This window comes from Syngnathus typhle, linkage group LG8 (assembly GCF_033458585.1).
Source record: "Syngnathus typhle isolate RoL2023-S1 ecotype Sweden linkage group LG8, RoL_Styp_1.0, whole genome shotgun sequence".
Lineage (NCBI taxonomy): Eukaryota > Metazoa > Chordata > Actinopteri > Syngnathiformes > Syngnathidae > Syngnathus > Syngnathus typhle.
Genome location: NC_083745.1, coordinates 9,275,551 through 9,397,446, shown reverse-complemented (window position 1 = coordinate 9,397,446; position 121,896 = coordinate 9,275,551). Strand labels below are relative to the sequence as shown.

Here is a 121,896-nt window from a genome sequence, read left to right as displayed (position 1 = left end):
GGAGGCTCTTTGAAAAAGTGTCACTTTCACTCCGGCAGAAGGCAAACCAGGAGGGGAGGTGGGTCACTGGCACTGAGCGGCGCTAATAGACGGGAAGAGAGGAAAGACAATGGTTCAAAGCATCGTCATTGGTATTTGATCCATTGTCCTCACTGCTCTTTAGAGACCACCGCTAACAAGGCATCATCTTACCCAAATTGACTGGGTTTTGTGGAGCTAAGATCTCTTATGAGATTAAGTTCAGGTAGCCAAAGGGGATGAGATTAGGGAGGGGTGGCTACTCCAAGCACTATGTTTTGTGGGGTGCACAATTTGAAAAGATGGAAAAAATAAACAGCTGTAGCAGTAGAAGTAGTAGTGTTGATAATATTCGAAAAAGAGTTACACGTATCCCAGCACTACCTCGCTTTGGCCGCACTCCCAGTACCTCAGTATCTATTCATAATGCTGATTGTTAAATTGAAGAGCTCCAAACTATATTTTTCGCCTTCCCAAACAGACCTTTGCATTACTAAGCAAACATAAAGTGATGCATGATTTTGTTTGTCGACTTTGGCTTACTTCTGCATTCTCAAGCATGAGCACTCACCGTTAGTTTCCCTACACAAAGTGAATGGACAGTATGAAAAAATGTCATGGAGAATCTCTTACCTGTCAAGATGCTTTTCACTTTACCCTCAGGATCCAGACAAAAATGAACAAGGGAAGTATAATCTTTTTGTTGTCGCATATTCAATATTGCGAGTCAGTCCACAGATGCTGGAAGATTTGTAATCTTGATTTGTTGTTTACGATCAGCAACAGACTTCTCTTCAGACACCTAAAGGAAGTGGAAGAGCAACAACCTTAACATACAGTTTGTGCAGTTTAGTCAGTATCAATCTTTACGGGCAGTTAAGCGTTTCAATTGTTAGCTTTGATTTTCCATCACAGAGAATTTACCCGTGGAGTTTTTAAAAGGACATTTTGAAAATTGGAGGGTTTGCGCCCATCTTTCAGTGGTGCAAATATTGATTTGGCCCAGGTACTGGCAACTCATGCTGTAATGTGCTATTGTCAGAATTTTAGGCATGCATATATACTAATGTTCTGGTTAAAATAATAGACTATTGGCAAAAAGCGTGCAATTCTTGTTTTGTTAGGTAATGGAAATAAGATGGGTGATGTGTTAAAAAGAAACTGCCTGTCCTTTTATGAGACCTATTTTGATAAATTATAACATCCCATTTTTATTCTTGAGGAGATTTACGCTTCCTTGTAATTACCATTTGTCTCTACTCTGTCAGAGAATTGATGGAATATGTTGAGAAAAATGCAAGTAAAAGCCAAGCAGGAACAAATCTCAGAGTGAAACCACAATGGATGAGAAGTTGAGGATGCTAATTAAAAAACAACATGATTTACAGTAACAAAAATATGCACTGATTCAACGCCAAAGGCTATGTTTCTTGGAAAATGTACCACTTGGTCAACACTCTTCCTTTTAGTTCTATTTGCAATAAGGGGAAATCCAGAGAAAAAAGAAGACAGTGCTATATGGTTGAATCAGCAAACCTCCGCGTTGTGTTCACTAAATTCTTTTGGGTCCATTTTTTTAACCTCTCCTCCTGATAACCTTTAATCTGTGATGTTCAAAATCAAGCTCAAGATTCTCATCAACCTCATACAGCCTGTTGAATTCTGACCAGAACAGGGTTTGGGTTGCTTCGTGAATGGATGGCCCAAGAGATGTTATCTGGCCTGAGGGAGGATGTTTGGGGAGTGGGAGTGGAAGGGCTGTGGGGCTTCAGTGTGTTAATACAGCTAACAGCCAGGAAGGCAGAGTGTTGACTCTGCAGATTTAAACCCGCTACTGATGGCTACGGGGCTAAATACTGACCCCACGGACTAATAAAGAAAATCACCTCAGGCACGAGCCGTGGGGGTCAGAGGTAACAGCGTGGCTGGGAAAAACACAGGCCACGGATTTCCATCACTACACTGCCTAATTGGAATGACAGTCAAAGACCGATGAGGGTAACAGTGTTTATTTGCTTCTTTGTTACGCGGTGAGCAAGCACAAAGATATGCCTAGTCCGGCCAGGGGTGACATGGCTCCTGTATGCTGTCTGGCTCCGGGATCTCTGCACTAGTACAATAAGGACTTCCTGTCTGCCCTCAGATTCCGATACGTTCCATTCAAGCCAGGGATGAGGCAAGGGGGGTTGTGACGTGATTGTGTTAATAAGGGTTTGTGTGTACAAATCCTACTCACGCTAACAACATGGCTGTTTTCGCTTATTTTGCCATCAGTCCAAGTTGGAACCAGCTGGCCTACAGCGATCTGAATACGCGGCATTGGGAACAGTACCCCGCCAGATTCAGCAATCTAAGCCATTTTCATTTCCTTCCAAAAAATTTGATATTTTTTATTAGAGTAAGAGAGGGCTTTTATATAGTACCTAATATGCCATTCAAGCAGTATATGTTTAATGGGCATATAGTATTTTACTTATTGATTTCATTTTGCCTAGCAACAAGTGGCTAGGCAAACATGTTTTGTGACCAGGGAAACGAATCAGAGCAATTCTGTTTAACGACAATGCTTTGCAAAGATTTTATTTGACTTGTGAAATTTTATAATGAATCACAAATGTTGTCTGTTCATTTATGACATTGCCTTGGCTTTGAAAGAAAATAAGAAACCATGAGATAAATATCTGGAAAGATCAAGAAATGACTTTTGCACAGCCTCTGCAACAAATTCTGCTTTAAATATTGATAACTCCATTTTCTTAGTGCGTATCCATACATAAGTATATGTCTATACACACACTTCATATGTATGTGTAGTGTATATAGTATGTATACAAAGCACAGCAAACAAAACGACTCTTTTGAGCAGCAACAATGCTTTCATAGGTGAGGACTCTGTAGATGGAGGAAAAGAGCACTCATATTCCATCACAGATGACAAATAACATCATTTGTATGCGGTGTCACTCAACAAGCATGCCGCTTAAATGACTATACCACAAATTATATAAATTAGAACCTCAAAATGACACCAAAATGATTCATTTGTCCCCAAGCTTATTGGTCCAACACTAACACGAGCTTTTTCTGACTGGATTGCGAATTAGCCGTGCCAGATGTAATAGCGCTGCTCCCAAAGAAAATTCCTTGCTCAAAACAAAAATAACATTGTGTTTTAGGATATTGTAAAATGTTTAAGTGTTTAGGTGCCATAAAATTTGGTCACTGCCTGCCAATAATTACAATTACAGAATATGATTTATGCCTTCCTAGTGCTGCCATATACAACCTTCCAATGTGTAGACATGAATTCATTCAGATACATAACCGTTTGCTGCAGTGGTTTTCAAACCTTTTAGACCAAATGCTCCCTAAAAAATAAATAGGTACCACAATCACGACCTATATTAATATACGGTAGCATTGTCATTAAAAACATGGCGGGTAAAACTCACTGCCCGCCACTGGTATTTCATGTTGAGAATAGAATGTTCATAAAAGTTTTTAACTTTGAAATAGTTTTGGAAAAGAAAATTATTGGGTTGTACATGGCCAACCATGTTAGATAATTTAACTTTTGTAAAAAACATTACTATTATACTGTGTTAACACTTCAATGAAAACTCATGAGGTTACGGTAAATTTGTCTCAAAGAAAAGACGCCTCTGAACAGTGCTGATCTTGTTGAGGCCCGTGACCACTGTTGCCATCTGCTCACAGTTTCCTCTCCAAAAGATGATAATTGAAGTTGAAATCACTTTTCTTTCTTGCTTGAAGAGCGAGAGGGTCTTGTCACTGAAGTCCCCAGCATAATAGTTAAGTCCCGTGTTTGTATTTTTTATAGAGCTATTTGCCCTGCTTGCCTCTTGAAACATCTGCACCCTAGATCAATATGGACCATCTAATCATCTGACACACTTGATTAAAATCTCGCCAACGGCATCAAAGGGCATGGTGCCCGAAATGGGGGAATGTAGATGAGCCGCCAGTGGTGGGCTTTGCGGGGCCTTTGTATACAATAGAGGATGCTGAAAATCCTTCCTCGTCTTTGGTGAAAATAGGTCACTGTTGGCAGCTGAGGCTAATGTGTCCCAGGTCTGGCCTGTTGTCAAGCGTGCTGCTCATCGAATTTAACACCCTTTGTGCCAGCGTCTCGGCACTAATCTGTCTTTTCACTGAGTGTTAAAATTAATTTGCAGTGATTTCTTTGAAAGCACGCGCATCTCTTCAGAGACCTCAAACGGACAAGATGTCACTTGGAAGCTTTTGTCCTTGATCTTGCCTATTCTAAACTCTCGTGACAGGAGCTTTGAGATGCCTGTCTGATGAGGCACTGCAGTGACCACCCCTGTCTGCCTGTGAAAAACATTCCATGACAAAACACAAACCTTGGCCCAACAAACAATACCACGCACTAAATTCCGAATTCACCGAAGTCAGAGTCCCGCTTACATTGTTTGGTGATGTGCAGTGTCGATAATCAGAGTTGGCTCAGAATTGACAGATAAAACATAATTTGATTTAACATTATCTTCTCACAGCTAGTCTCAACAGAGCATATCCGGAAAGGGGAACATGACCAAAGTGAGATAACTGTATCAAAGTGTTTGGCAGAGACACAAAATGGTGTTCCCATGGGAAAAGTGGAGACAAGTGTTTAGTGGCTCTCATAATACTATTGAGAGAAAAGTGAGCCGTGGAGTGCCCTGAGGGAAGTCGCATCTCACAAGGCAGGTTTCTGGCTGCCCGTTGCGGATGTGTATAGTCCGAGCAAGTTCCTCCTCTCTTTGGATCACGCTCCTTGTCTTTTCATTCTTTCGGCCCCTTTTATCTTTCTTTATTTAATCTGTCCGTCTGTGTATATCTTGCTCACCCACTCAAACATAAACCATTTGCACTGTTTTGCCTCTGGCCATGAAACAAGAGCCCAGAAACGATGACATTTGTGATGGCTGATTGGTGACCGAGCCCTATAAAGGAGATAAATTTAGAAAAGTAATGGTGAGAAGCTGCAAAATAAGAGATGGAAAACGGGGGGGGGGGGGGGGGGGGTATCTGGGAAGGTGAAAGATTAGAGAAAAGTAGTCGTCTGTGGGTGTGGTGTAAGAGCTCCTCTCATCCAATTAAACATCAGTCATTTAGATCCAAGCGAGACAATCAGCCAATCTAAAACAAGTGATTTTGTTGAGCTTTGTAATCACACTGACCGTGAGAACAGCTCTCATTCTCACAGACAGAAAAGCGCCTAAATGATTTGGCATTGGTTGTCCTCCTGTCAGTAAATAACATTTGGCATCTGCTTATGCGTGTACAGCTTACAGTAAGACGTGCTCTTTGTATTGTCTCGAATAAATACAACTGGGTAATTTAGCAGTTTGAGAAACTTCTTCTTAACCATCTTCCCCTGTGCCCCCTCCTCACACTTCAACCCCCCCCCCCCAAACCACGTCTGCCTCGCTCCCGCTAATCATTGGTGGTCTCCTGACTGCCAACAGTAATTGATTAGGGAGCGGCGTACTGGTGGGGGAATAAAGGGGAAAGTTCAAACCAAAAGTTCTCAAGGTCACTGCCCTCTTCTTCCCTCCACCAAACTCATTTTCTCATGATATTAAATGTCAGCCACAAGGGAAGCGGCACATATCTGGCACACTCGGGAAGTTCGACTTCCACATATGTTTCAATAGTGGAAAACCGGAAGGTATGCTAAAAGACAAGCAGGTGGTACGAATGGAAGTCAAAGTTTGGAATCTCTAAAAGAAGATCATGTTGGCTGTACAAGTGTCCGCACTTTCCGGATTTTGATGGTAAAGGATGGTTGACTATTACAGGAAGTGTAGAACATGTTTCTCATTGGTGCAACATGGTGAGAGGTGAAGGCGTTCTCCATGGTCAGAGCTAACAGCCAGTGTGTTGCTGTTGGCCTAATGATTTGTGTGCATGTGTTTCCAGATCCACTCCAAGAAGACTCGGCCACTCCGGGATGTATGTGCTTAGCAATAACCATGACGAATCCAAGCAGAATCCAAGGAGAGAATCAAACAAATCCCGCTGAGTCCGAGTTAAACACAAATGATTGGAATTGTTTGAAATTTACATCGTCACTGTGGGAGTAGACAGTAATGGCTCATTGCGTCTGTCTTACTCATGTCTCCGAGAAGTGGCCCCAGGCAATAGCAGCCGTGTTGCATTCATCTTTGTCTGCTGTGTCTGTCTCACACCTTTTGTAATAAGGATCTCAGTTTTCATAAATGTGTCAGGTTGCTGATTTCAAACATTAACAATGAAATGAGATTGAGGACATCCATCTTACATACAGTTTTTTTCAGTTTTTTCCATGTACGTACAATGCGCCCCCATGTATAATACGCACCCTAAAAATGGCATGTCGATGCTGGAAAAAAGCCTGTACCCATGTATAATACGCACCCAAATTTTGACTCCTACTTAAGTCCGTAAACGTAAAATTGTTTCAGAAAAAAGATCATCTTTGAGAACAACCGGTTGTTATTCTGCCGGTCAGTATCACTGCGCATGCGCTAGCAAACTCGATAGCGAAGAAATGTTTCGGATTTGTGTAGGGTACATTGTGACAGCAAACGAGCAGGTGATTGAGCAAGCTTCTGATACAAGAGCATTGTGTTCGTATGGAGCGTGTTTGAAGTGAACAGCAGAGAAGAAAGGAACAAGGCAAAGTGTTGTGAAATAAAATATTACCTGTAATACGCATTTAGGTAGAGAACTGAACTCTCGCTCTTTATATAGCTGACGTGTCAAAAAAACAAAACAAAAAAAAATTGTACCCATGTATAATGCGCACCCCAGATTTTAGGACAATAAATTAGTTAGATTTTGCACATTATACATGGAAAAAAACGGTACATCTCTTTAGGTTCCTTATCGCTTGGACATATTAAAATAACGGTAAACAGATTATAACCAAACTTGATATACTTTCAAATAGTAGATCAAGATATCATGAATGCTGGTTTTAAAGGACTGTGAATGAAAAGCACTCGTGTGGTTTAACTTTATCCAGACTTGTGAATACCAGAGGAGTTGGTTCTAAGAAGTGGTGAGCTCTGCTTTATGTTCATGTCCTGTCAGTGCAGTAAGGCTGCTCTCTACTGCCCCCATTTGTTGAGCATGTGGTATTTATTGGGAATATCTCAAGGGAAGCTTCAATTAAGATTCCTTCATAGACGGTAAGATTGATTTCTTACTGCCTCATATTTTGTAAAATAGCTTTCATCTGTTTCCTGGTTGCAACATTACTCACAGCGCCAGTTGTTCTTTGAGTGTTGTGAAGATCTTACACTTCTTTCCTTTGTTGTGGTATATTCTAATGTGAGGTAAACTGAACCCACATAGTTTCCCATCAGCCTCAGAGATGTTATGGGAGGAAAGCCAACTAGTCTCTGGACTAATGCTGGTATCTGCCTAAAAGTACAGACATGTGCTGCAATTCAAATAAACTTACCCATCTCATATGTTAGAAAATGAGTCAATAGATATGTTATTATATTTTGGTATGCATAATATTTATAAAGATTAATGATTTATGTTATTTTCAACCAATACTGAAAACAGTCGTTCTAAATTTTCAGAGGCATATTTTTGGCCAGTACGTTATTAATTACCACAGGGAAGATTTTTGCTTTTGGAAAAGACCGCTTATTAGAGGGGTGTCCAAATCCAGTCCTCAAGGCCACTATCCTGCATATTTAGATGTTTCCCTCCTCCAACTCACCTGTTTTAAATAATCAGCTCATAAGAAAGCCTCATAATGATCTAGATTATTGGTGTTGGATGAGCGGACCATCCAAAACATGCAGGATAATGACCCTCATAGACTGGATTTGAACACCCCTGCAATATGCGGTTCCCAAATAGCTTCGGCCAAAAGGTGGACTACTTTCTGGACTGGTTGCCAGTCAGTCACAGTGCAAGGCGCTACTTAAAGGAAGCGTAATTAAACCACAGGTGTCAAACTTAAGGCACGGGGGCCTGACACGGCCCGCCACATCATTTTATGTGGCCCGCGAAGACAGATTGTGCATCAAATTCGTGTGTCATTACTAGAATTGCAAATTGTCTTCACTTTTAATGACCAGTTTTTACTCGTCTGATTTGAAAACGATTTATTTGTCAGTTTGTTTTGTAGCTTTTACTGTATATATAATATGAGGTGCTCATACATTTATTTGGGTTGACAGTCATAATGGCCCTCCAAAAGAAGCTATGACGACAATGCGGCCTGTGAAAGAAAGGAGTTCGACACCCCTGATTTAAACAGTTAATGTAATCAAACAGTTTTCCAAAGTAGGGCCAGGATTATATATTTAGTATACAAACTCTCAAATGATTTAAAATGCTTGAATGGATGGATGTTTGGGATAACATTTTGGAGTGTACAAATCTGAATATGACAGGGTTCATTTTACAGTTACTTTTGGGCCAGTATGTTTGAATGCATACAAGTAAATGGCAGGTAAAGAAGAAGAGTTCTATGCTGTATTCCAATCCTTTGACTGTTCCCTTATGGGCGTGAGAAAAAAAGAGAGCAAAACATAGATATCATCTCTTCACAGAAGCCTCCAATGAGGGTTATGTGGTAAAATGGATTTGTGCTGTTGCTGGACGGCTTATCACACAGCAGACAACAGGGCGTGTAGAATCTGGAGTCATAGCGGGTACACGGCCAAGCATCCGCTGGTCCATGTTCTCACCTGTTTCCAAACACACTGCTAAGCTGCCAATGATAACCCACAAGGAAACTGAGCGCTTCCTTGCTATCATAAATATCACAAATCCACACAAGATAACATTTTGTTCAAAAGGAACCGACGCTAAATTCAAATGGATTTGCACAGGTTCCAAACTTGCAGTGATTCAACAGCAGCTATTAGTTTGTAAAAATCTATTTAGTTTGTAAATTCTGAAGATGATCCTTTTTTCTTTTTGCATTGCACACTTCTTTGAAATAGATTCTGTCCTCATGGTGATGATGCTTAACATTTCAAAGGACATTGATTAGACCTTCCATTCATTTCAAGTGCTCACCTGGCCAGCAGTGTATGAAATGTTTCTGTCCTTCCCTTGGCAACCCATATTGCAAATGAGTGTTTGTGTTGCAGATGCATCATCTTCACAAACAGAATTTTATCCTGATATACAGGGCAGTGGTCTGAGCAAGCAACCAGTGTAGCATTCGTCAGCCAATGTCATGGAAAGCCCGGTTACGAATTCAAAGAAACGGCAGACTCGTTGGTTCCCTAAGAGAACTCGCCATCTTTCTCGTAGTTTTTTCTGTTGTTCATGCTTGCGAGGTGAAGAGGGGGATCAGTTGCAAGAACAGGACGGGACAAATGGAGACCCTCTACCTGTGGATCTAAGCGGATCATGTGATAAGGAGACTATCCACATTACAGTGGAGGACCTGGGGATAGTTAATAGCAGTTTTGATCTGTTTGACGAAGAGCCCGGGACTCCCCAAAACAACGTGGGTCGCTCATCTAGCTCCGTATCAGCATGCCCGAGGGCTCTAAAGAAGAAACGACTGCAGCATCTGTCTTCGCTGCCCCTTCAGCCTCAAGGAAGACAGGCTAGCATTCCTAACAGCTGGGAAGAAAATGAAGACGAAGAGGAGCAAGAGGATCTCTTTGGAAGTGGCAACGACAGCACCCCCGCTTCTGGAAGCCTCTCGGTGCACTGTGAGATCAATTTAATTCCTCCCACTCCATCTGATGTTTTTGATGATGATCAGTTCTTCGATATGAATTCAGAAGAGAGTGTGACATACACCCCAGAGAGCGATGGTTGCTTTGCTGCTGGAGACTATAAGGAGAATGTCAAAACAGAAGAGACAACGTTGGGATTGACAATGACTGAAAGTGAGATGATTGTTACTGATTCTGAGGACAACCACCATCAGTTGGCACAACAGAGGGAGACAATAAAAGACGACGGGGATGAAGAAAAAACAATCAGGTTGTCTCGTGTTTATCAGGTGGATCCCCTCCCTGTGCTTCCCCGGAAACGTGAGTTTAACTATAAACAATTCCACAGATTTTTAAGAGTAGAGCAAATCTCATTCAAGTTAAAGCTATAGTAGAAGATTCTTCAATAACCTGCCATTGCATTTTATACATCTGAGAAGATGATTCATTGCTCCACCTGCACATTGAGATTGTCATGGTTCTTTGAACAAGCAGTTTTAAAAATGTAGCTAGCCAGTTTGATTTGACACGCCTTGATTTATGTTCAGCACTGTCATTCTTTTCAGTCATGCAGAAGTGCACATCATAATGTAATATAGCTAATTACACCTTCAGGGCCGAGGTTAGGGTTGTTGCTATGCAAGATTACACTACTCCTGTAAAATCTTGCACTGCGGTAAGATAAATGAAGGATCTATTTGACAGTAGTATTTTGTTAACATGATTATTCAGGGGAATTTCTGAGTGAATAATGCATAAATGAATTTTACTGCCAGGATGTGTATCTATAGTAAAATTGGGATTGTTCAGTCAGACAGGAAGTCTGTATTCAAACATTTGGAGCAAATAAGAAATCTGCACAAATGCTTGCGAAAAGAAATGAGAAATATGATAAGAGCAGCAGACTTTAGCTTTTTTGTTCAGTCTACCGGGTTACAAGCAGAGCAGATGTCATGCAGCAGATGGCGGAAGGCTGAGGTTACAACCATTAGAGACTTGACTTGAAGATTGTCTCCAAAGAACACAACCAATGATAATATTACTAATAGTAGCAGCCTTGTTTCATTTGAAACAAGCTAAAATGTCTGTCATCTTTTCTTTTGTTTCAGGCAACTTCAACACCGGAATAAAACTTTTGCCTTTCACTGAGCTCAACTTGGGTGAGTTTTTCTTCAAACACATGTACTAAGTAAGTATTTGTATTCAAATTTAAAAGGTCTGTTTCCATTTGGAACAAGAGAGGCGAGGTAAACGGCACCAGATGATGGTCGACATCATCCAGCTGTTGAGCTATGTTCCCCATTCAGATGAAATTGCAGTCATTATGAGACATCGCTACAGTGCCTCCAACACCTCCTCTGGGAGTTGCAGAAGTTCCCCTTTGTTTGAATCCCATTTTAGCTATTGTGCACATAGTCCTAGCGCTTGGCTCGACCAATGGTTCCCAGGTTTTGAGTTCCTGTGACTCAGCATGCTCTCCTCCCTTAGTTGTCACTCAATAAGCGCTTTCCTTTCTCTCAAATCAGCCGAGGGCAATAAGACTGAAAGAGAAGCATCACATACGTGTATCCACTAATTGTGATCCTCCGGAATCAGGATCTAAATAATTACACCGCTGCACCAACTGCTGAGAAATATAAAACATCAACCACACATCATTCACACTACCTTATGAATATATAAAAACATTTATATTTTTTTAATAATGGTATAAAAAAAATAAGGTATAAGAGATCAAACAGTGTGACAGTTTCCAACAATCAATAATTCATGCATTTCCACAAACAATAAAAAAAAGACTTAGACAGGTTTCCAAATTCTCAATTCAAAACCTGAATTAGGACTGAGCACATTTGAAGATCTTCCTTTCAATGTTCTGCAGGAAAGTATACATTGCAATCACCATGTGCTTGTTTGGCAGGATTACATACGTTTCAATTATTTGCATGAAACTTTTGCATTTCCTTTTTAACGATCAATATTTCAACAAAGTATATTTCCAACAGTATTTTCTCATTGAAGGTTTTGTTTCACATACGTATATGAGGGAGTTATCTTGTACAATTTGATGCTGGTCCATCAACTCCTGCAGCAAAAGTACTGAGTGTCTTTGTTTGGCTGACATATCACACAGGTGATTGCTCAATGAGCCCGTGTGTATTGGCAAGCTAAGACACAATGCTAAGCAGTTTCAGGAGTGAGAGTTCGCTCAAGCTTTGACATGTCCTGACAGAGCCTGCTCAGGCTGGGAACATCGTCCATCTCTCCTTTGCCACTTATTTTACCCTATAAGGCAACAACGAGCTCTGTCACTGAGCCTGCCCAAAATGTTCTGTCCTCTTGTTTTCGTTGGACTCGGACAAGATAGAGACTGTGTGAAGTCTGTGCACGACTGTGGTAGGGCTGTGGGTGTGTAGCTACCCTCCATTAGCTCTTTCTCCAGCTTGAGATCATTCGGCAATCCGTCGTGCAACAAAGTCATAGTGCAAGACGGAAAAGGGAATTTCGCAGAATTTTCATTCAGTCTGCTCTGAGATGACCCAAAACAGATGAGAAGGCATATTGTTCTCTTAGCTGTAGAATTGACACTTTGACCCTCCTTATGGACTGACAAGCCAGCCAGGTGATTAAGAGAGTGCCAGCTAAGCCCGCTTCCGCCCGTCTCTCCTGCACCCAGAGCAGATTCCTTCGCTGACACACATAAACCCATTAACTGTCTTATCTGATGATAACTGCATCTGCATTCCAACCTAGTACGTCAAACTAACCTTGCAAAATCTGAAATGGAAAACATGTGTTCCATAAATTTGGCTGGATTATTTGTCACATCAACAATTCCAAAGGCTATTGTTCATGGAGTTGTAAATGTTGGACTTTATTTAGCCAGGAAAAAAATCATATCTATCTGAATTTTTTGCGTTTGTTTTTTTATAATGATTTGCTCTGCTGCAACAATTTCCACAGGTATGCTTACAAAATCCCAAACCTATCCAATGCTTTATGTATGTATTGTGACACTATGAATGAAAATTGTTCATCTTTTTCAATTTGTTTTTCAGAAAGCCACAAAAGCCCTCCAAAGATTTATTTGCCTGAAAAATAAAAGCTCAAGCTCCAAATTGTAAACCCTCCTAAGACATTAGATATTTTGTTTGGGTTTAATGTCATACTCATAGTTGTTTAGATAGCAGACAAATATGGAACTTACCATGTGATATTTGGAAAATGAACAAATGTTAATTTTTCTGGGAAGGAATTTCAGATGTCAAAAACATACGTCATCAACTAGATGTTATTGTCTGACTTGCGGCCAAGCAATCCCGTCACTCCCTGTCTATCAGTGGCAATGAATTTTCTACAAACATCCACAGTGGCCTATAAAAAGAACGAAAAAAGACAAATCCCAAAGAATGACGTACAAGCTGTTTTCCCAGGCAGTTATTAACTGATATTGCATTAACCAGTATGTGTTTATTAGTGACAATGTTGTACTTCTACATAGATGACTTGAGCAACAGTGATGAGAACTGCTCAGACATGCTGAAGACTGCTACTGGCCTGCCTCCTCTCAGGGCTCCCACAATGGATGCATTTACTCAGCAGAGGGTAGGAAGGCCAAGCGGTGCATCTCCATAATGTCACATGTTGTCTGTACTGAGCCATACATGTGCCGCTAATGTATTTAAAGGTATCCACAGAGTCTGTGCACATTCCTCTGAAACGTTTTCATTATCTGACTGAGGCTCTCATTGTGCATTGCTGCCCTGATGTTAAATATATTACTGGCCATAAATAAGAGTTGCATGACCTAGATTTTTTTAAATCTAACACTAATATAATGCAAGTTGACTGGATGTTGACTAGTCACAAATGACATCTAAGATTTTAGTACAGTATTATCATCGTTGCATTATAAGAAACATAATACAATTCAAATCAATTAGGGTAACATACTAATTTTATTGCACTCACTCATTTGCTGCAAGTGGCTCTGTCTCCTCTTCTTGCCAAAAGCACATGCTAGTGACTAGTCAATGCAACATCCTAAATGTCATTGTGGGACAGTAAAGTTGTCAACAAGTTGACTAATCTGTACCACTCAGTGGTTAATTGACCATACTAAATTTTTGGTCTGATCTATTAATGTCGTAGTGGCCAATCATTCGATCCTGCAGTGAAGGGGACACACAAACTGGGAGTGCCACTTTAGACACATCAACACAGACCTCGGACCAGCAACAGCAAGGGGAGAGGTCACCACGGCAACGCCGTACAACCGTTGGTGGGTCTTGGTCATGGTTTTATTCAGAACAAATGAAGTCATATAGCCCCATAGTTAATGATGAAACGTTGTTTCTTCAGCATCTTGTGTTCCCAAATGTAAGGACCAAAATGGAAACCTCCAGGAGAAGGTATTGTGTACCATCAAAGCAGAGCCTTCGGGGTGGCATCAGCACAGACCCAGATCAAGTGCAATTACAGATAATGCTCTGTTTATATTTCCAAGCTCTCAAGAGCTGTCAAAGGAAGGGCTCTGAAATATGGATGGATGGATGGGTGGATGGATGGATGGATGGATGGATGGATGGATGGATGGACGGACGGACGGACGGACGGACGGAGGGGTGGATTGACGGACAGATGGGCGGCCAGACAGACTGACAGATGATGCGTGTTCTATTACAATGATTATTTAAACATGAAATAGCATGCTCTGTTTCAGACTCAAGTTTTGTCTGTGAAAACTAAGTGAAAGGTGTAAACAACAAACCACAATGCTGTTTATTGCTGAAAATAATGACAATTGTGGAAAAGATCTGAGATGAGTCATTTCACAAACATCTAGAATGTCCCTAAAAGAACCCCTAGTCTACTAAATAACAGATGTCAATCTAGTATACAATGGGAAATAAGAGTTGTTTATGACACAAAACAATGTGAGAGCCGTAAATAAAGCTGCAAAACAATAAGTGACATCAGTAACAACCTCCAAAGGGCAGGAGTGTTGCTGTCACCGTTGACAGCAGAAGATGGCATGAACAAAATCTAAACCAGAAAATACAATTGGAAGACAAGTTGAATCCCCATCAATCCAAGAAAACTAAAGAGACAAGCATTAAAATAATAATTAAAAAATAGTAAGAAAGGTTGTCTGGATTGATGAAACAAAGACGAACATTTACCAGTGATGGGAAGCTCACACATTCCTCAAGAAAGAATCTGCTCATGAGCCAAAACATCAACAGCAAACTAATGTGTGAAACTTGGTGGAACTAATTTAATGGCTTGCGCTGGCATTGCTTCTTCTAAAACTGGACCATAAATCTTCAGATTTAACACATGATGCCAGCAGCAAAACAAACATTTTGTCTGTCAAACAAGTGAGGGTGGTAGATCCATCATGCAGCAAGACTTTAACCCAGAACACTGGGCCAAAACAGAAAAGAACTTTGACAGGGAAAAGAAAGGCATATATCCGATTAGTTAAAACAATTTTCAGGGGCTGCGGTTAGAGCCTGGAAAGGCATTGCAAAAGAATGTTTGATTGCAATGGATCAAATACAATGATTCGGAAGACGATTAGGGCCAGTGAAGAAAAAAAACGAGGGTGTGACCGGATTCTGATTTTTTTTCTCAGAATTCTGAATTTAAAGTAAGAATCTTGTCACCCACTTTTTTTTTTCTGAATTCAGAAAGTCAGAATTCTCACTTTAAAATGGGAATTCTGATTTTACATATACGACTTTTGCTATTGATATTTCACGAACAAATTTCAACGTTCACTCGAACAGTATTCAGAGTTGTATATTCTTTATCCTCTGCAAGGAGCTGATAAGAGTGGAAACATCTCAAGCAACCCATGAACAGATTCATCTTCTTCACTTCTAAGTGTCAGGTCTAATACTTATGATTAAAAAAAAAAAACTGTTATCTTCTAAGTCTTGCATCAGATCCAGATGCACATACCTGGAAATAAAGCCTGAACTGTTGATCTCTAGTTTCATCAATCATCTTTTGTTGTGAAACCAAACTATTTTCAGTTAAGAGCAAAAGTTCCTGATACTTTTGGAGCGTAATGCTGATACATTTATTTGTATTCATCAGACGACTACATTTAAGCTCACGAAATCACAAAGTAAAAGGCCATTTAGTGGAATGACAAATATGCAGTCATTCTAATTGTGTTGGACAGGGTTGGAAAGCACATTAGTCATGAGTCGCAGGTATGAACGCTCTCCTCTTCGCCCTCCAGACTATGAACAGGCAGGAGGCCAAAGCTCTGAGGGAGCGAAACACAAATGAGACGTGCCAGTGGTTCACTAGCATTGGATTGCAAAAATGTCTCCCCTTCATCCAAGGTAAGATGCATGCCTTGGCGGTCTGCCGCCCCTCCCTGCCCTGTGGTTGCAAAACACAGCCAGACGTTTTAATGTTGAACTCTACAACTTATGTGTTTAATTTAACTATTTTAAATGACACCAAACATGTATAAAATATTTCAAGTGTTCAGATTAGCATGTCATCAAAAGATGACAAGAGGGCTTTTTTTTCCAAAGAAAAGCTCTGGTGTGATAGATTTAAGACTAAGAATGTGATGGCCAAGATCTTCTTGATAATCCATGAGATTTGTTCACGTTTATTTTCCTTCCAATTTAAACTGAGATCACAGTTTATAAAGTTAACTTTGTCGCTATTCTCCTTGGTTAAAATTAAAATCACCGATCAAGATAAATTTTCTGCATCTTAAACGTGAAGTAAGCGCTGAATTGAATGATTAAAATGCAATGTAGTGATTAAAAAAAGAAAATACAGGATAATTGATAAGCATCATTACTACCCTTCTTAAATTTATGCTAACAAAACATTGCAGAACACCATAGATGGGCTCACGTATCATATTGGTGTCACAGTTTTACATAACCCTTTAAGCAACAAACACAACTGATGCAGCAGCACATGTAGAGATAAAAACACTCAGGCATATTTTCTTTAACCGTTGCAAAAAAGTAACTGTGACTGCAGGTTTCTACGCTTAGTAGTGACCGTTTAACATGTAGTGGTTCAGAAAATGAATGGATGGATGTATGGTATTGCTCACAGGGGGCCAAGGAAGGAGCCATTTAGTTGAATGAATTAATCACAATGCACAAACCGGTTAAGTTTTTACATTAGACTGAGTTATATTATCAAAATATACTAACAAAGTGTTATTTAGCTCATAAAAGACACGGATTATGATGACAATTCATTATATAGAAATGTATTTAAAAATACTTTGGATCCAGGGATTTAATCAGAAGCCTGTTGTATTTCTTGCAGAGGCAAATTTATGTGGAGCAGACATAGCATCAATAGATATCAACATGCTGGGGACCCTTCACATCAACACACTAGAAGACAAGGAGCAACTTCTTTCTGCCATTTATAATGAATTGCACCCACCCAGTATTTTTGGTACGCTTCCAATGCACCTCGATTAAAGTTTCAACAGCTTTTAACTGTATTTAAAATTTTACTTCCTGGTAGGATCTTTGAGCAATCGTGTAGAAACCTTCATGCCGATGAGCAAATCCAAGTCCTCACCACACGTGAACTGTTTAAGCATGAACCGACCATCCCTTAAAATCAGGTAGAGTCTGCCCTCATTAATCCCAATTCATATTTGCATTATCAACCTATTTCCATGTTGTTTTTTTTCACACAATCCCAGACAGAGCAACCAAAACTACACAGCGCAGAGGAATTCAGGAACGCAGTTGATCGAGGTCACTATTAATGGTGAGTAATGAATGGGATTGGAGGTGTTCAGGCAAGACATCCGGTATGAAAATGTGAAGGGAGCGCCTGCAAATTTTAATGAGAAAGAAAGAAAAAAATCTCTCATCAGAACAGAGATTGCAAGAAAAAAAATTACATTGACTTTTAATGTACAGTTTACTTCTGACACTGTACATTAAATATTTTGTAACAGACATACAGAATTGTAATTTGGTGAGAGAAGACACTAAAATGGCATTGTATTCATTGGGTTTGTGTGATTTGGGAGGACAATACTATTTAGTTAAACTATGCAGCAATTATAGGGGGTAGTTTAGTGGTTAGCACGTTCACACCCCACGTTGAGGTTTAGGGTTCAACTCTGGTCTCTGGGCTTCTTGTGTGGGAGTGTCCTGTGCTTATGTGGGAGTTTTCAGAGTGCACTGGCTTTCTTACACGTTCGGAAAATATGTGTATTGAAATCATCCATAGATGTTAATGTAAATGGGTGGTTTGGTGTATACTTGCCCAGCAGTTGGCTGATGACCAATTCAGGGTGTAATTTCACCCATCTCTCTGCCAAAGACAAATGTATGGTGCTAAAACAAACTTCTGTGTTGAAGCATCAGAACGAATAGTTCACCTCAGAACGCCCAAAGAAACAACAGTGGGCAAAATGATGGACTCCTGTCTCCGAATGCTGGGAATGACGGATGACAGAAGCCATTTCTCACTGAGAAAGCAGAGAGGTAGAAAAAAAGAGCTCAGAACACATTGGAGTTTCATCACGACAGCATGAAGACATCATGTGCACATCTGCTTTTATTTCCAGATTCCACGGCTGAGCTCTCCCAGGATCAGCGGATTGGGAGTCTGCTGACATCCCTGTCTGACAGGCAGCTGGAGTTGCATTGGGGTAAAAGGGTATGGTTTGTTACTTGGTTGTTGTTTTTAATTAACGTCAATTGTATGATGAGGAAAAAAAAAATCATGAATGCTTTTGCACTGTAGGAGAGTGCCACTCACAACAGCCCGGAAGCCAACAACTCTACTGGAATACAAAAGGAGGAGAGAATCAAGGAGCTGAACTTGCAGGTGGAGTCACTACAAAATGTCATCCTCCAGGTTAGGACTGTTTTTTAAATTGCATCTGTAACCCTTAAAATATACTGCGCAAACTCTTCGAACTCTCTTGGCCTAAAGGTGCAGGAGCTCCACCTCGGCCTGGTAGCATTTTGCTCGGAGCTGAAGAACTCAGACGGAGATGGGAATTTGGAAACGCTTGGCTCAGCTGAGTTGGAGCAGAAACTGGAGCTGCTCCAAAGAAGACTGGGCGACAAGAAGCAAAGTCTTCAGACCCTCCAAGATCACATCAACAATCCTGCTGCTCACAGGAAGAAGTAAAATATCTTCTATGATAATAATCTCAATTTAAAGTAGTATTTCTTAAAGTGACCACTTGATGTACATTCAATTCAAGAGCGGCGTCAAAGAGTTCTACAAGTGAAGTTAGTCTTTACTGTCGACTTCACAAACAATAATTAGGATATTATTAAATGAATTGCACTCTGACAGTGGTATTCAAAATAGGGCTTTATTATTTTTACAGGCCCACAATTTAGCCATGTGTTGTACGTATGTGCGCATTTTTCGACTGTAAATGGACTTTACGGTTTGTCTGTCCAGACAGCTGGATGTTCGTCTTTTGGAGAAAATGAAACTCAATTGCCAGGTGTTTAAGGAGGAAATCTCCATGGTACATCTCAACCGACAGTTGGCACATCTTCAGAATGTTCTGCAGGAAAGTTATATCAAGGTACATGACTTAAACATTGAATAAAGTCTGGCTATGTAGTCTGGACTGGCATAATATTGACATTGAAACAAGTTTAGTAGACAGCTTGAGAAACTGTCAGTTGGTATGTGGGAAAATTGTTTTGTGTGGGAATAATGATGTTTTGATTGCTAAAAATGTACTGAGATTGATATCCAAAATCAACTCGCAGTACATTTTTACCACCACCAAGAGAGAAAAGCATTCATATTCATTGTCGTGATCGAGCTTTAGTTAGATAGCGTGATTATGTGCACAGTTTTAAAACAAATGTTGGAATGTAGTTTTACATTGTTGCCTTTTTGAGTCTGTGATATTTAATTCCATGGACACATTTTTTTTCCAACATAAGTTGAACCTGAAATTTTAGTCAGAGTTCCTTAAATGGAGCCATTAAAAGTGTCTAGAATTAATAATGGCTTCCCTGCTCATAGCTTCTTACATCATTCTGCTTGTACCAAGAATGGGCTAACTATCAAACAACAGGACAAATTTTTCAATGAGTTGACATCCATTTGAGTGTACCATTGTGGCGTATTTTATTGTCCTTTAAGTAACAATAGATCTGCAGCATGCGGGGTATAAATGACTTCCTGGTCTCAAGGTCAGTGACCCTTTTTTGGCCATCATCTTTGATCCTATGACGTCTGTTCTCCTCAGGGACAACACAATACCACATTAACTTCACTCCGCCGTGGGTTAAAGCTGGGAAGGGTGTCCCGTTTTGGGTCTGGGCACACACTAGCCAGGGAATTCTGGATGGTCATGCATTTAGTCTGAAAAAATGTTGTTTTAGCGTTGACACCCGAGAGCCTGCGACCATACCAACAATGGAATGTGCGCGACAAAAGGCGAGCGCAGTAGAGAAATGGGCCAGGATGTGTAAAACTATCTCCATCTATCCCCGGAGGAGCCCACTTTTTTTTTTTTAATGTGGGCCTTTTATCCCACTGGAGAAGGCCTAACGAGGTGCCATGAAAGGACACACGCGGCTTCGGCTTTGAATGGTGCCCCGTGTCACGTTGCTGCCCCAGGGCCACGCATTTTTAGGTGCCGAGCTTGTGGGAAAAGCAGCAGCGTTAATGTTTATCATATGACCTAATCAGAGTTAACACACAGGTCAGGACTGAGGAGCAGCCTGGGAACTGATGGAGCCACTGCTCTAATAAGGAGCAGACCGCCTTGTATTTGGTCTCGTAGGCTGCCCCGCATTGCAGACAATGAGGAAATATTTCATCATTGGCTGTCTAATCTCCAAGGATCTCTTCCAACTGGCGAGCGTCAATAAAGCAGCCGAGAGGGAAGGGAAAGAGAAACAGAGGGAAGAGTGCGAAGGGCGGAGGGGAAGCACAACAAATAGCGGAAATGATTTTAAATAAGCGTCTTAGCTTGGACAAAAACTTCAGACGGACTTTTGAAGAGGGGGAAATTGAAAGAATAACGCATTTGCTTGTCTCTGCTTACTAATGGACTTGTTGTTTGAAGAGAACCTGTGTGTACTTGCATGTGCATATCCTGTGGTTTGTATTTACACAATGACGGTCAATTATAATACAGCGGAACTTCTCAAGTTGCAAACATATACTGGTGCCTCAAAAGTCCAACAATATCTTCAACAAATTCTTTGACACGTCAACTCATTGGGCAGCTAAGACTGATACACATTTGTTTGAATCAGTTTTACCAATACGTGAATAGACTGCACAAACATAAAAGTGACAATTGACCAGCGACTTGCATCGCAATGACCTTAAGAAAGAAATGTAGTTTTGCACATTAGCAAACCAATCTTTATACTTCAGTTAATGAAGACGTTATGATGGTGACATTTTACAGCTCTTCACTTGACATTTCCTATTACATAACTGTCTTTATTGTTGTCTGCTCTGTTAAGAAATTTGTCACACTGAATCAAATTAAATCCGAGTAATTTTCAATCGCAGAGGAAACATTGTTGCGCTTGTTTCCACCCCCCCCCCCCCCCCAAGTAGTTGTATAGATTTTAAAGGTTTATTGAGCTAACCCAGTTGTAGTTATTTTTCAAAGGTCTATTTAACCAACAATTTCTCCTTTGTGATTTCCTTTAGTAATATTTCACTCTTAGTTAATGCCAAGTCTATGTGGCCTGTGGCTGCCCTTACTGGTTTTAGGTTTGATCAAATCATCCGGATAAACATGAAAAAAAAAAAAAACATCTTTGAGTGTCTGTCCAACAGTGAGGGCAACAATGATGCGCATTAGCGAGTACTTTCCAAGAAGCTTCAGATGCATTTTTGTGGCTATATCCTGTCTGGCTCTCTTGTCTGAGGCGAGCGAAGCTTTTGTTTTGACCCCTGACCTTGGTGAAGCGACATCAATTGCTGTAAAACATTCACACGCCCAACAGAGAAAGGGCGGGGGTAGGACGCTGAGAAGCTGGATAAGGGAGCCGAGGAATTCAGCGGTCAGGCTCACAAGTTATTTCTGATCCCCACAAGCTAGTTGTGGCGTGATGTCCTCAAACGCTAATCATCACGTCTTGGTGGTCTGCTCGCTTTGACGCACACTCAACTCTTATCTTCCGGAGAACTCACCACAGCGGTATCTGTTATAGTCTGCCGCTTCAAAAAATAAGAGTTGCGTATACAGGGAAATTACATATATGCGAGATATAAATCACATCTTTTAACAATGTTTACATGTGATGATGTGATTTAAAGTATTGCAGTGTTTTTACGTATGCGCTTATGTTTTGTATGCGTGACCATATGGGCCCCATTGTCAGGCTAAAATGACACTTATACTTTGTTGACTCAAAAGAAAAAAAAAGGCTGCAATTATTTAAAGTATTGCAGTTTTTTTACGTATGCACTTATGTTTTGTAAGCGTGACCATATGGGCCCCATTGTCAGGCTAAAATTACACTTATACTTTGTTCACTCAAAAGAAAAAAAGGCTGCAATGATTTATTTATATTACCTTACCGCAATACCAAGTGAAGTTGAATACAAAAAAATTGTAAATAATGCACTTTACCTATGGCAAGTATTTTTTTCACACTACATGTATTGGTAACCTGCAACCTTAGATGACAGTATATGTATTAATAATTTCAGTTCAGTGGTAGAAAATGACTACCGGTTAAACTAAGGATGTAGCTGATCAATAGTGACCATCCTGAGGAGGTATCTAATGGGAAACATTTTTTTTTTTTTTTAAATCAAAATATTACTTAGTAGCGTTCTATTATCATTCTTATTATTATATTGCAGTTGTTTGTAACTGCAGCGCAGGGGACGAGTTGTTATTTTTCTGTGCATATTCTATTGCATCTAATATTGTAGCCAAAGAGTGTGCATTTATGCAAGTACGTCTTTACTGTAAAGTGACAGTCTTTTCTGCATTCAGGAAAAAGCCCAGAGAAAGAATATGACCATTGGTAACCTGAGCCAGCTGGTGTCACCGCAGTCTCCCGCCATGCTGCTGGTTTTCCAGGAGCATTGCGGCGCGAATGGCTGCTATGGCTTTACATGCCGCTACACAGAAGAGAGTGGCTTAGTGGTGGTTGAGGTGGACAACTCGCAACTATGTGTGGATGACAGGTATCCTTGCAGAAAACACCAGAACACGACAAAACAGTCCCATCATAAATGATTCTATGATATATCAAGGTAAATCCCTCTTGCGGTGTTAATTTTTAATAGTAAATTCCAACAAGGGTGTCAATAAACAATTTAAAGAACATTTGCTCAGGGAGGGCAGAAGAACATACATCACACGTTTGCTTCAAGCAACCTGGTGCATTCAGTTTTGCCTTCACAGTAAAGGAACTTGCCCACTCACACCGTGCCATTCGGGACATGAATTGTTTTCCTCGCGCTTAAACCAAACCGTACCTAACTCTTCTCCGCAGACTTGTGGAGGTGGACGGATCACCAGTAGTCAACTCGACAGAAGAAGAACTGAATGACCTTCTTTTGCAGCTAACCAGCGCTCAGATTATTGTGCTTCGCAAGCCCCCTGTGACCCTCACCTCACATCAGCCCCCTCTTATCCTGCAGCACATGGTTAACCATAATCCCTTGCAAGCAGAGAGAGATGTGATCGCCATGGAAACCAAATCATTACGCAGGCTAATGGCCATCTGATGACAATGGGGGTTCATGTTTGATATTATTTTATCTCCATCATCATCTTTCTATCATAATGGCGAGGGTTTCATGAAGTGTCACAGCATTTGTCCTGCCAAAGTTTCATTTTACGACTTGTGATATGTCTTGTACCAGTATTTATTTTCCCTACCTTCACTTTATTTTGTGGTTAATGATCTTTTGAAGTCAACCCAGCATTCATTTCTACTTGTTTATAGCCATCAGACTCGTGTGGTTCTTCTGAGCTTTTTTTTTTCTTATTCTTCTTTTCTCTTATCTATATGTACACTGTTAACCAGTTCCCCTAGTGTTCAGAACTGACTACTGGCTACAGACTACAGTGAAATGTGTAGCAAGACTTCGAAAAACATACAGTTGGATCTTAAGTTATTACGTTTAAGTGTAACAATCGAGTAAACCTTTGCTGTGTTCAATAAAAGTTTGTGTTTTGAACAATAGTGGGTTGAAATAAAACACTTTTTTGAGTTCTTGCTATCAGTCGCTTCACTCCGATAGTAACACTAACATGCATTCACTATTGGTTATGCTCTCTTGTTTCAAAAATTTACAACGCCCAAGAGAGCTGTGGAGTAAGAATGAAAGAATACAAATCCTTATCTTAGTAGATTGGTGAGGAGCATGATGTCCAGAGTATATTCCTAAGGGTAAAACAATGAATCCTTGACTCCACTCCTGGAAGTATCAGAAAACAAACGAGTTACATGCATTCCTGAATGCCGTGCATCCTAAATTCTCTTTGAAGAACACACACATCTTTCTTTGGAAGTTGGCTTTTTTGTACGTTGTAATGCAAACCATCGGGCTGTGGGAATAAACCCTTGGCTGCAGAAATGCCTCATTTCAGTTTTGTTCTCCCTCGTTAAGAGCCAATAGATCGTGCAAGCTTGACTGTGCAAACAGTACCAGCCACTAACCAAGGCTTCTGGGGGTCCAAAGAGCCCAAGGAGAAGAAAGCAGTTTTTCTCATTAAATGATGAGAAAGGTCACAGGTCACTCACCAGTGGAATATAATTTGGCAATAAAAAGAAATGGAGCTCGATATAATGCGGATGGGAGATACTGAGAAAGAGGGAGAAATACGATTCTGGCGAACTGGAGCGACTTTGGCGCAAACATGGGAAAATAAAGTTGACCAGGCCACAACATGTTAACAGACACAGCTAGACCATCGTGTCCTACCTCAGGAAGTGTTAGCTCAGTTTAGTGAGAAGTCATCCAAAACCACAATATGCAATGCCAGGTTGTAAGAAAAAAGAGTGACAGTGATCATCATGCTTATGGTCAAAATGAGATGCAACAGGAATGCTCTTTCTGGCCTTTCAGTTCACAGAGATGGGTGAAGTTCAGCAAACTAGAGCAAAGGAGACTATGTGTCATAGCTGTCTTTATGGAAACGGCATTAACACTGGGGGAAAATGAGACACGATCCTATAAACACTGCTGCTGGCAAAAGACGAAAGCCATGGTGACCAACACAAACCAGAAAACACAGTCAGGATGTAACACTTCTGCTACCATCCACTCCCCGCTGGCAGGACAAACAGCCCAATAGGAAAGTGCAAGGCAGCAAGATGAGCTGTAAAACCTTGTACTGTACATATTAGTCAAAAACATTTGAAGCACATTTAAATGAACACCAGCCTTGTCTTATTCCACTGCCAAGACACCTCTGGTTGACCCAGGCTGTACCTAACACGTAGTGGCACTGCACAACCTGTAACTACATCTGGTTCGCCTTAACAGCCTCAGCAGCAACATCCAACGCACACCGATAAGCTCGGCGGTGAGTCCGCTCTGGCTGCATTTCTCTCCTCACCCTATCAACCGCAGCTGCTCACTCCTGAGACCCCCCCCCCCCCCCATCTTCCTTCACTTCTTGCACCACCTCAACTCTCATCCCGCCCCTCGACATTTCAGGGTGCTTCAGATTCGTTTGAAGTGGAAGAGGAGGCATTAGTTTTGGTTTCCTGCTCAAATCCAACACAAGCCAACAAAATGCATGCAGGTCAGATGTGAAGCAAGGGAATTCCTGTCCACTAAACACATAGTCTTAAATTAGAATGAATGGCTGGTTGAAGCAGACACTAGTGTTACTCCTCCAAAGATTTAGTCATCCCAAGCCTGTCAGTAAAAACATAAAAGTCTATCTACATGAGAGTGTGAATGAGCCACAATGTAGCCTTTTATCCCCATCAGCAATTGGTCTAGAGTCCACCTCAACTGCAATCATAAGTAGATAGAGGATGGGCTATTTTGATGGCTCACAGATATAGGATACATTAGAAACAGTTAAAATAATGTCTCCTTTAAATGACAAAGTCTAACGTAAATGGATTCTCTCGCTATTCATCAAACCAATGAGGCTGTAATATAACCATATTAAAAAAAAAATTCATTTCAGTAATGGTTTTGTCCTGGAGGGGCACGAGGGGGACTGGGAGGGTCACTGTCGAATCTCGGGGGCTTTGGCCTAGTGGTAGAGTGTCCGCCCTGAGACTGGAAGGTTGTGGGTTCAAACCCCAGCCGGGTCATACCAAAGACTATAAAAATGGGACCCATTGCCTCCCTGCTTGGCACTCAGCATTAAGGGTTGGAATTGGGGGGTTAGATCACCAACTGATTCCCGAGCGCGGCACCGCTGTTGCTCACTGCTCCCCTCTCCCCCAGGGGATGGATTAAAATCACACGGGGATGGGTTAAATGCAGAGGACAAATTTCACTACACCCAGGTGTGTGTGTGTGACGATCATCATAACTTTAATTTCATTTTGCTGAGGTGGAAGTGGGGCTTCTGCCCTTTCCTCTGGTAATTCTCACTCTAAGTAGCTGCACTAGGCACTTAAGGAAGTCCCAGGAGATATTTATGCATTCACCCACTCCGGGTCAGACGCACTGTGATATTTGACCTCTATCCCTCCTGGATTATTCCCCCATATGTTGCAAATCCAAACAACCTGAGGATATACTGCCATCTACTGGCAGTATACACAGGCTGTCTGTCCAAAGTGGAGGGTGTGGGGGGACACTTCTAACTACCGTAACGTCTTTTGGGCTTCATAATGAACAAACAGGCTGCAAACTATCATCACCTTCATATACATTGGCCTATTTGATTAGTCCCAGCAGTCAAATTAAGATGAATTAATTATGAAGCTAGTAATTGCATTGAGAAAGTCAGCAAAGATCCTGGACTGGAGTAACCGAAAACCCAATCTACTATGCATTTCATTGTGGGGCAGATGATCAACCAGCAAGAGATCCTGGCATTATAGTTTGGTTCAGTGCATGAGTGACAATTTTGGCCAACAGCATGACTGCTCACAATAACACCCTGGCATAGCCTGGCCGATATAGTCATGCTGTGCAAACTCCTTCTGTGATTTTGTTCCCTTATTTTCCAAGATCAATAGTTATCAAACAGACCGATTTTAAAGACATGGGTAAAATCAAAATGGGAACTGTAAAGAATCCTTTCACAAGGGTGTAAAAGTGTGGTGGAGAAGGCTGAAAAAATGGTTTGAAGGGGAAAATTTGGAGTTTGGATTAGAAATATGTTTGAGTTTTCACAATATTATTTTTAATATTTAATATTAATAATTATATTTATTCGGCAAGACCGTCTTTTAAAATATATACTAGAATTGTTCAAACGTAATAAATCACTTTGCATATTCTCATGACATGGCATTACAAGATAACTTAATATGCAAAAAATGACTGAATGAATGATGACTTTACTGTGAGATTAAAAAGGTTTCAATCAACTGAAGTGATAGAGAGAATAGAGACTTGATCGGGCATAGAACCGCTTTACAGCAGCAGAGCTGCATTGTAACACTCAGTAACAATGCTCAGTTAAAAGGCTAATGAAAAAGACATTTGGTTGAACTATAAAGTGTGCTGTGCATGAGATAAATATGTTGGCAAAATGACTTCCACTTTCGTCCTGACAGGCAACAACAGAGACGTCTGCACAAGGTGTTATTCAATCTCCAGGAGTGGAGAACATAATGACCCGTGACCGTGTCTATTTAATAGGTTTAATTAAAGCAAGATGAGAAATTGCCATAGCCAATACAAGAGGTACAAGAGTAGACAAAAATGGATGTGGTTTGGGTAATTAGTAAGGATTAGGGTAAGGCGCCGAAAGTGTATATACATAGTACAAATCCATCACAAGAAGTGAAGATCGAGATAATGAAAGATTATTGAATATTTTAGAAAGCATCATGTTCCTCGATGCATGACAAACATTACTTTATTTTTTTGCAAGTGACCCTTATAAAAATATATAAATAGAAAGGATGACGATAATAACAATAATAATTATAATAATAATTTAAAACGAGCTCAAAGCATCTCAAGACATTACCTCCCATTCTCTCATTAGTTTTCTGCCATCATAAGCCTAATTACACGCTAGGTGGCAGTAAAGGACTCTGAATGCTTACTTTCAGTGGCAGTTAAAAGCCCCTGAATCTCTCTTGAAGGTTTTTTTCATTTTATTTTTTATACTCCCCTCTGTCCATTTTCTGCTTCATGGGAAACGATGACCCTTGGCCTTAATTTGGTACCTGAGCAATTAATGAGTTTCTCTTAAAGGTGAAAATGTTTGCAATTGAAGAGATGTGCGTATTGTTCCTTTTCATAAGGATTACCAAATTAATTATTTATATTGACCAGAATTGGTAAGCGACAGCACTGGGACTGCAATGTGGAACCGGTTACATGCAAAAGCTTGGGTATGATCCACACCTATTCACTACGCACCAATCAAAGTGGCTTCATGAAAAATGGCTAGAGGCACTGTGACAAGGAAGAGATGGAAGAAGCAGACAGAGGGGACCGATGAGAGGAAATGGTGCACATGATAAGTGCTGAATGGTTGACCAGTGGGACAGAACCTGTCAGAGTGGCTGTTAAAGGGCTACAACGTAATGAGAGAGATGACTGCAGAGTACAAGATGCCCAGACAGTGGTGGGGTAGGGGGGGAACACGTTACCCAGTGTCAAAATATTCATACCCATTTGACAACCAATGAATTTTCTCTCTTGCGTTTTAGTACTTTTTTCCATAACTGCTGCGTATTCTGAGTAGAATAATGGATGGCTATTACGTTGAAGGGTCTAGATATGAGAAATAGGGTTAGCAGCATGTTTTATTCAGCTCATATGTTTAATTTTACGTCATGTTTCATGTTCACTGACTCGTTAGTATTTCTTTCTTTTTTTTTTTTTTGCAGAGACCCAGAAATGTCTCGGTCTGATGCTGCTGTATCGTTTTCTGCTCGTCTTCAAGCTTCTCATCTGTAGAGTCTTGTGGAGAAACAATGATGACCCAGTTCTGAGTTTGCCTCTGTCTTACAGCCAGTTCTCTTCTGTCCTAATCACGGGTGTCCCTCAGCTCCGAGAGCTGCCGCATGTACTACCAAGACAAGACACGAGTGAGAGAGGCGTGGGAGCTCAGGGGGGGGGGGTTGGTAGAGATAAAAAGAGACAGAGAGGCGTGAGCAAAATCGGCATGGGGAAGAGAAGAAAACGAAAGCTAATCTCATCAGGAGAAAAAAAGAGGCGGGATGACAAAATATTAGGATGGATGGGTGGATGAAACTTTGGGAGGGAGAAAGAGAAGAGGTTGACGCATCGCATCTTCTCCGATTCATCCCCTAAGGAGAGCACATCTAAAGGCAGGATTGAGTCCGTGACAGGCGGTTGAAGAGGGGAAACTGAGCCTTGACGTTTCATGCATCTTCATGTGCGCAGATGTCCCTTGAGATAAAGGAAACCAGGTCATTCATCAGGTGTACGGATACAATTGCAATGAAGGAGACATACTGGCCTTATGTAAAACACGTGACCCGCAGCATTCTTGAATCTCGTGCTCTGCTTTCCTTTATTAGATTTAATGTTATTTAAAAGGACACTTAAAGAGTTGGCATAAGATTATAGGAGATTATTGTCAGCATCGAATGTGGGAGAACAGCGTGTGAGTTTGGGATAATCTGCTGGAAACGTTGACTACACATTAGTAATCCAGGATCACTGCAAGGAGATTTTGTATTTTAAAAAGGCCCAGCCTTTGTACAAGAAAAATAAACTTTATTTGACCTAAAATTAATGTACTTTTAAATTTGGTCAGGTTTCTCACATTTCAAAAAAAAAAATTTTTTAGATAAAAATAAGACAAAAGAATCTAAATATTTGAACAAATAGTGAATTAAATATAAGAACTAAAATTAGACATGGATTCCAATTTGCCCCGAAAAAGTGTTTGCTACAGCGGCTCCATGTTGAGGTCACTCAGGTCAACTGACAGTGATGCAAATGGACAGGAGTAAACGCTGGAGAAATTGTGCATCCAGCATGAAAACATCTCCAACTCACAGGCACCCCTGTGACTGGGTTAATGCCAGCTGGGGACTGTAGGGATAAATTTGACCTTGCCTGATGATACCCATATCTGGCAAGCCACCCATGCACAAGAGACATATTGCAAGATACGCTGGTTTAATGGCGTAAAAAGATTTAACCAAGTGAGGATGCCGTTTCTTCCATCAATGCATCGTTCCCAATAAGGGTGCTTAACGATTGTATGACCGCTGCATGAATGTGTCCAGTACAGCACGTCTGGGGGAGGGGAAGTGTGACTAAAACTGAGTTAACGGTCAAGGGTGTCAAAGCTGGCATGACACAGTCTTGGCAACATACAGGCAATAAGCCAGCACATGGGGGGAAGGGGGCTTCCTTGCCAGGAAGGATAGGCTTCTCAGAGCTGAGGGAGCACATATCAATGACTTCTAAGCTCTCGGAATTATGCTAAGACATGTCTCCTTGAGGGAGCATGGTGTGGAGTTGAAAGTCATTCAAGGACGGAGATTTACCAGTGCCGCTTCTCTTGCTCTTTGGGTGTCTGAATAAATTGATATGTACAACAAATTGTCACTTAGTATTGCAAGTCTTTATGGATGAAGACACATAAGTACTTAAAATAAACACTATCTGTGCCACATTGAGATGAATTACTCCATCAGCCCATGTTTCTTCCCCTCCTTTGCACAAGGTGACCTTGACTGCATTGTAATTTACATCTTTATGACATGTTGGCTGCCAAGCTGCATCAAGCACGCTCATGTCGTGACCTATTGCTGGAGAGGTTTTGTACAACTTACAGATATCTTCCATCTGATTTGCTTACCACATATGTAAACAGCATCTGAAACACCTCTGGCATGATGTCATTTTGGTACAGTTAGCCACAGCGCAACTCTGAAAAAGAAATGCAGATGCAGTCCATACTGATGACACCTGCTTTCTCATGTGGTCCAAATCACACGCGACACGCGCTGTGGCTCCATCCTCCGCCAACCAGCCACTGATGATGTGAAATATTGATTTCCATGTCCACCCACATCAACACGCCTTGGCTTTGCTGTCAAGTTCATTTAGAAGAGGCCTTTTTTATTAGGCCTTTGATGCCAAGCTTGCAGCAAGAAAGAGGCTGGAAGACGTCCCCTGCAGGGTTAAGAGGACAATGCAAACACAAGGCCAAATAGGGGGGTAACGCTACTCTCATAAAATTCTCACCAGTTTTATAAATAGCAATACACAGGGAACATTGGTGTAAGCATATGCACACAAACTGCATACGGGCCATAAACTGTAGTCAGTCATGTAATAGTAATATGTTGTTGGTGCCTCATATGAGATTGTACACTGTACTTCTCAATTAGCTATTTCAGCATGGATACACTCTTCTGCTTCACAAAAGCAGCCAGCAGCCTTGCCTCTACACACACAACCACAAACGCACAAGAGGCGAGCTAGGCACAGTTATGTACAACCAGAGAGTAAGAGATGCTGCTTTATGAGTTGCATTGGACACAAGATGGCCTTTGCAGAAAACATGAAATAAAAGGTTACTCTCATTCCATTGTGAGAGTCAGTCCATCTACGAACAGATTCTCAGGCTGAAAACTGATACCACATGCGACCGCAAGAGATAACAAGGTGACCTTTTCATATAGATGACCAAAATGATGAATTATGTAAATGACTTGATTCAAAACCGCTTCCGCTCTCTCAGAGGTGGCTTTCGGCGTATGTTTTCTTCTCAGTAATGCAGTAATTCTCCCTGCTTTTTTGTTTTCCACTTTTTTTTTTGCCTCTCGGTAAATCATGGAGACAGCCTCAGTCAGACAACAGCAGTCCATCATGCAGCAAGAGACACCTGTGGCCTTTATTTTCACTTCCATGGTCCCTGACATTGTGTGAATGGTAGAGGGGAGAAGTAATCCAGGGAGACAAGTCAGAGTGGCAGAGGAAATGAGCAAAAGCTTAGAAAAAGGGAGTGCGGCAGGATGGAAGGGGAAGGTCACATCATTATTAGCTATGACTCAGTAGAGTGTAGACCTGCGCCAAGGGTGAACTGTTACCAAAATGAAAAAAAAATCATGGAGCATATACTTATGTGTTTGTCTGTTCGTCCATGTATTAACAGCCAGAGGATGATTTGGGATGACAATACTGGCCAGTGCCGTTTTTCGTTCTGGGCCAAGATGGAATTATTCCATTGCATCTATCAATGGCTAAAAAGCACATGTGTAAAATAAATGTGAAAACATTGTGGAGCGTTATATTTTTTCTCTGCTTTATGACCTTTGTGAAGATAGATCATTCCCAATAATAAATTAATAAAAATGCTAATTAGAAATCAAATACATTTTAACCGATGTTAATGATATTCTTATGCTGGTTTCAACAATTAAACTACTAAAGAGAAATATATAAACACATACACATCTGTTAAGGGTACAATATTCTTGGTAAGGGTACTGTAATAAGGACACAGTGCACCATAACATTATAGCATGCAAGGGGAGTCACTTTTTGTATTGCCCTGAGTGCAAATAGAGGTGAGTCACTATATGCCAGCAAAGTACTATAAAAGAGGCCAATTCCAACATAGCCACGAGGGGACAATGTTGTGTGAGACCGGTTGAAGAAAGGAGATGAGGTGAGGCAAAGTGAGACAGGACTGGGATAGGGCTCCTGCTATTAGCTCTTCCTGTGTCCCACTTCTGAAGATTTGCATCATCCTTTATTTATTTATTTATTTATTTGCATGAAAAATATAGGTCAGACCATACATTTTTAATAGCTTTGCGGCTTTAATTCCAATGTCTGCGAGCAACCCCTGAGAGAAAATCTGCCTTTGACGCCGAGAATAAAATGAGAGGAAGACAACACACAATGCGCATCAGAGTGCGATGGTGCCCCGGCGAATAAGACTGCGGTGTGATTAAATACATTATTTTTTCAAACTGTGCGCTAAGCTATTTGAGGTGAAAAGAGGACAGGAAAAAGAAATAAAGATGAATAACAGATCAGTAATAGTTTGTATTGTTAAGCCCCTCCAAACAAGTCATGATGCAAAGGTCCTCTTTCATATTGGAGGTTCATGGAAATACATTTCTCCCAGGACACAAGTGAAATCATACTTTGTATTGGATATCTTTAAAAATAAATGCTGTCAATTTGACAAAAATAATTTAGATTGGCTACTGTCATCGCTATGACAATTTTAGTGTCAGACTATGCATTGTAGGAATTAAGGAATATAACAAAATAGGATTCAAGCTTTTTCCTTAGAAGAAAAATTGGAAATGGAAAGTTGCACATTTCATGTAAGGATATGTGTTACTTGTATTTTCCCTAAAAAATAAAATTCAGTCAGCCTCTCTACTAGTAATACGAGTCATTGGCCAAAAGCGCTTTAAATCCAAGCATGATGCACATTACGCACCTGGACCAAAACATGTCTGACAGGTACAATTTTGCATCATAAGCGCATCTTCTCTTATTCATGCTTGGGCTGATATGTCAAGCTCTATTTCTAGGAGGCATGATGAGGCTCCAGGCTGTAACTGGCCTTTTCAACTTTTTTAACATGAAAGAGAAAAAGAAAATGGCACTTCAGTACCACGAACGCACTGGGAACTTTATTATATTTCTTAAACCACATGACGCTGGTCTGGAGCAAAGATGAATGAATCCAATTTACCTGGTTCAGCACAAAACTAATGGGATTATTTTATTTGTATACTCGATGAGCCAATGGCACTACTGTGGCATATGAGATCATCCTCATTTCAAATACTCCATGCTAAAATACAAGGCAACCTGTGGAGATGCATCTTGCTTTCTCACACATTGATGGCAGTATGAGCTATTCTATGACACTGCCCAGTTGTGTCAGGTATCATTCAAATGTAAATCTAATGTGCAAGAGTAGCTCAGTACGCATCAATATACAATTAACCAGCACAATTAAATCTATAGAGAAAATATACAGAATAATGTTAATGATAATATGTAATATGTTGCTTGCCTCAAATAAAAGTATGACAATGTTAAAATTCTTAAAATATACGCATACACTGTATACACTGTATATTGATGAGGTTAAAAGTCAATTTAGTCTCGAGTTAAAAAAATTAATTGTATAATGCTAACATGACGGCAGTACACTGCTAATTATAAAATCAAATTAAACGACTTTAAAGCTTTGATAAGAGGCTGACTCTAAACACTCAAAGTAAAGCCTCAGAAATAAAATGTGGCGCTTTGTTGTTCTGGGTTAAAATGACTTGTATTAAGACCACATGTTTCTATATGAAGAATAATTCAATTTGGTATTAAAAATGCCCCTCTGGGTAAAGTATAAGAATGAACGGCTGTGGTAGAATGCACTTAGTATTCATTTATAGCTACGATATAACGACGGGCATTCCGCTGGCTATCAAACACCAGCGGCATGAAAATCACTTGAGTGCTTACCAATGTGTGACAATAGGAGCACAAATAACTCATTTTGTGCTCAGATGAATAATTTTATGGGGATTTTAAGACACATTTTGTATTTGTGGAAATCTATCAGACCGCAGCCTGTGCCACATTGAAGGAACATCATTTCACAACCATTGCTACAATTAAAATCCGCCTTTTCACACTCCAATTTTCAAGAAAAAACCCCAGAATGCATCTTTTATATCACAATTTGTGACAAGAAGAAACTATGCTAGGAGAGCGAAATCAGATTTTGCCAGCTGGGCTCACATTTCACAGAAAAGCAATCTAACAGATGTATTGTTATATAGTAAATTATTTGGGGCAGGGTGAAGAGAACACGCTCAAGATGTTGCACTTCCGTGAGTCACTGATTTGATGACGTACCCGCGTGTGCTCAGGAACACGGTGTAACGCTTCAAGCTTCTTTCACTTGGGTGGGATAATAATACTGTGGTACCCTTGCAATGACAATGCACAATTAATTTACATTTAGTGAAGCATATTTCCCTAAAACGAGTCTGGGAGGGGTATAATTTATTCTTATAATTAATATAGCCAGTACTTCCCTCTGACTGACTTCCATATTTCATTTGCTGATTGTGCATGTGTGGAAGCATGCACAGTCAGCGTGTGACACTGTGTGGGCAAGTTTTCAAGCAGAGCGGACAAGCTCTACATTGGACTTGGGCGGCACGTCGGATGTTGTCATGCCCCCGTAATGCTGATTGCAGCCCACGAGCCCCTCGCAATGATAAATTCGCCTCGCAGGACTCAAGGGTGAAATGCAGCTGCAAAGGAACACTACTAGTTGACGGTACAAGAAACCTTGGTCAAATTGGGAGTGCAGATGGTTGCTTTAAGATGTTTTGTGTGTATGAACAAAACATTTTGGGGAATTAGAAATGGGTTGCAAAATATTTTGCCATTCATCTATTTTTGATAATGCTTGTGCTCAGAGGTGAGGTACACCCTGAACTGGATAGCAATTGCAGATGTTTCGCCATAATTTAGGAAATTATATTGTGCTGTCTTTCCTTTGAGCATAAAACAATATCACATATGCTTCATCTTCAGCCCAAAACTAAGAGAAAATGACAGGCTTAATAGAATTTGTGTTTAGTCACGTTAGACTCCTCATTCAAAGGAAGTGAAGGTTAAATGGTTGAGTTGTGGGATTTGGTGGGATTACATTGATTGACAGCTGTCCTTCAGAGTGTGGTTTTTTTTTCCTTCCAAAACCTATTTCTGCATTAGGCTCATACATGGTACATATCACACAAATATAAACACGACTTGTGATTTTCTTCCCATTTCTGATGATTTTTACATTATGTTTGCATTGTGAGAGTGAGTCTTATCAGTAAAATGAATATGCAAACACATTCGTCTGACTGAAATTGCACCAAATTGGCAAACACCTATGGTAAGAATTCAATGTGGCAATTTTCAACAAATCAAATAACCGGCTCAAAGGTTATTTTCATACTATCACACTTAAGTCCTTTTCACTTTGATGCAGTTTGTTTGGTCAGTGTGTGGTTAAGTCATTACAAGAAACCATCAAACCTGACCAAATGTATCAGGGTTTGTATATGCTTGTACACATGTTAGAGGATGACTATTTTTCAGTGTGCATAAGAGAGTCATGCACTCGTGACGCAAGGTAAATGTGTGATACTTAATTTGCTCGATCATCCGTGCAAATGCCCCAAGTTGGAAGCTGACCCAAGTGCAAGGAACTGTTCTACGCCTACCTGCACTCAGCCATAAATAAAACAACTTCCACCGACAAGCTCATTTCTCCATCAGGGATTTTTATGCAAGAGTGGGCCCTGACGGTGCATTATAGAACACATCAGAACTCGCCTGGCTCCCCACACACACACACTCCTTGATTACATCATTGTCAGCTGACCGGACAGAGGTGCAAGACAGTTTGTCAAGAGCAAATTTTAAGCAGATATGACTCAATGTCAATAAACGTAGTTTTGACAGTGATTCGAAAACTGTCTCCTTTTTTTTCCAGACATTTGAGACATATTCATTTTTCTCTTTAAACTTTGACCTGCACAATGGAGATTTTTCCATGCATTGTAAGTTGTGACTATGAAGTTACAGAATACATTCCATTATTTGTGTAATTGATGGAGTGCTATAAATCAGCAGGTAAAACCATTCAATTAGTCGTTACGACTCACTGGGTCATATAAAAATAGTTCTTCCTTGTTTGTATTGTTACACCAGCTAGACACCAATCAGAGAAATGCTGTGGTGGCACAGAAACCAAAACGACTCAACTGCTTCAGACCAGAGAAAGCAAACTTCAATTTACACCTTTAAGAGTAAAAAGGAAATGAGATGGAATTTAGGACAGACCAGAACTAAAACTCAAAAATGTCTGTCAGTCCCCCTCTGTTTCTTTAGCACTATCCCAGCACATTACAATCACATTGCACAACCAGAAATACAGACCGACAAGGACAGACAACCAATCTCACGTCTTATTATTGTTATTTATTACTATAAATTGCAATAGAATGACAAGCCTTTCATAGCAGCCAACACGTTACTGTGATTAGTGCCATTTTGTTTGGGTTAGATACAGTAATAGATTCAGAAAAGGTCACCCCCCACCCCCATGGGACTGAGGCAATCAGGAAACATTAACTCTGAGAAGGTTAAGCCATCGGCTTTCATTGCAGCACAAGGTAATTAGTGAAAATGAATAAAAAGAGGTGTTGGTGACACATACTGGATTCAAATTGCTGTGAACATTTTTATGTTAACGCAGTGTCAGAGATTAGCCTGACGGCTGGAAAAGGATGGGGATGTGTGGCAGGGGTGGGGTGTTCTTGGGTACAAATGGATTAAGAATCGTCTTTGAACGGCTTCTCCCATGTGCTCCACAAAACCGTATCTCACTTTTTAGCTTTTCCACAGCTTTCTGCCGGGACTGTTTACGCTCAGTTCAAAAAAAGGCAATCTCCCTCCTGACCTTCTGTTGCCCCGCGGTTTGTTGATTAACACGCACACATACACACACTTGCACGCGCATGCACACACAAAATGAAATTTCATGTTCCAATATAACACATTGTTGTCAGCTGACAGCCTCCAAATTACAACAAGCTTCAGCATCTGGCCAATGTACTGAAGTGCCTTAACAGTAGTATGAAATAAATCCCGTCACCTAATCTTAAAAATCGTTAGTTGTACGACAAATACTGTTTTTGAAGCCTTTTAATATGCGCTTAAATTGCATTGTTCTCTGCCAAACCCGCTCTGTGCCTCTGTTGTGACGTCATTTATAACCGCTGGACAGCTGAGCCCATCATTGCCCATTGTTTTCTCCCGCTGCCACTTTTCCTTTGCTTTATTGGGATGATAAAAATGTGTACGTGTGTGTTGATCTCCATCAGTTATTGTCTAGTCAGGATTTTCCTTTCTTTATCTAATACCTCACAGTTGTGGAAGGAAGGTTCAAATCTATTATTCCAGAGGATACAACTCAGATAAGTGGTTGGCAAATGCAGGAAGTAAAGAATTGGTCATTTGTCTTTATGACCAAGCCTCCTTGTGTATGTACAGCTGCATGTGATGCAGACATCCCCAAATGAGCAGTATGGTCAGCTTTTTACAACATCCATAGGAAAGATGGCCAAGAGTCAAGAGCCTTATCAACACCTTACTCTCCATATTTTAGTGGGTCCAAGCAGCAGGTGTTATAGTGTTGCTTAAACAGAAAGCCATGTGTGCAGAAGACAGCATATATTTTTAGCACACAAATGGACAATTTCTGTTTTTGGCTTGGCACTTACCATGCCTTAGCGACTATTCAACTATTACCATGCATGTCGCTGTATACAAACCCCGTGGACGTTTACAGGGACAATCAATAATACGAATAGTGTGGTCTAATTATTTCTTTTAATAGGAAGTAAGACAGACCGCGCACTCGGGAGTAGTACAGAGACAGTGATTGATTGTAATGATTGGCGCAAAAAATGACTGGGGAGAAACTGCAGAGAGAATGAGATTGGTACAGACCAATTCAGTAACTTTAATAGAGACGTGAGGTCACATCTTATATTGAGAGTTTGGTCATCTCGAACATCTCATGTAAAAGCTGGCACCATTCTGACTGGCATTAGATTTCACATTATGAGAGCAGAAGGACACAATGAGTGTGCAAAGTTGAAAAACGGGGTCGGTGTGTAAGCAGGCAGTGGGCAGCGTTTAGAAGGTCTTCACTATGCTGCCATTACTTACCGTGTCCACAAATAAAGGACACAAGTGCAGTATCTTGAAAATTGCCCTTGTAGCACCCATTTTTATGCATTTAACCTAAATAAGCTTGTGGATCCCTAGAGAGTTCTGACTTTCTGAATAAGCATATGCAATTTCAACCATACATATTGTGACTGACCCACTGGATTTGGGGGGAAAAAAAATTAAACTCCTACCATCATTGGTTAGAAGTTAAAAATCCTGATGGTGTTATCTATTTTAGTCTCATCTCAGGAGTAGGGAAATTCTTGGAACATCATCAGAAATGATTGATACTTCAGTATTCTCCACAAGGATACTTTTAGCTACTGGGCGACTCTACCACTTGAGTACTGTGGCTCCTTGATGATGAAATTTGTGAACAAGGAGAAAACATCTCTAACTGTTCAAAAGGAACTTTAAGTCATGAGATTCGGGAAAATTCTCAGAGTAGATGCCTTCCTCCTGTCAGAGTTACCTATTATTTTTCTCTTCAATACAGTTTCAATTTGTATCCCAAAGTGGCGGCTCAGGAAGGTTGCTCCAGAGGGTAACAAAGACAGTTTTGAGTGTCAATTCACAGGCAAATAAAATTGAAAACAAGTTCATCTACAGACATAATATAAACAACAATTTTTGGAGTCACAAACACATTGAAAAAAGGTCACCTGCTTGACTAATTTTGACAAAATCAGTAGAGTGTTCTTAGGTTTGGTCAATTCTTCGAGCTTCGTTCCCCACTTAACAGTCAAGAAGATTTTTAGTGCTACTTGGTGGTAAAGTTTTTTGAGATGCATGTTTCAGTGTGTATTCAAAACTCCACAGACGGACAATTTCACTGTTTAGGCAAAGCCTTCTGGCAGCTCGATACCACAGAAGGTACCATCATTTATTTTTTCAAAGCATTTCCGCATTACTGTGTCCTCACGGGTGTGTGCATCAGTGTGTGTAACTTTCTTCCGGGCCTTCATCGCAGTTCTTTTTTGTCTCATCTTTTCTCTGCCAAAACTCCCAGCAGGTGCCTCTATGCAGAAGACCTCTTTCACAACGAGTTCTTATCTGAGCTCAAATACATGACGGGCTGGCAGCCAACTCCACCACATATGAGATTGTTTTTTTCAATCTACTTATTGGCTGGAACATCCTAAAAATTAGATTAATTAAATAATTAAAAATAAAGAGTATGAGTAAGAACAACTTTGTTTGACTTTGTGAACGAGCGAGAAATTGGCATGTAGCCTCAAATGTTTTTTTTTCTAGTCAGAAGAGCACAAACCGGTCTTATTTCAAAGAAGTGTACTCACACAAGATCCCCCATATGGTGGTTATAGCAACATAATAAAATGTTGATAGAACAAATTTCACACTTTACATTCTAGTAATTATCTGAACACAATTCGTGAAATTCTCGAAATAGTGCATTTGTTTATTTTCACACAACAACTCATCACGGGGACTGCATAACCGCACAATGACACCATCACACTCCTGTTGGAGGAAAATAAATACTACGGAACAATGACATTGTGCGAGACAAAAGTTGATAGTGTGCCTGTCGCTGTGCCATCGTTATTCAACTCCCAACAATGCACTTTGGGATGATGAGATAAAATGCAATCAAAAAAGCAGGAGGTCGTTTAGTATGCTATACACAACCATTTGATTTATCATCAAACTGTTAAACAGTGCGTGGTATACAGCTTTTAAAACAAGAGGCATGCGCCTTGTCTAAGAAGAGGCTGCAGAATTAATTGTGTATTACTGCACCATAGTCAGTTGTTGCGTGTCCTAAATGTCTGTCCTGCTGAAGCGTGTGGATGTGGTTTCCAAGGTAACATCTCTAGTGGCCGGGCTTTTCAGAGCACCGTGCCCTGTAATGTTGGTCCCATGTTACCATAGCAAATGTCTCTGTTTTACATCGCACACTCTATAAGGGGGCTTTGCGGGCTAATGCTCCTCACTGCAGAAAACACTGAGACACTTAATTGGGGATTATGGAAAAATCAATACTGTAGTTCAAAGAAGTGGATAAAAAATAATACACCTTTTCCATCATGTCTTGGGGTTTGGGATTTTTGCTTTTGTTTTTGCAAATAATATGGTAACACAGCTAGGCAGTATCAACAACAGGGTTACTGCTTTTCAAAACTTTAAAGCGAGGTAAACAGGGAATATTTTAATATTTCAATTGATGTGCAGTATAAATACTACAGCATTTGATTCTTTAGTACCATCTCACACAAACATTTAAAACATTTTAACACTGCTCCTTTAAATAGAATCCCCACTGTGCAAAGTGCCAACTGCGCAAGAGGAGCAAAAGTGCATGCATTATACATTGGGCAAAAGTGCATTGCATTTATGGCTCAGTCCATTGCTCTGCAGAGATGACTTCACAAGAACAATTCTTCTCAGTCTCAAATATATTGTGATTTTTTTGTTCATTTTTTCCCCCTACCACAAAAGAAAATGTTGATTTAAGCAAGAATTTAATCACGAAAGAGGCAAAACACAAAGCTGTTGTTCTAAAAAAAGATATCATTATTGCTATTCTAGTTATGTTTATTGATAGTGCCAGTATTTTTGACATTTTCATTAAAAAAAAAAAGTCTATATTACTCAGTTTGTTTTCTACCACTTGTCCAAATTAGGGACGCAGGTAAGCTGCAGCCTTTCCCATCTGACTGACAAGAGAGAGGTGCGGAGCAACATTGACTGACAGACCAAAAAAAAATCATCTTTTTCAATATGAGCGAGTGAGACTCATGCGCAAGTAAAAAAAGAAACGCACGTGCATGTGTCATGAATACAGAAATCTGTTTTGAAGGGACTAAAAGTGTGAGAAAATGTATCAATTAACTCAAACTACATTAGCATTGCCCTTTCAAATGACACCCTGAACGTAACAGCTGCAGATAAGGCAAAAGGAAGTAGATTTGGATGAGAATAGATCCTTCCCGTGGCAGATAGCTGTCTCTTTAATTGAGATTTTGACAATTACATATTCAAGTATGGGCTGGATGAGCCAATCAAGAAAACTGTGCACTGCCATTGGCCGCATTATGAGGAGTTGTGTGTAATGCCAGGGTGGGGTGGTGTGTGTGAGGGGGTGTAGAGGGGGCTGGAGCGCAGTCTCCTCCGTGCTCTCCCATTTAATCTCTCTAGTCAGCAGAATGTGCAGCGGGGCAGAGCAGCGCAGCATCCACCAACACAGCATCCAGGATGGCGACTGCGCTCATGGAGGGAGCAAGCAAAGCAAGTGTTGAGGAGAACGTATAAGCGCTCCAAGGAGGGGAGAGTGAGCTGTAAAGAAAAACACAGCTGGGAGATGAGCGGGACCGAGGCGTCGTTGCTGTCTGTCTGAGAACCACTGCAGCAGCTTTAAATCTGAGGCTGTCAGACCAACCCTCAGCAGAGCGACAAGAGGGGAAGAAGCTATTTCAAGAACGAATCTCATCACGCTGAACCAGAAATGGAATTCACAAGAGCTAATCAAAGTTCAACCCGAAGAAAAGTGGATGAAAAGTGTGGACTTTCCTCTTCGAAGAAATAAACAGACAAGCAAGTTTTGAAGTCTCCTAGTGGATTAGTGAGTGCTGCACTGCGTCCGAGGCGTGCAACCTTTGCTGTCATCTTCCCAGGTCCTCCCTCGCAGCTGTCTCCTCCCGGTGAATGTCCTTTCTACGCTCCGTTCCACTGCTCAGCAGTTCACCACACTCATGGTCGATGCCAAGGGAAGGAACATGAAATGTCTGACTTTCTTCTTAATGCTGCCTGAGTCAGTGAAAAGCAAGTCAAGCAAAAGCTCCAAGAAGGGGAATGCCAGCGGCAGCCCCAAACTGCCCCCAGTCTGCTATGAGATTATCACTTTGAGGAACAAGAAGAAGAAGATGGCAGCAGACATGTTTCCCACTAAAACGCCAGCACCTGCCACCACTACCACTGTGCAACAGTACCAGCAGCAGAATCTCAACAACAATAACACCATACATAATTGTAACTGGCAAGGACTCTATTCTACCATCAGAGAAAGGTAGGCAACCTTACAAATCTTGATGGCTACTCAACAAGGAAGAAACACAGTATAAAAAATGAACGTCTATGCGTAGAAGCGAACCCTGCCCTTAATCGGCCGGGGATTATTCTAGTTGACACCACCTCTATGCGTGTCGACTTTGCTGCTCCAACAAAGGCTGGACAGGAATGAAGTGGACTTTATACGCACAACAGGGCCAGATTGTTCTTTTCTAAAGGCAAAATATTTACTTTGGCCGGAGAGCAAAAAACAAATTGCAGCTGTCCAGTGCAAAACCGTGCTTTGTTGTCGTCTCTCTAGAACATTTTGTTTACCTACCACAGTGCTCCTCTGCTCAATAATACATGAACAGTTTCATTGTTGGGTCTTTTGGTAGACAGCTTTCACTTGTTCTGTCATTTATGGAGCGCTACACTTTATGCAATCTTAAACTTCAGAGTAAATGTTCGGGCAACCATACAGCTTGGTGGACTATACTGATTGATTGAATATTTATTGATCCCCGGGGATGGGGAAATGCAGGCCCCAGTAGTATTCATACCACAGAGCGGGTATATAAAAGACACACAGATGACATGAGCGCAACTCACTAGGCCTCCCATAAGGCTGCCACACAACGGTGCCACAAAGAAAGCCAGTAAATGCAAAAGTTAAAAGCCATCAAACCAAAGCAACAAGACAAATGAAAAAAAAAAAAAGTAACAGCGGCCAACTAGCCCCCCTCAATACCCAAAACACACAGAATAGTCAAGTTCAATGGCGCGGTTCAATGGACAGCAGGTAACCCAAATAATCTGGTGCTTTACATTTTTTCACAATATTTAAACTGCCTGTTTGGTATAACAAATAAGCCATACAAATATCTTTTAAAGTTATTTTCGTTCTTTTTGTGCTTGCAGAAACTCTGTAATGTACAACAATGAACTAATGGCAGATGTCCACTTTGTGGTGGGTCAGCCTGGAAAGACCCAGCGGTTGCCGGGACACAGGGTAAGGATTTTACCATTCAGTTAATTAAGTAGAAAACAACATCAGAACTTTATAAACTGTTTAAATGACTTCATGGAATTCGAATCCTTTGTGCTCCGCTCTCACTTCGGCACCACGTGTGCCTGTTCGAGACAGTCCTCAATTATTTATGTAAATGAGTCTGGATGAAAAAAGGGTGAGGGGTTTACTTCCTCCTTCCTCCACACAAGATCTTTGTGTCTTGATCTTTTTGTTTTGGGAGGGGGCAATTACATTTTTCAACTTTCTTATAACACTGCACAGCCACGAACGAGAGCTCAGCGCATTCATGTGCATAATCAGAACTAATTCTGGACCTGCAGATAATGTGTACGCAACAAAGAGCAATCGTTATTATAATCAAGTCTTTTTTCCTCCTTTATGCTTATTGAGAATCTTTTTTTTTTTTTTTTACATCCGACATCTTAGTCTGATTTACCCCTCTTTGTGCTCCAAGAAGCTACCATAAATGATTAATTATACATTATGTCTGGACAAAGGGAATTGCTTAAAAGCATATCTATTTGATATGGATATATATATCTGAATATTCACTACAAATCCGGATTATTTTGGTGCTGTCAAAAGCGCTCTGCTGACTACCCTCTATTTTCACCGTAAATTGAGTTCTGAGGATTTTGGGGTCTTCATACGAGACCTAGATGTATAATCTACAGATTACTTTGTGAGTGCTCTTTGAGAAGACAGTTATGGAAGGACATGTTGGATGACTTGGCTGCACTTATAGGCTGAAACATTATGCCAATTGGGTTTAATGACGTTCAATGCAGCATTTTTTATTGTCTCCATTTGGCACTTATAGCCAAAAGCCAAGAGGTGCGACTAAGCACATCTTAAACTGGTCCACAATTGACCTCACTTTATGGAAAATAATCTTTAATATCTGTGTATTCTTTTGTTGAAACAAAGATTGGGTTCACTGTACCATTGCCCACTCATAATAAGAGTGCTCTGTGTCACATGTCCCAACCTAGTCTCACTTAAACTGCAAACCCCCCAACACACAAGCTGACAAATACAGTACATGAGTACGTAGCGCCATGAATGGATTTGCTCTCATTTCTAAAATTAGCGTTAGGATCGTGTTGCACCCGGTGCAGTCAAGCTGCAATTATTCATTAATTTCAGGAAATTGAATTTTCACTATTCAATGGTGTGATTAGAAATTCATTTTATTCGATCAGATCCAATCGTGTTTGTTAGAAACATGCCTCTTCATCCTGAGTGTAAATAGCGCTCTATCTGGCTGAGCGCTGTTCATTATAAGAGAAACTGAGCAAACACAGCCTCCATTAATTACATCTGGGGAATGGTTCAATAGCTATGCCTTAAATACACTGTTGCACATTCACAAACTATTCAAATGAAATTACAACTAATCAACTTTTTCAGGTTAAAGTGTTGCTTGTTTGAATCAAACATGAGAACCAATTAATAAATGCCTTTCCCCCCATTTTTAACAGTATGTCTTGGCGGTGGGCAGCTCAGTGTTTCATGCCATGTTTTATGGTGACCTGGCTAAGAATGATGATGAGATTCATATTCCGGATGTGGAACCAGCTGCATTTCTGGCAATGTTGAAGTAAGGATATCCTTTTCTGTTTGGCTCAAACACTATTCTCATTGACCTTTTATTATACTGCCTTTATGTTCATGGAAGGAGATACGAAACATTTCCTTCAGTCAACATCACTACTGGATTGGCTTTTCAAATGGTTCATTTGTCACACTATCAAGGCTTTAGTGACAAAGCAAAACTATTCATATGGTGGTTGTTGCGTGCAGTGGGAACAGCACTGAATCATCCTGTGGTGGTTCAAATACTTTATTACTTAAATGATGTAGCTCAAAAGACATGTACCTCGACTAAGAGACCAGTTTACGAGCTTTTTGATGTATGTGCTGCTGCAAGGCATAAAAGGCAGTCAAGGCACCACCGTTATGCTTCAGTCCTTGTTTTCCAAGTTGCCTGTTTTCCAGTATAAAATAAGTTCATCATAGCAAACTAGTGTACCCGTTTGTGTCAACAGGTACATCTACTGTGACGAGATTGACCTAAGTGCTGACACAGTCTTAGCCACTCTCTACTCTGCCAAAAAGTACATTGTCCCTCACCTGGCACGTGCCTGCGTGAACTTCCTGGAGACCAGCCTGAGCGCCAAGAACGCCTGTGTGCTGCTCTCTCAGAGCTGCCTGTTCGAAGAGCCCGAGCTGACTCAGCGCTGCTGGGAAGTGATCGACGCCCAGGCCGAGCTGGCTCTACGCTCCGAGGGTTTCTGCGACATCGACTACCGGACCCTTAAGAGCATCCTAAAGCGAGAGACACTCAACGCTAAAGAGATTGTTGTCTTTGAGGCTGCGCTCAGCTGGGCTGAAGCTGAATGTCAGAGACAGGAGGTCACTTTGTCCACTGACCACAAGCGGAAGGTTTTGGGCAGAGCCATGTACCTGATACGCATCCCCACCATGGCTCTGGATGACTTTGCCAATGGAGCGGCCCAGTCGGGCGTGCTGACACTTAATGAGACGAACGACATCTTTCTTTGGTACACAGCTGCCAAGAAGCCTGAACTTCAATTTGTCAGCCAGCCGAGAAAGGGTCTGGCGCCCCAGCGCTGCCACCGCTTCCAGTCCTGTGCCTACCGAAGCAATCAGTGGCGTTATCGGGGCCGCTGCGACAGCATCCAGTTTGCTGTGGACAAACGGGTTTTCATCGCCGGTTTCGGACTTTACGGCTCCAGCTGTGGGTCAACAGAGTATAGCGCCAAGATCGAGCTCAAACGCCAGGGAGTGGTGATGGGACAAAACCTGAGCAAATACTTGTCGGACGGCTCCAGCAACACTTTCCCTGTGTGGTTTGAGTACCCGGTGCAGATCGAGCCTGATACCTTCTACACGGCCAGCGTGGTTCTTGATGGGAATGAACTGAGCTACTTTGGACAGGAAGGCATGACAGAGGTGCAGTGTGGGAAGGTGACATTTCAATTCCAGTGCTCATCAGACAGCACTAATGGCACAGGGGTGCAAGGAGGTCAGATTCCCGAGATAATCTTCTATGCCTAAATTTGCACTTGAGAAAATGTAAGAAAAAAAAAAAGATCACTTTGTGTAACGTGGCCTGGTATTTATTTTTCCCACTACTCTTGTGTACTGTTTGACTTCTGAAAAAGATCTTCAGCGTATTACGTGTGATTTTAGGTGAATGGTTTCCTTGATAAGGACCTGATGTATTCCGATAACGATGTGTAGAAATATATAGATGAAATACAAAGAAATTTATCTTGCGCTTAATGTGCATGTACATATGAACATATGTAAATGGTTAAACGTATATGAGGGCATACTTATGACTAAGACTGTCCTCGGAAAACCCTTTTATGATGAATCGATACACTTCTTATTTCTACTATGTTTGCATAGAATGCACATGTATGTATATATAGCAGCAATACATCACATTCTTCTGTATTCTCTAATGAATATTTCATGCGATTAGTGGTCTGGATTGTCCGCATTACAATGGAAGGGAATATGAAGACTTACACTTATAGTCAAAGCACTGTGTTTAACACTCATCGAGCATTTGTATTTGAGTGGTTGTGCTGCTTTTTGGTACTTTGGATCTACTAATGCTGAGAGTTCTTAGATTAGAGAGCACTTTGAGACACTACTTTCTCTCCGTAGCATGTTGCTCTGAACTTACAATCACCCTTCTCACGAAAACTTCATCAGTGTTGTTATGCGCACGGTGAGCATCCATAAATGATCATTAAAAAGTGATGTTATCCCCTTTCATGCCTTGAGGGTTCTCTTATTTTTTCTTCTCTGATTTAATTGCAGTCTAATGTGGACAGCTAATTGTTGTTGCACCTTAGGTTTGTTTTCACAGGGGCAAGATGAATGGTGGACATGTGTGCGTGTGTGTGGTGAAGCAGACTGTCTTCTAGAACTGCTGTTGTTGAAAAGATGCAGACTTCAAGTGTGTGCACAGTGTGTTGCAAACTTGCACTGATGTTTTGTAATCAAAAGGTGTGTTTTTCAGTTGTTCTTCAAGATGTGTAATTTGTTTTGCTTGAAATTGAAGAAAATCCACAGTTTGGTCTGAGGATGACAAAGGATGTTCAAGTCCTGTGTTTACAGTCTGGGTGACTACTGAATGTGGATGATTTTTGAAGCAAATAAAGAACAACAAAAGGTACTCTTCACTTGTTATTGTCTTCCATAAACTAGAGGATGATATTCTAATGCAACTTTATTCTTCCTCAAGTAAACAGAACGAGGTCTGATAGTGGTGTGAAAGAAGGATTCACATACTATATGAAGCAATTATATTTTATGAGGGATGGACAACATTAGACATGTGCTCAGTTCCACCCTTGGAACAATGATTCAAGCTTAATATTCCTAAACAAACAAGCTCGTGTACTTCATCCATCAACAAACATTACAGTTAGCCAGCCAGCATATTAAATCATATGACCGACAGGAAGTAAGAATTGAACCAAGCCGCATTTTTTTCCTTGCACAGCAATAACATCGCTATGCGCCTAAATGAAATCATAACAGTACAAACATGTCTTCATCTCTATCCAAACCTGTATTTTCTTTAATTGCACGCAATTTGAAAGTGAATCTTTCAGGAGCCTGGTGAAAAAAAATCATTACTTTAATGGTCGTAAAGCAGATAGTCGATTGTCAATAAAATCGGTTCGCACCGCTGGCAGACCGAGGGATCATGAAGCCCATGATGAATTGAACTAAATTCGGTAAAGGAGCGAGACGATGTTCCAGTGTGATTTCTCGTAATTGTGTAGCTAACATTGTGAATAAGGCCAATAATTGCACTGTGGAAACCCTATGGAGACCGAGGCAAGCCCATTGTTATTCGATTTAAGTGATGTAACTCACCTTAACCCAAAAATAGCTGATTAATTGCAACAACTCAATTAATTCCCAAATATTACAATTGCAAAATGTATGTCACTCTTTGTTTAAGCATCCATCATGCACTAACTATGTGATTAGCCGTTCTTGGTCGAGAATAATCTTTTTTTAATGAGAGGTGACAATTATTACGGGGATCACTCAGTTGTGATAGAAGGAAATGTAATTAAATCCCGCAGGGATACAAATAAAACACATGGTTAGGCATCTAAAAATAATTAGTTTGTCATTAAAGGCAAACCCAGAGTCATCACGCGTGTACTAATGAGGAAGTCTATGCAGATTTTGCTGTGTTTTTCTGCAAATATTTATATAACAAGGTGAAACTATCTCAAGGTTACGATAATAACCAACTTACAAAGTGTTGCATACTGTTTAAATTTGCCAGTCACTTTACAGTCCAATATATGTACTATTGATAAATTGAAAATTTGGTATCTATAGTGCCACACATTTAATAGAAAACGGAGACACCAGAAGGATATGAACAAGAGTGAAAGTAGTTTGGACTTTTTATTTTATGTCCATCAGCAAAAACAACTTGCACTTGCTTCATGGCATGCTTTTCTTTGCTTGTTGCAATTGTAAACATGAGACACAGAGTTGGAGTAGAATGGAAGGTGCACACTAATGGCACAGAGAAAAACTAATGTTGCAAATGAAAGGTGACAAAAGGTCACAAAGTTCAGCAAGGTGTTGCAGGGAGACCAAAAAAGGGCCTCCTATTGCTCATTTGTTGTCAAACTGCAGCGCCAAAGAGATCGAAAATACGAGAGGTATTACTTGCAGTAATCTCCTTTCTTGGAGCTGCTGCCAAACACATGGAATCGTGATGCGGTGCACAAGCAGCAGCCCTGTGATTGTGTGACTTGTTTATCTATTTATTTATTCATTTCTACCACCCTGCGCTAAAACGTTTCAACTGCCGTGCAATTCAGAGACCAGCTTTTATGTAAGATTAGCCTGTTGATAGTAATGTTTTCTGAGCTTTGCAAGCAACAATAGGGCTGTGATTTCTTGAGGCAAACGCTTTTGTGTACGTTGAAGAACTCTTGCTGGAAAAAAAAGTGTAAATGCACTTTCCTGAAATTGAATAATAAAAACGTTGCACAGCTTATTCAAACCGGATGGAAATATACCCAGCACACTGTAGCGGGCACCCAGAGGGTAGATGAATAAAAGTATCTTGCAGTGGTGCAGAGGTAAATACTCTTTTTCCATTCTAGCATGCTTGTCCAATGAGGTGTGACCTCTGCAGATATACAGTCGTTGCACAGAACTCCATCCATCCATTTTTTACACCATTTGTCTTCATTTACGAGTGAGCCGGAGCCTATCCCAATTGAGAGGCGAGAGAGATTCAACACTTGACTGGTTGTCAGCCAATAGCAGGGCACTTATGGACAAACAATCTTACAAGTTCACATTTACACCTATGGGGATTTTTAGTCTTATGCTAACCTAACACATGAGAGAGGAATCTGGAATAGGAGAGTTATATGAGATCCCTGACACACTAACCGCTTCAAATTCAGGGGAGAAAAAATTGATGTCATTTTAAAGAGATTAATTTGTTGCTGTATTACAGTCCTACGGTATTTCTTTAATTGTACAACTTGTGTTTAGCTTTTGCCCACAAACAGCGCAATGAGGTTTGATCTCGAAAACTTGAATTATGACAGCTTCCTACAGAGAAAGGTGCTCAGGGCTGAACATGAGTTTTTGTGTGTACTCCAGAGCTGCTCCTCATGTTGTCTAAGGAAGCTTGATAGTATACACTAGAGCGAGAGGGCCCTTCTCTCCCCAGGGTCTGATATAATGAGTGAGGAGCTTACTAAATATGATCTGCAGCTCTCACAAATAGGCTACTTGAAACAGCTGGAGTCTGAGAAATAACAAGCAGCGGTAATGTATGTATTTGTGGGAATGCTATCTGACTCAATTTGGACAAAGTAATGTGTTTAAATATGATACAGGAGTAGAGACCAGAGTGACATAAGAGGCTGTCGGTGCTGATTCCGAACGCAAACATAGGAACAACCGTTTTCCAGTTTGTAGCATGTAGTGACGGATTTCAAATGATTGCCTTCAAGGTTTCAGGCTGGGAAGAAATGTGAATAGAATTGTACTGCACGGTCTACTGGAACCACCTCCCATGGTCAGGATTTATCTTGTGGAAAATCTTATCACTTGGTAGCATAGAGTCTGGAAACCAAAAGAGACATCTGAATTAAGATATTTCTAAGAGTCAGCAGAAATTCTTATAGCTACATGAATACATTGTGTTTCTTAACAGCCATTGAGTAAGTCCAAGTGAATTTGCTGAATGTTCACTTTTCTGCAGTGGCCATTGTGGCTATAAATTCCTATGAAAGACAACTGACCTCTAACAGTGTATTCATTCCCAATCCTAAAAACAGAACACCATCCTCAATTTCATGTACAGCCTGCTTATCACTCAAAGTCTGTCGCTATGATCAAACTACCAGCGGCATCCAAAAAGGCAAATCCAAGTAACGGTAGAAGCTGGGATCATTGAATCTTTGAAGAAGAGACTCGGCGTTCAATCAAGAAGGGATTGGGCGTAATACACCTTTGCTTTCATAACAGCTTCACATTTCCATATTCCGTTGTGTGCATAAACATCGTCACAGCTGCGGCATCTTGGCCTATTTGTCAAGCCGATAATGAATCTGATGTTTACAAAGCAAAGACTCTCTTCTCATCCCACTATTAACTCAGTAATTACTGCAGCTCCCTCTATTCTCACTCTATGACAAAGACTTTCAAAGATATAAACTCTATATTTCTTTCTTTAGGTTAACAGAGTTGAAGGGAAACGGTAAAACACATTTCCGTTTCGATTACCACTCAAACATTCAATAGTTCGGAACGCTGGAGTTTAAAAATGAGCTTGCTCATCTTCATTAAAGACTTTTGAAGTAGCTGCTGTCAGCGTTCATCCAAACTGACAAAACCTACCTTGACTCTCACCCTTTTCTAAGTCAATCCCCAACCCATTTCGCCACTAGTGCCCTCAATAATGGCCTCAGTTTAATCTCCAGCGTGCCTTACCTTTGCCGTCTTTTCATTTCCCTTTGAGATAGTAAAGCTCTCGCTCTGAGCTGCTGGAAACAATCACAGGACATGGAATGAATAAGAATGCTGTATTTTGAGGAGATTTACCATGTGTGACTATTTTGTATTCTCCTGCAGCACATCCAGCTGTGACTAAACATATTATCATGTTTTGTGCAAAAGAAAGCCATAGGACATCTCTTATAAATGCACGTTTACATACCCTATGTTGGACAAAGATAACGCAATTACATGTAAACGACAGAGAGTGCACCAGCCTCTTACTGGGGATTTCGACCAAATAGCCCTGCACTCAGTTGCACTAAATTATACTGTATGTGTTCATCAGGCAGAAAATTGTACCCAGAGATGGGCATTAGGCATTCACTCAGCATGGCGTAAAGAGATGCATGCATGTTTGTCTTTCATGGTTGAAAAGAAGGCTTTCTTCTGGAAGTTCAATAACTTCAAAATATCAACAGAAGGTTGTTATTGTCATGTCAAACTACTTATTCATGGTAGTGATGGATGCAAAAGCCTACAAAAAGATTCAATATTACATTCAGGGCCCATTTTTAGGTTATATTTATGAAGGAACTATATTACAACTAAGATGTAAACAGGGGTGCACATGTGGTGCACAGGTGCACATTGGCATTAAAAATGTTTAAAGTGCACCAGATTTAAGTGCGTCACTGCTCTTTAAAAAAACATTTTGCAGGAATCAAACACTATACACAGGCTACAGTATACACTGGAGATGACAAATTAAAACTGGGTCAAGATGGCTCTGGGAGTGTCTGTAAATGTGACCCCTCCAACCTGCAAATGTCCCAAAAATGTAATAACAGATAAACTACTGTATTATTCTATTTAATCAAAGAAAGGTCTACATTTTTACTGTTCCAAGATAAATTGTACTGTGTATGGATTTATCGCTGTATTTGTCTTACCATAATAAAACAATTTGTAGTGGGTGCAGCAACTCAGTGGCACAAGTGAAGAATGAAACACAAACAACTGTTTAGTCAAACGTGGCAAGGACAGTAAATGATACTTTGGGCAACAAATCATGTGAATAATTCACATCAACACTAACTTGACTAAAAAGGTCCAATTTCTGTTCTCGTTTGTATTTACTCCTCCGCAGATTTCTCAATTTAGATAACCCTTGGAGCATCTCTCTACCAATGTCAAAGATCTATCTATGGCAAAGAGGCACGTGAAATATCAAAAGGCCAAGCACTATACTCAACAAGATTGGAGTGCAGGTGGGTGGGGGTAACTTACACCATTCTGAAATGCTGCACCTCCAGCGATCCTTCCGAAGAGGAGGGGCAGTTGGAATCCCATCTCTCGGTGATGAAATTCTTTTCATCGTTCCTCATTTGCATAACAAAGGTGCATAAATCGTATTATATATGGCAACGTGACACTGTAAACCTCTATAAGAAGAGTGTCGAACCAACACTCTCCTCTTTTTAGTCCAGGAATCATTGCGAGTTTGTGTGCACATTGACTTGAAATGTTACCCCGTCACAACCTTGCACCTTTCATGTCGTTAGAATGTTCATGTCATTTAAAAAGGCATTCATCTATGCAACTGCAAGATATTATGAATGCAAATGACCTGCTATTCCCTGATGTCATACGCCCTATTTATATGCATCGTTTTAAACAGCAATACTATCGAAGTCTCGTGAACCACTGACTTCGTTCTCATGGACCCACTCAGAGTTCAGCGAAGCACAGAGACGAAGGTGTCGGTCCGTGATATTTCATCATTAGGCTGACAAAAAGGATGAGATGTGACAAAGGGCCATCACCCCTAAGAAGACTTGCCAGGTTACGCGGTCTGTAGCAAAGTAGCTAACAACGTAGACATACAGAGGTCATTATACAAAATTCTGTCGAGGGAAAATTTGAGGCAACCCCTAATCTAGGCTGCTTTAGGCAATGAACAAATCAGCAAATGTCAGTCATGCCCAATAAACGGCAGACTTGTGCAGCTCCGCAAGGATTTTGAGACAGGATTACACAATCATCAATTAATCAAAATGTTTTATCATGTATAAGAAAGGTTTCCCCATTAGATAAAAATTGTCTGAAGAGCTCTAATGCCCCTTCTGTTGAAATTCGAATTGTAAAACCATACTTAGTTTGAAAATAGATCAGTTGTATGTGATTAAAGTGAGTTAAACCAATATAAATGTCATTTTCAAATCAAAGTGGTTACATTCACATCAGTTTCAAACATTTTAATCATGTGCAACCAAAAATTCAGTACTTATAAGTATTATAATACCCATGTACATATTTACATAATGTAGATACATTATATCAAGTGATTTATCCACATGGAAGTGTTACAGCCATAAACCAACTGCGGCACACCTGTAAAGTTAAAGACAAGGCTAATGCTGAGATGCACACTACATAAAGGACCTACTGCTGACTCAGTAATTGCAAAGTTCTGAGCATTTTCAGGAATGAACATCAGCACAAAACTCCTTCATGGCATAGGTTTCAATGGCACAATGCCAAACGATGGATAAAGTAGGAGTAATGCAAGCCGCCAATGAGCTCTGCAATAGTGCAAACGTGTTCTGTGAAGTGACAAATGCTTCTCTAGGTGCGCAAATCTGATGGGATGGTATAATAAATATCAGGACAGATATATAGCGGAGGGTATATATCGTCCTGATTGCTGGGGGTTTGCAAGGTGAAGTGAGGGAGGATCTTAATATATTTATCTTAATGAGACAAAATTGCAATTGATAATAAGCTTATATGTCCCGTTGCAGCATGATTGCACCTTGGTGCACAGAGCAAATCCACAAAAGCAGGGATGAGTTTGGTGTGGATGAATTGGTCGGGCTTGACGTCAACCCATTCAAAACAACTAGGAAGGAGTTTGATTGTGAGTCGATAAAGATTCCTATAGACACTCCCATAAATCTAGTACGCCTACAGAGTTTGCTGGGAGAGATATTGAAATCCATCTATTTAGAATGAATGCCAGCGCCTGTCGGTAAAATATGGGAGCCCATATAGTTTAGAGGCTGAACTGTGCATGGATTAGGTGTGTTTACCCTTGAAAATGATAACAAGTGAAGCAATGGAGGTCTTATGTGTGCAGAACAAATAGAAGATAGAGTCTATGACAAACAAACGGGAGTGAGGGGAGGCAGAGCATATGTGGAGCCTTTGCGTGAGCTCTTGAAGAAAAGATATTTTAATTGCTGCCATAATTGATCTGTCAAAGGATGCCCTGCACTACTTGAGTAACAGATCGCATTAACGTCTAATACTTCAGTTGTTTATTGTACCCACTTAGATGAAGCCAAAGACTAATAAGGTTACGACAGATGAGAGCCGCTCTGGGCATGCTTATCTTCAGATAAAGCAGCATCGGTTCAAACTTTCAGTGCTGTGGTGTGAGTGGTCACTGAAGTCATGTTTATCTTGATGGGAAGCAAGCTGTTATTTTTTTTGAAAAAAACAGTAGAGGCTGGAATGAATCTGGATACAAGCAGATGCATTACAGAAATTATGCTTTAGCAGTATCATGCAAGTCCTTCCAAAATTCAGAACAGCACTTGAGGACCTGAAGAAGATTTGCAGGATTAGTTGTAAACCAGGCCAGCTCGATATATAGATTGGCTCCACACTGAGAGCGGCATTCAATTTCCCAACAATTAGATGCACCCGAAGGTTAATATGGTAGTCGGTTAATCTGTGGTGCTTGTGTTATCCACTCCAATGATTCCCAAACAGGGTGCTGTGCGCATTACTGTGCCGTGAGAAATAACCCAGTTTCACTTCAAATTCATTAGAATCATCAATGGAAGTGAAGTGTAGAGATAGGCAGAACAATTAATTGCCCTTTTTTTTTTTTTTTACATGCAAGAAGGTGCGATAAACATGTGCAACCAACTGTAGACATTCAGTCAAAAAGAATAAGTCACGGGTTTCCGTAAGTACATATATCGACTTTTTGTTCCATTAAACAGGTCCAGGTTTCACACAGAGTAAGTCCATTTACAGAGTAAGTCGCTAGGGGTTGCCAGGGGTGACCATGGCCCCCCTTAAATATTTACTGGCCACCTCACAACAACTAGTGCCCAGAAAAGATTGTATCAGCGTCATCTAGTGCATAGGTGTCAAACTCAAGGCCTGGGCGCCATATTTATATTATTTGGCCCGCAGAGACATTTTGCATCGACTTTATGTCATTACTACATAAATGTCTTCACTTTTTGAAAAAGAGATATTGCTAGCAATTTTTTTTATTATCGTTCATCTTTTTGAACTATTTGAACAGTTTTACAAGTCTCCTCTGATTTCAACACTAGTTATTCATCAGTTTGTTATGTAGCCTATAATGTATGTTTATCGAAGACGTTGACAGTCATAGTGGCCCTCCCGAGGGAAACTATGACTACAATGCGGCAACCCTGATCTAGTGAATTACAGGCTTAAAAATGGTGGGTTGAAAATAACACAATTTGGGTTGAAAAAATGTTTTTGCACAAACAACCCATTGATTTGTACAAAACAACCCAACTAATTTCAAAAGAACCCAAAGTTGAATCAAATTGACCCAACTTCCAGGGTCTGTCGAATTTTTTACTAGGCAGTTTTCAGCATGCATAATCTCATGATTTATTGGCGGGTTACACAATTTAACAATGTGGAACTCAAAATTTTAACTGCACTATTGGTCTTTGCACATGAGATCATTAGTAACCATAACGGAATAATCAGTAGGCATTTCCTCCCATTTTTCCAACCAGCCAGTTCACGACAACAGTAGTCGCAGGAACGTGATAAGTATTAGGAATTTTGGGAAAAGTTTTTTTTTTTTTTTGAGCGGTGGGTGGAAGTGAGGGTTCCGTTTGTACACTGGTGCCATATCTTTGAATGACGGACTCAAATCTTGGCAGGGCATCGATTCAGACATAATGAAGGTCATTGTGTATTTAATATTGCAAAGACAGTAATGTATCAGCGAAATAGGCTGCCGCTCACAATGTGGAAAGTACTCTGGATCTTCTCTAGGCAACATTATATAAAGAAAGTCCCCACTCTGACCTTGTTACGACACTAACTTTCCCCCATGACCGCAGTATGTTTTTAATAAGGGTGCTTTTCATGCCTAGTGGCAGTTTGCTTCCAATCCAATCCTCCTAGCTGATTTCATATTCTGAGAATGCTGTAGGTCTCCTGGCCATATGAAAAAGAAATTTCTCTCCTGGGATGTGGGAAGATGTCTCTGGTCTGGCACACACTGAGCTCTGAGAAGCAGGGATGACAGGAACATTACATGGTTCAAATGAAACCTCACATTAGGCTATTTACATTTGTAAGGAGCCATTATGTGACCCTCCTATTGTGTCTTAATGCAAAGCAGTGAGAATAAAAAAAAAAAAGTTATGAATCAGAAGAGAGAAAGGTGAGGCCAACACAAATACAAAGTGCTAAAGTGCTCGCAGACTGTCTTTATTCATTCTGACAGTGAAAGAGGGAGCTGATACTGACCAACAAGGAAGGAGATTAGCTAACCAGAGTATTTTATTTAGCTGCTGTCTCCTCTTTAGCAATGAAACTGAAAAAGGAAGACAATGACTGGGATGCCCTTCGTTCGTAGCTTTCATGAGATAATGTCTTACAGGGAGGGACAAAGTTGCTCGAACGTTTCCATCAAGGAACCCTTCTACATGAAAGTGGGTATTTTGGGCTGTCAGAAGTGGAGTGACAGTTCTTTTCAGACAAAATGAAAGTGTTCCTCACAGAAACAAGCAGTCACTTTCATTGCACACTTCACAAGCAAAGAAGTACTGAGTTATAAAGTCTGCCAATTAGTGAAGAGCCTAAATTTGTCAGATCCAAGGTTATCTAAAACCTTGATTACTGAAGACATTCTGAAATATCCACAGAGTCAATATTTTGAAACGTTTGCAAAACACAAAGGTGACACTACAACAATCAAGTACGCTTACTAAAACACTCGTTACACAAAAGTGTGTTCTCCGCAAGAGTGACACTAATCTTCACTTCAATCAATTTGAAAAGGTTATACTGTAGTATTGTAAATCACATTCTGTGCTCGGTTTGCCTTGTTTTCACCTTCACCAAGCACTGTCGTCACCTCTACTATAGCTGATGCTGCACAACTGAGAGAAGATATTGGTTACTGTGTGCGTGTCAATCATCGCTGATTGTTTTTTTGCATCATAGATACAAACCGAGCTGTCGCTAAAGGGCCGACACCTCAGTGGATATTTCAATAACATTGATTGGTATTTTGTCATTTATGTTCGCTTCAGATATAAATGATAGAAAGTCACCGAGTCCTTAGAAGGCGCTACATCTCCTGTGAAACTTTTCTTAGTATCACCCCATCAAATACATTTTTTGGAAAGCACTGATGTGCCTCAGGGTTACTTTGCAACAGAGGTGTGGCTATATATAATCCTGTCTGCAGTGATGCCGTAACTGTAACATCTAATCCTATCAACAATTTTAATGCAGATAACCTGGACCTTCCATTTCTACTGTCTCCAGTACAACCGTTAATTTAAAGTGTTAATTTAAGACCATGCTGTTCTTCCCTTTCCATTTTCTTATCCCCCCTGGTGGCGGAGGAAAAGCAGTTGGGGGGTAGTGCTTCTATAATTGGAGAAAGCTTCTGAAACATGCAGATGAAGCAGGGTGGGAAGGAAAAAAAAAAGGCGTGATATGGGCCACATTTCTAATTATCATTCCCTTTTTCTCCAACTCATGCAGTCATACTGTACAGCAGAGATGCCCTCTTCGCCTGCTGGCCTCCACATAATTAGTGCTCAGTGTCGAGGGCTGAGGGTGGATTGACGCTTGCATAAGGCTTGAGTGAGGGGGCTTGGTGGCAGGGGGCTTACAAGCAAGCTGGGGCTTTGATGACAGGGTTAAGAGCACTGTCAGCATACTCACTCCTACATATGTTGCAATGAAACAAATTGTCAGATGACAGCCAAGCCCACCGCTCTGCATGTGAAACATGGAAAATGGTTGAAATAAAGAAAATTTGGCAATTATATTTTATACATTTATTTTAAAAGCTCATTTTAATGAAGTGATGATCATTTCTTGATGAGTGGTGGGAGAAGAATGAAAAAAGGCAAGGAAGAGACCCTGCTCAAGGCAAAGGCAAGTGGACAGAACCCAGCCATTCCAGGGATCCAATTAAAAAAACGGTACCAACCATTTTACATTTTTAAGATAATATAATTATGCACCATTAATTTACACATACTGCAATTTGTAATGCATATTTCTGTACATAGCGGAGGTTAGTTCTTAATATCATGAGGTGCCATCCTATATAATAAAGTGAAGCTACCACAATAAACAGATTTTTTTCTTAAATCAATGCTTTCATCTTTTTCATTTTTAAAATCAATCTATGAACTTTATATGCACTGCACATATCCCCAACCCCTAACGGCTTAAAGTGAACAGAATAGATCTCATTTTTGTCGCAATAAAGCTTTCGGGCAGTCTGCAGCATGTCAACAAAGTTTGGTTCCTGTGTTCACAATATCAATACCAAACCATTAAATCCTCTACAAGGACTGGTTCAATTTAACCAGGGGGGGGGAAAAAATCCACAATCCTATTCTCTCTAAAATAAGTTGAGAAATAAGTCGCTTTGTAAAAAATTCTCAGTCGAGGAAAGTCACCTACCGCAGCAAAGGGAGGCTCAGCACTGCCTCTTTGCAGGGTGTCGGGCTGCTCTTATCGGCCCACCAAGAGGCCGTAGAGGAGTAATAGGATTGTGGCTCACACAGAAAGTGGCATGCTCACTAAGCTGTGGAAGGCTGGGGCACATGTGCGCTTGTCCAGCACCATGGAAGCACAGAAAAGCAGATGGGTGGATGCTGACTTGCGCTCACTCAATAAATAACTGTTAAATGGACAACTTTGGAGGGTCAGTGGGACACTGTTCCACTGGTGTACCTCTGAAGACCTGCATATAACCTGTAATCCTGCACCCACGAAAATGAATAGCCAGCAGTTACACAGAAAAACATTTTCTGTAAAATGGAGGTTGGGGGAGAGGTAGCAAAGAGGATGCTGGTTTTAGGTTTGCTAGTCAGTGTCTTTCCTTGGCAGCAGAGCACAGTATCCATTTTGGAAAGATGAAAGCAGCACTGGGCTGAATCAGAATGGGAGGGGCAGGTGCATGCACCTTGAGCTCTGCTGATTTAGGCACTGATGAATAATTATAATCGGATTCTGTAAGAACGATGTATTGTCATTAGAAATATGATACAAGTAAAAGATCAACAATATAACTATTATTTTCAGGTACTTACATGTGGATCTTACTATTTCAGCAAGTGTTGTTTGAACCCAGCCATTTGTCAAGTGAGTAAACTGGAACATACGACTGGCAAAGATGTGTTTTATTGCTCATTGATGATGCAAACTATGTCCACACTGTCTAATTTCAGGTTCAAGTTTCTATACCAGATGTAACTACATGTCTCGGGGTCACTAACAAGAAATTGTGAAGCTGAGAGAAGATGGGAAAATCAATAAGCAACACATGTAGAACTGTTGATGAAAGCTGCGTCGAAAGACCCTCTCAAGAGACTTTAACCCTACAGAGCATGTATTTTACCTTACGCTCAATGTATATATGCAAATAGGAGTTTTTAAAGGACAGTTTTGAACCAAGATGGATTTGATCGGTGCGTAGTAGTTTTTCTTTCTGAAGGAAAGTAAGATGGTGAACCTTTGGGTTAGATTTGGGCTTATTAAGAGAGAGACATGTTGTACCGCTTCAAGATGAGTTAAGAGTCTCCATCATGTGCAATAAGCAAAATGGAGCACAGTGTACACAAACAATGCTGGATGCTTGTTTGTCGTGACTTTGTAGGCGACAAAGATGAAAAATAGAAGGTATGATCGCAAATTATTTCAATTTAGTATGCATCCAAACACTGACAGAGGTCTAGTGCGTTTGTAATTATACAGAAGTGCCCGCTCCTCTGCATACGGCAGAGGCTGTCTTATTGAGTTTGATGGATGCTACTGTTTATCGGTCACACTCCTATCTCCCATCAGAAGAGTTTCATTAATTTCACACATGCTGGATGATGACAGCCGCTGGCTGATTCCAGAGAAGCTTAATTTCATGTGTGGATATTTCAATTCCCAACAACATTTGGTAATTCAGAGAAAATAGAACAGAGTTTAACATGTTGAGATGAAGAGTTCAACAGCACAGATGACCAGATGGGCGCTATAATTGTGAACTATTCTGACAAGAACATTGTGTTTGAATTTTCTTCTGATAGGTGCATACGTTATGTTACATGAAAGCGATGGCCATAATAAATAATCAATCAATTAATACCAAGAGCAAGAACATCTATTTTCCACACCCAAGCTGTACATGGCGCTGTAATCAATCTCCAAATGCACATAGCCATTCATGGTGACGTAAAATGGTAATGCCAATGTCATCCACGACGTGTCACAAAGGACACGGCTTTTGTTTATGCTGCATTTTCTATGTTCCAATTTATATCCTGACAGACCTGATGAGATAACGTGACGAGCGCTACGAAATTGTTGTCAGCGTGAGATGGGGGTCTTTCTTCCGGCTGTCGCTTGGTGGCTATCAGGGAGTGTGATCTACAGAGAGCACCCTCCTTTCTCTGAGGGGGTCAATAGAGCGGACATTGACACAGGACATGGTTTTGTTCCGTGAGACACACCTGCACATATTGTTCCTGTTGAACAAATGTTTCTAAGCTAATATGGCTTCCACATTATGGAGACAAAGAAAAGACACTCTGGGGACTTCTGCATTAAAATAATGTGAATATTTCTGTCGTAGATTTAAGCGGTTGTTGCTATTTATAGCACGGCATATAGAGTACATCCTAAAATAAACGTAAGGGAATTCTTTTTTAGCTCAGAATATGTTAGTTGCACTTAGTTGTATGAATACATAAAGGAATCCAAAAGCAAAACACTGACTATATTTGAAGATGTTCCATTGATGAAAGAGTAGCCCTTCAATCCTAATCCTACAACAGACACATTTCTTATCTATTTTATGCCTGTGAATAATGCCTGAAAGATATTCAGATCAGTCAGGTCGCAGCAGACGCCAAGAGTCTGTCAACGATGCAATTTTTGCTCTTTGTACTAATGTTTCTCGCTCTCTTTACTCTGTCTTATATTCTCCTCTCATCATCAAATTTCTTGTTGTCTGTGTTGTCTCTCACAGTCTTTTCTTTCATGTGCATGAAGTCGGCATACTGCACTTAGTCACGGGGTGAGCTTACGCTTCAAGTCATGCAATCCTGTTAGAAACTGGCACAACTTTGCCCATTCGATGCCAGTCAAAATATTACAATCTGTTTACGGATTTAACGAGCACTGGACACATTGCATCCCATAATGTGCCTTGTTTATACATCTTTACGGTGAAGGAAATATTGGAATGATTCCACCCAAATCTGTTCACTGTGTTTTACATCTTTCATGTGTGTGTGATTGTGGTTTTATTTGAAGCACAGGAACAAGACATAGATGTCACAGTGACAAAGAAAGTTATTGGCTTTCCTAATATGAGCCAACAGCCTGATCAGGATTCAGCAGGTGTCTCATGTATCCGAGGCCGACGTCTGTTCCGGACCATCAATCAGAGCTAAATGGCAGATGGTCGGCTCCGTGGCCAGGCAGGAAGTGCTCTAACAATCGCTGCAGCAACACAGCGAGCGGCCTACCTGCTGATAATCCATTTACGCACAGACAAAACTACTTTAATCTGCACCCCTCTGCAAACAACAAGGCCAGCATCCAAGCTGAAAAATCACTGGTCCACTGCATACATCACACAGGGTGACAGGCCGCGTTAGAGTAAATACTTAACCACATTTACATATGGCAGAAGGCTTATGTTAATGAATTAACATACGGTGCTTGATTAAAATCACATGATTGCCTCCTTGCCGGTCATACGGTGAGATTTTATGCAGTGGATGATTTACTCGATTATTCAATCAAAAAGTGAACAAAGATTGTAATTCATGTGTGTCTGTTTATTCAGAACCTGACACGGCCTTAGGAATGTCTATGCTGATGTTGGTATTATTGCAAAAATAATGATAGACTGCATATGAAAGCAAATTAGAATCTGCATGGTACTCTCAATGATGAAAATAGTGTCAAAATTCACACTTTGTCACAAAGCCAACCAAAACAGTGCAACTATTCCTCTATAATTTGGCAAATATATTTTCAGTGCAAACTCTAAAGATGACATTGGAACTGAGGATTTTAATGAGAAACGCTGGACTATGTGCCAAACTAAGAGGTCAGGCCAAGACCTTGAGTTCCCACAGGGTGTCATTAGAAAAGATTAAGTTTGACTGAGCTCTGTTGCCAAGATGTTTCTGCTGATTAGGCTTCATCAAACAACAGAGACTTAGTAGAAGAGCAGACTTCGTTCCACTGAAAATCTGCCCGGATTTGCTCCTGCTCATCAACACATCTGTTCAAGAGTTTGAATGACTCATCCTCTTTTCTCAAAGCATGGAGTCACAGCCCAACACGAAGGAATATACAATTAGTCTTGACTAGTAGAGCTGTTCCACCAACCCGAGGCAGCAGCGAGAGGAGGGGGGCAGCCATGAAAGAGGCCAGGTGCAATATCCCATCCTTCCTGTCAGAGCGCTTAAAAGGAGAGCAGAGGAAGAGCGTTTAGCTCCGAGGGACGCATGTGGAATGCTGACCACAGGTTAAAGAATCGACTATTCAGTGTGCGTCTCTTCCATGTGCCCTATCGTGTCTGGGAGGTATCTGCCAAGTCAAAATGTTGCCAACATCTTCTGAGGTGCTTGGAATACTGACAAGGAAAGAATTCAAGAGTTTTTTTACTGGCCATGTTTGAGCATGCCAAACAAGGAATTTGACTTCGGTACATCTCAGCGTCTGCGAAAATTGACAAATATTCTCAAACTCTCAGGAGGGCAAGAAAAAAACTCAAAACTCCTACTAGGGGAAATGAGAAACCTTAAGAAGAGACCACAAGATGGAAGGATCCCTCTTCCAGGATGACCAGGCTGCAATGGATGCAGAGTGGACACATAGTACACATAATATAGACAATTCAAAATAAAGCGTCAAGAGCCTCTAAAAGTGGTGTGAGTTCATCAGAGCGACAACCTGGGGGAAAGTCAGGTCTAGAGGAGGAGCGCTGACCTTGATCGCTGGTGAGAAGAGACCGGAAGTAGCATTTAATGTAAAATATTATTTTTACAATATGATTTAGTCTATTGAACACACCAGTAAATAAACCACACCTATTAAATAAACAGAAACTTTGAAAGTCTTTTTTTTTTTTTACACATTAGCCACACATGCAAATAAGGGAGGTTTGCTCATCTTTGTAGAAGCACAAAGTGTCCAATTATTGCTCATTAGGCTCTTTTAAAGACTTAAAACAAAGTTGATCTTTACTTGAGAAGTCTCTGGAGATTAGGCAACACCTCTGTAATGATCCACAAGAACCATAAAACCCGGTGCCGTCATTTGCTTTTGTATAACCAAACATCACATGACGTCCTTGCTTGGTCCTTTCGGTCCCTGCTGAGAATTCCTGCTGTTTGTCCATCATGGATTAAACGGACAGTTAACATCTTGCACTAACGTCTCAAATCTCTGCTGAGACAAGTGCCACGTTCAATAACCGCCGTCTGCTCTCAGAGACAGAGTGCCCTCCCTTGTTCATAAAGGCTGAGGATTTTCTTTTTGTTCTTCATTGATATTTCCCTTACAAAGTCAATATGAGCCATTTACTCATTCAACACAACACAAGGCTGGAGTCTAAAAAGAAGCAAAGTGCAGTGCTTCTGAAAGCGTTTGCACTTTATTTGACGTTACCATTAAATGTATACTTGATGAGAATGAAAAGTCACCAAAAGTCATTTCATTACAAAGTTCCTGCACACAATCAGTGATGGGGATGCCATTCAATAACGGGAAATGGTCTTTCACTTTAAGATACCTTTAAGGTACTCAATGTGTTTTAACAATGTCTCCTCATTCACCTACTAATGAAGCGGCATGAGGAGCAACTGCAGTTAACCTTCAAGTTTGGAGATGACAACTCTACAACCTGAGCCATTCTTGACTAGACAGATAATAGAAGACAAAGAAGATAGGAGAGATAATTACAGATGGATGGACAAGACAAGCCATGCACAAAGCTTTCCTTGAAAATGTTTGCATCAGGAGTGCCATCAAGCAACCCAAGAGAGATGTGAAAGAAAAGAAGGCAGAATGCTATGAAAGTTTAGGAATTAAACCTTCCTTTAGTTAAAACCTAATATGTTAATGTTTTCTTTGTATTATTCAAAATCCAAAAAGGCACTGGATCATTTTCGCTATTTTGTCCATTAATTTTGTCCAACGCCACAATTTTATGCAAATTAACACTCGATGATAACAATTGTGCAGAGCAATCAAAAAGGTTGTACTCTATTCTTTCTACAACTGTGACCTTTATGCAAATATTGGAATTACCATTCGTGCAGATACAGAATTACTGCATATATATTCATATGGATGTTGACACTCCACTAACCGCAAATAGCAGTGTACATGTTTATGTAATTATTTTCTATTCATCGAAATGAGTGACAAGACCAAAGGTTTGGTATGGGAAGGGCTGTCCTTAGAGCACTTCCACTTACAGTTTAATAAAAGTGGACTCTTCTTAATAAGGAGGTGATGAACTGTAATCTACTTTTAGTCTGGCAAGCAAACACACTAATGGCCATATTGACTTGAGAGTTAAAAGAAAATCAAAGTCATTGTAAGTTGCTGAGGAAAAACCTTTGAGCGTACTAAAATGTCTGGGAGCTCAGGATGCAGTTTGTGTGTACAGCCCAATTATTCAGCCTTAGTGACCAAGAACAAATTGAGAGCGCTCCACACTCTGTAGTTGATAGATTTACTATTGCTGCGCACCCTTTTTCGTGTTTAATAATTATTGAGATCTTACGCGAATATGTGTTGACTCAGAAGCAAACCTGCACAGAAAATCAATCTGCACCCAAATATATCTATTTAATAGTTCCATTGTGAATGTCATGTCATTGAGTACTGGATTTAATGAGCAGGAGAGTAAAAGAGACAGTTTTTCCAGCACAGGCTCATGCGAATGTTCTTAAGGGCACTCCAATAGATAAATGGTTGCCCAAATGCAGTCTGACTTGGAAACAGGCTGCTCCCCGACTCCCCTGCTAAAACCACAAAGTGAGATTAATCACTGTTGCCAAGGGAGATGATATCCTTTGTTTCTTTAAATATGTGGCCTTTGTACAAGGAATAGCAGAGGGATAGGCATAGTTCTTTCCTACTAATGATAGGAGTGCACAGTAAGTGTAAATTGAAATGGTTGGGCAACTACTTTAAAGTACCGTTGGAGGGTATAAGCAAAGGTTCAAAGTATACTGTGACATCTCGTAGCCAGAGAGTAAAGCAGTGAAAATGAATATTTCATTAGAGCCATACCAAAGCAGACAGTGGTCCTGGCCACAGTTGTTATCCCCTTTAGGTGCTAAGGCCGCTAGAATTCATAAAGATGATTTTGAGTTCCAAAAGATAGTCACCACATTCTCATTTCATTATATCCGACCACAGAAGGCTAATTTCTCACTACAGTGAAATTCAGTAAAGACACCATCCATTTTCAACACCACTTAACCTGTTCAGAGTCGCAAGGGCTGCTGGAGGATATCTACCTGACATCAAGCGAAAGGCAGATGACATTCTGAACTGGTCGCCACCCAGTTGCACGGCACATAAAGAGAGGACCAAATAGTCACAGGCATATGCACACCATCACTGAGCGGGAATTGATCCCACTCTGGGCGCGCACAAGTCAGGCATGTGTACCCTTACACCATCAGCAAGGGTTACTGTGCTGGAGATTTATATTTTCCCAAAAATATACTACCGTATTTTCCGCACTATAAGGCGCACCTTCAATGAATGGCCCATTTTAAAACTTTGTCCATATATAAGTCCATATATTTGGACACGCCTGCCGTAGTGGCTCAATATTGGTCCATACATAAAGCGCACCGGATTATAAGGCGCACTGTCGGCTTTTGGGAAAATTTGAGGTTTTTAGGTGCGCTTTATAGTGCGGAAAATACGGTATACATGGTGCTTCAAGACATGCTTGATTTTTTTTGTGGCATTGACAAACACAGACATTTTAAACCTCACGCCTCGTGTAGCGCCTAACTTTCTTTCCTTGGTGCGCACATTGAAACTTTTATATAACATTGAACTTACATTACTGAAAGGTACCAGGCCACAGCAGTAAATTTTTGGTCCCCCAATAATTTAACAGGGCAGCATTCAATACCAACTGTGCTGCTGCAAGCTCCTTGGAGACAGCAAATCACAAAGACTTATAATAGAGGAGACAAATCAAGTGTGCTAGATCCCTCCAACCTCCAGCCCTACTTTCCCAAGGTTATTTTCAGAGATAGCTTATGGTTCTGTACAGTATGTGGGTTGGGTTTTAAGTAAGCCCTGCCACTAAAGATGTGGTGGAATCCTTTGCAAAAGAAGCACAGGCTCTTTAGTGACCACCGAGAAACAGGGGAATTGCTAATTGAAGCCCCTGGGAGGCCTTGATGGGTGCTGTTTTTGTCCCAACGGAACAAAGTCAGCCCACTTTAGCCCTGGCAACACCATGCATTATATAGAAAAGCAACAGACTTTGAACGTCAGAATTGCAGCGCTTGGAGGGCCAGCACAAACGATTTAAGTCTTGATTTACTTAGATACCAAATAGCAGGCACGAAATTCTGTCTTCACTGTTTAGAGATTGCTCATGCTGCTGTTGAGTGTGAGTGATCCAAGATTGCAACCTTTTGAGATCCTATATAGCAGGCGTTAAATTGCGTGTTGACAGATAGTGAGCGCTGTTGACAACAGACAACAGTAGAAATGGTGGCAACTGGTGGTTTTTACCATGAACAATTAGGGAGAAGTTTAATGTGATGGAATTTGAAGTGTAAGTGAGAAATCTATTGCGTCTCGAGCACGTGCCAATTGTACATAAAACTCAAATCACTCAGGATAATCCTTAAACAACGTCAGAATTGCCGACTGACTGTAAGGGAGGAAAAAAGTCCAAGTTTGGCCTGATTACTAGCCAAGGTCTCAATCACATTATTATGCAACACCTGGAAAATCAATTTGGGACAGGTCAGCACCATTTGTTACAGTGTGCTGAAAAGACCCAACACACAAATGCAGTGTCGAAAGGAGTTTTGTCACAGATGACTGGCTCCAAGTCAGCCCTCAGAAGCTACAAAATTGTAACGCTGAATACATGATATGTCATGACAATTTTTATTGGCAATTCAAAAATGTTTACACAAGAGAAAAACTTCTCGCCACCACCTCTCATTTTGTCCGTGCACTGTTGTGTATGCTGGTTTGCACCTGCCCTTCAGACGAGCTATTTAAAGATGCAAACTCAGTCAAGGCAATTTGTCTTTGGTTTTATAAATCAAATTATATGGGCTAAATTCATTTGTTTGCTTATACTCCTCCCACGATGCACAAAATGAACTCCCCACCGATTCAACTCCATATCTGTAAAAGGTTGCTAACTGAACCATATTGCAAAGTCAAAGCCCATCATTAAATAGTAACATTATCTAAAAATGCCCATCCTGTCTTTGTCTGGGAGAGCTTGCTATTATCAAATCCATACAGCATAACCTCAATTTAATACAATGAATATGTTCAATTGAAAACCTCCACTTTTCAGATTATAGAGCTGAATGAGACTGATATATTTTATGCATTCTTTGTTGAGCAACGCAAATGTTGAATAAAAAAAAACAGTAAATAGAGACTAATGCTTCTTGATTAGAACAGCTATGGTAAGGGCATTCCTTTACATAAGCATGTCCTGCCTGAGGCAGAGATCATGGAAGATCCAGATGGCCAATCTTTTCCTTTTTCTCTACTTTGAATTCATCTCCAATGTAATTTCACGCTTCTGAGACAATAATTGTCAAAGAAAAGAAAAAGTGAGTCAGTTTGTTATGACCATCTTTCAACTACACAATTAATTTGTATTCCTTATTTTATTATTATGTGTACTGCGTTGACATTCTTCCACCAACAACGTATGCATAGTGCATGTTTACGAGCCCCTGCAGCCAAAGTACAAACTGGCCTCCTCACGTGTACAGTTGTCACTAAACAGGATTAAGGAATCCTCATCCAGGCAGCTAATTGTCGGCTGCTTACAGCGCCGTCGGCGTCCCTCTCCTCCCCTGCTCCACACATCTGCAGTCTTCATTACAGCCAGGAGCTTGGTGCTATACCGTGTTCGCCAAACTCTCCTCTCAAGCTGTTCACTTTGCAAACTGTCGACCATTTCGGAAATGATTCACTTACTGTTTTAGTCGATTAGTTTGATTGAATTAAAGTTTCAAATGTCAATGTTTTGTTTGAGTTCCAATCAGGAAAGTTTAACTACATTAGAGTAGAGAAATAGAACAAGGTGGAAGAACTGATAATGAACTGCACAGGGGATGTTGAGGGAAGAGCATTCCTCACAGGAGGCTCACTAATGTGGCAAATGGAGAAACGTGTGAAAGAGGAGAAACAGAAAAGACATTGGCAGCAGCCTCAAAGATCTATTTGAAAACATTTTGATAGAAATGCGACAAAGACAGGACAAGAAGACAATTAACCACAGCTAACAAAAGAACAAATTAAGACTTTAATATGGTGATTTGATGAGACTTTTGAATGGTTTCGTAGATAAAATTATGGGCACAGTAACCTTTCCATGAATTCATAATTTCAGGACAGAATACCTTAACATCCAATTGGAGGTGGCAATTAATACTCAATTAAAGAGTGACATGGGGAGGGGGGGGGGGGTTATATCAAAATGAGTGAAAGAGCTGAGTTGGAAAATTTATATTTTTCAAATTCCAATTTTATCTCAAGCTATGAGTGTGACCAAAACAATCGTATCTATGACAATACTGACCTACTACCCCAATTTACTGAACAAAAATATAAAAGGGGCACTTTTGTTTCCACTCTAATTTTTATGAGCTGAACTTAAATACTCAGACCCTTTCTAAGTAACACCAAAGGCCTATTTCTCACATATGCTCTCATTGCGATAATCCACCCACCTCACTGGTGAACCATCAACATGCTGATTCGACAGCATGATCATTGCACAGGTGTGCCTGAGGCTGTTCACAAAAACGTGGCTGTAAAAGCACAAATGTGCTGTTTTATGACAAAGCTCATTGCCGGAGATGTTACAAGTTTTCAAAGCGCTCGCATATGCTCGCCTGTAGATTGAATGTCCATTTCAATCCATCTCTAATCCAAGTCTTAACTGACTACTTAGTGCATTGTAAAGAGTACATTTAGTTTTATTTGTAAATGCATTGGTCAATTGAAATAATCTTCAGTCGTACAATATTATGCATGCGCCCCCATACGCTACTGTTTTTGTGGCAAAACACACATTCACAGTCAGTCAACATGGGCAATGTTTTATCACAGTTTCCACAAAGCACTCACTTTTCTCCTGTGCTATCTCTCTGGATGTCTTTCCAATTAAATCATAATTATATGCAGCATACCCCTGGGAAATTATTTGACTCGTGGCAGCGAAACGTCACCATAACAGATGACCTGCAAGGTGTGAGGTGACAGCAAAAAACCTTGCCAAGGACCACCTGCCTCAATCGTATCATCTAGTACATGGCTGAGTGTGTGGTGTGTGCGTGTGTGTGTTTTTGCACGACATTAAACTAGTTGGTTTCATTGTTGCTCTGTGACTTGCTGTGCTTATATAGGCTTGCTGCCTGTCTGTTTTATTTTGGACAGTGTGTTCAGTGCTACCATTAGAACATATCAACTCTACTGCCAACAATTTACAATTGAAGAACCACTGCAGGTGGCAATTGCTACATTGACCCATCAGCGTATGTAATGAAAACATTAACTTTCTATTAACGTTATATATTTCGGAATCATTTACAGTTATTCTCACAGCTCATTGCATTATCTATGGGGCATTGACAAAGTTTCCACAAGGCTGCAAATTTTATTTTAAAGAACAGTAGAATCCTACCACATTTTAGGGAAATTATTTTATAACAAATTGTGTAGCACAGTGGTACTTGAACTTATTTTCATGCAGCCTGCATGTGATTGATTTTCACTTGATGTGGTCGGTTAGTTGTTTTGCATGGTAGGTTAGGGTTAGTTAGTTTTTTTATTACTAGTTGGTTGGGGTGTTGCTCAGATGTTTGTTTGATTAGTTGATGTGTTGGTAAGTTGATTGGTTGATTGGTGGTGTTGTCTAGATGGAATAAATGAGGAATGTGCCATAGAGGCACAACTGTATTGAGGTCAACATCATCAAATACCTTGAGGGTGAACTGGAATCGAGACAGTGACCCAGATCCTCTTGTCCAACATCAGTAACCTTTGACCTCACAAATGCTGAAATAAATAAACATAAATCTCAATGACTTGGAAGTCATCTTATAGCTGCAAAGGGATGAAAACTCCAGTCCAGGTGTCCCAATATTTTGTCAATATTGCATATTTAGCTTTCTGTTATAAAGACGTACATTCACCTCAATGTAACAATTTTTAGCACAGAACACACTAGTAGTGCTGTACTACTTCTATTGATTGGTAAGGAAAATTTGACCTCAGAACCTGAGCACAGCTATTACTCACCTTGATCACACCCCTCTTCCTTTTGCAGCTTTCCAATCACAGCTGGCTCCGAGCACCCAATTCCAAGCGAGCACACTTGGAGGTCATGGTACTGTGAAACGCTGGCTTGTGACAAATAGCTTCTGGAGGGTTGGCCTGCTGAGACAAGATGAGAAGATCTGTATGATGAAGAGACGGCAACACTGGCATTGCCGAACCTGACAATAGAATACTCTAGCACTGCTCAAGTTATTTCGTTTACATTGGTTTTTAATTTTATTTTGGAGCATTTGGGCACTTCTGCCCATAAAACAATAATGTGGATTGTGTTGAATCTTTTTTTTAAGCTTTCGGATCTCTTTGATCATGAATGCAATGTATGCACACTGGAGAATTCTCTTGGGTGATTAGCATCTTTGTGCATGTCTTACCTTCAGTTCACCTCGAAACTTCCAGAAAACCATCTTGTACAGACTGAGTGGGAGAGAGATGAGCACCCCAACAATGTTTAAAACATGAGGGGGATTTGTTGCCCATGTTTCGCTCTCAGCCATAATTAAATTCTTAATTAGGCAGCCCTCTGGAAAGAAAAAAAAACATGGAGAGAATTCAATTCCGCGCTCCAACCAGTTTGTCCAGTACTGAAGGTGAAGAGTGAGGGGGAGAAAATATTATAGAGGAAAGTAGGAAAGCCCGAAAGCAATAGATGAGCACACTGTTCTCACTTTAATTTGCTGTTTAATGCTGCTCTTGCAAATACAGCTGCACCTCCTACATACAACCTGGTAAAACTCAAGAGAAAATTTGTATATTTATTGCCTACATCCAAAATAGACTTGCTATGGCGTTGAGATGTACTCTGCCACCACGATTTACTTGAATATTAACTCAGGCTTTTGCCTGTAATTTGAGGGAGCGGGGTTCGACATGCCCTGCAAAGAAAAAAATCGGAGAAATAGCTGGACTTCAATTTATCACATCTAGCTTGTCTTGCAGAGTCTGTGATCCAGATCATCTCTCCTCAACCTCCAAGGTTAACCATTGCGTGAAGAGGCAGTTCTGCCCAGAGGCTGCCAAATTTACTTTAAGTCATCGAAGTGGGAGATGGAGAATCCATTTTTTAATACGTCTACTCGAGGCTTTAGTCATGCCTGTCCTCTTCCTGTGCATGTTTGTCATGGAAGCTCCAGATTGCGGCAGTGTGAGGATCCAACTAGTGCTGCGGTCCTTTGATGTGTCAAGGAGTGCATAAGAGGCACACCTCAGTGCAAATTTGGGGATGTGATGCAATGCCGATAGGTGAGGGTGAAGAGCTGCCAGAGGCTGATTGAATGTACGTGGCCCTCCCTGCGCATGGCTCTTGCCTCCAGCTCCTTCATTTCCACCTTGAAATTGCAGATCTGCTGTGTGTGGGGTGGACAGCTGAGTCGTGTGCATGTTGTTTATGCATAAATTTGACAACACGAGAAAAAAAAGAAAAATTGTTAGCAATTTTGAGTGCGTTTTCAATTTTTTTCATTGTAAGTTGTTTTGTCCCATTATTTGGCCTTCGCCCTATTCGAAGAAGCTCCCCAAAGAAGTTTGAACTTTACGCACGTTTGCCGTCTTGTCACTTTGCTTATTTATCACGGTATCACATGATCAAGATGAGGCGTTTTTGACACGTACATAAGCAGATGAACCTGATTTCAAGAATAAAACTGAGACTGATGATGATTTTTTTTGTTTTGTCTCTTTCTGTGATCTAGTACCAAATGGTTCATAGACTGGTAGGGGTCCACAGGTATCAAGAGTCCCCAATCCTTAAGTGAAAAGAATGTCAATACAATTTCAATATGAATTTAGATTCTAGTTCATAATGGAGTTTTTTTTTTTAAAGATTGAGGTCAGGACTCTCTGGTTCTTCCACAACAAACTCCAAGCATGCCATTTGCTTGGGCACAGAAGGAAGCACAGAAAATGGTCCAAAATGTCTTGGTAGGATTAAGCTTTAGGATTCAGTAGCAACTAAGCCCAACTCCTGATTTATCCATTGACCTAGTCACACTGTAGATGCGTCTTAAAACTTTAGAACATTTTGTGTATTTATTCTCAAAAGGGCTTGACTCCAGAGTTTATTTATAGTGAAGTGATTCTGAGACCGTGGGTCAAGTCCTCGGTGATCCAGCATACATGGAGGCAAGTTGACAAATTTACTCATGTTCTGACCTTCGTGGGGCATTGCGGCGCTCTGCTGAAGTGGAAGTAAGCGGCGAGCATCCTGGGAGAGCGGAGGCCTCATGGCCAGTGGACCAGAGCTGAGGGTACGGGGAATGATTGTGCAGTCAGATCAGCTCTGCAGAGGCAAGGGTTTAGAGGCTTTAACGTGTACGCAGCACGTGTAATCCTCAAGCCTCGGGGTGGGACTCGGTGCCAGTCAGATCCTCAGTACTGCTGACATTCTGTTGAGGAACGAGAAAAAGATCTGTTATCGTACGTTGTCATTTAATTCTTCATATGCTGGACACACAAACAAAGCCCAGAAGACTCGGTTTGTTTAGCTCCATTATAAAGTATCCCCAAGGTGAGGGGGGGCACATTTGCGTGCTTACATTAAAAGGCTTTGCTTTGTTTTATCAATGTTGAATGGCTCAGTTCAGAGATCACATGATAATCATAAAACACATGACAACCCAATCCGCAAATCAATGTATCAAAGTGACTATTGGAGAGCAGCTATTGGATAACAAAAGGCTTGTTGAAAGCTCAGATTTCCTGATGTGGAGTTTTTTTGCTCTCACTTATCTCTGCTTTTGCTTCCCCTCTCTCAGGCCCCACCTCCCGCAGGGAGGTGGAGGAAATTGGCACATCAGCACTTCTGCAGTGTATTGAAAAACACCATTTGCAGAGTACCCCTGTCGTTTTGTCAAAAGGGCAGAATCATATTAAAAAGAATGCCTGTTCTTATTATTAGCAGGATATGGAATTTAAGACAATGGTAAGCAGAACATGCAAATGAATGCAATACAAGTACAAATGGAGATGCTCCAAAAATGTGCACTTTGGACAACCCTCGAGGACAACGCCGATGTTGCCATCATTGTGCCTAACAAGAAATTGAGAGGCTCGGATGCCTAACGTAACTGAGTGCGGTTTGAAATCCAATGAATTGGACTTTAATGAATCATTATACGCTGATGATAATTTCCTCTCATCCGCGCCTTTAACCATGCAAATCCCCATTAAATACCTTTGAATAGCTTTCCCTCGCTGACATTATGTCCACTTCGTAACATGCTGTGAGCATTTGAGCAACAGATGATCTAAGTAATCGTGCATGCTATGGGATTCATGCATGAGCAAAAAAATCTTTTCATGACAACTTATGTTCATTATTCCAAGTACAGCGTTACAAGGTCCCCAAAGTCCGCAACACTGTAATTTGTAGCACTGATAAAAAAAAAAAAAGTGTATTTGTAAAAACTATAAAATAAACATGGACAAATACTTTTTCATTAATCATTTCACCCAAGAAGTAGATCTGCATTTGAAAATGTATGCCTGACTTATATTAGCGGAAATCACAGGCATATCCAATTGACGATCTCAGTTACCATTTTGCTCTGAAAGTAATTAGAATGTACACATAATTCCTGCTTTAATGTGCATTCTGTGAAAACTCAAATTAAATTAGACTAATACATTAAAAGAAAAGTGTGATCTTCTGCTCTAGTGAATATTCTCTCATGCAGTGTGATTTGTGCAAACTCATTCAGCTGTTAAACCTAAACTCCAATTACATTTGTACAGTATATTATCTAAACACAAAGGGTATTCATCTTTGGCATCTTCATTGTAATAGAGAAGAGAAATGCACATCATGGTTAAAGGCAGTAAAAGTTCCCATCAAGTGAAACTAAATTTAACAATAGAAGAGACTTCAGCTTCAGTGGCTAAACTTGCCAGCCGCAAGACAAGCTTATTTTTCCCTTCACCTGTCTGCTACGTTTCTGAGAGTGCTTGCAGACTGTGCTGCCGGGCCGAAATGCTGAAGGAAGGCCGTGATATCTCTTTCTATTAGACACTTGACTTTAACATGGGGAGCAGCTCCACACAGGGCAAATTGAAGGGTGCCGTGGCATTTTTATGCCTTTATTTCCTTCGGGCGGAAGGGGGTGATTATATCTAGGCCACTGTCTTTTTGATGAGATCGACAACAAATACGAGGGAGAAAATAAGTCCTACAAACAAAAAGATAAAAATGTTTTGTGTGTGTGCGTGCACAATCCTTTGCATGCAGACATACCCACACTGAACATTCAAAAACATTATTTTGAGATGCCTCCAGAGCAACTAATCTACTGGATAGATGTCACAAAACTGGGTCATTGAAAGACTTAAATGTAGTCTTTTTTTGGGAGGCTGCTTTAAATTCCAACTAATTCTTTTAATCTCCAGCATCTTACATTGGCATTCACATTTGTGTTGGAGGATGATGCTGAATTGTAGTGAGGCTGTCCTACATCAGCCTCCACAGTTTGATGCCACTCTGTCATTCACGCATTGAGCACATTTATTCCCAGTTGTCAATAGTTCAACAAAAATGGTTATAAAACAAAAAGGAGCACCCTAGCTACAATTTGTCATTTGCAAATGGACAAGGAGGTTGTCGTTCTGGAATAAAGCATCCAAAATGCCGAATAGAGCGAGATAAAAAGTATACATAAGCATAGAATGAAATATTGTATTTGAATGTCATGCAAAGGTTACACTACTGTATATTCATGCAATGAATATAGAAGGGATATAGAAAACTATCCTCCATCTTGTAGCGCTTATTATGTTAAAGTTCACCTGCATTTTCGCCTACATCCCTGTGTGGAATACACTCTGGATTGATCACCAGCTACACTGATTAATAAGATTCCACCTCTGATAATTTGGTATATTTCTAATTAGAAGCCAATCTAACCTTCATGCTGATACTCTAATCAAGGGGTGTCAAACTCATTTTTGTAGTCATAGTTTCCCTCGAAGGGCCATTATGACTGTCAACCCAAATAAATAAACACCTCATATTATATACAGTATAAGCTACAAAACAAACTGACAATTGTTTTTTCAAATCAGACTAGTGGAAAGTTTTCAAATATTTTAAAAAGATGATTTTTAAAAGTTAAGAAAATTTGCAATTTTAGTATGACATAAATTTAATGCACAATTTGTCTTTGCGGGCCACAGAAAATGATAACGTGGTCCATATCTGGCCCCGGGGCATTGAGTTTGACACCTGTATTCTAATCAGACTTTACGGTGAAACGTGCCTTGGGTCATCCAACTGCGGGAATCAAGTGTGGATGTTAGACTTTTTTTTTTCTTCTTGTCTTGTATTGAAATTGAACTGCCATAACAGTTATAGTGTTAGAATAAGGAAGGATATGTATATTGCAGTTTTACAGTAAAAATAAACAATTCTTGAATCTTTGATCATTCTTTTACGTTTCATTATACTGCATCTTAAGTTGTGACTGTATCTACATTTGCCAGACACTCCAGTCCCCGGAGTGTTATATTATCAGGCCGCTACACTAATGTATTCTCACTGACACTGAAGATCAGTTTAAATGATGCCTTTTCATCTTATGGGGTGAATGGAATGATGCATGTTAACATGCTTTAATTGAGACGTTCAGCGCCTCCCAAGTGTCTCTCAATGACATTTCTGGGGCTCAGATGAAAAACACTACTTGCATATCAAACACTGCTAAAAATCATTCTCATAGGGACGTCATATTGTAATTATTCTCCTCTGTTGTTACTCTTGGTTTTTGTCATACTAGAATTAGATGATTAAAAAAATAAATATTGACTATACTAAGGGTGATTATAAACAGGTCGCCGCTAAAATAATCTTGCTGCACATGGAAGGAAACGTTCTGCAGCTCAGTGCCATAAAGGGCAAATGACACGGTAAACCTTTAAAATAAAAATAAAAAAAGGCCCAAACTCAATCTTTCGAAATAAGAATGCCAGATGGAAACATCCCATCCCCAACCCTCGCCTTCATAAATAATTGAAGATTTAATCTGTGATATTTTCAAAGGTCAAACACACAACAAAGCAAGAGAAATACCACGACTTTTCTTATAAGCACGTTTGGTAATGATTCCATATTGTGCTCCTCCGCTTATAACTCAACGCTCAATAAGTAGGTGGAGATAAAAAGAGGTGACCAGGTCACCAAACAACATGAATGATTCATCCTTTTGTGTGGTTGTGGGCTGGAGGAGAACCGAGCAATTGTACTCGGTGACACCCCGGCGAGGACAGTCCCCACTTAGCCCCGTCACAGGCTCAGAGCAAGAAGCCACACTCACTTTTCTGCATAAATGTCTACTTCATGCATTTAATGAATGCGGTCCTGATGGATTTCCTCTGCTGATGTATTATCAATGAGATCAGCTCTCTGCATCACTGCCCCAGCACAGGCTCCATTTTCCTCCTCACTGCCTCTCACTACCTAAAACCAATGGAAATTTAAAGGCGCACCTCAAGTTGGGGTGGCTGAGCCTTTTAGACAGTACGTTATTTACATGACTCATCCTGATACCTTTGTGTGGGCACATTTGTGGGATGGGCAGAATAATCATTAGTTAAATAACTAATCAGTCAGATTGGGTCTTTCGTAAGGCCAAGTGATGTAAAAAAAAAAAAAAAAAAAAAAGATGTATGGATGGGTATATTTAAAATAAAACGTTTTCTGTAATAATTTTGTGCTGATTTACAAGCAAGTGAAAAGTTTGAACTGAATTTACATTCACCTGTCGGCCCAGTTGATGCTGCTGACTCGTCTAAACTTGTGTGCTTGTTCCCTTTTTCAGATGATAACTTTTTGATGTATGAACTACGCATGGTGCCACTAAGTAAAAATCAGCACATTGCTGGTGCCGCAGTTTCCCGGCACTTTACGTCTACTGAAGGCAGCTCGAAGCTCTCTCCATCTGTGTCACCCTCGCACTTCATCGTGACACACTTATTGCCTTTGTGCTGGCTCCTCATCAAGCCGGAGATGCGGAATGCTGGCAGACAGATATGAGAGCCTGATTGTTTTTACCTTACAAACAGAAGACTAAAAGACTTTGATGTGATGTTGTTTGTGACTTCACTTTCAAGCTGATACTGAGAAACTGATGTTTCCTTGCGCGGATTCAATGACTTTGTGTGTATTTGCCGTTTTTTTTTATTTTTTTTTACTCCTGACAAGTTCACGTAGTCGAACTTTCAGCGCTAATTAGCTGGCATACGTAGACTATCGATCCCTCATACCCTGAAAAAGATAAGTGAGCAGTATACCTGCAAAAATTGGTAGGAAGGAGGAATTTTTGGGGAGAATTATTTATAGCTCACTAAAGTAACCAATTTATAGTCAAGACAGTCGCTATCAGTGTCATGATTAAGGTGTATTTTAGTTCATATTTAACTATTTCTCTATTTCTCAGTGGATCAGAGAAGAATTTAATCATCACTGGTCTTTTTGTGTTCTCCCTGTTTTTAGCTACCACTTGAAGTGTGTTTGTTTTGGTAAAGCTGCGAAATCAGCTGCCTGCTTTAACATTAAATATTCATGAACAGCAGTGTAGTGGGACTAATGCAGAAAGGTCATTTAAGAATGGTCAGTTTGGTTGCTCGCAAACATATGGTGGATAGTGATAAAAAATTGCAAGACCCTTGGACCTACATGTGGTTCTTTCTCAGTCATATTGAAAATTCCAGCAATGTGTATTGCCAACTCCTCTGAGAGGTAATAAGTGTATATTATTCATATTTGTGAACATTAGATCATAAAAGGGTTGGCCGTTGCACTTTCCATTTTTTGTTGCACAAGCAATAAGAAATGGTTTAAGCGTGAGGAAACCAAAGCGGAATTTCATGCCAAAACAAACAGAAATTTTCCACGATGCAGACTTATCTGCGTTTATTTCACGGTGCCAAATGATAAAAGCACAGAAGAAAAATGCATAAATTAACAATTACCTGAAAATTATATTACAACACATTCATCCTTTGGTTAAGAATGTGGATTTTTATATTTCATTTCAAGCAAATGTCCTAAATGCACTGTGGCACTGCCGACGTGTAAAGGGAGACAGTTTAAATGGCTATTTTTACTTTGTATTGAGTATTAACATAATCATTTCATCTTTTCCAGTTAAGGCTCTTTAAGTCATACAGGCATAAAGGCCATGTGAGAGTAATCGCACGGGGTATGATTCAATGGAATGGGAGTGGCTGCATGCAGGGCCGGCAAAACAAATCACATTACATCTCAATTAACACCGGGGAGGCCTCTGGAGTCCAGCCTGAAGTCTCAGCAATAAACCTCTCAGTCTTGCACACTACTACCTCGGAGGCATAGCTGCTACCTTTCCATCTATATACTGGATGATGAGTAAGAGACCACTCTCACAATAAAGGAATCTATCTCAGTGGGCAGAGAGAAGGTCTGGCTGTGAAGCTAAATATTTGGAGAGCATCTGGGGTTGCATAAGATACAATATTATACAACACAATACAATTAGTTTGATTGAAAGACAAACATGTATGGACTGGTTAACATATTACACTGCAATAGTATCAGTAAAACAGAGGGTCCATTTAAATGCACATTGAGTTCATTTTTTTAAACGTTCTGTAGAACTAAACACAACCATGAAATTATATACGACTTATTTCAATGAAATATCAATTTATTTGGAGTGAAAACAGTCAAGAACTTGCAATATCAATTTAGCTGGAGTGAAAACAGTCAAGAACTTGCAATCATCAAATGTCAAGCAATACAAGACCCCAATTGCCGGTTAGCTTGCGATTTTAATTAACAACTTGAAAATTGGAAAAGCAAGAACATACAAATGCTGGCATGACATTCTGTCATTTTTAATGAACAAGCTAACCTCAGCTCAGAGATGTTTGAACCAAAGGATTTCATACATCCTTGACATTGATAACCTCTCACTTGGGTGCTTCTTAGCAAAATATTAAAGAACCCTTACAAGGTCTCACAAATTCACCTCCCAAACTCCTGCAGCACCCACGTTGAGCCCTCATTGCACACTCCCATGCCACTGCGCCCTGGCTGCGAATCACTGATTAAACAATCTCAACAAACATTTGTCAAGCGATTGAGTATGCTCTGAGTGTTTGTTCAGTGGCTGCAGCTTTTAATTGCTTGTTTTGAAGCATTAAATGGTTACTGAAATTGAAGCATGTTACTGTGCTTGTTTTTTTTTTTTTTTTTTATGTTACTGTTCACATGCATGACGATATTGTATATCAGCAACCAAATTTGAATTGCTTTAACTGTCTCCCACATACATTTGTTAAACAATTAGAATATCATTACACAATGAATTAAATAGACATTGACATACAAACAATTATGTCTGAGAGTGAATAAACACGTTGTGAAAGTACCCCAGCGGTTACTGATGTCACCACACATCCACCACTCAGCTGGTTACATTGCCCTCCCTACTGCCCCTGCCTCAAAATATAATTAGCTTGATTGGAATCTGTAATTCGTCATAGGTGTGAATGAGAATGACGGGAAGGCAATGTGTCATCTCTGACTGGGTGTCAGTCTATTCAGAGAAGGGTTACATCAACTCTTGTCTAGTGTCAACTCTAAGTCACAATTTGGGAAAGAAGAACAAAATAAAATCAATGGACATGTCGGCAAATAAAACGCTTAGTTTTGGGGTAGTCTGTCTGATCCTTTTATAATCGTTAAAATAATAGCATCAGTAACTTTTCTAGACAATTGTAACAGATTAACGTAAACAGGTAAACCTGCAACACAAAAATAGATACAGATTTGAGTTTTTATTTTATTCTCATAACAATTATAAAATAAACATATTACAATACAGTCACTGTAAGAAAGAGCTTCACAGAACAGAAGACAACCTTGAAAAAGGAATTTAGTTACTTTATTGATGAATAAATCAGTTATGTTACTGATTACTTGTTTTTTGTATGACTATAATTATTATACTTAACATTATTGAATAAATTATTTTTTTAATAAATGATTTAAATAATGAAATTACTAAATCTGTGCTTCGTTTCTCTATGAGGTTGAGAATTTAAAAGAAGTCACGCAGAGCAGCAATTGCTTTTCACAATACTATACTTCTACAATGCTGAATTTTAAAACAAAATATAAAATCAATTGAAAAGATACTATTTGCAAGTATCATGTAGTATTCCAAGTGAAGGGTGAAAACAACAGACAGAAAAATAGTTGGTGTTAAAATGTCAACTTGAATAAGGCTGACTACTTGAGTGTCTCGTCATTCTCAAGGCTATATGCTTCATCTTGCATTTGTCTCGGAGCACATTGAATAAAGCTGATGATGAGTGACAGGGACTTTTACATCTCGCCCCAATTAGCGACTCAACCTCGTGTCCATCCCCCTCAACATTAGCAACTGGAGGAGCATTTACACATGCCCATCAGTCACTCACCTTATCATAACCCAATAATGAGCATGTCTGCCTCCACAAGCAACCTCCAGACTCACTTCGCCTGTTGCCACCATTGTCACATCTTGAACACGTCTTGTTTCTGTTCAAACCAGACTTGCATCATTAATTTACCATCACAGCAATCATGACTATTTCAAGCATTGATCTGCGGGAATGGTTGCAAATCGACAAATCAATTTGAGGATTGTTTTCATTTGTTTAATGTTCAAAATGCTGTTTTCGGCATTTCTTTACAATATTGGTGATCAGCACCCTGTGTGCAGCCTTTGTTGATAGCATGAGCAGCGCCACTGCAGGACTCCAATTCCTTAAGTCAGCACAAAACGGTACATTAAACATTGAAACGCTTGTAGCGCTCCAGCTTCAAAAATAACACCCAGTAGCGTGATTTTTTTCCCCCACTGTAGCTGTGAACACACCGACATCATAAGGTTATCGATCAATGAGGGCTGAATGTGATGATCTTTCAATGATCTGTCTGGAAATTGAATGTATTCAGGAAAACAAACACTTGTTAACCCTATATCTATTTTCATCAAAAAAAAAAAAAAAAAGCCCAGACGATTGAGAAATACTGCACTAAATTTGTTATATTGATCGTCACTCAGTTCCTCGGGTGAACATGAAACTTTAGCTTCCAGTTCTTCCTTCTGTGAATTTCCTCTATCGACTCCAGAACACTTTCAAAGTTGGTGAGTGAAGTATGCTGGAGGCGTTGAGGCGGAATCTGCAAAGAATTTTATTTCATGCCTCATGTTCAATGAAATATACAGAAGACTATCTGTGCTTTGCAGGGAAACACAAAACTTTGTTGATCGGTCATTACTGTAGCCTCACAGAGCTTGTTTTGCAGATAAGGTACTTTCTAGAGTACTAATAATTACTCAGTATTCCCTAAACTCGCATTTTTAACCACCAACTTCATTTTCTGTCAATCTCCGGAAAATAAAAGGCACATTTACCAGGCTGACACCATCCCACAAACCAAGATAAAACCTGCAGCACAGTGACAAGGACTCAAAACCTTTGCATGCCAAAATAAAACTTATTAAAATTCTACTCCTGCAGAAGTAGGAAGAATAACAAATATTGAATGTGACTTGCGAGTATAGTAGGCGTGATATTACCCTTTGAGAATGAGCTAAGCATTGTCAACCAGAGCCTGAGAAATAGTCTTATAATAACTGTGCTCCAAAAAAAAGAAAAAAACAGTCCCTCCAGCTGTCTGTCTACGTTGATTTTTTTTTTCTTTCAATTTCAGTTGCTGCACTAATGCAAATTTGATGGCATGGCAAACAAGCTCAAAGCATGATCCGTTACGCTTTTTTTTTGTACGGCCTGACATGTTGCTTTTGCGTGTGAATGGCAGAGTATAATGACTTTGGCTATACATTGTCAGTGATTTATATTTTATGCAGATTGTGCTAAACGTCTTTTCTTTTGGTGTGACAAACTAAATTGCAGTGTGGCAAATTATTCTATACAGCGTGAGATCCTGTTTTCCTTTCAAATTGTATTTTTGACTCAATAGTTCAAACTGAAGCAAGTGACAAATTACTCTCTGCATGCACACAAACTTCACTTAATATAAAATAATGTATAAAATATTTTTCACACACACCAAGGTGCAACACAGTTGTCACTAACGCCTTTCTTCACATACAGCATCGCTTTTGCTGACAGCTCAGGCCCTATAAACACACCGCTTTGCAGGATGTGCCACTGTGATTCCCATCAGCCTTGTATCCACGAGACAATATTTTTTTCCCTACACGATCCCGAACACGGCAGCCCGCCATCCATCCTCCTCGACACACTTGCCTGGTGTGACAGTAACTCAAGATTGGCCCGGTGAAGTGAGGAGAAGCCATCCATTAAAACCAACCCGTGTTTGTCCATACGTCAACTGCCCCGCAGGACTTCATGTTCAGGAGGGAGTGTCTCACACGAGAATGTCCAGCCACTGCCTGTATGACTGACTTAGGACATGCTGGAGTGGAGGTATAATATGCGGTCTCAGTGGAGCTCCTCGGGATTCTGGATACGAGTAGATAGGAAACGGTAATTACAGCTAGGGGGGGCCTCACTGGGAGTCTCGAGCCTTGCAGAGCGTCGGTGTCGTAAGGCCAATTGATTTGTCAGGAGAACAAGTGGTTGGTGCGCTGGAAACATCGGAAAAGACACTTTTGAGCACATTTGACTTCACAGAAGGAAAGTTTTTTGTCTCCTTGGTGACAAAATTCTCCCAAGAGGGAATTGAGCCTTTCCACTCACTCATCATTATTGAAAGTTCATTAGAGAAAAATCACCTTGACTGGCAGTGGTGATAAAAATCCTCAATGTATATAATTCATTCTCTTTAAAAGAAGATTTGAGGAAGAGTGACAGAATGATTTTGGTAAGACAAGAGCATATGAGAAAAGCAAAAATAGAGCAAGGCGCACCCAACATCATGCCCCCTCCAGCTTCTGCGAGTCATTTTAATAAGAGCTGCACAACTTAATTAAGGTCAACACAAACAGTAAAGCACATCCTCCATCTTCAATTGCTCTCATTTCATTTTTTTTTATTCTCCACCAGCTCGCCGTTTGTGGCTCGCAACAACTCAGTGTCATTCTCCCACAATGCCAGACAGACCCTCCCTCTTGCTCCATAACCTTTCAAGCCGTCATCTCAGTAGTTGCTCCCACTCTCTCTATAAATATCTGTCGCAGAATCTGTCTTTTTCCCCTGCTTCCTTCCGACATGATCAGTGTTCCGGATGTGAGCACTCAAAATTGGGATTACCGCAGTCACACAGGACACCGTAGCCATCCAAACGCTTGTTTACAAATGGAGCAGCCGTAAGGCTTGCAAACAACATGTTTCAGTCTGTTCCTTCTCACTGAATCCACACAAACACAATAAGATGTTTACATCCCGTTTAGCCAAGTAAAAAGTTCCGTGACCAAAAAAGAGGCTGTCAAGGCTTCAACGTTTTCTCATTTCATCAATTCTCAGGGTGGTCTTAACAGACTTTGCATTACGCCAAAATCATTTTAAGGTGTCCCTCCTTGCAGCTTACAACAGAAGCAGCAAAGCACAACAAATGAAATCCCATTGCTGCCACTTTACCATCCAAATAAAAGCAGCCTTGTCTTACTTGCCTTGTCGGTGTTTTTCGGATTATGCGATCAGCATGTCTGCAAAGAGGATTTCATGTAAATGTGAGATGTGCACAAATACAAAAATTGAATCTGCTTTTGATGTTATTTCCCTTAATGCTGTATGATGAGAGTATTAAAATGAGGTCAGCCGGGCCTGACGAAGAAATTACATGATTTAATGGCACCCCGGGGGAAGTTTAAATATAGCTCTGCATTACGACCGGTCTCCAACAGCACAGCTTGACACCTATAAACATAAAAATCCAGCATAAGTCAGGCTGTGAATACTGTGTGAAAATACCGCAAGATTCAGCTTGTGCACGCAAAGGCTTAGTCAAATGCATGGAAAATCTGCCAAGAGGGAGGGATGCTGTTCCAGATACTCCCGCTGGGTGGCCACATTTCCCATACGGCACACTAATACTTAAAAAAGGTGATGAAATATATAATATACTGCATTATTTATCTGGAACGGGTATTACTACTAATGGTTACAATAATATTAAAAAAGAAATTAGCCAGCAGCCAATTTTACATGACATTAACATTAAAGTGGTATTTGACTGTGACGCCCCACTGAGCACTGTGTGTGGACTTCACCATTCATTTGTATTCAGGGTAATCTCTTTCGTGGTGACTTTTAATTAATTTCCCCATCTCATCTTAAAAAAAGGGCATGTGCATTTACTAGTCTTATGGTAACTACAGGAGGCAGGCAAACTGGGTCTTTGGGAAATGAAACAATCAATCCTGTGTGGAAATTAAAACATCAATCAATAACAACCAGGATAGATTTCATGCAGGGAAATTAAGCCCAATCTTCTATTGCACTGAGAAAATCAAGTGAGATGTTTTTTAAATGGGACTTTCTTAGCTGGGGATGCGCTTTTTTCTTTCTTTTCTTGAAAGCCATTACTTAACAGACGAATATACCGTCTGACTTGTGGTTAGGGGGTTGAGCACAACACAGTAACTAACTTACTAGAAACTTCTTATGATATAAATATATTCATTTTATTTTATCAAATGCATTTTATTTGATCAAATTCCGTTTGTCTTTTTAAATATATAAGATAACGTAACGCACCAAACAGAAATGGGTGCACGGAATAGCGGAAAGAAAAATAATCAGTTAGGGTTAGAAGAAAAAAAAAAATCAGACGAGGGAACTGTCCCTGAGCAATCTTTGTGGTTCTGTGCCTTACTCGAGGAAACCTCGGCAATGTTCAGGAAGAGAACTGGCTTGATTTCAGTATTTTTGGTCCGTTAAAAGTCTTGACTATGGGCTGAATACTTATCCGTTATGTTTTCACTGACAGTCAAAGATATATTGCATATATTTATGCTTTCTTTTGTGGTGTGTTTTTACATTGGTGCAGATACATTACATAGTAATAGTAATAGTATTACTACCATGTGATACAAAGTATTAATTGAAGGTGGGGTGGGGTGGGAGGGATGAAAGGTGATTTCTTGTTGTGCCTGTGACACTTTATGATTCCATTTTGTTCATAAAGAACGACATGACTTCACGTCTTTATAGTTGTCAAGCTCCTATCCATTCCTTTACTATCTGGATAACATAAGTCGGTGCCACTGCTTCACACGGCGCAAGTGGCAAAGAAATAAAGAATATATTTCTTGCAATCCGGTAGAAGAACAAGCAAAACGTCTACATTTAAGACAGCAAGTGAAGGTAGGAGAATGGGAAGCATTAGATCCCTTAAATGCAATGTGCCAAGACTGCGGTGGCCTCTTCTCATTTCATTTATTCTCTCTCTAACTGCTGGAATCCACCCAGCAGAAACGTTTCACAGCACTGTATCTTCTCATTCTGTTTTTTCTCTTTAATCGCAAATTCCCCTGAACTACCAGCGGTCCTATACAGTCTTCATTCATGTGTCAAGCTACGCCCCACCTCCCACGAGCTCCCTCCCTAACAAGGGAGCTAGTACCCTGATCCGAATGACAGCAGATTTTATGCGTCATGCCACAGAGCATCCCTAACATCGCCCAGCGCAGTCTCAGAAGCAGTTTGATTGGAATGAAGAAAACAATTTCCAAGGAGACACCGAATGTGGCAAATGTTGATTTGTGAAAGATAGTCTTATAGCCCCAATAATAAGCAATCCCCATTTCAAATATATTAGACAGCAACATTGCCCTTGCTGAAAGTTGTAGCTTAATGTAGTCAAGTGTGCATAGTACAAAGAATACACGACATTAAAGCTCTTATGTTTAAGAGCACTTACTTTCTCTAAACATCTCTTTGAGTTCTATTAACCAAGCCGGACGTTCTGTACATATACAGAAAAATATGTCATGAAGTAAAGAATTCAATTATAATAGACTGTGCTTATCACACACACGATTAAAGCACAGACTTGTTCCTCACAATCACTTTTTGTATGCCTCCAAAATGGACAATTTGAAATAAGCACCTGCCCCAAAAGCCAGGTTGCCAGTCCAGCCCTGGAAACAAGGTAAAGAGCCAACTTTTATTTTGACCTGACAGCAAAAAAGTGCGTGTGAATTGTGTGTATCTGTGCATGCATTGGTGTCATTTGATAATTCATTAACAAATGAGTTGTGCCATTGACTACAAATTACTAGATTACCGTTTATGTGCCTGACAAATCAATGTCACCAGGGTTGAATGAACGAACCACGGTGAAACTTTAAACTCATATGTTCTATGCCACAGGTGTCCAACTCAAGGACCGGGGGCCAGATACGGTACGCAACATCAATTTATGTGGCCCGCGAAGACATCAAATTCCTGTGTCATTACCAGAATTGCAAATTATCTTCACTTTTAATATCTTTTTTTTTTTACTTTTTGACCAGTTTTTACTCGTCTGATTCGAAAACGAGTTGTCAGTTTGTTTTGTAGCTTTTACCGTATATGATATTTATTTGGGTTGACAGTCATAATGGGCCTCCGAAAGAAACTATGACTACATTGCAAAGTCACTATACTATATCAGGCAAACAGGAGCAATTGCCTGGAAATCATAAAAATAATTATTAATAGTCAGAAAAAGTAAAGGCTATCATGATTGCTTCCAATGCTCACTCATTGCTTTTTGTGAATGGACTAACCCCATTTTCATTTTACTGTGCATGTGCAGACTTAATTCAGCAAGACAAAACAATTTGGTTGCATAGAAAAAGCATCACGCAGTCCCTGCGTAACAACACCGCAAAACGTAACAACCGCATGCTTTTCCCCCTGACAGCAATAACAAACTAATGGGAGGCTGACCGTGACGCGGCACAAAGAGGAAGTCAAGTCACCTTGATACCTGCACAAAGTTGACAGCCGGCACACTCGAGCGCAATGGTGCAGGGGGGAGTATGGTGCGAGCGGCCCCTCATGGAGACGTTGACCCATTCGGATCAAAACGGACTGAAACGCAAAGAGGTTTCACACACGACACAGGTATGACCTCCGCACGTAAATCTATTTTATAATCTCAGTTAAAGGTTTACACGCTAAAGAAGCGCACGGTTCATTTTCAAGCAATTCGTTTCTACCTACAAGCAACTTCTAAAAAAATAAAACTTGCGCGATCGGGTTAGGTATTTGCTCTCAAGTAAATTAGATTGTCCTAAAGTGAAGTAAAAGACCCCGCCCTTGTTACTTTGCCTGCAAACCAAAGCATGTTTTCTTTACAACTGAGCTGTGGAAATGAGGAAGCGCTTTTGCAACTAGGTTGCACCGATTTTGGTCCACCCATTGGCCGGGGGGGTGTCATTTCACGTTTTATTTTTTGCAAGTTGGGTAGCTAAAAAAGCAGTGATCAAACCCATTTTTGTTTTTTTAATTATGATCCTCCCCCAAGAATGTGTGATGTACTGTACAGTTACAATTATGATTCTGAATGCATCAATTAATCAGCACTTCATGAATGTTGACCTTCCATATTCACTTGTCATCTAACAAAATATATTTTTTTATTGCACAAAAAAATGTTGATTATGCTTAGAATAATTGCTAAATGTCACAGCAACCAAAGTGGGTTAGTTTAAAGGTGTCACGTGATTATCGTCATTATCTAATGCAGACATCATGCCAGTCGTGGGCCCTAAGAATTTTCATCCCAATTCTCCCCAAACAAATTCCCCTCTAAAGATGTCTAGATTTACATATTGTCATTTTTGCAGGGTGTATAAAATGTACATTCACATAATGGCTTATGATAATGGTATTGTTTTCTTGTCATTGCATTTAGCACTGCTTTGTCTGTGCTCACAATCACGTTTCACAAACTCCATTACTGCCCCTTGTTTAACTTATGTGGGTTTCTTGTTGTATAAAAAGGCTCGCAGCTGATTGCTTCCACGCGGCACTGCAAATAGAGTCCTCTGAAAATGCGCCCATGCTCATTGGCCTCTCGTTTCTAGATCACAATATGCAAGTGCTCATCTGTGGTGTCTTGTATAGAAACATGCTCGGGATCCTGAAGTCACCTATGGCCAACACAGACAGGAAGTCTTTGAAAAGGCGCCTATGCACGTGGCTGTCATGACGTACCTGGGCTTTGGCATCGTCACCCTCTTTGGCTACTTCAGAGACTTCCTCAGAGCTGTGGGCTTAGAGAAGCGCAATCTTGCACAGGAACGAGTAGAACAGAAGGTACCTTGCCGTCATTTCACTTATCAGCATATTGCCTGCATCCACACATCGTGTGGACCACAACGATGCACAGTTGGTGCTACAGCTTGTGCGTGCCTCGAGTCTCAACACATTGTGTGTTGCCCCAGTTAGGTTAAATGTTTACTCTTTAACGCTTTCTCCTTCGTGCATGGACAGTACATCTTGACACCAATGTTGCTAAGGGTGAGACGTACAGCACACCACTGGAAGAATCTGTTGGGAGACCTGATTAAATCTCAGAGGAGCCTAGATATAATTGCTTCTGTGCTTAACATGTTATAAATGAAATATATAACATATATAATATGACGCTCTCTACTTGCAGGATTTTGTACCACTTTATCAAGACTTTGAAAACTTCTACACTCGAAACCTGTATATGAGAGTACGAGACAATTGGAACCGGCCGCTATGCAGCCTGCCAGGACCCGTCTTTGACCTGATGGAGAGAGTTTCTGACGACTACAACTGGACGTTTCGGTACTGACAGCTTTGACAAACTTGCCCAATCTTTCAGGCTGAATTTCAGTAAAAGCCATTTGAAGGTTTTCCCACAGACCTCAGCAAGGACATAGAGCTATAAAAAAAGAAGTGAATGTGATTTATCAGCTGCAAAGGCACTTTACACTATGCACTAAAGATGTACATCTTAAGCAAAAGATATTTTGGACAAATTTATGGTTCCACCTTTGTGGGAAGCGAGCGCATATATTTTTGTGAGTGCAGTTGCAGTTTTTGTCGCAATACTTGAGGTTTCCCAGAGCAAAAATGGTATGCCCTTTCTCAATTTTACATACTTGGTGATACTTTTTGTGAATGAAAGTTATTTACCACTAGTTTGATCAACAGCATTGTAATTATGTTCCTATCTGCTTCAGTTCGCAACTAGTTTATTTTGTCATATATTGTACTTTTATTTCTGAACGCATTGTTATTATATGATTTGTTGTGAACGTGCTGTATGAATCGCGCCATACGGTGTCTCACACTTGAGATGGTTCTGTTCATTCTAACGGCTCAAGAAAATCTTAAAATGAGGAGAGGATATGACATTATCAGTCACAGAATTGGGGTAATCGTGGATTAACAGGTTTCAATGAGAAGTTCAAAGTCGGATTCTGAAATGGGCCAGGGATCTTTAATTAGAACGTGGATATGTAAAGAAATTATCATTTTAGTTGGACTAAACTTTATTATGAGATTATAAATAAAGTTGAATACACGGGTAGATTGTACACTCAACTTGAATTAACTTTGTGTACCTGAACTCGTGACTCACGTTGACATTTATTCACTTTTGTGTTTGAAGTTAAAGTCTCAATCTCCAGTTTTAATACTAAATTAAGTTGTAAAGTGATTTGATTCGTGTTCCTCCTTTAATAAACATTTGTTATTGCGCATCTCATGAATAAATCAGCTCAGAAGTAATGAGTTTATATTGTAAACTTTTTTGTAATTGGACATTTATGTGCTTTTAATGCAGTGTAATGGAAGGGTTGTATGTGTTGGGGAAACAACAAAAATACTAATGGATCCCCTTATGCTTAATTGCTTGCAGATTAACTGGCCGGACAATACACAACGTCATCAACATGGGCTCCTACAACTACCTCGGCTTTGCAGAGAACAATGCCGATCACCTTGAAACGGTGGCAGACAAAGCACGCCAGTACGGGCTCGGCGTTTGTAGCACACGGCAGGAAACAGGTAAGCACGTGGCCAGCGTCACTTTGGGGGGTGGGGAATAGATTATGAAAGTGAGCACACCTCTTGTCTTCTTGAGCTAGTTTGAGCAAGGCCATTAATCCAGATGGCAGTGTCTCACACGGTTTCCGAAGACATCAGCGTGCATCTGCTTTACGTCACTGACAGAGCACGAATATGCCCAGTTGCAAACGAGATATGAAACTCCATTTCCCTCATCACATATGCCATCATTTATTATCTTTCTGGTGATTTATACTGTCTGCAAGTTTAATTATCTTTCAGTAGCTGCAATGTTGTATGAATTATTCACCCTTTGTTAAATTATGTACCGCTCGGGCACAAGCTGAGATCATTATAAGTTCGTCCAATGCGATGGGGAAATTACATCTTATAATGTTATGAAACACGATGGACATGAGGCGGGATGCAAAAAGAGCACATGTGAGGAGTGTTGGATCAAAGGGAGGCATATTGGGCTTCAGATGAATTTTGAATAGCATGGGGTTTTCTGAAAATCTTGTTTCTGATGACGCGACAGTGGCTTTGAGTTCTGGGTTATAGGCTTTTTGGATTCAAGTCTTATTGTGATGAAATCAGTGCCTGCATGACCGTCATTTCAGCCTGCAGCTGAAATGTAAACATGGAACTCGCCAAACAAGTTGCGTTTCTGGAAAGTTTGAAAAAACTTCAATGTCACTCACCTTCTGTTAGCCCTTTACTTTATGATGGTGAGATGACATCGCTGCGTGCTCTTTGAATAACAAAACATTTGCCTAAGAGTATAATTGGCCTTTTATAACTTACTGTGACAACATAAGCAAACAATACTTCAATTGTTCCCATTTTGCCATGTTTTTTTTTTTTTTCTCGTGAAATACGCCTTGGCAAGGTTGAGAAAATCAAATGCTACTAGGATAACGATAAGAACAAGGAATTAAATACATAGTGGTTATGATTTATGCAATGTATTTTTATCTGTTTTAAAATGGTCAAATATGTTTTCCATGACTTTCAATTATTTATGCTGTCAAGACTGAAAGTGAAAGAAATAACAAATATTTCTCACGAGACCTTAGTAAGCATCAATTTCTAAATACTGTCGTGGATCAGTAGGATGACAGTTTCTTGGCATGCCGTAATCTTTCAACGGAATCTCACCCAACATTTTTGGGGATCTTGTCATAACTCAAAGTATGTGGTAGACAGTCACAAGGTAAGGCAAGGTATGGCTCAAACGATTGTTCCTGCGTCTTATTTTTGTTTTAAATTATGACTATTGTCCCAAAATGTGCTGTACTGTGTCACAAAATCAAACTATGGAAGGCAATGGGAAGATGATTAGCACAGTGTAGACAGTCATCAAGTAATGAAAATATAGAGTGATACCAAAGTGACAAGGTCCCTCCTAACTTGATGAAAAGATAAGAAAACTGGTCTGGGAAGCTACCAAGAGGCCGCTAGAAACAGCCGAGACTGCAGGAATTTCTGACAAATACTGGCTATTAAGTAACGACTGTCTTTTGACTTCCTTATCTGCTTTTCAATTTGAAGCTACGCAACAGGAAGCGTATAAAGATAAAAATGAATACATAACACAAAAGGTTTAGGACTAGCGTTGCAAAACACTAGTTCCTGGTGATGCCCCACCCTCTCTTCCCTAAGTGACAGGGGTCATCACATGACCCATTTTGAAGACCTGAGCAACATCAAGTTGGCTGTGACAACAGAGTCGCCAAGGTGTGTCAGAGAAGGCTGGGAAAGTGCGTTGGGGGTTTGCATCTAACGAAATAACTTTGTAGTTAGGACCCCAAGTGTAGTCCTGGAACTTTTCTGATATACAGTGTGTATTTTGCAACTGTTAGCAAGCCTAATGTTTGAAAAAGACAAACATGTTAAACATTTATGGAGTTGATGAATAACTCATGGTTTGACTTATCCCACAATCACCACTAAGGTATTAATAGATGCATTCAGATGAAAGGCTGACTATAAAGTAGCCAAAGCGCATTTTATCAATGTGACCCAAACATGCTACTATAATAACGGCAGTTCTTTTATGGCATACTGTGAGTCAGGGTTTTAGACGCAAATCATTAACTATTCTTTGAGACTCCTCATCCGCATGTGACAACCTCATTCACATGCTTGAATGAAAGACGGAAGTAAACAACTAACAAAGACTGATCTTTTTCTCCCCTTCACCGTTCTGAATGTGACCTGTTGTAACGGCATAAAATAGTCTATTTGCTACACAAACACAACTGATGAGATCTAATTCGGCGGCTTCAGCCACTCTGCCTTTACCGAGATATTAAGGTTCAGTTTTGATTATGAATAGCATTATCAAGATTGTGAAGACAACGTTCGGCATTGATGAAAAATGGTGCACTCGGTCTTTCAGCCCTGTTGATGAAACTCATAAATCAATGTGACTGGGCACAATGCTCTATGGATTTGAACGTAATGAAAATCACCGTAAGGACACAGCTGCGCTGTCATGTTATGTTTTTTTAGGTTCATACTTTATATTGGCTTTAAAAATGTGCTGCTACACCACTTTGTAATATTGCTTATATGAAGAAAAGTTTTTGCAAAGCTCGTAAAGTGCAGTTAAAGTTCACCTTTAATTAAACCATCTTTTTCGTTTAATAAAATTGATGTTTGCAAAAGGTCCATGGTAGTGTACTGATGAGATCATTTCCTACTTGCTTATCAGAATCGCTCTCCAGGTTATCAATTGCTAAGGCTGAACAGGATGAGCAGTATAGAAAATAAAAAGATGGGTTGATTGCAGTAAGAATGATTTTATGTTTGATCCTACAATTTCTGTCCTTTAGGTACCTTGGATATTCACATAGAGCTTGAAGAACAAATGGCCCGTTTCCTTGGAGTGGAGTCCACCATGGTGTTTGGGATGGGTTTTGCCACAAACTCCATGAACATTCCTGCACTTGTTGGCAAGGTATAAATGCCACACGATAAAAGAATATCCAACAGATATTGAATACCGCAACAAAAAAAGCTACTTGTGTACTTAGCCAAGCTCTTGCTGCGCTCTTGCATATGGCCTAAATTAATAAATAACAGTCAACTTTACTCAGCTCGAAACAAACCCCCAACTCACCGCATTAATTAAAATAGTCATAATTAAACATAACAGTCGCCGGGAGGTTGAGGCTCGGGGTATACATAGTTGTCTTGAGATACACTGACAAGGAGGGGCACGTTTTGGTTAAGAGCACCTCTCAAGGGTATTATTAACCATGCAACTTGCCTGTCGGCGCACCAGTCAAGCTCATACACAGACAGTCACGGGTTACCAGGGGCAACGCGCGGCATGGATATCTGATTGGACCGGACAGGACGAAAGGGACTGTTGAGCTGATGAAAGTGTGGCAGCATTTATGCAGCTCAAGAGGTTGCACCCCCACTGTAACCCTGCGGGGGCAGGGAGGGTCAAACACATTGCCAACTCTGACCTACGATGCGATGCCAAGACAGGGCAGGCCTTGCGTTAGAGTGACAGCAGCTGTTAGTCCAGGGACTGCGCCAGTTGGATCTGAAGCCCAAGGGAGGGTTTCTGTCACTGAGATGGTGTCAGCATACCCTCAATAAGGAATGAATTTCAATATACAGGATGATGTCAAATGCTTATTAGTGTGTCAGTGTTGTGTATGATAAATAGGCAGAGAAGGCTTCACGGTATATTCTGTCAATTTGCACACTAACACAGGTTGTCCATAAAGTGTCTAAATGATAAACATGCCTTTTCACAAGTAGCCATTTTCTACGGTTCATTTAACAGAACCGATTTCATCAACGGGGTACCAAATGTACAATAATTCAGTGTGATTTGAAAAAAAAAAGAATATAGAGCTCAGTGGCCTAGTGGTAGAGTGTCCGCCCTGAGACTGGAAGGTTGTGGGTTCAAACCCCGGCCGGGTCATACCAAAGACTATAAAAATGGGACCCATTGCCTCCCTGCTTGGCACTCAGCATTAAGGGTTGGAATTGGGGGGTTAGATCACCAAACGATTCCCGAGCGCGGCACCGATGCTGCTCACTGCTCCCCTCTCCCCCAGGGGATGGATTAAAATCACACGGGGATGGGTTAAATGCAGAGGACAAATTTCACCACACCCAGATGTGTGTGTGACGATCATTGGGACTTTAACTTTAATAACCACTGAGTTTATAGAAAAAGCTGACTTGCGCCTCTGCAGCAATTTGGATTTTGTGATTTACTCCTCTTCGTCAGAAATAATTGGGTTTCAAACTGTTCTTTTTTCCAAGGGCTGTTTGATCCTGAGTGATGAGCTCAACCACACTTCTCTCATCTTAGGGGCTCGATTGTCAGGAGCAACCATCAAGGTGTTCAAACACAATGGTGAGTAACAGCTGGAATGGCAGTTTGATAAGATGCACGTGTGAATGACGTGAACATCGTTTGACTGGATTCCATTTTGAAGCATCACGTGCAACAAATCCTTTTGTAACAAAATTCCTTTTGATTATGCAAGGGTTATAAAAGCATGTAATCCATCAGTGCAGGAAAGACTTAAAAATCAGGCGTAAAAATAAAAAAGTGCTTAAAAGATACATTTCCTTGATCCAAGAAAGGTGTCCAAGCCCTGCATACAGTAGACACAATATCTACTCTATTCATTAACATCTATTAATTCCAAACTATATGGATTTGCCTCAGGAAAGACCTACTTAACATTCAATGTTTGGACCAGCAATTGTGAAGGCTTTTACGAAAGGCTTCACTTTACAACCACGACCGTGTTTACCCATCAGCGGAAAAGCTGAATACCTATTTAAATGGAAACGTCAATCTTGCTGCAATTCACCCTGCTATTAGATTGTCAAAGCCCGTGTGGTTTTTCTTTTTCTTTTTTCAATAAAAGGCCATAAAGATGTATTAGACATGAAAGATACATCAGTCGCCATACTCCGATAGGGAACACCGGCCGCGCTTTCAGTCGGCAGGACAAACGAGACGATCCACTAGTATTAAATGGATACTGACAGGTACAAGGCAAGTCAGTTATAGGTATTTCCAAGCAGCTCTCACAAGGCAAAGAGCCCGGAGGCACCTGAACAAATGACCTCTCGCTGCCTTTGAACCTCCTGCACTCAACTGCTCGAGAACTCTTTATTAAAGCAAGGCCTATATTTACACAGAGGGCCCACTGTGCCACACCCGAGATTAATAGTTAACATTCAACAATATTACTTGGGTTGTATTGTAAGCACAACTACCCTATATAAAAAGTTGACAAACTAGTCTGTGCAGTGTCATCATAGAAGTATACTGTATATGTTGACATTGTCGCTCAGCTAATGTCTAAAGTTCAGTAGCATTTCAGCAGTCCAAGAGAAACGATGGGACAATTGATGCACATGCCTGGAAGAATGCCGGTTCAGTGTGACACATGAGGCTGTGGTTTGTCTCAAATCAATACTAATTTACTGTCTTTTCTTTTCCATGACAAGTTAAACTGATTCCGAAGTGTGGTGACATTGGTAAAATTAATCGTGGTAATCTTCTCTTCCAGGAAGCAAAAATATCTGAAAAGCATCCATTTCCTCGAAAGTAATGCTGCTAATGGTCTGTGATGGATTATTAGGTGTGATGAGCCGGCATTAAAGTAAATACAGTTGTTGAATACTGCCATCTGCTGGTTGCTTAAAATGGGTTGTGTGATTTTGACAATATCCAAACCCATATAGATATTTCCTTATGAAATATGTTATTCAATTCATATAATGTTCAAGTTCTAAACATTTATTAGTCATGCACAATTTGATGAGGGTATGAACAATGTTGGTCAAGAACCAGTTCACTTTCTGTATTGTAAAATCGGTTCTGTGTGTTTTATGTGGAAGACATGGTCCATTTAGAGAAGCAGTTAAGAGACTCAATCTGCTCAGGGCAACCTCGAACTCACAGGCCCTGGAGGAAAATCCTGATTATGGTGGAAGGCATCTATAGGTCAGTTCCGATTATGCCACGCAGACTCACACTGTACAATTGTCTCTCAGACAGCAGTTGGCATAGCTTACTAAGTAAAGGCTTCCAGGTGGTCTTAACTGTGTGTCAATTTCAGTAGCGAGTTGAAAAGAACTGTGTGTCTCAGGCACTCCATCTGCTCATTAGCTCCAAATCAAGGCTAAATAGAGCTGCACAGGTTGATTAGGCCAAACTCGGAGCTCCTTTGATTCATGGCTTTTTTTCCTTTGCCTTTTGCATGAGCTGCTTAGCCCCTTTGAATTGTAATACTTAGTGCACGCACGCACATAAATAGGTTTTGTCATTTATTCAGGAGTCGGTTTCGTGCATGTTCACTTGATGTTGCAGCATTGGATGTTACAAAAAGTATGTATAAACTATGATTGCATCAAACTTTTTTATTTCTTTTTCATTATCCTCCATCAGCATGGAGGGCTCAGTGGTACGACTGCCCGAACTGATTGCACTGAAGAAGAAATATAAGGCATGTCTGTACCTGGATGAAGCTCACAGCATCGGTGCAGTGGGGCCAGGAGGGAGGGGCGTGACAGAGCTGTTTGGGGTGAACCCAGCAGATGTGGACGTGATGATGGGCACCTTCACCAAGAGCTTTGGGGCTGCTGGAGGCTATATTGCAGGAAAAAAGGTGAGTGTACATTTTCTGCACATTCATTCACGTCTGTGCTTCTTTTGCAAGTTGCAGGAAGAAAACACAAGACACGTTCAATATTAACAATCTCAAAAAATAGGCTGCAATACATACATAGCTTTTTAGTTTTCAACATCCTTTTCAATAGTCATGTTTTTGGCAGTTGTTGAAAAGAAATGACATTGGCGAGAAGCAGCTTGAACGTTAGGTAAGTCTTCAGGGTGGCCGTGACTCACTTTTTCTTGAGATTGTTCGTTACATACTGTAACATTATACAAGTCTTACAAGCCCCACTTAAGAAACACATTTCTTACAGAATGGTATTCAAAGTAACGGTTCGACTTGTGGACAAATATGAATTGAAACTAGTTGTCTGCTTCCAGACTACTTTCAAGCAAGAAACTGTGACTCAGCTGCACAACCAAAACATACATGAGTGTAATTTTAATTTCCCCCAGAGGTTTATAATTCATGTAATCAATTTGGAAAAGAAACAAGGGTGATAATTTCTAATAAAACATGGGAAATAATATATTATTACAATGACGATGGATAGCTCTATGACACAACAACCATCATACTAGTAGAAAACTTTAAATTTACCATGAGACCTACCTTGAATCTATCATCATGGAGGTGTGGAAATGGGAATGGTGGCTGTAGAATATAGCCAAGGTTGGCCCGTATTATTTTGCACTAGAGGCCAAACTAAAAGAAAATCTAACAACCATAATGGGAGCCCTGAGAAGGTGATTAAATAAAAAATCGGAAAACTGGCGAGTACTCAAACAGACACAGGGGAACTGAAAGCACACGGACAAAAAATGACTGAATGAGATACAGGTGAGTTCAAGCTGATGGGCCCAAAACAGGAAGGAAATGACAATAGGAACAAATCAGCAGACTACAAAATAAAAGTTTGATCTATGTAGAAATTCCCATTCTATATTGACGTCCACAAATTGTATTATCGAGTTTGTGATTTCTAAATGTTGAGTTCTTTTGACAATCTGTTTTTGATTCACTATACATACGTCGGCACTACTCACTCAAGGCTCACATACGTTCAACAAATGTTGCTCAGGTTTTAGTCATTTCGATCTACTCCATTAAGAAGTACACTTTAGTACATAACCACACAGGTTTTGTGGCACTTGATTAGAATGATGGAGAGGAAGTCAACATGTTGTTTGAATTAGGCATTGGGAACGGAACCCTTCCTTCCTTTCCTTATGTTGGCTCAGCCGTAATAAGAAGGTACAGCTGGCAGATGGCCAGCCCCTTCTTGTGGCAGCCTCGGAACCGTGCTCCAGATTTAACAACGCACTTTTAACAGGCATGATCATGTTTGAAGTACCAACACTGTGCTTGGCAGCTGGCTGCAATAAAGTCCAGGATGAATCGAGCTAGATAGAACTTCTCGATATGTAGGTATTTGTTTGTTGGTGAGTTTCTGGGTTGACCAAAAAAAACATCATATGGCTTCCGGGAAAGAGGCGTATTTGACGAGGGTAGAAAATGTGGAAATGCCAATGGTTAGGCTGCTTTTAAGTTATTTTGTTTTTGCACCGCTCCTCCTTTTGTGGATGCACACTGCAACATTAGTAATTGTGTTTGTGTCTGCGGCTGAAGGAGACTCTCTTAAGCTGTCACTCCGCACTCCAGACGTAGGATGGATGTTCTCTCTCTGACATGTTGGCCTTATTGGTGATCTTGGTCACACCAAAATCCTGTGGTAAAAATCCCAGTCTTAAAACAAAAACAGATGTAACGTCGGTCGGAGATTTGTATCCTGCGTTTGAGCATTTCCCCTCAAATCCCTTCCCCTCACATGTGCGCAAGGAAGCCGCGGCCGCCGCCCAGCGAGGACAGATGGCGAGAGTAGAAGCGGTGGCCAGGCATCATCACCAGAAATGTGTCATCACCCGGCACCCGTTGGCCGCCGCACATTCCACAATAGCTTTTAGTCTGCTCCAACCTGGGAGCGCTTTCCACTCTCTGAGGACACACCATCAGATAGATTTGCAGCAATCCTGCTTCTCACATCTTTGAAACCAGCGGCACAAGTCATTTCCCGCTGACGTGTGAGAATAATGAGTATGACGGGGCCCATTTCATTTCGGTGTTCCGCTCTGGCTCTCGGAGAGTACAGAGTGAAAGGTGTTCCGAAGCTCACTGATGTAGGTCATTACGGTGACAGAGAGCCGTTCTGCAGATTGATTTTCAGGTGTAGAGTGAACTTGGGCTTCCTCTAGTGGATTTTGCTCAGAAGTGCATTTCTTCCATGATCTTAGCCAGACAAATTTAGGGTAAAGTGCATATTTTAAATATAGTGAACCCCATATAGTCTAATATTCGTTGTTAGTCAGTAACTTACCAAGTTGTTTTTGTGGTGATCTTGTTGTGGCATCTTGTGGCACACGTCTTGTGGCAAGGAGCTGAAATGAGATGATGAGATTAATTTTGACAAAAGTAGTGCTTTGCCACCATCATGAACTTGAACAAATTTAAATTTGAGGCAATTTTTGGGCATCTTGGTACCAAGGAACTTAAAAGTGAGTTGAGTAGCTTCCATTAGACAAAAGTGTTTTGTCTCCATCTTGTGGCACCTATAGGCAATAATAAACCTTTTATAGGTGGATTATAACTGCTGACAAGAAACTTGTTAAAGTGAGTTTAGGAACTTCTTTTAGACTAAAGTAGTGCTTTGCAGCCAAGTTGAGGCACCTATAGTTTTTAGGTGGGAGTTAATTACTTGTAGAATCTGCATCAAGTTTCAGACACTAGAGTGCACATTATTTTTTTCAGTGATGGACATGTTGCCGGGCTTTCATTTCAGGAGCTGGTTGACTACCTTCGTAGCCGGTCCCACAGTGCCATGTACACCTCAGGCATGTCTCCTCCTATCGCTGAGCAGATCATAAGAACCATAAAGTGCATCACCGGACAAGACGGCAGCACAGAGGGTAAGTACTGACCCACTACTCGATGGCTTGGATTTGACAAATACTATCCGCTCATCTCTATGTAAATCTTTACACCTGCGCATAATTTTTATGGAAACAAAAGCAATCTAAATCCGGAGGATTGTACCAATGTTAGCATTAGGAGTAAGTCCAGACCCGCAGGGGAAGACAAACAGCTGCTCGATCTGAAAATATGGGAGCAATTACAGGGGTCTGCAGTGGTAGAAAGGAGGGAAGGGTGGAGGGCGTGCACTACCCCAGCACACGTGACCCTCACATAGAGGAAATCATTTTCATGTGTGTTTTAAGGAACCGTAGACCTCTGAATAGTTTCTGCTTTAATGGCATCAGACAAGAGGGCAGGGAAGTAGTCATTAGTTGCAGTACCACCAAAGAACCAGAGCCCCTATAACACTGTGTTGTCAAGACCAGTAGAAGAACTATCCTAGCACAGTCCAATTTGCACCCCTGAATATCAACGCCAAGTGAAAAGGTCACCAGTATCCTTTAGGTCATTGAAAGTGTATCTAAAGTTCTGCAGTGCTTTAATCAAAATGATGGACTGGACTCTGGAATATGCAATCATGTTGGAGTGTCTGGCTGTCAACCAAACAGGCCTTGTATCTAACGAAGCCAAAAGAAATAATCGCAGAGACTTGTCTTCAAGCAAACACTCGTTCACAAACAATGACGCCACTAATAAAGTCTTCGTTTGTCTTTGCACGTACACCAGATTAGCTTCATCGTTCTTTTTCTCTCTAACGCTGCCGTCCTCCCTTTCTCTCTTGAACGTAGAATTTCACACTTGAAAGTAAACTGGTCGCAAGAGCTCAGAAACTCAGACAAAGAGAACCTCCACGCAGTCTGACCCCGCTCCTTACAATAGCTGTGTCTGGCATCGGGTTTTTGACCCCCTTGCCCTCCATTTTCCACCCTTCCTTCTTCCTTGCGCAAAAGAGGAACAATTTACAAAATGTGGCCTGGGCTGATGCCTGCATGTTTTGTGTTTTCCCCCATTTAAGATAAGGAAAGTTCCAAATGCTTTCTTCCATCCCTTCCAATCGCTCCCAGGTAATCGGAGGTAAACAAAACCATGCTCAAAGACACAGCTGGGCCAGCCACGTCGCAAGCTAGCTTGTTACGGAACACGGGTGGTGGAAGGGAGGGAGCGGCACCCCGGGCATGTTTGATTTGCTCGCGATACCTGAACTACACTTTGGCATCAAACGCTTGCATTTTGTATAAAATGCGTCGCAATCTGCAAGGACTCAATCTGGCAACGTGCGTGCAGGCACAGCATGCCTGTCTGTGGCCAAAACTGAACCATCTGCTGCTGCAGCTGAGTTGTAATCAGCAACTTCATCGAAGGAGGCTGCACGGGCCCAGATGGAGGTGCAGGCCTCACATTGTAAGACAAGAACTCACTAGTTACTACTGACAGATGACTTTCCCTGCTAGTGGAAGGCATGAGGAACACGTATTCACATTGAAATAACCAAAATCCAGACCTTCGCCAAGGCTGAATAATCTTAAACGTCCATCAGACTCCTTCCATACACTCATTTTCTGTAATGCACGTTCTGAGTACGGTGAGCTGATTCTTCCATGGTTCATACGCAGGTATCAGACGCATCCGGCAATTGGCTCGGAACACCAGATACTTCCGAGCCAAGGTGAAGAAATTGGGCTTCATCATCTACGGCAACGATGACTCCCCTGTGGTCCCCGTCCTGCTCTACATGCCAGGCAAAGTGGTGTAAGGATGCTCCAGTTGTATACGCAGGCCTCTGGTCTGGCTGCGCTACGCTACGCTTCTTGTCAGATAAACTCTGCGCAGTCCCATTTTGAAGCATTAAACCCAGTGTTGTTTGTTGTCACAAGTAATTTTCAGCCACATCAGCGCGTTTCATGTTGAAACGATTTGAACGGCTGCCACGGCCCACATTTAAAAGTTTCCATGAATCACTCGAGTGGACTGTTTGAGTTGACTCGTATCTGTGAGTACTGAAGAGAAAACATCAGGTAGCTATTATGCAGAGCCCACTCAGGTATATAATGTGTCTTCCAGTGCACGTTGACATGCGTGAACATTACAATCCCTGAGGTGGAGTTACTGCGTTGTCACACGATAACACAGGACGGGTTTCTTTTGAGAGACCAAGACCCAAATTAAAATGTAACTCGGAAGGCACTTGATAGCACGCAGCCGATTCGCAACCAAGTCGAAAGTCTGAATTTTCCTTTATTGGCACGTAATCAGTTGATCTTTTTATTTCTCTATCACCAGGGCTTTTGCTCGAGAAATGCTTGCGAGGAAAATTGCTGTAGTCGTGGTCGGCTTCCCCGCTACGCCGCTAACCGAAGCCCGCGCTCGCTTCTGTATGTCTGCAGCCCACACCAGAGACATGCTGGATGAGGTACGTATGCCCAAACAGTCTTGTTTAATCACAAGTGCACACACACACACACAGCTATGAAGCCTTTGCTTTGTCCTCAGGTGCTACACCACATGGACGAGTTGGGAGACGCTCTGGGTTTGAAGTTCTCACGACGGAAATAATCCTCCTGTTCTGACCTCCTAATTGAAGATGACTTTGAGCCGGATGGCTAAAGGGACCTCTTCACTTCACTGTGTCAAAACTTAACAAATTCACACAGAAGAAGTTTAGACCACAGAAGTTAAGTCAGCACACTGAGTATCATTTGATCAACAAAAGGTGATTGTGTACACGGACATTTGGAAATGCATTGAGGAATAAGGTCATACATACTCCTGCGTAATTTAACGACATTTAGTATAGATTGATGACACTGTCACAAATGTATTAAATGTTGACTTGTCTAATATGGTCTCTTATCCTGTAACGGAAAGTGAAAATACGAGCCAGAGATGAGTTAAAAATATTTGGCCATCGGAATCAATGCGACTACAAATGTATCATATTGAGGTACCTCACTTGGGACATGGCTAACATGCGAGGAGTGCAGACAGCTGCGTGGACTTAATACGAGTATGTGTTGCGTGAGACGTGAAAAAGGGTCCAGACTTGGAGGGTACCACCCACGTTCAGCTCCAAGACAGCCAAATATTGGCAAGCTGCTTTATTTTGTAAGTGTAAAATGTTTTTTTTTTGTTCTTTGTAACAAGTGAAGGTTTGTAAAGCCTATCCTGCCACAACTTTTAATATCAGCCAATCTGTGTAAAACGTGTCAGCTCGAATTTAAGAAAGGTCTTTTTTATATTCTTGATCAAGATATGGATTTGAAAATGTTATTCTCTTTTGTATTAAAACACATTTTCCTTCTAAAGAAATGTTGAGTTTTTGATTTATTTTTTGACATGTATAATCACGATCTTGTACAAACTACAAAGATTATACAGGTATGAAAAGGATCTTTTATATGACGGCCCTACATAGCTCACATCAATATGACATTCCAAAATATATACAAACGTCACATAAGCTTTCATTCAGGATAAATGATAGCCTCTGTGTTGGCATTAGATAATTTGGCATTGTTTTTAAATCCTTCCAAACCCTGAGGAGGATGCAGAGTGTTGGGGCTTGTTGGAAGATGTCTCATATTTTTCACAGCTTTATTGTTGATGTTTTAAAGAGCAGCTTGTTCCCTTTGACTCACACAAACTACAACAGTTGCGAAGGTAAGCACGCGGGGTATGCAGCACCTGAGCCAACAGAAACCTAAACCGGCAATTAACGCAATGAGCTCCAAATTCTCCTGCAATGGGGTAATCAGTTGATTAACGCAGGAAGGATTGTGGATGGATGATAAATGTGTTTTTCACAACGTGTCAGATGGGCTCCAGTCGACACTTGTTTGCCCTCGGGTGTATCGCTGCCTTTGTGTTCTTTAACTCGGTGTAAACAATGTTGTGATCATATTTTATAAACGGGAAGATTTCTTGTACGATAAGTATGAAATGCATCTCCTTTCCAACAATGTTCTCAAACTAACTATTATTGAGCCAGGGCACATATTTTACATTTGAAAACAATTATGGCACTAGCCAAACAAAAAGTGCATTCACTTGAATAATGGGTACACACATTCAGTGGAAGACCATAGAATTGCTCAGCCTGACATAGATAGAAGATACATTATCAATAAATCTGAAATTTTTGACCAAATAAGTGAAATTGTATCATTTTCCATGCACAACACTCGTTAAACACGTTCCACAATGATTGCCCGCATGACACACTGGTTGAATATCACTCTGTTACATAAAAATATAGTCCATTGAGGAAATATAGTTCAGATAAAATATATACAGTATGTCTCGTCGACAGAATGTGAAAGACAACCATGAACATATCTTTCATTAAAGAAATGACCGTACGGTAAAATACATGTCGCTGGAGTAAGGCCAAATCCTCATCACTTTTCAAGAGACCTCAAAAACGCTGTTTGTTCAGCCTTTAGCATTGCATCATCAAAGAGGACAAGACATTTTAACAATTAAGATACAAATACATGTTCTTTTGAAAGAGGGCATAGCTTAAAAGGAAATAAACGGACTACTGACAACACTAATTAAATGATGTTATACTAAATACTAAATGTATACCCTTTACAAGAAGAAACTAAACTGTCTGCAACTTCATAAGATGTAATAGAACTAGATGCATTTCATCCATAACATAAAATAGAAAAATGTGCTTTACAAGATGAAGCAACATATCCCTTACCAGATGACATTGCACAGTATGCGTATCCATATGAAAAATATGGAAGAGAACAGACATGGGATGAAAAGAAAGCCTACTTCCCCCAAAGGATCAAAATGTTCTATAGTGGACCACTTTGTTGTGTCAGTGTATATTCACATCTGGCTCCTATATAGGCCTGAAACAATACAAAACAGTCCCTCCACCACTGTGACGTTATGCCAATGTACTGTTTCATATAGATCAACAGGACAAGGGGAAGGGGGGGTCTCATTAGTCCTCCCCATAACCGGCCTTGTTGTTAAATGTGAACAGCGAAGGTGAGGAAGTAAAGACTGCAGGGACACTTAACAGATTTCTTCCGCAAAAGAAAAAAAAAAGACTCCGCCGATCATCGCACACGTAGGGGTGTTCAAACAATAGTCCCTATTGTGATGATTCAGAAAGACAAACTCTGACATGCACAGACATAGCAGCTACATTTTTGCACATAGCACAGTGGGGGGAATGTGGATTTGTTTTGTAAGCTCCAGGTTAAATCTAACCATCTTTTGGCCATATATAGTCATAAAAGAAATCAAATCACATTCAATCACTTCTGTAGAGAACACACTATCTGATGGATGTTTTCATTGTAAAGTGCGACTGAAATGTAAACAATTTTACTCTCAAAAGTCTCATCATAAGGCACACTGGCAAAACCTGATAAGAACCAGCACAAAAGCACCATCAAAAATTCTGCCTTTGCATGTTACATTATCATAATGCTTCAATTTGATTTGGGCTGTCACAGAGGTATTGAGGTACTGCCCCGCCCCATCACAATTTATTGGGGTGTTCCCTGCCTCTTGCTTAAAGTCACTTGGGGTAGGGTTCCGCACACCCTTCATCCTAATGAGCACGTTACAAAGATTGATCTTAGAATCTTTGCAAACAGTTTTTCATTCTAAGATGAAAAACTAAATACACTTTTGGAATGAGATTATCATCAATAACATTCAGAAATGTAGCCTTTCATCTTTAATTGGGGAAAATAAGTATCCAAGCCAAACTGCTGCTAAGATGCAGGTGTAAAAGCTGAGGTGAAAAAGTCAAGGCTTAGAGTTGGCACCCTACGGTGAGTGGGGACCTCTGAGGCCTCTTACATCAAAGTTTAACGTCTCCTCCTCAATCATATCTTGTTCGATTTGCGTGCATGTGCCGATGTATGACAGCCAAATCTTTTTTAAAAAACAACTTTGACCCCGCTGCATATTCAACACACAACAGCTTCTAGTTGTGGTTCCAATAATGTGTGTTGAGCCAAAGTTGAGGTGTGTGCAGCCAAACTGGCCTGCAGTCACTTGTAAATGGCCTCAGCTTCAACCCAAGTGGCAAATGGTCTTGAGTGGCATTCAAAACATCTGTGCAGCCAGACGTCTGGTGGCGAGATCCCAGAGAGCAGCCTGCACCAGGCCTTGTTTGAACTGCACATCCAAATAGACTACACTTATTGGAATGGCATGTAGCCGCTATTTTAAAGGGGGATCTTCTGCCATGCTTTGATGTCCACCACTGTGTCCAAAGCAGCCAAAGTGTTCCTCGATGCGCTCTGTTTTCCATTTGGAGGGAGATCTTTCAATTGTGGCAAGTGATTTTTGAAGTGAAGCAGACAAAGGAGAGATTTACATGGTTTAGACAGCTCCGCTGCATCTGGCCCAAATAAGACAGCAACTCAAGTTTGCTGCAGATTTGCGGGCAAAATCAAGAGTTTATTGCTGCCTGCTAAATAATGAGCCCACCTTTAGCTTAATTGTTTAGCAATACTTTTATTTGAGAATGACAGCATTACATAGTGACCGTTTAAACTTTAAACATACGTTAAACTTTAACGTATACTAACATTTTGAGCCAGCACTTTTTACAATTGGTTTAAATTTCATTTATATAATGCATTCAGTGTATGGTATTGAAACATCTCTTCCTGTGCCCACCCTCAATGCAAATGATCTGACTTCAAAGATGCCCAATTCTATTAGATCTGTCAACCCTCCATGTGTCACGTGTGCCTGAGCAGAGGCACGGTGCAACAATATAACACAGGGGCCAGCCTTTGTAGGCGACAAAAGAAAAAGTCTGTGAAAGGCTAATCACATTACTCACCATTTGTCTTCCTGAAGTGAAGTGTCACGGCATCCTCGGTGACACACAGGGCTGGGAAGCCTTGTGCTGTGTGAGCGCTCAGACTTCCTGTGAGTGCCTTCCTCTGCACAATCATCCGACGCCCCGGACCACCAAGGTCACACCAGGTTGATTTACGGCAGACGTCATTATGTCAGAGTAGTGGATGGTGTCAAGAATTCATTTGTAATGGGAAAAGCATGCAAAAAAAAGAAATATCTAAAAAGGTTATAAGTAAAAACTCAAATCCAAGGGTGGATTCAAGCCTAATAATGTCACCGCCAATACATGTATCATGATTATTATTAATCATTTCAATATTATCAGTACTAATGCATATCCGCCCATTCGTCCATTTTCTGTCACCTTTGGGGCCTCATTATGTTCGGAGCCTATTCCGGCTGACTGGGCGGCAGATGGGGTCAACCCCGAACGGGTAGCCAGCCAGTCGTGAGGCACATAAACAAACAAGCATTCGCGCTCTCGTTCACACCTACGGGCAATTTAGTCTTTAGTGGACCAAAATGCAGGTTTGTGGAATGCGGGAGGAAGCGGCAAGTAAACGGAGAAGATGCAAACTCTATACAGAGGGGCCGGTGCCTAGATTTGATCCCAGAACCTCAGAACTGTGAGGCAGATTCACGAACCTCTCATTAGCCATGACACTATTGTATATTTATATTGTGTATATTATGATTACTGTTATTGGTGGATGAATGGCAGGAGTGAGTCATGGTTTAGCCTAATGTTTCTTCCTAAAAACAAAATCATGAGGCACATCTCATGATACATTGCTTCTCCTGGGAAAAGGCTGAGTTTTGATTAGCATTTCCTCAATTTGCCTATTTTTAAACTTATCAAAAATTCATTATGACTGTGAACACAGAAATGTATGATCAACTTGTATTTATCGCACATACAGTACACAACAAATGTTTGCGTAACAAGTTTTGAAATCAGAACTTTTTTTTTTTGAATATTTATCAAAGGAGGGATTGTTAACAAAAATGTTTGCAATCATAACTGTGTTGTTAAAAGTGAAGACAAAGTGAAAGAAACAAAGTCAATGTTCATGGTTGAAGACATTTTGAAAGAAACAAAGTCAACGTACATGGTGTGCATTCGCAGACCACAAATATTGATGTGGTGAGCCAGATTTGTCCCCCAGGCCTTGCGTTTGACACCGACGCTCTATTTGCTTCTATCGTGATTGTAGTTTGCAGTCGTGCACAATTGTATTTTATTTTAAGTACAATTTATTTTCCAACCATGAATCTTGCAATAAAGCGCACGGAAGTACACAAATATGGCACATTTGGTTTTTACATGACTACAAATCAGAGCACTAGTAATTAAATATCCAATAAAAAGTGCACATTGTCAGGCGGCACATGACTACCCTGCAATTACTGCAATGCAGAAAGGAGCTGAAGCAACTACAAAAGAACAAGAAGAGAAAGAGGGAAAAGAAAAGGTGCAAGAAAAAAAAAGTAAGTATAGGTGATTTCTAAATTCTGCAAGGTTCCGAGTTGAGTTTGGCCATGAAGGGGCTGAAAGAGTTAATAGGCGGAGGGCGCCCATTGGGAGGCGGTGGAGGAGGGTGGGGGTGTATGGTATAAAAGTCACTCAAGAGCTCTTGAGACTTGAGTCAAACGTGCCATGGTAGTTTTGTTTTGAGCCCCTTCCTTCTGCCGGACACTTTGAGGCGAGAGACCCCCTTTCTGCTCGTACCCCAACCCTCCTCTTCCTCACCATTATGGAGGATTTTTTGAAGAGATCAGAACACGCGAGTGAGAACTCAAGAAGTCGAATGCATCTTTAGGGAACTTGTTTGGTTCCGATCCAAGCGGCTCTTGTTGCGTGGGCAAGCCGTCACATCGCGCACGATGCGGACAACTGTGGAAACGTTTCTTAAGTCGCCTTAAGGACGATCAAGTGAGAATTAAGGAGTTGATGCTGCAGCAGCAAGGCGATACGAACTGGATCCGAACCTGCAGATCCACACGTGTTTCACTCCAAGTGTAAACAGAATTACTTTATTGAAGGAGAAGCCCGGCAGATCTGCATTAGTACTTGCTCTCCGAAGTAGATTTTGGAATTTGGGGGGACTGCGACGATCCGTTTCCCATCACTTTTTGCATTTCTGATTCCCGAAGTGGCTCCGAAGTGGTGTTGCGGCTCCTCGTCCCCGGCGGATCCGGAGATCGGAGCCTCTGCACCGGGCGGAGGCGGAGCCGCGGCGACCTCCGAGGCTCCCAAGGGCGGCCGCGTCAAGAGGATGGTGCGGCTGGCTGCAGAGCTCTTGCTGCTCCTGGGACTTCTCCTCCTCACCTTGCACATCACCGTGCTCCGGAGCAGCCCGTTGCCGCCGGCAAACGTCAGCCTCAGCCTGGATCAGAACGAGGTGAGTGGGGGTCGTCGCAGATGGGACTGATCACATATGAGAGTCTGTTGACACATGCACGGAAGCGAAGCTGTCCCGAGGGTGTCCCCTGGGGATGTCAGTGAGCACGCAGGGTCAGGGATCACCCCCGCCAACGCCAATGCAGACACACCCCCTGTTGTTGTATTGGGGGGTTAAATGCTTGCCACGGGCGATTCTCTGTCATCATGCACACATCACTGGCCACTTCTTGGATGATGAGCTGCACCTCCTGAGCTTGGGATGGTGGTGCGCCGCAAAAGTAGTCAAAAACTGTGTGTGTGGTGTGTGCATTTTCTTCTTATTAGGAGTTGAATACAGTTCTTCAATGACACGCACACCCCACACTCCATTCGGCGCCCTGACGGCACTGATTTTATAATGGTCCGTACAACTTTTTAATAGCCATTACTGTAATTTCCATGCTTCCACGAGATATTGTTGTTTTAACAATCCTGTTTACTTGTTTATTTGCTTTTTGCAACATTTTTGAAAATGGAAATACAAAAATGATGCCTATACTTGCATGGTAGAAACAAGGCGTGAGTGAACTGATATATTATTATTATTATTATTATTATTATTATTATTATTATTATTATTATTATTATTATTATTATTATTATTATTATTATTATTATTATTATTAAAGTATGAGGTCCTGGAGGAAAAAATAAGGGCAGATTTGGAGGCAGAGCAAATTAATATTTTCCAAAACTTACTTGCACTTCTCATCAATTCTTCTCATCAATCACTTCTCAATCCGAAATTTTTTTTTAACCAGTGTACTTGGACACACAGGGAAGGTCTTTGTTTGTTTTGCAGTTTAGAGCATAACGACATGACCACACCAAATTTCACAAGAGGAACAATTGTCAACATATCATCTCCTAAGAGATGCTCTAATTGTTCAACTGCCTATTTTAATAGCAGTAGAAAGCACACATACTACAAAAGAACCCCCAGTCCTGACCCAGAGGTTAAGACAGGTTTGGGATCAACAGGCTTTTTAGCGAGTGTTTCGCATCCTCCAGCTGCTTGTTGATATATATTTAGCCTGCAATCAAACAAATATTTTCTTCACATCCCAGTGATGAATGGGTAACTTAGAACCATCTGCTCCCACCATCACTCATAAAGGCGTAATTAGGAGTGAATGAATTAAAATAGCATTTCTTCTAACTTGTAGATGGTATTGAAACTTTACTGTACCATCACAGCAAGGCTATGTTCAGCTGGATGTGAAGACATGCAAAGCTGAGGAAATATTTCAAGAATGCGTGGAATATTTGACACACGGCCAACTGTTTGATTGGGCAGGCAGGCCGAGGACCTTGCAAAAAACTTTATAAATATAGAACACAGACTACTCAAATTCTCCTGAAATTGAATTTTCCTTAATTGTTTACACTAACATCCTCATTTTTAGCTGTGGGATATATGCTGTAGCTATATTTTAGGGCCCAGTACACCCCCCACTGTGTAGATATGCTCTAGTGGTCCACCACAGAGGGCAGTGATGTAATCTTTAAATGAAGCTTGTCACAACCCAGGAGGTGCATTGTCATTCCAAGGTGTCAGATTTAAAATGCCATTCATAGACGCACGAATGACAGAATGTGGTTCTGTGCAACTGAAGGGATGCACTTTAAAATGAAGACCCACATAGGGTAGAATTGTTCCTCAGTTACTTCATTGGGTTACTCTCAAGGACTAGCCGAGTTATACTAAAGGGACAAGTTCAGAGAATATATCCCTGCTGTTAGACCAATGAATTCCAACTAAACCTCAACAGACTAGGAGCTGTTGTCTCTCACAAGTCTTGGTCAAATCTCACGCTCTTGTGAGTCTAAACAAAGAACAGGTATCATGGCGGCGCCAGAGCAGCATGTCTTCAAGACGGATCGTTTGGTGACTTTTTCCATTCATTAAGAACAGTGACAATATGGCGAGAGGGCTCAGGCTATTTGTTAAATATACTGTGTTGCTATAAAGTTCATCGATGCGGTAGCACACAACTCCGGCAGTGCATCATGATGTGAATCTATTAGAATGAAACGTAAACTATTGTATCAGGAGTTGCAATGTAATTTGTATTGATTTTTTGATTATTCATACACGTGTAAACAAAGAATGACTCATGGGACAGGCCGTTTTGTTTTCCGCCGACGTGAGTGCAGTGTTGAGAAGCATCTGGCACAATGCGCAACTGCCTTCATTTCCTGCCAGCCTCCTGGGGGGAGGGGGGGGGATGGACCCCTGACTTGTTCCCAATTGAAAATGGAGTCATGCCCCTTTAAGCAGCCGTCACAAAAGTGAAAAAACGGGAAGCGGGAAAAGAACAGGAGCGAGAGTAAAGGGTTGTGCGGGGAGGGTGGCTTGTGTGTGCTTGTGTTAATTCAAGGCTTTTGAGAGGAGGGGGTGACACCATGGGGGGCCCAGATGAACTGAGGGACTGTGTGTCATTTTTGATCTCCAAATTAAAGTGCATAGCTCATTGAGGACGATTGCACAGGAGTGATGGCAAGTGGAGCGCAGCCTGACTTTTTTTTTTTTTTTTTTACTGCTTTTAATATGCTTCTGACTCTGAACTATATTAAAAGACAAATGAGAAAACAGCATGTTTTTCCCTCTCAACTTGCAGTGAGGCTCATATGGAAAAGAGAGGTGCTTATTTTGACACTATCAGGAAGTGATGGAGTTACACAACTCAGACGTAATTCCTTTCTCATGACTAATTCTCTCATATTTTCCAACTATGGGTTTTTGGCTGCTCATTTGCTGAACTACTCAATGTGTATGTAATTTGAGCACAAAACAATCTGGTTGGACCTTCACACTGCATGCTGATATAGAGCTGATATTCACTAGCCTCTTTATTGTTTTAATATTAAGATATTTATAAGATGTAAAACTTTAATACTACTAAAAATAAAATCAATAATGAAGGTGTCAGAAGGTATAGCACTTCTTCAATGGACATGGAATTAACTAAGCCAAGGTTTACAGTTTTTTTGCTTAGTGTATACATAGATGCGTATGCTTCCATTCAGACGGGTGAGTCTTTAGTTTATACGGTAGATGTGTAAAATATTCATTGTTCGAGTTTTTACAAATTGCATTAACAAGTATGCCCAAAGAACTTAGTTCACTGTTGGCAAAATAGTTGAGGAGCCATGCATAAATCAAATAGTATTAGGGTATTAAAGCTAAACAGTGAATGGTTGCAATAGTGGAATATTTAAAAGTTTGATATGAGATCATCTAAATTGGAGTTGGGATTAGATCATCTGTATGCCACGTGTAGCACAGAATGTTCGTTTGGATCAGATTACACAGTTCATGAAAGCTTTGCCCTACAAACACTCTTTACTCTTGAGATGTTCTATCATAAACAAACATAAAAATGAATGAAATATTTGTAAGAATTTTGAACCTTTACTGCCTATCTATTAAAAATAAGACTGGTTTTGATGGATTTATTTCCCTTGTCGTCTTTGCGTTCACATTCAAGTTACATGTACATTTATAATTCTTCCATGTTGTGCAGCAGTACCTATTCACGCCTAGAGTGTACCTCGGTTGGGCACAAACAGCTCCACTGGAGGCTATTGTGGAGACCACAATGTGGCTGAGCTGACACTTTGTCTGTGACTGGCCACCGCAACCGTACAGCACTGTCGCCGTGTTCCATTGCCTCAAACCCAGCCACACAAACAGTGGTGTGGAAGAAATGGAGCGTGAACAAAGATAACACAACAAACGATCAGTGGTGATTTCTTGGCAATATTTCATACTTCCTTATCTACGACTGCTGACTTTTTCAGACCGTGTGAGTAATTACCGTCCTTATGGGTTGATTTCACTCGCATATATACACCCCCAGACACGACAGAAGAACCAAAATGAATGCTTCTTTGGCTCCAAGAAACCCAAAGTAATGATTTTGCGATGTTTGCTTTGGGTTGTCTGCGCAGACACTGCAATGGAAAACCATCAGTTGCACACAAGTTGGTCTTTCAGCCAGCATCGGAGCGTGCTATATATGTGAGCACTGCATATTACTGTGTTAAAGTATCAACATTCGCTGTCTGTTAAAACTGGATAAGCATTCGGTCCAAAAGACACTGAAAGCAGTTGTTAGACAGATCATTTAGGCAGATTATGTTTTGGCTAAAGCAGGAGACCGTTTCTGGCTCCACTGTTTGGAGCTCACACAGTTGAGAGAGATTTATGGCAGAGGTAATGTCCACATGAATGTCTTGTCAACATGGGAGATCATCCTAATATTGTTGGATGTGCACACGCCAAGTCACATACTCTGAGGTTGTTATTCTCATTCACACCTGACATTTAAAGGATTGTAAAACTGTCATGTATCAGGGTTTCACAAACCAACAATAAAATACTTTCCTTCCTCCCTTTTGGCAGAACGTCATCCACGCAAAAAGCAGCTCGTTGGGCCAACTGACTCCCGAAGGCTCCTGGCGGACCGGTGCAGAGCGTCGTCGCTTCACCCATCGGTCCTCTGCCCTGCCGTGGGCGCAAGACGCTGGCAGTAATATCCACAAAGATGGCCCTGAAGCCTTCATCCTGGATCTGCAGAATTTCCCTGACCTCTCCAAAGCTGATATCAATGGGCAGAATCCCAACATACAGGTGACCATGTGTGACTGTGCACCTGCCCCGCTGCTTTCATGTTTTCACTGACTCGTAATACATGGCTACTCAAGCAGTCAGGACAGGAAGAGCGAGCAGGAAGATGGAGAATACTTTGGTGCACATCGCTAACCCCCCTTTCTTTCATGCCCTCATCAGCCTTCTCCGCTATCCCATTTCCTGGGATGTAGTGAAGCTTAGGGTAGACTTTGAGGTCTCACGTCCAACATAATAACGATTGAAAGGCAGACATTTGCCAGCAATGCCCCACTGCTCAGCCTGATGCAGGAATACAGCTGGCGGCTTATGTAAATTTGTGGTGAGCCCTCATCCATAAGTTTCTCTGCACGCAGATGGCCGGCTAACCACCGCTATGTTTAAATGATTCTCCTGTTTTACTCTAGCAAGGGGGTCCCTTCATTTCTGCGAGTATCGGCGCTAAGTCCCAGGACGAACAAAGTGTATTAACATCTCAAGATGTGGGAAGAGAGAGGAGCCACCAATTGAGCAAGGGCGTGAGGCTGTGGGAGAAGAAGGGGAGGAGGCGGGGGTCTTTGATCCCGGGATTCATCTGGCTTTCATGGTCTGGAGGAGGCTGAGGAGCCCTTTGAACTTTGTGTTTAGGTGGAGAGAGCCAGTGAGGTGGGAGGGTGACTGAGGGGCAGGGGTGCCGGTCCCGGCTCATCTGGGAGGCACATGTGTTTGTACAGAAAGGGGGGAGGGAGGGAGGGTTGGATGGGGGGTAGAGGACATGGCTATCAGGAGGTGTCACCTCTTTGCACCCAGTTGACCCGTTTGGTCGACGAGAAGATTTAATAAGATTGCGATCATGGGAAATTACATATGCCGCAATCTCAAAGGACAATCAGGGAGTGGTAGCGACAAGCCTTAATGTTCATCCACCAATGTTCTTGAAACAGCATCTGTCAGATGCCAAGGCCAAATTTCTTACAGACTGAGCCTCTGTCACCCTCAATAAAACAAGTAGCTTGCATGACTCTGAAACTGCCTTTTTTCTTTTTATGGAAGGTGACGATTGAGGTTGTGGATGGATTGGAGGCACACGAGCCAGAAAAAGGCCACCGCAAAGAGAATAAACCCAACTGGGCTTCTCCGAACTGGAGAAACTGGTGGCCTCGCACGTCCTCTGGCACTCATCAAGAGCAGGAGCAGGATCGCTCCTTCGGAAGCGACGGTGAGGACAGCAACTTCCTGAGGCCGCCGGTGGACTGGGACCGGAGAGGAGGCACAGGAGACCGAGGCAAACCCCAAACGGAATATGGTGAGCACAGCAGCGGCTCCGACTGAATATTTACAGTAGAGTTCATGGTCTAGCGTGTCCACATTTGTACACGGTTTGATGTAAGATCTATAATTTACAGATTTGCTGATTCAGGCTGTCACTATAACAAGTGCTGCTATCCCCAGACAGGTTTTTGGCAGCTCTTGCTCGAAACCTTTTAACACTATTTTATGAGACAGATTCCTCAATGGTGTCGAGCTCGCTAGGTGACACAATTTAAATGCTTCTTAACATCAAAGTTGAGCAGCAGGAATGATTGCCAAAAGCACAATTGGGCCGTCTCACCACTCTCACAGCGCTCTCCAAGTGTAACCCTGCACATAAATCAGATGTGGAAGAATTTACACTCACTGTCGTACAGTGTGCTTGCAGTCCGAGTCGTAGCATGCCCAAACCAATGCGGTGGAACAGGAATGTGGCTGCTGTGGAAAATGTCACTTTATCCACTCTCACTTTTACTTAAGCGGTTAGCCGTGCGACTTTATAGTGTTTTTCCTGTCAAACCCATGTCCATGTCTAATGTTTCTGGCTTATCACTGCGGTCGACTTTCATTTATCCTTTTCTTAGTACTACACCAATAGGCGATAGGGAACTGTCCGATCGTCTTTACTGTCTGAGATCAATTTCTGTGAATTGTGTCTCATGCAGCAGATTAATCAGGCACTGCTCCAGGATTTTTTTCCTTTCTGTTGCTAAAGGAGGGCTTGACTGATAAATCGGTGGAGCAGAGAAACTAATTCATAAAATACTGGAGGGGCTTAACTGGGGCTATACAGATTTTGACGGTGTGTAGCACCACCTAGCCTCGGTGTAGATGGTCCTGTCCTGTGAATCTTGTGTTTTGGTGCCTTGCTTGAGCGCCACTCAACAGCACTCTGGAACGAAATCGCATTCTTTTAGCGACATGTCGCTGGTTCTGAATATCGGAGTTATTACATTAGTTTTCGAATGCAGTCTTGGGTCTCATTTGCTGTTGGGTTCCAATATATTCCATAGAATGGGAAAGGGAGCATTAGGTGTCTATCTGTTGATAATGAGTGACAGATGGCAAGGGGTGGGGGATGTAGTCTATAAGAGGGTTTGGACCTTAGCCAGAAATACTTCCATCCCAACATGCCCACATTAATTCTACTCATTGATGGAGCGTTGCTTTCCAGACAGGCATGTCAGTGAGATCTGTGTTTGCATGCGGTTGTGCAGATGGGCTCAGGCAGTCGACGAGCTGAGTGTAACTATTTCCATGTATGCCCATTAGCGCCATGTGCTCAACAATAATTGGACTAAAAGAGGATTTCTTGCCAATTCACTTTCCATTTTCAATCGGATGAATTACGGATAGAGCAACTAAACGGTGTCCAGGGTTTGCCAATACTAATATTTATAATATTTGGAAGCGCAGCACTAAATGTCTTAAATCATTGGTGGAATTTGCTAAATGTAAGGCCGTTCCTGTTACTTAGTGAACACACATACACACTGTTCAATGCATTTGCATTATTTAACAATTATCCTTTCTCTAATTCAGACTACATGGATGGAGAGGGGGACTGGAGTAACTGGTCACTGTGCAGTGTCACCTGTGGAAATGGCAACCAGAAAAGAACCAGGTCTTGTGGTTACGCCTGTACGGCTACAGAGTCCAGAACTTGTGATATGCCAAACTGCCCCGGTAAATACTTGAAGTTGGCATCCTAGGACTGACTTATTAACATAACTTTAATATAACGTAGACTGAGTGGTGTTTGATATAACTTAGACTGATGGCCATTGTTTTCCAAAGTAAAAGCAGATGTTTGCAAAAGTCTTATTTTGATTAAACACAAAATATAAACCAGTCTGCTTTCATGAAGGACTAGAGAAATCAGAGAATGATTACTTTTGAGAGCCTGGAATCAGAAGATTTGGACAATCTGCAATTTAAAAATGTCTTTAAATGATTCCTCGATTATTAAACTGCGAGGCAATTAATTTGATAATCGGTCAGTTTTTGATTAATAATAATGAATCATAATTCATTTTGACAGCCTCAAATTACAATTAATCTCTCAAAAGCGAGTACAGTACATTTTAAAATCAATTATTATTATTTAACTCTTGTATTGTCTGTCTTTACATTGCACCTAATGCTGGAGTCAATAGAAAATCTGTTCCACTCTTCTCTCAGGAATTGAGGATGCCTTCAAGACAGCAGCGACTGAAGTGAGCCTGCTTGCCGGAACAGATGATTTCAATGCGACCGAGCTCTTTGGTGTTGGTATGTTTCTCTTTACTTTTTTTAGTCCCCTCCTCCATCATTCATTGAAATGTTCCCAGTCTGTCAAAAGCACTTCATCAATCCACGGTTGTGGTCCTACACTGTAACATTATCTCTACTTATTGTTTCTATCTTGCAATGCTGGAATAAGATTTAGCATTTTAAAGGGTCTCCATATCTTGTAGACACAGACAGCTGTGAGCGATGGATGAATTGCAAGAGTGACTTCTTGAAGAAATACATGACTAAGGTGGCCAACGACCTTCCCAGCTGCCCTTGTTCGTACCCGACCGAGGTGGCGTACAGCACTGCCAATGTGCACGACGCTCCGTCACACAGAAATTTCCGCTGGAAAGATGCCAGCGGGCCAAAAGAGAAACTGGACATCTACAAGCCCACGGCCCGCTACTGTATCCGCTCCATGCTGACACTGGAGTCCACCACACTGGCCGCACAGCACTGTTGCTACGACGACAGCATGAAGCTCATCACACGAGGCAAAGGTGCCGGAACACCCAATCTTATCAGTACGGAGTTTTCGGCTGACCTGCACTACAAAGTGGACATTCTGCCCTGGATCATATGCAAAGGAGACTGGAGTCGCTATAACCAGGCCAGACCACCAAACAATGGGCAAAAGTGTCATGACAACCCTCGGGAAGAGGATTACTCCAAGCAGTTTGAAGAAGCAAGGGAATTCTAGCCTTGAATTTAGATAGAACTCCATTTTGGATTGTCTCACACATTGAGGCTCCGAGGAAAAGACTTACTGGTCCTTTGACGTAAGACGCCCTACAATGCGTGACAAAAGTTTTATTTCAACCTTCGAATGATGTGCCATGTTAAGATCCTTTTCAAATATACCTCTATAATAGTTACTAGTAGGATACTTTCAATGTCCATTCCATTTTTCAGTAAAGGGAGTCTATTCTTAAAGGGAAAAATAATAGTAGCTTAGATATTTTGAAGGTTTGTCAAAAGATTGTGTATGTGTGGTATCTGTGATTGTACAAGGGAATCTTTCAGGACTGCGTTGACTGAGTGCTCGGATTCGGTAAAAGACCTTTACCATTTTGTCACTGGTAAATATCCAGGTTCTCATCTCATGTAAGCTTGTGAATATGTTTATGTAAGCATGCACATTGCAGCAATAATTTGTGACTGTGCCCGCTGTCTTTCTGAGGAAGACCTTGTAAAAAGGATGCATTGTCTCTGTAAAGTATTTATTTTGGAAGTCTATTTCTGAATTGGTCGACTATGACTACCACCAGTTCACAAATGGCTGAATTTGAGACTCCTCTCGCTCTAATGTTGCCTAAGGTTCTGTCTTGAGTTTTGAAATAAACCATAATAGGGAGTCAAGAAAGTGAGTGAATGCAATACTATGATAAAATAATTGCCAGATTATGAATCTATAAATAAAACTATAAAATGTTGATGCTTGTCTTTTGTGTTTTTTACTCATTGGCCCTGCAGTGACTGGTCTTGAAAATTTATTCATACCCCTTTTGCACAGTATGCATGGACAACCACAAGCCAGTGTAAAGTGACTGTGGGTTCTTTAACATTTATTTTATGTACAACCGATAGTACCGTATTTTCCGCACCTAAAAACCTCCAATTTTCTCAAAAGTCTTATAATCAGGTGCGCCTTATACTATATGGACCAATATTGAGCCACTACAGCAGGTGTGTCCAAAGTCCAGCCTGCGGGCCAAATGTATATATCTTATGAGTTTTAAAACGGGCCATTCATTGAAGGTGCGCCGCATAATCCAGTGTGCCTTATATATGGACAAAGTTTTAAAATGGGCCATTCATTGAAGGTGCACTTTATAATCCGGTGCGCCTTATAGTGCGGAAAATACAGTAAATTACATGCAAGGAATTTGGTGAATTCAGAAGGGAGCTGATTGCACTGGATTGTATTTAGGGGTATTAGTACAGAGGGCTGAATACAAATGCATAGCACACTTTTTACATTTATATTTGCTTAGAATTTTAAAAACCATGGATCAATTTTGTTTTACTTCACAATCATGTGCTACTGGGTATTGCATATTATATTGTATCCCAACGAAATACATACAATTACACACAAAAAAACACACATCAAGGGTCATGAATAATTTCCAAGGACAGCCTAACTGAATTTCTGATTCCTTCTGCTCCCAGAAATTAACACAAGCTTTCATTTCGCAGCAAAAGGGCTCTATCGTCTCCACTTCGCCAAAAGGATCAAAACATTGCAAAGGGCTTTCATCTGTTTGATCCACTGCAACACACGAGTCCCTCCTTTTGATAGGATTTCTTTCAAGGCTTGACTACTGAAAGACTCTCTTGAATTATATTTGTCTTTGGAGTTTCGTCACATTCCAGTATAATTTTTGCAGCACGCATGCACATACAGTGCAGCCTGTCAAGAGTAGGGACCTCTGACCATCTGCAGCCATTGTCACACAGAGGAAGCCATTCATGGCATGCTCATTCCTCCCCTTCACTGTACGCCACAGTTGGCCAAGTACACGGCTCGTGGTTTAGTACCGGATGGCACACTTGTACTTCCACTGCTCCAAAACTCCTCAATGTGCACCACTTGACCACAGATATCTATCAGCATTGCATCTTTTCTAATTATAATTGAGATGTAATTTTCAAGAGCTTTTTGTATTATCATCAGACTCAAAGCCGGAAAAGTATTCTTTTTATGTGTCCTGTCCTCCTCAGTTACCGGACCGTTTGAAGCTAAGATTACAGTACACTGCCTGGATTGTTATCTATAGCAGGCCATCTGCTGCACAGGCCATTAAGCGCTAACATGTTTGTCTTTATTTAGAAATATAGTCACTGGCCACAATATTAGATACAACTGTACAATCCAATACAAAAGATACTTTTTTTTTTAGAATAATGCACTTTGATTTACATTGCGAGAGTGTCAAATAAGTTAAAATTGTTAATGGTCGGTAATTCGCGAGTTAACTGAACTCATGCTGAGGTGTATTCTAATAGTTTCGGTTACCCCAAATCGAGCGTCCAAGTATTAAACGGCTCGTTCAAACATTTTTAGTAGCCGTTCTACATACACCACTGCAGAGTACGACCACAATAATAAAAGCTGTTAAATAAAATCCTCACTCACACTGGCAACAGTTTGTGCATTGAATCTCATATGCCCAAATGTTAACATTTAATTTGGTGAAATAAAAATAAAATTCCACTACAGAGCCATTGGACTCACTTGAACATAT

General features: G+C 40.8%; 4 protein-coding genes and 1 long non-coding RNA gene across 8 annotated transcripts; 4 read left to right on the top strand and 1 right to left on the bottom strand.

The window, feature by feature from the left end:
- Nucleotides 1–658: 658 nt before the first annotated feature.
- Nucleotides 659–71,645, bottom strand: LOC133158556 (uncharacterized). Its single transcript, XR_009715237.1, has 3 exons — nt 71,506–71,645; nt 71,187–71,262; nt 659–820 (listed from the first exon to the last, which is right to left on the bottom strand). It is a non-coding gene; the product is annotated as an uncharacterized LOC133158556 (long non-coding RNA).
- LOC133158555 (uncharacterized) lies at nt 9,164–23,911 on the top strand. The gene is made up of 16 exons (XM_061285826.1): nt 9,164–10,052; nt 10,841–10,891; nt 13,234–13,337; nt 13,884–14,013; nt 14,094–14,143; nt 15,985–16,090; nt 17,052–17,186; nt 17,259–17,361; nt 17,443–17,510; nt 18,113–18,238; nt 18,322–18,413; nt 18,501–18,614; nt 18,693–18,889; nt 19,176–19,305; nt 22,711–22,904; nt 23,216–23,911. The coding sequence occupies exons 1-16, from the start codon at nt 9,239–9,241 to the stop codon at nt 23,448–23,450; spliced, it is 2,649 nt and encodes an 882-aa protein (XP_061141810.1). The 5' UTR covers nt 9,164–9,238; the 3' UTR covers nt 23,451–23,911.
- On the top strand, nt 41,775–47,851 carry btbd3b (BTB (POZ) domain containing 3b). The gene is made up of 4 exons (XM_061286120.1): nt 41,775–42,621; nt 43,524–43,614; nt 45,117–45,235; nt 45,684–47,851. The coding sequence occupies exons 1-4, from the start codon at nt 42,308–42,310 to the stop codon at nt 46,714–46,716; spliced, it is 1,557 nt and encodes a 518-aa protein (XP_061142104.1). The 5' UTR covers nt 41,775–42,307; the 3' UTR covers nt 46,717–47,851.
- Nucleotides 71,646–88,413: 16,768 nt separating the features above from the next.
- On the top strand, nt 88,414–104,468 carry sptlc3 (serine palmitoyltransferase, long chain base subunit 3). 3 transcript variants are annotated; one of them, XM_061284687.1, is made up of 12 exons: nt 88,417–88,599; nt 89,605–89,796; nt 90,143–90,297; nt 91,376–91,524; nt 94,362–94,486; nt 95,818–95,911; nt 97,417–97,522; nt 97,967–98,186; nt 101,029–101,155; nt 102,776–102,911; nt 103,443–103,572; nt 103,653–104,468. In XM_061284687.1, exons 1-12 carry the CDS (start codon nt 88,498–88,500, stop codon nt 103,713–103,715), a joined length of 1,599 nt encoding a protein of 532 aa, XP_061140671.1. In that variant the 5' UTR covers nt 88,417–88,497; the 3' UTR covers nt 103,716–104,468. The 3 variants fall into 3 exon arrangements, with proteins under 3 accessions (XP_061140673.1, XP_061140671.1, XP_061140672.1); XM_061284688.1 differs by having other exon boundaries at nt 88,448–88,599; nt 89,565–89,796; XM_061284689.1 differs by lacking the exon at nt 94,362–94,486 and having other exon boundaries at nt 88,414–88,599; nt 95,867–95,911.
- Nucleotides 104,469–109,634: 5,166 nt separating this feature from the next.
- ism1 (isthmin 1) lies at nt 109,635–120,081 on the top strand. Of its 2 annotated transcripts, XM_061285400.1 has the most exons (7): nt 109,635–110,027; nt 110,163–110,410; nt 114,860–115,087; nt 116,117–116,369; nt 117,917–118,060; nt 118,556–118,645; nt 118,831–120,081. In XM_061285400.1, exons 2-7 carry the CDS (start codon nt 110,285–110,287, stop codon nt 119,346–119,348), a joined length of 1,359 nt encoding a protein of 452 aa, XP_061141384.1. In that variant the 5' UTR covers nt 109,635–110,027; nt 110,163–110,284; the 3' UTR covers nt 119,349–120,081. The 2 variants fall into 2 exon arrangements, with proteins under 2 accessions (XP_061141384.1, XP_061141383.1); XM_061285399.1 differs by having other exon boundaries at nt 109,635–110,410.
- The last annotated feature ends 1,815 nt before the right edge of the window (nt 120,082–121,896 follow it).

What these genes read in the sequence shown, in the direction of transcription:
- ism1 (XM_061285400.1), top strand. Translation starts at nt 110,285, where the DNA reads ATGGTGCGGCTGGCTGCAGAGCTCTTGCTGCTCCTGGGACTTCTCCTC. An exon ending in TCAGCCTGGATCAGAACGAG is followed by an intron (nt 110,411 to 114,859) that starts GTGAGTGGGGGT and finishes CCCTTTTGGCAG; the next exon opens with AACGTCATCCACGCAAAAAG. An exon ending in GACCGAGCTCTTTGGTGTTG is followed by an intron (nt 118,646 to 118,830) that starts GTATGTTTCTCT and finishes CATATCTTGTAG; the next exon opens with ACACAGACAGCTGTGAGCGA.
- sptlc3 (XM_061284687.1), top strand. Translation starts at nt 88,498, where the DNA reads ATGGTGCAGGGGGGAGTATGGTGCGAGCGGCCCCTCATGGAGACGTTG. An exon ending in TAGCACACGGCAGGAAACAG is followed by an intron (nt 91,525 to 94,361) that starts GTAAGCACGTGG and finishes TCTGTCCTTTAG; the next exon opens with GTACCTTGGATATTCACATA. An exon ending in TTCCTGCACTTGTTGGCAAG is followed by an intron (nt 94,487 to 95,817) that starts GTATAAATGCCA and finishes CTTTTTTCCAAG; the next exon opens with GGCTGTTTGATCCTGAGTGA.
- btbd3b (XM_061286120.1), top strand. Translation starts at nt 42,308, where the DNA reads ATGGTCGATGCCAAGGGAAGGAACATGAAATGTCTGACTTTCTTCTTA. An exon ending in TATTCTACCATCAGAGAAAG is followed by an intron (nt 42,622 to 43,523) that starts GTAGGCAACCTT and finishes TTGTGCTTGCAG; the next exon opens with AAACTCTGTAATGTACAACA. An exon ending in GCATTTCTGGCAATGTTGAA is followed by an intron (nt 45,236 to 45,683) that starts GTAAGGATATCC and finishes TTGTGTCAACAG; the next exon opens with GTACATCTACTGTGACGAGA.
- LOC133158555 (XM_061285826.1), top strand. Translation starts at nt 9,239, where the DNA reads ATGGAAAGCCCGGTTACGAATTCAAAGAAACGGCAGACTCGTTGGTTC. An exon ending in ATGCATTTACTCAGCAGAGG is followed by an intron (nt 13,338 to 13,883) that starts GTAGGAAGGCCA and finishes TTAATGTCGTAG; the next exon opens with TGGCCAATCATTCGATCCTG. An exon ending in CTCACTGAGAAAGCAGAGAG is followed by an intron (nt 18,239 to 18,321) that starts GTAGAAAAAAAG and finishes TTTTATTTCCAG; the next exon opens with ATTCCACGGCTGAGCTCTCC.